The sequence below is a fragment of the Xiphophorus maculatus genome, chromosome 6 (genome assembly GCF_002775205.1).
Source record: "Xiphophorus maculatus strain JP 163 A chromosome 6, X_maculatus-5.0-male, whole genome shotgun sequence".
NCBI lineage: Eukaryota > Metazoa > Chordata > Actinopteri > Cyprinodontiformes > Poeciliidae > Xiphophorus > Xiphophorus maculatus.
In genome coordinates, this window is record NC_036448.1 from 24,212,218 (window position 1) to 24,353,787 (window position 141,570).

The window sequence follows — 141,570 nt, forward strand, 5'->3', positions numbered from 1 at the left end:
ATTAGTCTTGGTTTTCTTTAATTTCCTCCCCTGGTTCACGGTTCTCTGCAGTCTGAGGTGCTACGACTCGCCCCACCACTAGTGGGCAGCGCTGTGCATGTTTCTCTTTTTATATTAAAGCATAAAAATATATATTGGAGAATTTTAAAAATGGAGAAAGGAAAAAAAAAAAAGATGCCAAAAGTGAGTCTGCATTGGGAGTGTCGTGTGAGCGTGTGCAGAGGTCGAGGTGACGTTGCGTTCGTTGTAGAGGTCAGTTATGATGTTGTATACTTTGGCTGGGGGGTGCGATGGGGGTGTTTGTTTATGCTCATGGAGGTTGGATTTAACCCCCCTAAATTACTCTCATTTACTCTGTTACCCTCTCTAAGCTGTGTGGTGCAATACCTCAGTTTTTTATTTCTTTACCAATGCTAGCTAAATGCTCTCTGTGTTCTCCAACCAAGGATGGTGTGTATTTTTCTTTCTTTCTTTCTTTTTTTTTTTTTTTTAAAGACGTTCCTCAAAGATTTGGTTCTGAAACACGGGGCTCCGTGTTTTAGATGAGAAAGTTTTAAAAATGGGTCACAACGGCTGATTCTGCATCCTCTGGATATGGACAATCTGCCTTGACTCTGGTATAAAAACAAATTTAACTTTATTTATTATTATTATTATTAAATTGTAAATATGTAATGCAATTCAAGAAAATGGCTTGGTCCTTGTCTGTTCAATTATACTGTTTCTAAGCTCTGATCTTTTGTATGTCTCAGAAGTTGTTTTTATATGTATTTTTTACAATAAATATGTGTGAGAAAAGTCGTTTGCTTTGTGTTTGTTTGAAACCATCAGATTCATAATCAAAAATACACAAATACTGAGCTGTAAAAGATGTTAAAATATCAGTTTATCTGCAGAGTTGGGTAGTAGTTGCATTTACTAGATTAACATTTTGGAAAAAATGTACTTCTAAAAGTAGTATTACTACACTGTATTACTACACTGTGCGTTTTACATTTACATGAATTTTATTGGTTTTAATCAAAAGTTCTAATAATACTATGATTTCATTCTTGTGTTATTCCAACTTTATTCTTGTGTGACTTTATTTTGATAATTTTATGACTTTATTCTCATAATATTCCGACTTTATCCTCGTAATTTTCTTAGCATGGCCCTAATACTCTGTCGTATTAGTAATTGTTAGCCCTTCTTGTTTGCCAAACAGCTCAAACTCAGGCTGGATGGAGAGCAATTAGGTTTTATCTCTGGACTTTGACTGGACCATTTTAACTTATGAATGTGCTTCTGTTTAAACGAATGGTTCTAAACCCTGGTTCTCGGCCCTTTCTGTGCACCACCATGTTTCGCTGGGGGGTCGGTATATTCATGGTGATGCAGTTTCATATGTGTGGTCTCCTTCCATGTTTGTCAACAACAGCCATGCATTTTGGTTAGCAGCTTCTAGGTACATGATTTGCCTCTGAATGGTTTGTATGTTTGTAGTTTTCAAGCTGCAGATAGAATCTAAATGATAGAAGAAAAAAACTCACAATGCTCTTGGAGAATCTGGTGAGATGCGTTGGTGACATTTATAAAACTCGGCTCTTCGTTTGTTCGTTTCTACAGAAAGATAACATCGGCCGGGTTATGGGAAGCCTGGGCTGCGTTTATCTGCTTTGTGTTTGTTGCTGCTGTGTAGGTTTGCTCTGCAGCAGCTGTTTCAAGTCTACCCAACCACACAATGACCCTCAGCCATTTCCTCTTTGTGCTTTTATGTCAAGACCAAACTCTCAGTTTTACCCTTCAAGCTAACAAGCTGCAGAGCATGAATCTATGGTTTGCTTTGTGCAGACATGACCAGAAGGAAATGTTGTTTCAAGGTTAACTCCTTCCTGTTTCTAGTTGTTTACGATGATCATCAAACCCAGTCAGTGTCACCTTAAGAGTCCAGCTAAAACCAGAACACATCTAATATGCAAACTGACTGATCCTTCAAACAGAAAAGTCCAGATGTCATCGCTTAGCATCAATTATAACTTCTGCAGCAGAAAGAAGAGTTTTCACTGCAAAAATCTTACCAAGTAGTTTTGGTCAAGTTTAGAGCGCAAATATCTTTATACACTTGAAAAAAACTACTTTTCAGCAAGATAGAGGAGCTTTTTTTTTAAGTCAGTAATTTCTTAATACTGATTAAAAAGTTCAGTTCCACAAGCAGATTATTCCACTTATAACATGGCAAATGTTTTGTTATAAGTTAAATAATCTGCCGTATTACCGGGTTAATACATTTTTAGATGCAATAATTTGATGAAATGTAAATACTCCTTTCCCATTATATTATTGTCTTTATACACCTGCCAGTATTGCTTTATTTAACATATATATTTAAATGAATCTGAGTCAACACTTGTGACCTTGAGTGTGTAATAAATTCAAAGTTTAACAGCAGCAACAACTTTCTGAGTTTGCTTCTGCAACAGGAAAAAAGGAAACTGAGGGTAGATCTATAATCTGATATCTGTGCCTGAACCAGAGGAAGCAGAAAAACTGAAAAAACTTTTATAAAGTGGCAAAAGACTCATTTTAAAGTCTGTTGGTTGCTTTTTGTTTTGTTGATCTACTAGATCAAAAACCATCAACAAACGGGAAGTTATAAAAACAACTTGTGTCAACCGACGTTTCTTTCAGCGATTAGTCAGATCCGTCCTAACTTTCAGTTTCTGTTTGAGTTCAGAACCAAAATCTGAGTTGTGACGACACCCAAAATTACAACCAATTAATAATTTATCCTTAAAATGTATTTTTTAAGTGTCTTGCGTGTTTTAAATGTATTCCTGCCAAAGCACAGAGTGTTCCTACAGTTCTCCAGATGTTCTAGATCTTTTTAAACAAAATTTGAAAATGTGAATTAAAAAAAGCTGATTTTTCTACATCTAGCTTTAAAAAAAAGAGGATGGGTAGATTATCGTTGTCACTTGGAGACAACGATAAAGGTAATAAGTTCTGATAATATAAACATTTCCTCTTTATTTCCTTTCTATATGCATTTACAGATAAAAACCTCTGAAGGTCGCGACCTTCAGGAATCTGTAGTCGTGATCGCTGCCAATCTTTTCTGAGTTAACATGAGGCGAGTCATCAGAGCGAAACTGTTTGCATCACTTTAAAGAGACAAGAAGTCTCTTAAAAGTGAGTTTTATCATTTCCTCCTCAAACAGCAGAACTGCTTCAACTTGTGGAGCCGCTCAGAGGAAAAGGTAAGAGGACCGGTTGGTTTATTCTGAAACATTTTAAAATGCTGCGAAGTTTTACAGAGAAATCTCAAAGGGCAACTTAAACCACCAAATTTAAGGATAAAACAAGTCTAAGAACTAAAACATCTCTACTTGAGACGAGGGAAAAGATGTGCAGATATTGAGCCAAATAAATCTATTGAATTGTTTTTTTTTATCTTCAGGTAAAATTCTCTTCTACAAAAATTACATAGATAGACAAGACTACTCTTGTGCCTAAGTGATTTATTTAATAAATTTTTAAAAATAATTATATATTGTCTTATTAAAAATAATACACTTATTATTATAGCCCTTTACAATACACACTAGCAAGTGGCTAATTTTGCTTAACTTAGATAAAAATGTTTTTTAATCCTCTTTTTAACTTGAGTAAAAAAAGATACAACACAAGAGACAGTAGAATAAATTTAAAAAATACTTAATAAATGCCACACTACTGAGTATTAAAAGCCACGTTGAGCATAAATGCCTCTGTTTTCAGCTGAGATTTGTCACAGTGGGACAATTTTAAATAAAACGTCCAAATTTAATGATTGGTGAAGGATTTTTTTCTTTTGATGATAAACAGGTGACTGCTGTCAGTTTAATTTACTGTATATTTTGAGGTGGATCTTTAAAAATAAAAAAAACGAAACTTCTAAAAGCAGTGATTTCTTCCTGAAAGTTAAGAAAGTAACTACTGTCTTTCTAAATACGGTACATTTTGTTCAAATTCAGATTTACGGTTAATCAACAGAACTGAAAAACTGATTTTTGTCATAATTCTTCACAGCTCAAGTTTTACTTCTGCATTTCTTTTCCACATTGATGCAAAAGGAGAGTTCACCCTAATCGACTCACTTCTGCTGGTGAACTACTTCTCCCTCACGTGAGTCTCTGAATCTTTCTGTTTCAGCCAACATGGCCGATGAAAGAGAGCCACTCATACCTAAGCCGTCTTCGCCTCCACCGTATTCCTACCATGACCAGTCGCCTCCAGCTTACTCTGCGGACCCAGTCGGGTACGGTCCGCACCAAAGTGAGGCCGTTGTCACCAGATACGAGTCTTTCCGAGACATAAACCCAGAGATCGCATCGGACACGACTCCCTTTGTGTCGTCGTCGTTTGAGGACGAAACCGTGAGGAGAGGGTTTGCTAGAAAGGTTTGTCTCCACTCAAATGTTCAATTATTACACTACAAAAACACAAAATCTTACCAAGTTTTTTGGGTCTAGTTTCTATATCTTAGTACACTTGAAATAAACAAAACTACTTACAAGTAACTTTTCAGCAAGATATAGGAGTCAGTAATTCCTTAATATTGATTTTAAAAAGTACGAGTTACATTGGCAGATTTTTTCACTTAAAACATGAGTAAAATGTCTTGCTATAAGTAAAATGATCTGCCAATGGAACTAGTTCGTTTTAGGTAACCAATTAATGTAATAGTGACATTTAGCGTCGCTTTTTGGGCCAAAAATAAGTTTCTACCATTTATGTTAAATGCCTTAAAATATTTCTCTATTATTCTGACATGTGTGAGAACAATTCCCTTTCCAACGAAGAAAATAAATCCTTTTAGAAACCACGGGATTAGCCAATCATCTTGAGATTCGGGTCGCTCAATCATACCATCAGACATTTGGACTTTATTTACCAAAGTTATGGGGGGAACTAAATATTTCAGCTATTCCCACTCCATAACATGGCAACTGATTAATTTACCAGCAAGTCTTTAACTGTTTATACAAATCCTGTACATTTGGAAACGTTTGCTCTTTAATTGCTACAGTCACCTTGGTGGAACCAAATATTTCAGCTGCCTGAAATAATCGGTTCCCTCTCCATTTAAAAAAAACTTATTAATTGTATTCATTCTTCTCATCATAAACAACACATTCTATGGATTTGAAAACATTTGCTTTATACTTTTTAATGTTACGACGGAGAAATTTCTCCTATGTTCTTTACAAATCAATGGTTTACGGATGTCGCTTGTGCGACAGATTTACGGGTGTACCAGAAACGCAACACAAAGGTTCCGGCTCAGGTGCGTAAAAAAACCAGTTAATTGCGTTAAAATCTATGTAGTTAATAAATCGAAATTAACGCGGTAAAGTGCGAGCTCTAATACACACGTCTCTTACTTTCTCCTGCAGGTGTTTAGCATCCTGACGCTCCAGCTGCTGTTCACCTTTAGCGTGGTCTGCGTGTTCACCTTCTCCAGCGTGGTGAAAGAGGCCGTGCAGGAAAACTTGTGGGCCTACCTCAGCTCCTTCATCGTCTTCATCGTGGTGGCCTTCACCCTCAGCTGCTGCAGGTCCTTCAGCCGGCGTCACCCCTGGAACCTCGTGGGGCTGGTGGGCATATTTCTCTCAAAGCAAACTAAATAAATAAATAGGTCAAACAGTAAAGCTGCAAAGCATAGACAACGAGCAAAGTGTGTTATAAAGTGAATTTTCTCGCTGCAGGTTATCGTCACCCTAAGTCTGTCTTACATGGTGGGGACCGTCGCCTCCTTCCACAACACCACCGCCGTGGTCATCACCATGGGGGTGACGCTGGTCATGTCTGTCGCCATTATCGTCTTCGCATCACAGGTTGGCGGTGCTTTTTCATTCAAAAATCTCCTAAATAAGGAAAATTATTATTCCGTCTGTCTGTAATATCGATTTGAGGTCCGTTTGAGGCCTCTTTAGAGCGTCTTGCTAGTTTTTCCGTTGGGATTTGCTGGGGTTGCTAGGGAACGGGCTGGGGTTGCTAGGGAACGGCGCATCGCCCGCTAATTTGTATCGTTACATTCCGAAGGTTTTTTAAACGACTCAGACAAAAACCTTGACTTATTGCCAGATTTTTAAGCTGTTTTTAGAAAGCAGTTGAGACACAAATGGAAATACAAAATGATATATTTTTAAATAATACATCCCTGCAAAATGAACCAAAATACTGATGGGTAGAATGCACAAATCAAGCTACATACACAAAGCTTATATAGATATTTAGCAACTTCATTAATTAGGCGTTATTAAGTATTTACTTAATAAAAACATGATTGATTTATTGATTGGTAACTGTGTGTTGTTGGTTATTTTATGTTGGATTTTAAAATAAGAGGATTTGGCTGCAGCTTCCCTAAATGAAAATTGAACAGAACAGATAAACCAACAGCAAAATGGATTCACACAAAAATAAAAAATACAAAAACAATAAAATAAGAGTAAGAAACTGTACATTAAGGGCAGATTTACAATATAAGACTGTAACAATTTAATTATTAAAAACAGATTTTAAAAAAGTGCAACTGAAAAAACATAATTAAAAACATTTTTAAAAAATCATATATGCCTGTAATCAACATCAATTGCCAGTTTGCAGATCCTGGTTTGCATCCAGCGGCACTAATCTTCAGTGACGTATTTCTGGGTGTCCTTCTGTTCTGCTTTCAGACTCGTTATGATTTCACTCTTTATTACGGCGTCCTATTAATCATGGCTGTAGACGTCCTCATGTTTGGGTTCTTCTGCACCTTCTACTACTCCCACGTGGCCAACATCATTTATGGATGTCTTGGAGCGCTGCTGTATTCTCTGGTAAGAGCATCCCTGCTCTTTTTTATTTTACATAAAAGGCGATCAGAACATTTATGTGTTTATTTATTTAATTTAGTCCCTTATAGCACTCCATACATTCAAATACAGGATACTTACACAGAACCTGCAAGTGATGTTAAAAAATTTACAAGTTATTTTTTTGTCATTTATAGAATATTTTTAATAAACAGAAATCAAATTACTTTTCTGGAACTGAAAGGTTACTTTCCAAATCCTTGACGAAGTACGTGTGACATTAACAAAACTTAAAGGTTAGTTTTTAATAAGTTAAGGGGCAGTATTATGGAAAATCTACTTTTTGAATTTTATGTAATGTTATACCTTCATCAAAAACATACTTGATTGTTTCACCCATGTTTGAGAAATCCTTGATTCTCCTGTGGCAACCATTCCCGCAGACTATTACCACAAAATTTCTCGTTGGACAATTCCCTCCTTCGGCCCTTCCAGACTAGCGGCAGCAGCAATTAGCAAACATCTGGTGGAACTGTGGTTCTCCTGAGCTCATCATATGAACTACTTCTCAGTCCAACACTCCTAAGAACGGTTCTAAACGACATAGTGGAGGAGCGTTGTTGTATTGACGTACTGCAGGAGTGTCGGAAAGAGTAGGCACTTCTTAAAGACACAGAGGTCCAATTTCAATGTGTCAAATTGCAAAGTAAAATTTTTTTTCAGTCATGCTTGATACAAATAGCATTTTTATAACAACTGAAGATAAAATAGTTATTTGATTATATCATAAAATAGCACCATGTGGCTGGAAAATACATATTACTCCTCCATAACCCAGAAGAATGCAGCACGTGGTTTCTGGATGGTAAATCAACAACAACGCACTTTATCTTTTCCAACAGCCATTGTACAAAACACACAGACCAAACGTCCATCACCATCTTCAACAACTCTTTGAAAAATTTAATTTAATGAGTTACAACATTTAATTTAATAAAGTATTTTTGAATTTAAATTTGGAACTCTACTTGGGTTGCTAGGTAACGGATTAGAGCTGGGCTGGGGTTGCTAGGTAACGGCGCAGTGCTCTTAGATTGTGACTTAACAGTTGGGATGTTCCCCAAAAAGGTTTAACATACTCTGCCTAAAAAATGGCTGAGTGGTTGTTTTTGTTTTTTATCTCTTGGGCTGCTTTTAGAAACAGTAGAGACCAAAATGGAAGTATAAAAACATCCAAAATGTGAATTTTTCATAACTGGTCCCCTTTCAATAACAGTTATGATTATTAATAGGAGTGAGAAATCTCACAAAACTCACAGCCAGGAAAAAGGGAAATATTATTAATATCTCCAGTGACTCTAGGAATGCTGATTGCATAAATAAGGGAAGTGTTTTAATAATAAAGCTGCGGTTCTCTAATTTCTCACCCTGCTTAACTCTTTCCCTTCCTGGCTCAGTTCCTGCTGGTCGACTGTCAGCTGATGATGGGAAAGATGAGCTATCGGCTGAATCCGGAGGAATACGTCAACGCTGCTCTCACCATCTACCTGGACATAATCCTCATCTTCCTCTACCTGCTGGGGAGGAGGTGATACTGTGTAAAACACTACCTAAACCGAAATTATCAAGCATTATAATGTATATAACTCAGCAGCACAATACAGTTTTCCCAGGTTTGTTTATTTACACCAAGAAATAAACATCACAATTGATTCTTTTGCATTGTTACACTGTATTTTATTGCATCCATATTGTCTAAAGCCGTTCTTTACTGCATTTGATCACAGAGGTTACATATGTTTTAGAGAAAACGAGCAAAAAAACAAAGAAGGAAGGTAATAAACAGCTTTTATTATAAGGAGGATAATCCCATAAAGAAAAAAACATGAATGAAATATAGTGCAAAAGTTTTTTTTCTTCATCTCAGGCAGAATTTGTTATGTGTAATACACCCACAGTTTAGCTCTACTAACCAAGAAGTAACTTTGAATTAACTTAGTCGACTGCAGCAGCACGGAAATATGGCAAAAAGTTTTACAATTTAAACCTTAACATCCAAACAGAGATTTTAATAATCAAATCTATCAGCTTTAAGGCTTCTGATAATTTTTAGAGAAGAAAGGCTCCTGGGCCAAATGCTGCAATCATTTAAAGCCTTTACATGATTTAAAGAGGCACTGATGGCCTTCCTTATATAAAATCTGATGCAAAAACACAACATCTTACCAATTATTTTTGGTCTGTTTTCTAATGTAAATATCTTAGCACACTTAAAATAAGACAAAGCTAACTTATACTTTTTCAACAAGCTACAGGAACTGGTTCAGAGTCAATAATTTCATAATTTTGATAATATTTCCACTTACAGATTATTTCAATTATGACAAAACATTTTTCCAGTGAAATTATACGTAAGACGAACTAGTATTTTTTCATCAATATTGAAGAATTATTGACTCTAAACAAGCTTCTATATCTTGATGGAAAGTTACTTTGTTAGTTTTGTCTTATTTGAGTGTACTAACATGTTTGCACTAAAAAACTAAGCAAAAATACTTGGTAAGATTTAAAGTTTTTGAAGTCTATTTGATTTAAATCTTTATTATACTTCAACTGGAAGTTATTGCTTTCAAAATATCAGCTTGAGCCCCGGACCAATGGTTTGATCAGGAAATAATGTCACTGCACATTTTCTTATAAAAATGTACGACTGGTTGAAATATAATTTTATTCAAATTTTGGGAAACAGTTTTTAAAAAATGCTGCCACATTATTCTCCAAATGGTTGACCAAGTAAACTTTTATGAGTTGACATAAAAACTTCTGAAATCTGCCTAGCAACAGGAGAGTCTTCAAGTCGCCGAACCCACAGTAAAACAGTAAGATTTCCCCAACAGGGCAGTGATCCAGACTGGCCCGGGTCGGACTGGTTTTCACCAGAGAGAGGAGTAGTTAAACTGGATCCGCAGCAGGTACCTCATCCGGGTCTGAGCCGGGTTGTAAACGATGAACTCGTTGTAGAGCAGAGAGTAGCCGTTGGAGTTAGAAACCCCCGTTTTAACGCCGGGACCCATCGGAACCGTCGCTCCGTTGCTGAGGGAGAAAAAAATACAGACAAGGAGTCAGAGGTCATTGGTTTAGACACGTTTATGTTTTCATACTTCATAATTACTTTGTTTTTTCTACTTATTTGTATAGAAATAAACTGAAGTTGTCATCTAGGAACGATCTAGAGTCAGTGTGCAGCTTCAATTACTGCAGCTAGAAACTATAGATCAGATTGGATTCTGACCTGAACATTCAGAGCCACATAAAGATGGTTACAAAGTCGGCCTTTTATCACCTGAAGAACGTTTCCAGGACTAATGTCCCAACAAGATCTAGAGAAACTCATCCATGTGTTCATCTTTAGTCACATTGATTACAGCAGCAGTGTCTTTACAGGTCTGCCTAAGCTGATCCAGAACGCTGCTGCTGGTGTTCTGACTAAAACCAGGTATATAGAGCCCATCACCCAGTTCTACAGTCCTTACACTGGCTCCCAGTAGCTCAGAGAATAGACTTTAACATACTGTTAGTTTATAAATCACTGAACGGCTTAGCACCACAATACATTAAAGATCTGCTGTTGTCATAGCAACCTTCCAGAACCTCTCAGGGCTTCTGGTCCTGGTTCTGCTCTGCATCCCCAGAACCAAGCATGGAGAAGCAGCATTCAGTTTCTATCCTCAACAAATCTGGAACAAACTTCCAGAAAACTGCAAAACACCCGAAACACTGATTTCCTTTTAAATCAAGACTGTTTAGAGTTGCTTTGCTTTGGAAACATAATAAATGAAACAGTGACCAACATTTTTGATGTGAAATGAAAACCAGTAATGTCTCTTACTGGTTTTCTCAATCGTTGACCATATGATGCTTTTTCTGACTGTTTATTTTTCTGTTTTTATGATGTAAAGCGTTTTGAACTGCCTTGTTGCTGAAATGTGCTACACAGATAAACTTGTTGAACTTGACTGATATTTACCTGAAGCGCTTTAACTCAAACATTTACATAAAAAGTAATTGACTGTAAATTTCTTTGCTTGATGGCAGATTTTAAGTTAAATGTGGAGATGTGACAAGACTAACAGCGTGACGGCGTTTTTTGGGTCGGGTCCGGTCACACCCAGGCCCTTGGTGCTGTGTTTTCCTGCAGGCAACTTATGGGCCTCATAGTCGGCGTCCAGCAGCTCGTTACTGTCCCCTAAAGCCACCTGCAGACAAACATGTTGATACATATGACAGAGCTGGGTGTAAAATGTGGGCAAAGCAACCAACATGACATAAGGCTCAACAAATAAACATTAAAACTGTTTTGGAGAACAAATCTTTTTCTGAAAACACGTTTTCTCACCTCACTCAGCAGCAGCAATCCAACATGGTGGCTCTGGTTGGCGAAACAGTAGTTGGCACTTTTTGACGACATGTCTGCGAAGTAAATCCCTTTACCAAACTGACGGAGAAAAACCAGAAGGTCGAGTTATTTTTATGTTTTATAATAAATTTAAACCTGCAAAGCGTCTTTATGTCTTCTAGAGAGGTGGAGAAAACTTACATTTCTTCAAAAAATAATAATTTTATTAGATTTGCTTTTCTTTCCTGATACAGATTTATCTAATTATGTACATTTAAATAAACAGAAAATGTATTTTCCCTTTCTTTTCTATATTTTTCTGACCTCTCTGTGCTTCCATTGTTTTTTATTCAAGCTAAAACCTTGTCTACGTTTGGTTTTCTGCAGGTTTTAAACACAGGATTAAAGGTTGAAATTCCCCTACAAAATGCCTGAACTGCTAAAAAAAGAAAAGAAAAAAGTCTCTAATTTATGGTAAAATAGAATTTTTCAGAGTAAATACGGCAAAATCTGGCAACCAATTCTGTGGTTGCCAGAATTTTACCGTATTTATATGGTGAAACAGCTGCTGGTATTTTACCATACATTAAAGACATTTTTTTTCTTTTTATAGTTTGACACCCGCTGGAAAAATTTTTTCAAACTTTTCAAGTACAAATAAGTTAAAATGAAAGTAAATAATATGGTATATAATTTATGCGTCAGAAAAATCACTGTGAATGTTTTGGACAGAGGAAGAAAGGACATTTGGAAGGAAACACTGGATAAAGTACAAAACATTTGAACAACAAGATATAGAATAAAGTCTTTAAATGCAAATATTTTTGTATACACTTTTTATTTGTATTTTCCTGATAATACTAAATTAAAACTAGATTGTTAAAATTCAGAAAACATGGAGAAATTCTGGCAATAAAAACCAAACTAGTTTATATTTAATGAGGTTTTTGTGCTCAGATTAACAGTTTTTATTTGCAGTTTTTGTTTGATATGAATAATTCTGTAAAATATTGTTTTAAAACGGGGAAAAAAGCTCAAAATTAATGCATTTGTGTGTGAAAGCCTCTCCTTCGTACCATGTAGCCGGTGACGGGGGCCTCAGGCGGCGCCACTCGGAGCCCCTTACTGAGGATCCCGACCCAGTTAGACAGACGGGAGCCGTGCCACAGCAGAGTCCTGGTGCAAACAAAACCACACACATGAACACAGGGATGGCAAAACCCAACATGTGCACTGCAAGAACACAAAACCTAACAACTGCTTTTGGTTTTTAGTGCAAATATCTAAAATATACTGGAAATAAGATTAAACTAACTTCATCAAGATTTAGGAGCTTGTTTTAAGTAAATAATTGAGTGTTCTAGTTCCACTTGTAATTAATTGAAAAAAATAATTGAGACTAGAACTAGAACTGTTTCATCAATATTAAGGAATTATTGATTTCACTAGTAAGTTAGTTTTGTCTTACTTCAACTGTGCTTGAAACTAAATAAATAAACTTGGTAATATTTTGTGTTTTTGCAGCGTGGAGCAGAAGGAGCCATCTCCAGACTGGTTCTGGCTCGACCCACCTGTTGTGTAAATGAGACAGGAAGTTGTCGCTCTCGCCGCCCCGGTCCACTGAGAAGACGTCCAGGACCTTCATGGTGTAGTCGGAGTGAGTGGGAGCGTGAGTGGACTGCAGGTACCGTTCTATCACCTTCACACAAAGACAGGAGGACAGAAATTAAATACATTTGATCAGTAAATCAAAGATTTAAGTTTTGGAAAATTTGTTGTTGTTTTTTCACCATTTTTTGTGCGCTTAAGGCGGCCATCTTGTTTGACAAGCGGGTTTTATGGCTTCTATTTGGACTTTAAATTTAGGTAAACTCTACGATGACGTATTAGGGCCAGGATTAAGCATATCAATACTTTTATTATCACAATAATTATTGAGATGAACAATAATATTGTTTTTTTTTACCATATTCAAATAATGTATTAACAATAGGATAATAACGCTCTCAAATAAAGTTTAATTTTGTATAAAACATGCCACACTGAACTACAACAGAAAGACTGGAAGATATTTTAAATGTCCAAAATAAAATACAACAATGTAATAAATAAAAACAAAATGAAAATCAAACACAACCAAAACAAGAAATAAAATGCATTATGAAGTCTCTGTAAATAAAATTGCCCTTAAAAAAAAAATCAATCATGAGAATGTAAATTATTGAGCTCATTTTAATTTATCATATGATTGACTGATTAATTTCGACAGGCATAGCCAGGATAAAAATCTGTTTTTATAATGTTTATTTAATTAAAAAATGGGAATAATGTCATAATATTACAAGAGTAAAGCTGTACAACAATAGAGTTGAAATAACACAAGAATAAAGTCAAATTATTAGGAGAATGAAGTAGTAATTTTATGAGAAAAATATGAAACATGAAAATTAAAACCTTTTGAGTAATGTTGAGTATCTTTGAGTTTATACTTTGGTATTTATTTTACAGATAAGGAAATACTTAATCATTTAACCCATCAGCATCAAATTACTATCAATAGCAAGACTTTGAAACAACTGAGCAAACAAACGTGTTTGTTTTTAAAACCAAGTTAACTTTTTTTGTCATTTTAAAATGTTTTTCTAGTAAAATTGGGTCTTTATTCTGCTAAAATTATGACTATTATGACATGAAATTTTCTTAAACAGATCCAGAGTGACGCTACAGTGGAATCTGAGATACATTTGTTTTACATTGTTTTCTGTGTCCACATATTTTCTTAAATTATGTTTAAGAAAATAACTTAAAATTATTCACATAAAAAATTCTCATAGCTTGGCCCAAATACGGCGTTATACAAATCAAAGAGATATTTGAAATAAAAGAAACTTTTTGAAAGTATTTTCTGTCATTTGTAATTTATTTTTTTTACAAGAAAAGCGAGATTGGTATAAGACAATCTCAGATTTTATTTTTAAGTCATTTCGCCCAGCCCTAATTTCTGTGTTTGCCAAATAAACATGGAAGAACAAATCTGAAATAAACAAGATCCTCCTTCTCTTTCTGTTATTTATTGTATTCTCTACAATAAATAACAGATGTGAGGAATAAAAGCCTCGTCATAGTCCTAAAACTAATTTCTTTCCCCTTCCTGTCAAAGTCTGGAGTCAAGCAAACCACGTTTTTGCTCCTCATTCTTTGAAGAGTGGAAGAAAGTGCCACAAAAAGCCTGCGGTTGCACCATTTACAGTCAAGTAAACAGGTTATATTTTTGCTTGAGGTTGATTTTGAGTCTCTTCAGTCAATAAAAATTCTCCAAACAATGAGGTCTAACATGCCGCAAACAGATTATTAAGCAGTTCTTTGACACTATTTCTAGAAACTAATTTGCTTTTTGAGAAATCACAGCCTCGTCGCTGCACAATTAATAACCTTTACAGTACATATAAATATTTTATAAGGCAGGGAATTATGCCTGGATTATTCTGGGTGAAAAAAAATAAGAAAAAAAGATTAAGCTATGCATTTGACTGCACTAAAATCGTGTTATAATTTATATTACCAAATTTCTTCAAAGAGTTGTAGATCCTGATGGCTATGAGCATGAAGGATCTCCTGCAGCAGTCTGTGTTACAGAGACTCGGAAGAAGCTTCTGACTGAACACACTCTGTTGTTGTATGACCGTCTCATGAAAAGGATGCTCAGGATTTATTTTTATATTTTGCATGAAATAAATATTCCTTTTCCTCTAAATGATGAGTTAGAACAGAAATATTTGTTGCTAATATCAGACGTTTCTTTTAGTTTGTCTGGTGGGAGCAGACTACTTTCTAAAACTGATTTTTATACTTAATGAAATAGGAAATCTACTGATGGCCTATTTCATGAACTTAAACAATACAAAAAATGGTAATGAATGCATTAAATTTTATTTAGATAATTTAGATTCAGCTATCAATTAATAAGAAAAACATTAAACAATTGAAAGTGGGACTTTATCAAGCAATAAATCATTTTAAATAAAACTATTCATATTTACGGTCAAGATGTTATTGCGTTAATTTAAATTAATTAGTTACATTGATTTTAATGCAATTAATCGCCTTTTTTTTTTTTACATAGGAAAATCCCAAATAGGAACTTTTGTGTTGTGTTTCTGGTACGCCCGCTAATCTGATGCACAGGCGACATCCGTAAACAAGAGCGATGGACGACAGAACCGCTTTTCTTGGCCGACTGGAGGCTAATTTTTGCTTCAAAATAACGATCTGACTGGCTGCTGGTAAATACTCTATTTATGTTCAAATTGTGCTAAAATAAGTCAGCCGATCAGCGAAGCTATCAAAAACTAAAATAGCATCTCAGTGCTAAACATGGTGCGGTTAGCAAAGTCTACGCTAAAGTCAGCGTCCACAGTTCACATTTCTAAAAAATTACTTTTTAAAAAAATTGCACTTTACATCAATCTGATGGTTGAATAACCTAAATAACATTAAAAACATTTGTTACTGTGCTCATGTGACTTTTTATTCAATAATTTAGCAGCAAAAAATGATTGAATATTTGATTAAAATACGATTAATTTATTCCAATCCTAAATTAATTTGACTAAAATTTTAATCAAGTCCCACCACTAATCATATTATATGCATATAATTGACTGTCATAAGCTGTGCAGTAAGTCAATCACCTTTTGCTACAGCAGCGTTAGCTCCCCCTGCTGGCCACAATGAGAATATACATAGCACATTTAGATAATGAGAAGAAAGTTTACTATAAAGTAATAAATTCAAGTTATCTTTAAACTAGTCAACAGGTAAAATAAATATTTGATGGGTTATTTATTTACTGGATTTTGACGCTCTGTGTATTTGATAATTTCAGGGTAATTATTGAACTTAACCAACCTTGAACTCATGGCTGCTCTGGTCCAAAGGCTCCAGTTGGCACTGCAGGGCGTGATACTGTCTGTCCAAAGGATGCTCGTCACTGTCTGCATTGGACTCGGCCATTTTCACTGCTATCTGGATGTCACTCAGCGCCTTAAACAAAATATTAGACAAAATGATTAGGGATGCACCGATCCACTTTCTTCACTTCTGATACCGATATCTGAGGCTTATCGTTGGCCGACACCGATCCGATACAGAAAAACTGCGCTGAACTGACTTAAAATTGTACTTTTTTAAATAACACAGATATAAATGTACTGAATTACACATTTATTTGACAACTCTGGACCAGAACAGCTCATGTAAACACAGCAGTAGCTTCACAAGCTTGGTCAAAAACAACACAAGACAAGGAAAGCACTGCAAAAACACAAAATCTTAAATATTTTTGGTCTAGTTTCTAGTGAAAATATCTTGGTACAATTAAAATACGACAAAACTAACTTACAAGTAACTTTTCATTAAGTAAAAAGTGTTTGCTTTAAGTAAATAATTCCTTAATATATATATTTTTTAAAGTACCAGTTCCACTGGCAGATTATTTCAACATGGGAAAGATATCTTGTTAAGTGAAATAATCTGAAATAATTTGTTCAGTCAGTGTAACTAGAAGAATAAAAGCCAGAGTAAAATAAATATTATAGAAACTGAAACGAACAAAAAAAAACAGGTTGACTATTTTAATCAAACATGTAAAAAATAAACTGCAACAAATCAGAAATATTTTACCTCCAACAGAGCAATTTTTTCCTTCAGTTCTTCTTCTGAGCGAATCACTGGAGGCGTTTTTAACCTGGAAATTTATTTTCTTTTAATTTCCAAACACCAACACAGACAAATGTTTTCTTTTCAGGGTTATTTCATGCTTCTTACCCAAAGTCATGCGGGATACGGGTGTAAAACTGGTTGCAGGCTTCCAGCAGCTCCTTATTGCTTCCCTTCTTCTTCAAGCACGACTCGATTCTCTTCAGGGCTTCGTATCCGGCGCGGATCTGCTCCGAGGTCAGCTTTCCTGCAGGTAGAAACACAAACGGTTTTTATCAATCCATTCCAGTGTACTTTAAGACTGAGTTATTTATTTTTTTCCCTAAGTGTGGCGGACCAAGAGGAGCTTTTCTGGTGTCGAACTTCATCTCCAGCACACACTCCTCCATGGCTCTGAGGTCACAGATGAGTTCGAGGAGCGACTGGAGCTTCGCTTCCAGCTTGGAGGGCTGTTTTCTGGGCGCGACGTCGACTGTGGTGATGTTCTCCTCCTGGCACGAAACAAAAAAAAGGTTTGTTTTATATATTTCAGACTGGCTTTGTTCATACATCATCAGATTTACTGTGGGTAATATGACTGCAGTTACCAGACTTCTTAAAGATTTTGTTCTACTCAAATTTCCAAAATTAACAAGCTTTTGCATTCAATTTACAATAAGAAATTTGGCAGATATTTAAATATTTCAGACTTAAAATATCGAAGCTGGAATAAAATGACAGTAAAGACATAAGAAAGAAACATAAGGATGAAAGGAATGACATAAAGGACATAAGAAATTATAATATATAAGGAAATACACAAGAAAGTAAGTAAAGAAGGAAGGACAAGGGAAAGAAAGAAGAGAAGGAAAGCACAGCAAAAACACAACATCTTAAGTATTTTTGCTTCAGTTTCTAGTGCAACTATCTCAGTAGACTTGAAATAAAACAAAACTAACTTACAAGTAACTGTTCAGCAAGAAATATGAGCTTGTTTTAAGTAAATAATTCCTTCATATTAATAAAAAAAGTACTGGTTCCACTGGCAGATTATTTCACTTATAACATGGTAAAATATCTGCTAGTGAAAGTAATACTTTTATTTATTAATATTAAGGAATTCTGTATTTTAAACAAGTTCCTATTTCTTGCTGAAAAGTTACTTGTTAGTTTTGTTTTATTTCAAGATATTTGCACTAGAAACTGAAGCACAAATACTTTTTTATGAGAAGGAAGAAAGGACAAAAGTGAGGAATGAAGGACATGAGAGAAAGGAAAGAAATTAAATACAAGAGAAAGTTACGGGAGGACACCAGAAAGGAGTGGAAGGACATAAAAGATAACGAAAAGATGGGAAAACACAAATAAGAGAAAGAAAACCAACAGTAAATATAAGGATGGAATGGACAGAGGATGCAAAGAAAGCAGAATGATAGAAATAAAAAGGAGGGAAAGAAAAAGGAAAGAAAAGGACAATGAAAGGAAACACACAAAGATAAAAGGACCTCAGGAATAATGAAACATTTAGAAAGTAGGATAATAAATAAACTTTCAACTCTGCTGTTACACAGTTATTTTGTTTTTCCAAGCCTAGACAGATCTGGAAAATATTCAAAACCGAAACTTTTCCAGACATTTTTTTTAAAACTCTTTCAATAAAACTCTGTGAAAGTGTAGATACTGAACTGCAGCCAGATCACTGTGGACTGTGTGAACCAGTAGAGACGCACCTTCTCGTTAGCGGCGTAGTCCATGAACACCAGGTCATATTTTCCGGCTACTTTCTCAAAACATTCCCTGTGATCCCACTCGTTCTTTGTCTTATCCAAGAACCTGCAGCAACATTTCAAAGATTCACTCAGAGCAGCGTTTCCCGAAGCTTCTAGGAAACTTGTTAATCAGATAATCTCACTTTTTCTTGAAGATGTCTTTGGCTTTCAGCAGATCTGCCCCGCAGGGTGTGAGGCTGTTCTGACCCACTTTACCCACTGTGGAAACACAAGCGATTAAGAAATGTCTCCTGTCAGCTCTGCTGGTCAGCAGGAGAACTGGAAAGAGTGATTATTTTAGTAATCTATCACTTTATCCTGTATTTCCATTTCATTTATTTATTTTTGAAAACAAGAGAAAAGATGAGCAAACATAACTAAGAACAGAATATTTAGCTTACCTCTACCTTTTTGTTTTAAAAGAACACATTAACATTTATTTAATCCCACCCCATATCTCAATTTAATGAAATATATTATTTATTCACTCAATAATTGTTGTTATTTTCTGGTCATTTTGACGATAAATCGCTTTTTTACACAATATTTGAGATGCCTTAAAAGATTAAAATAAGCAATAAAGTAATTACTTTACTAATAAAACAAACATCTTACTGCCTAAAATAACACAGCATTCCTTTAATAACACTTTCTCATTTATAGAAAAGGATCTGCAGTTAAAAAATACTATCTACAAATATTTTAATAATTGTTTTATTAATAAAGGTGATTAATGGGATATTTTTTGCAGATTTTGAATCAGGTGAAGCTAAAAATGCCACTTTTTTAGCAAATATTTCTGGGTAAAACATATTTACAGACAAAGAATGTCTTTAATCTTAAATGTAAAATGTATTTATTCTTTGTACAGTTTTGGCTTAATTGCAGCTCTGACTGTTGTTCTTCCAGCAAACGGACATTTTTAGAGTCTCTTTACTCCTGTTAATGATTAATTAATTGCTAAATTAGCTCATAACTATTTCAATAATTAATCACAGTTAATCTGATTAATCGTTTGAGTCCTGGTGAGCAGCGGACTCACCTCGGCCCCATCTCATCCAGACGCTGTAAGCCTTGGCGCCGCCGTCCTCCAGCAGCTGGATCAGGTAATATTTATTGTTGTTGAACTGCAGGTTGGTCTGCCAGGCAACACAGAAAATAACAAATAAATGCAAGTAAAACCACAAAATTTAATGAATCAAACAAATTTAATGGGAATCAAAAGGTTTCAAGAATTCAAACAGAGGTCTAGAAGTATTTATTTTACCAAAAACAAGCTAAAGCACTAGCTTGTTCATGAAAAATATTACGTGGGATTTTTGGTAAGATACAGACGAAATTTGATTTAGTTTTTTATTTATTATTAGGTCTGATCTGCAGACTCAGATTTCAACTGATTATGATTAACATCAGAAAATTAAGGCGTTACAAGAACTCTTTTATTTATTCATAGGTTTCTTTTTAATACTCCAAAAAAAATGCGTTATCAAGATTTATTTGCTTTGGTGCATTTAATGACCAGAAAAAAATATTTTTTTTAGTATTTGACTTGTAAACAACCAATCAAAAGAAGATCACAGGAAAATTGATGGATTACAATTTCTGGTTGATTGATTGGTGCATCTGTTACGAAAAAAACAACCAAAAAACACAAAACAAAACAAAAGAGGGTATTTTTTAAAAAGCTGCGGGTTGAAGCAGAAGTAAATGAGGTTTATTTTTCAGTATTTTACCTGGTTCAGCATCACATCGTAAACATCATTTCCTTCACTGTAAACATGAGCCTGAAAGGGAAACATGAAGAATGTTTAAAAATACAAAAATATGCAAATTCTTAAATAGTTTTTAGAAACAAAAATTGTTTTGCATGTTTGCAATTTTATTTGAGCTTCTCCTCCTGAAGTGGCAGATGTGGGAGTGTCTCAAACGGGACATTTCTTAAATATTTTTGAATATTTATAGAGAAAAAGGAAAAAAAGGACAATAACAACAACAGGACAAAACTTTTACAGCACTGATACTGAAAACAAAACAGGAAGCAAGTACAGAAATTACAGCAATTACTTGAAAAAAGATTAATTTACATCTAAACTTAAAATTATGCATCATCCCCTTTTAATCCAGAACTGGAATCATGACTAATTTTGATTGTGTAGGATAAACTCGTATTTTCTGATCTATATTTTCTAGATATATTTTCTTACTAAAGGCAAAAAAAATGTTAAAATATTTTGAGTTAAAATCATCTTTATTGACACATTTCTCTGACTTCAGAAGAATCTGTGACACATTTTTGAACCTGCAGGTGCGAAACCACAGTCAGTGGTTTGTACACAGGAAACGCACCTTTCCCAGTTTAGCTTTGCATTCAGAGTCCACTGGAGCTTTGCCCTTCATCACCACCGTCCTCACCACCTCTGGGCAGAAAAAACACATCAGATACATTCCTGATGATCATTTTTCAGCTCTAGTTTCATAGTTAAAGCTCTGACTTTTTATATTTTACCTTCAGTTTTTATATCCTCTTTAGGCATTTCTTTGGTTTTTGCTGCACTCTTCCTCTGTCCTCTTCTCCTCTTAGCTGCCGGCTGCTCCGCTGTCTCCTCCTCTTCCTCTTCCTCTTTGACTTGAACTGAATCTCCATTTTCAGCCGCCACGTCACCGGCTTCATTTAAACTCTCTAAATTCAAGAAGATTAAAAAAAGATATAAATTCGACCTACCTATCTACACCCTACATAATGTAAATTTATGTTTCTTTTTCTACTTTCAGAATTACCTTTAACACAAGGTAGGGATTTAAAAAAATAATTTGGGAGTTGGAAAGCACCTTGTAGTGGCATCCCAATATTTTTATTTTATGCTCTACATGTCTGAACATACAAAAAACTAATTTGCGTCTTTAATTATAAACTTTTAATACAAGTATTAACAATAAAGCTACAAACGCTGATATATGTGATACGCTCTGCAGATATTTGCACTTCTGCCTTTAACACATTATATTTAGACTTAAGAGTTAGAACCAGCGTAGAGAAAATATTTCTAAGTATCTGTTTCCTGCTATGCCTAAAAATACTAACATGACATGTATTCCTGTCTTTCCAATCTTGAAAAAGGATGAGAGAAATAAGAAAGTGATTGGTTAGGACTAGTGAGATTTTCAAATTGCTTTAAAAAAAAACTGTACTTGTTGCTGATTAGGTTTCGCAATTTTTACATTTTAGTGAACTATATACTGAACTTTTCTGTTTGTTTACACTTTAGAATTAGAGAAACTTCTTGAAACTCTATTGAAACAAAGTTATTTTACCTGTTTTCCATGCATTTGAAAAACTAAACTTCTGAGCTTTCAGATTATTGTAGTATGACAGCTAAAAATAAAAAAGCAATAAATGAATATTTTCTTAGGTAGAAGGATAAAGATTCACTGAAGCAGTAAAAAGATGGATACTTACCAGTTTTTACTATCTGAGAGCGAATCTTTCTCTTGTACTTTGTCGTAGGATTAATCTGGACCATTTTCTTCAGATCAACTTCATATTTCTTCCCTGCGCCAAGAGTCAGAGTGACCGATGTCTTTCCTGATGAGGAAGCTGAGTCCAGCATGGAGCCCGCTTCATCTGGGTACGGTTCCCACTGCCCGTCATCTCCTTTCCACTGCCACACTGAGCACAAACAAGAGTCAGGACAGGTGGGTGGAGTTTATCTCAGTTTATTTACTGATTTATAATTAAGGCATTCAGCAAAACTCCAAACACAATTAACTTAAATATAAATTAATATTGCACAATATAGTCTAAAGCTGATTAATCCTACATTTCTGCCTGAAATCATGTTGTCAATGGTGTTTATTTAAGGTAAATCTGACTCGATACGTCCAGTTGTCTTTTTTATATGTTTTAAAATAAAATTAAAAACCTTTCAAGACTTCAAGAAAAAGGTGATGAGCATATAGCAGTTTGCACAAGCTGAAACTCCAAAACATTGCTTAGTACAAAATTATAGGCTTAATATTTTTTGTAAATCTTTATATCTGGACATTTCAGTCATTTTCCCCCAATTAGCAATGTATTAATAATTGTATTAATATGAACGTAAAAATAGGTTTCTGGCAGAGTGATTGTGAAGGTGGATGGTATGAAGAGCACTTTGCAGATAAAGTAGTTTATTTCTGTCCAAATTGAAGGTTCAGGCCCTTGTCTCAATAGTTACTGCGTCCAGCTCTTTGTTATGATCTCACTGTTGCTTGTCCCGTCATGTCTGGACATTCAGAAATAGCCGCTGGCTTCCTTCCTAGCTAAAAACAAACACCAACCTGTCTTTGTCGGGACTTCCTCGTTTTCTACGGTACTCTGGCTTTTATTTCTGGAACCCCTGGTTCTCCTCATTATGTACTGGATAATTTTATAATTTAGGTGATGGTAGTAAAGGTCCAGAGGCGACAACACAGAGCGCGAAACTCCGCTACTGCTTCCTGGATCGTAGTGAAGCTCGTTTAGGGAGAAGATGACTCACTTCGCAGGCAGACGCGACTGTTTATGCAGTTACCATGACAACAACACTATCTGAAACCAGTCCTGCTGCATCGTTTTTTTTATATTGGGAGTAAAAAACTACATTTTTGGTTGCTTTATTAACATAATAAGTTATATGTTTTTTTTAAAGAAAACAAACTACTTTGCAAAGAAACCGTAAAACTGCGTTGTTTCCATTCAATCGCAATATCTTCCGAGAATTTAGGGAAGAGTGAGTCCTCTTCGTATTTGTTTCGTAGTAGGAACAAAACATTCGGTCTAAGGGGTTCCTCTTTAGTAACTGATCGGACTTATTTTGTTGATGCTCAGCTATCGTACGGTGTGCTTTACGAAAGCGTGGATCAAAGTTGTTCATTTAACGGCGTTAAAGTTTATTTCTGATACCGAGAACATGGCGTCACGGAGTTACGGAGCCTGTTTTCTTTGTCATCGAGCGGCGGCGGTGAACATAATGTTCAGGGTGGGTGCAATTAGTGGCTGTCATTGAACGCAGCATCTTTACAGTGGAGGTCAGATGATAGGATTCATTAAACATTTGCCTCTTTCGAACAATATTTACCTTATTTTATTAAATTTATTCAACCTTCTCACTAGTAATATTTGAAAACAGTTTAGAAATCTTTAATGCTAAGTTTGGATATCTAGAAATCTTGCAATTAAGAAAACTTTATATACTAGATTAAATATCTGTTTTAATACATAAGTTGATTTTTTTTTCCTTTCCAGAGTGTGAGTTCAGCAGCTCTTCCTCAGCCTAAGGTCGATTTCCTGAAAGGAGAACTTCACAGGAAGCATCCAGGTGTGACCAACCTGAAGACTGTCCGGCTACCCGAACATCTCCAGCTGGCTGCACAGTCCATCATTCACAGTACGTTCACCAGCTGGAGAATGATTATCCAGAAATGAGACTCACTGCGTTACTCATTAATTAGCTTCATGTTTCCGTCTACAGGAGTTCGGGTGCCTCAGCTTGTAGAACGTTCTCAAAAGCTCACAAACTTCCTGTGGAGCCGGAAGAGAGCGGTGGAGGATTTGATGCTGAGGCAGAAAGCTGTGAGCATGGAGAAGGAACTGTGGGAGAAAGCCGTGCAGAACATCGGAAGAGGTGAAGGATTGAAGGCAGTTCGTGATAATAATCCATGCAGTTCCTTAAATTTTAGGTGCTTATAAATTAGCACAAAAGACCCAATTATTAAGCTAAAAAAGGACAATACATGATTAATTATAAATAAGAAATCCCCCTAAATTTGTTGTGCATCTGTATTTTGCTGGTTTCATAGAGGCAGTAGATTTTTTTTATTATTTTTTTTTAAAATAATAATAAAAAAATAAATATAATAAATAAAATAAATAAATAATAAATGCGCTACAGAAACTTTAGATTTCTTTGTGTGCAAAAGCATTAAAGCATTTTACTTCAACTTCACAATTACTCATAATTTTGTGTTGGATAATCACAAAAAAAAAAATCCCCATAAAACACATTTTCGTTTATGGTTGCACCTAGGCCTGTCGTGATAACAAATTGTCCCAGAAGGTTTCACAACAAACGATAATATTATTGCTTTGAGACCATTTTTAGGTAATTTAATGGTAATAATGGGATAATAATGCAAGAACACATTCTCAATGATCAATAAACTTTAAATTCTAATCAACATTTAATACTGGAACTGGAAGACATTTTAAACATCCAAGATAAATAAAACAAAAATAAAATGTCTTGTGAAGTCTCTGTAAACAAAATTGTCCTTCATTAAAAGGGGCTGATTGAGCCCAAAGCAACAGACTGATGGCTTTTGTCATCCAGTTTTTGATAGAAAGAGAGAAAAGAGAAAAACTATAAATCATACAAATGGAAATGATTGAGAAAATGTCACTGCAATTAATTCATTTATTACTTATTACCTGTTGCACAATGACACGTTCAAAAGGCTGAAGGTGTAGGAATTCTTTTTCAAAGTGCGTCTGAAGGCTTTGACAAAACCAGGAGTAATTAATTAACTGTGATCTTTTTGCAGATGTCGATGAGCAACTCCTGGGGGATCGCATCAGGAAGAAGGTTTTGTCGGAGCTCAGAAGAACGACGTATCGCTGGACGCCCCTAAAGTAACCGTGCATGCTGCTTGATTTAAGCTTAGATTAGTTATTTATTGGAGCAGCCACGTCTCACAGCTTTCAGTTTAAGGCATATAAATATCTCTGGCTGCCTTGTGTTTCAGGTACGATGAAGAGCTGAGCATGGTGTACATGGCGGCTCGGCTGGCTGGAGGCTATGCAGCAGTGAGGAGAGCTTTAAATGAGGTAGGTGTAGAGAAGATCACGTCTCCTCTAGCGGTTTCTATCAACCCTGAATTAATATTTTACTTTTTTTGTTGATTTTATTCAGATAAAGAAGCGAGATCCTTCATTTGCTCCTCAAACACTTCTGGATTTTGGTTCTGGCTTAGGAACTGTCGCCTGGTTGGTGTGCAAACTGAAACTTTTATTTGTTTGGCTGAAACTTAAATGATATATTGAGTGTCTCTCTCCGTCCATCAGGGCGTCTCACTCGTGTTGGGACGACTCTTTCAGGGAGATGGTGTGTGTGGACAGCTCTGCAGCGATGAACGTTTTGGCCGAACAACTTCTCAAAGGCACAGAAATGGATTTTAAAACAAATATGTCTCTTTTTAAAGCGAGATGTGTTAAATTAGTTTGCTTTTTTCTGCGCAGGAGATGATGAAAGAGCTCAACCGCACATCAAACACGTTTATTTCAGACAGTTTCTTCCTGTCTCTCCTAAGGTCAGTTTTAGTCCAAGAAAAATATAAAACCAACCACTAACAGGTTTCTGTGCCAACCATGTTTATTGGCACCTCAAATATGTGCAAAAATCTTTAAAATAAATTTTTTTTTATTGAAGTAACATAATCTCACATTCAACAATTCCTGAAAATTAAATATTAGTTGAATCCAGTGGCGTCCAATCGCTCAAATTTCTGCTTAAATCCTCGTAATTAGTAATAATTACTTTAGAAATCTGTCCATCTTTTCTTGTTTTTTTCACATATTCTGACTAAATGGAGGAAAAGTGTTTTAGTTTTTGACATTTATGAGTTACTTTTGCTAATTGTACCTTAGAGGGACAACAGCTAAAACTGCTCATAATGTACAAAGCAGGTATCTGAGCTCACCATGAATGTCTAATATACAGTCAAAATGAGTAAATTAGAATATTTCTGATAGGTTATGTTTTTCCAGTAACTTAGTTTGTTAAACTAAACAAATTATATAGATTAATTTCTCACAGACGGATGTTTTCAAGCCTTTATTTCTGTTAATTATGGTAATTTTCTGCTTTCAGGGAATAAAAAAACAACATTTAAGATCAGAATAATACATCAGGACAGTTAAAAATAACTAAATTTTTAGAACAGAAATGTGTGCTTAATGAAAAGAATTTGCTTGAAAACTGTTATTTTTTAGGGATGCTTTCAATTTGATGAGCTGCATTTGTAATTTACTGAATTAAGTAGTAAACATTTTAACTGATCCATACAAGACGAATAATTTGAAAGTAAAATAATATTTTTGCTTGTTAAAGTATTATAATCTTCTTTTATCTATTTATTTTTAAGCAAACTACTGCAGTGTCTTCAGTATCTTGACTTAAACTTGCTATGCTGTAAGTTAATAATACTAAATAAATATTTAATATAGTAAATGTATAATATCATTGAATGCACTCTTATATTCCTATGTAGATGCATATTTATCTTCTTTATATATATATGTATATATATATATATTTTTTTTTTTACATTTCCACGGCTGAAGATTTTTCTTAAATATTAATTTTGTATCAACTCAACCTTTATTTAACCAGATGATTGAGAACTAGTTTACAACTCCAACCTGGGACTGAGGCACCAGTAAAAGCAACAAAATAAGTTACAATTATTTCAAATTGGAATAATTAAAACCCGGAAACATTTAAAAATGGCCAGCTTTAAAACACACCTAAAGAAAAAATCAGTAGCTGAAATCTGTTATTAAAGTAAATGTTGCAGGTTTTTTTTTTTTTATGAAACCCTGAAGGTCCAGGTTCTCTCTGCAGGTCCAGTTCGATTTGGTGGTGGCAGCTTTTACCCTGTCAGAGCTTCCCAACGTGAACGACCGGGCGGACGCCGTGATGACGCTCTGGAGGAAGACGAACTCCTACCTGGTCTGTTCAATCTGGGATTTATCTGCTGTTATATTTATATAATACACAAGGAAAAATGTAATAATTTTGTTGCAAATTTGTAAGAGTTTATTATAATAAATGAGTAACTAAATAAACACAAGCATAAAATAACACAGTACTAGATATTATAAAGAAGATTGTAACAATAATAAAGAAAATTTCTAAAATTCTCAAAACGAATCAACTAAGTGAAAAGAAATCAATTTATTTAATGAACATAACTATTAAATTTAAATGGTAGCAATAATAAAGATAATAATAATATATTTTAAAAACAAATGTATACATAAATAAAAATAAATTGAAAAAATATATCATTTAAATAATTACCTAAATAAAATTAACATTTCTTGATTGTATAATAATTTGGTAGTTATTATCTAAAAATAATAAAAATAAAAGAAGTAAATAATTAAATATTTAGTAAATTACTAATGTATAAATAAATCTATGAATTTCAAGAGGAAAATAAATAAGAGTATAAGGTTTAGTATTCGTTTTCATCAGAATAATATTATTAATATCATTTATTTAAATTCCAAATAAGTACTTTAATTAAAGTAATGAATAGTAGATTTGCTGATTAGATTAATGATTAACCAATAATTGAAATGTTTGTTTTAGGTGCTGGTGGAAAATGGTACCAAAGAGGGCCATCAGATGATGCTGGAGGCCAGAGACGTTTTGCTAACGGTACTCAAGTATTTCACAAAACAGTGAATCAGTCATTTTGATTAGTAATGTTAGCCCAGTGCAGTAATCCATATTATTGATCTCCAGAAACAGGAAAAAGTCGTTCATGACCCCAGACCAGCATCAGTGTTTGCACCGGTAGGATTAAAACAAGTTTTAAAATCCAGCAGCTTCAGGGTCTTTTTGTTGATAATCTTTGCTTCTGTTCTCAGTGCCCTCATGAGATGATGTGTCCCAAACTGGCCCAGAAACCCGTCACGCCCTGCAACTTCCACCAGCGCTACCATCCTCTTCCTCTGCCAGGGGTAAAACTCCTCATCTGTAAATCCGCCAAGCAGGAAATCAGGAGTAACTGTTCATTTTTTAGCTTAAAAATACATTTTTATGATGAAAGTAAATACTTTTATGTTGAGAGAGAAGGCCTGTCGCAACAAATCAAGGAATCGCATGGTAAACTGAAATGAGCTCAATAATCTCCATTTGCATTAATTATCGTTTTTCTCTCTTTCTACCAAAAACTGAAAGTCCTCAGTCTGGCTCTTTGGTCTCAACTAGTTCTTTCTTTAAGGATAATTTTGTTTACAGAGACTTCACAACTAATTTTCTTTGCTGTTTCTGTTGTTTTGTTTATTTATTTTGGATATTTAAAATGTCTTCCAGTTCCAGCTCATTACAATGAAAAATTTATGGATTTTTGAGAATGTGTTCTTGCACTATCATGCCGTCATATTACTTGAAAATGGCCTCAAAACAACAATATTATCATTTATCACAATAATATCCTGAGTAATTTATCAACCAGCAAGATTTCTTAAAGTGACAAGCCTGGTTGAGAGTAAATTTGTTGCAACTTTTGTCAAGATTTTAAATAAAAATCTTGCATCCGAAAAAGATTATTACATTTAATTTTCACTAAAATAACACAAGAAGTTGTTTAATTGCTTTGTTGACATATTAAGTGTCTGATCATCCAGACACAAACTTGTCATGATAGAAAAACAACAATTGACAGGTGAGCATTTTGTTCATCAAAGCTTCAATATTTTCTCAATCACTGTTTTTTTTTTTTTTAATTCAGAGGCATGAGTGTCAGACAGAGAAGTTCAGCTACCTGATCCTGAGTCGAACAGAACCGGCAGAGCCGACACCAGAAGGTCTGGACTGGGGCCGGCTGATCGCGCCGGTTCTGTGCAGAACGCGGCACGTCCACTGCCACGTGTGCCGCTCCGACGGACGGCTGCAGCACATGGTGGTGACGGCACGGAAACACAGCCGGTAAGAAAAACCGCTGGGCTGTGATTATGGTGTGAAAATTATTATCAGAGGGTTTGAAAACCAGGGTGGATCTCATTTTATATTGGTGACTATTTAGAATACTCCAGTCAAAAAGGAAAGTGGTATTAAGAAGCAAAAGACACATTAATTGGGGTAAAACTTTAACTATTTTATTCATTTTAATGTTATTTTTGTAATGTTATGTTTGTGTGTCAATAACAAGTTTTACACAAAAAAAATGTTAAATAAAAGGAGTATTAATTGAATTTATTTTAACAGTAAACGTAGGAACTAGATTTTAAAAATAGTCATTTAGTTGAGTTTTTTTTTTACAGTCACAGATTAAAGGAAAGGATGACTTCCATAGTTACAATTAGATAAAATGATGATAAATATTTTAAATAATGATTATTAAATTCAGTTATTACAGAGACAGAGGATCATAATAAGTCTTTTTTTTAAAAATACAATGTAAAATATCAGATAAATTTAAAATCTTAAAAGTAAACAGTTTAAACATTGGATTTGACAATACCAAGATTTTTTTTAAAGTGTCTTTTTCTACATTTGTTTTATAAACTTACTAACAACAATTATCTCTTAAATTGGATTTTTTTCTGTATTTATTCAGATTTTATTTATATATTTCTTGCATAAAAAACTATTAGTACTGAAAACATTTTAATATTAGGTAATATTGAGTCTTCCTCCGAGCTCCAGTAATTATTTTTTGTTTATATTTACTAGCAACTTTTTATGGAGCGGAAAAGTTCCTGGGAATAATCAGATGTAATGTAGTAAAAACTGGCAGAAAATATTCTTAGATTTCATTTTAGGGCAAAAATCTCTGTCTCATTTTTTAAAATTATTATTCTCAAAAAGTTAAAAACACGGTGTCTATGGACAATTTGAGAAATGCTCCACAAATGTCATAATTTATTTCTTTTCTTACTGGAGAAATTAACAATACTATTTCAGATTGATCAGCTTGAAGAATATTTGTTGTGCGGTTTTTATCTGAAATAAATTGTGTTTTGTCAGAGATATGTACCGCTGCGCGCGGAACAGCGAATGGGGAGATCAGCTGCCGATTGTTGAGAATGTCAAAGAAGAGACGAAGGTCCACAGCGACTCGGAGAGCTGATTCAGATGAAAACCTGGACATTTTGGACTTCCTGAGTATTGGAAACAAAAATATCACTTTGAATTAGAATCTACTTTCTTCTCTCTGTGTTTTGTAAATCACAGTAGGTATGCCTCTATTATACACTTACATATTTTATTTGGTGCCATTGTCTCATTGATTATTTTGTTTATGAGTCTGATGCATCCAATTAAAGTTTCTTTTCAAAGATGTCAAAATCAAACTAACTTACAACCTTCAGACGCTGCAGATGAATATATTTGTTTTGCCCGATCCAGCAGTTGAATCTGATCATTCCTGCTATCATGTGATCTTAGTGTTATATTTTCAGATTAGTGCATGTGCTAATAAAAATATTTAACTCTTATTTGCTAACAACAATTAAGGTTGTAACCTTTTCACAGCTATGTTGAGAAGCAGATGGCTATGCCACTTCCGAGAGGTTATTTTTGCTAATTTGCTTGATATGCATCATATTGAATTGAGACAAGAGGGTTAAACATAAAATTTTAAAGTGTCTATAATTGATGGGGACTGAAGGAAGGAACATTTAGGCAACTCAATATTTAGTTTTATCTACATGAACATTTTTTTTTGTTGTCTTAGTGGTCTCAGAAAGCTCCCATGGGATCAAAATAATTTCATTTTTCATCAGTCAAGAGAAGGATGAAAACTTATTTCCACAACGTTGGGTAAACTCTCCCAACATTTTATGTAAAAGGGTAAAAAATTAGCTTTCAGAAGCCGAATCTACGTTGTTGACCCATAACACTAGTAAGACATGGTGATGTTTATTATTAAGAAAATAAATAATTATTTACTATTAATCAGGCATCTCTCATCTAATTGTGGAGTTTTATTAATGAGAGTGAAAACATCTGGTGAGTTATTTTATTTAATGTGAAAAAAGTCCCATTGCCTTAAAACGAAGCAGCTTACTTTTTTATTTTTTACCAATATATAGAAGGCAGTAAATGATTTTCATTCATGTTTTTACAGAAAAGAAGATGAAATAAATTTCCAATATTAGTTATTAACTCCCTACAATCTGTTTCAGAGCTAAGGTCAAGTCTGGGTACTCGAACTGATATCCAGACTCTAGTGTTTTCAGGGGAATGACTTTCTGGCCCTTTGTGAGGATCACAGCCCTCTCTGAGCCCAACATGGCGCTCAAGACGAACTCAGGAACGGGAAAGATCGTGGGCCGCCTCAGGATCCGACCCAGCTCCTTGGTGAACTCGTGGTTGGTGGTGATCGCAGGTGCAACTCCGTTGTACACCTGCGGTGAGGGGGGCGGGGCTTCGGTGTTCCTTAGGGGCTCCAGAGAGCGAGCGATGATTCCTGCCAGATCCGAGACGTGGATCCAGGGGAAAGGCTGCCTTCCAGAGCCCAACGTACCTCCGAGTCCGAGCCAGAAGGGCAGCAGCATCTGCTTCATAGCACCGCCATCTCGACCCAACACTGCCCCTAGTGGACGGAAGGAAGAATGAGTGAAATATCGTCTGTCCCTTTAAGAGCTACAATCAAACTGCAGGTGAACGCGACGCAAAGTTTTAGTTGTGCTTTGTTTTTATTAGCCTCATTCGTTTTGTTATGATTTTCTGACAATCATGTGGGCTCCCATTGTTGAATAAACTTAAAAATCGATCCATAGACGGCGGGATCCGTTATTACTTCCGTAAACAGTGCGCTGCTGTGTGACGTCAGCGTTTTTCTTCTGCGCATGTGCGTCGCAGTTGTAAACCGTTCACAGAAATTTGAATGCGGTCACATCCAACGAAATAAAAATCGGATTTCAGGGATAAATAGATAAATAAATAGGTAACTAATCGGAATTGGAGGTGAATGTAACACATGTGTTTTTTTCTTTTTAAATCTGATTTGAATAATTTTATAATTTTTTTCTATCACTTTTTCCTTAAAATTAAATAGCAAATAATAGAAAATATCTTTAAAAGCTGGCTTTTATTTCAGTCAATCCTCCTGTGAGTTGACCTGAATTCAAAGTTGAAATTAATAGAAAGTGTAAAACATGCTCATCACATAAATGGGTTTGCTAACTAAACAATGGAAACCCAAGGATTATATTGGTGGAAAATAAACCCAGATTTTCCAAAGATTAAGTCTTGAAAAATCAAATAATCAATAAAATCGATTTATCGGCCAGCCTCAGTTACCGGTATCAAGGTGCATAAAGAGTTTTTAGAACGTTACAGGACCATAACCATGAAACATTTTCTAAAGTTTCCTATAAGTAACCAGACAGCTAGAAAAGACATGCTGTCTTTTTTACTTGAAAACTAATACTAAAAAAACAAATACAACTTTTTGCTTAATATTACATATTGAAACAATATATATTATTGAGATAACATTATTTTAAATGTAATATTTTATTTTGCAGGAGTAATTCAATATTTTTAGAAGTTATTTTTCCCCCATTTTTTTAGGTAGTTATATTTTTTACCAAACCATTTAGTAGAGGTTGTGTGAAAGATTTTATTTTATGCCTTTATGCCTAGTTTCTAATTGATGCTTTTTTGTTTAAAATTGTGCCCTATATTCTTGAAATAAATACACAACTTGTTCCACAAAACTTGACTGAAAATAACATACTGAAAACCAAATTGTGGAATCAACAAGGTGATTCACAAAGAGAAATAGCCTGATAAGCATCTTAGACCCTATGTTATCTTTATATTCTGGACAAAAAAATCACCCAAAATAAAACTTTGACAAACCTTTAGAAAAGATGGAGATTGTGGATTAAGACCTCAGTCTACAAAAATGTCTGTCTCTTTGTAAGTAACTAAAGAAACCAGAGGTGATTTAAAACTTTTGCATATCTCTAAATGGGAGTAGGCATGAACAAATCTCCCTCAGCTTCTTTACTGCCCCTCTGAACGTACCGGCCCGAATGACGACTTGTTTGGTGGTTTTCGCTGCGTTCTCAGGAAGAAACGCTGCAGCCTCCCACTCTTTGACGAGTTGTGAGAGGAGGTCAAAGGGCGTCCACTCACTGTCTTCTGTGTACTCAGTTGTGGGACTGGGTTTGTAGCAAGCTGTGAGTCAACGAGGAAAACCAGACAAAATCAATCATAAATCTGAATCCCATTTTGTGCCTTTTGCAGCTGCTAAGCGAGCAGTTAGCAACCAGGTGGACCCGTACCTATACCGGAAACCAGAACCCAGGAGTGAGGAGGGCTGGAAGACGCAGCGATGGCTTGAGACAAAGCTTTAGTTGTGTCAATACGACTGGAGAATAAATCCTTTTTATAGCTTTCATTCCACCTGGAAGGACAAAAAAATTAGGTTATAGATCTGACTTAAAGTACAACATGACTGAAGGATGTTACTAATTCAAGGAGCCAAAAGCAGGATACATTTTGAAATACATAGAAATACCAGAAAAGGCAAGGTAGCGAATTTACACTATTGTTTTTATTACATTATTTTAAACACTGTTTAAAAACTATTCCAACTATTTCTAACCCCTTATATACAAGGTTCAGTAAAGCCTCTTGTGAGCAGATAATATAAACTCTACAGCATATGGTTTTTCACATGATGCAAATAAATAAAACAGTTTTAGGTTAAGGTTTTGAGCAGGTTACTATGAAGCACAAATCCTGAGGTAGAGCAGTTTTAAACGTGATTAAAATCAGGCTTTGTTGCTAAGTAAGCAGTACTTACACACTGTTCATGTCTAAATTCAACGTTCCCAGCCTTGTTTTCCAAAATTCACAACTATTTTCAAATAAACAGAAATATTCTTTATTAATATGGTGGAAATATGGATGGGGTCTATAAAAGCTGTGAAAAAATATATTTCTATCATCACAGTTGTGTAGTAATAAGTTACATTTATTTTTACAACAACTTTTTAGGGGGAAAAATACTTTTAGGAGTACTTTTACTATGTTGTACTTTTTACTTTTGCTTGAGTATTATATTTATGGAGTATTTCTACTCTTACTTGAATAAAATGTCTTGATTATCTACCCGCTGAATGAAAAACAAACATGTTTTCACCGAACATTCGCCAGACACAGACACACACCTGCAGCTTTTGTTAAAGTTTATAAGTTCTGTATTGAAAGAAACTGATTTGGAAACATTTTCTTTTGCCTGTGTTAGAATAATTATATTTTGTTATCATTCTTACATAAGTAGTTACCAGTTTGTTTTTCATTTAAAGGTTTAGTATTCACACCCCAGAGAGGAGGAATTTGTTAAACCGTGTGAAAGACAAAACTTGCTTTTTCCCTAAACCTTGAAGCTGCAGCTGCTTCTTATCTCGGGATCCTCCTTAAACTGCTTGTGTGTAGAATGCAGTTCTTCCTTGTTTCAGAATAGCCATTCTTTGATTTATCACTCTCCCACATTTCACTCTTGACTCCCTTCTTTCTCCTGCTTAATAAAAAGACAGGAAACAATGGAAATGTGGGAAATACTTCAGGCTCTGCTGCAGGGAGTCAGAACGCATGGTAAACACCTTGCAGAAGTGGTTTGCTGTGTTTTGTCCTTCTGCAGAAGCTTGGTTGAAAACTCAAACGTTTTCTATGGTTCTTTCTTTCTATTTAGGTAAACAAAATACCTATCAGCCCGATTTTGTTATTTTTTTTGATAATTTCATCAGTTACTCATTACTTGAGTAGACTTTATACCAAATACGTTTTTACTCATACTTGAATCATTTCTTGGATGGCAACTTTATACTTTTACTTGAGTGAAAACAAGTTGTGCTACTCTAACTTGAGTACAATTTTTGGGTACTGTGCACACCTTTGTCTATCAGATAGCTAAAATTTGGTGGCTATGTTATACTTATTACATACAGAAAAATGCGTTGTAATTGTTTTTCTATCATTGTGATGGAAATAGGCTTCAAAACCAAGTCAGATTGCAATAAAAACTCTTTTTTTGGGCGGGTTCTCACCATCGAAGGGGGTTAAGAACATTCTCTCCTGCCAAGTTGACGGCACCATCACAAGGCGGCAGACCGTGAGACTCCAGTTCTTTCTGCAGGAGCAAAAAGATACAATTCAAGAAATTACAGGCATTTTTGCGTTGATAGAGAAGCAAAGTAACATTGTAGAAAAGGAAATTCCCTGTTCATTATTATCAATCTAGAGAAGGTAATGATTGAGGAGCTGAACCTCCTGGTCATACCCATGTTATCCTTCCTGGACCAGGCTGACGGGATATCAACGTGACCTCGTGACCTTTGTCTCTGAGCAGGCGTGTCAGCTCACGACCCACAAAGCCAGAGCCCCCTCCTGAGAGACAGACACAAATCAAACATACAGACTGTAAGCTTGAAAGAAAATAGTAAATCAGGAGAGATAATTTTACAATATATCAACTTTAAGAAAATACCATCTAAACTTCTCACTACAACGTTAATGTATTGCATAATACACTAATTAATGAATTATTTCATGCTTTAAGTATATAGTTGTGCTGACATCATCTTCAACCCCCCAAAAGGATCGAGCAGCTGTGAATAGTGCGCATGCGCACTTTACATGCTTACAAAACAAAACACATGCGTGGATTTTGCTTAAATAACAAGGAAATTCAAAATACAGCGATCTCGTTTTATCTTTCAACTGACGGCAGGATTTTAAACGCACCTGGATTATCTGTTGCATTAAATATCAATTCAATCTAGGTTTTGTCAGCAGCCCTAACCTTAGCTTAGCAAGCTAGCTTGAACTGTTTTGGCCTTTCTGAGAATTTAAAAATAAACAGATAACTGCAATAGCTTTTCTTACCGATTAAGACTCTCATTGCCAAAGGTTTCCACCCAACGCTGACTTTAAATCCCTCAACGTCGCCTCTATTAACAGTTTTCTCCTCTGTCTGTCACTCTAAGTTCTTACTACGCTTTTTTTTCTCCCTCTTTTGGTCCAGTGGGCTTTCCGTACTACAACATGGTGAACTACATTTTGTAGTTTTTTCCCCCTTTTTTTATTCGTTGGGAAAATCTGCCACCTACTGGTTTTGTTGCGATAATGTACTGTAGTAGAAGGACGGTTACTGAATGTGAAAACTCAATAAATAGATTCATTTATCAGATTTTTTTGTGTTTTGATAACTATGTAACACTTTTCTTCCACTTCAAATTATGTTGTATTTTGAGGTCTTTTATCACATTCAATTTGTGCATTACAATTATGCATGTATTTAGATTATTTGTGTGTTGGGAGTTTACCACGTGTTATTAAAATGGAAAAACGTGTTTATATTTAGGAGAATACCTTTAGATATAACTGTTAATTTGGGATCATTTTGATTTAAAAAGACTTGAATAGGTTTTTATGAATTTTACTTCCTTTTCTTCTATTTCAGATTTGATTTTATGTTGTTTTGATGCATATTTTTGGTTGTTTTCTTGTAAGTAATATTGCCTGTGTATCAGTTTAATAATTCAAATATATTATATCCTATACAGATAAACAACAAAACTAAAATACTTTAAAATACAAGAAAGATGATGGTTGTAGTAGCAAAAAAAAAAAATTAAAAAAAATTAAATGTTCATAATTCAAATTATTGAACTGACCAATCAGAAAGAGTCAATTGATAATGGGGTTGTTGAGACAATAAAGCAGGTTTATTTTTATGGATATTGTTTTTGTATCCAATGAATATTTAAATATGATGTGCAGTGAACAAATTTAATATCAGCCATATTTTGTAATTGTTTCCAATTCAACTTGTAGCTTAATAGTTGTTTCCAAGCTGAAAATATATTGATCACTTAATGAAAAAGTTGAGACACTTTGTAGTATTTGGCTGGATATACAGTATAGGATAAATACAAATAAATAAATAAATATATATAATAAATAAATAAAATATACATGTTTCCCCAGTATTTATTTTTCTATTTCAGCCTGTAAAGATAAAACAAGAACATACAAACTCATATATGAAGTTAATTCATTATAATGTGATTGTAATGTTATTGGTCTAATTTTGAATTATTTGTAGATTTGGGACCTGGGAAGCCTTGATTTCAACAGCAACATGCAAACATAATTAAAGAAATCAAGTGGTGACATGAAATTTTATCTTGCCGTAAGCCGGAAGTTGCCCGTGTGTGACGTCAAACACGTGGTTTGATAACGAGATAAAATGAGGCGCAGCCTCATTAACATTCTCTCTTCCTTGTCACGGAGCGAGAGGAAGGAGTTGCTGCTGCAAGGAAACTAAAACATCAGCCGTTTGAAAGCCTAAAATGCGGTAAGGGTCGTATTTGTTCGTGTCCGGTTTGTTTTCTTGCTTGGTGACGCATTTGATGCCGGAGCAGGTGGATGATCGTTGCGGTTCAGGATCATCTTTAGCTCTTTGTTGCAGCGTTAGCGCCAAACCGACCTCGTGGTTTGATTTCACAGGAGATACTCGACAAGAAAGGCGTTTAAATAAAAGCTCAGAGCCATTTGATGATTTCTGTAAAAGTGCTAAATTCATAATGGTGTCAGACAATTTGTGCTGCACCGGGTTTATTTGACTTTAGCTGAAATCCTCATTTAAGTCAATTTATTTTAAGTTGTATTTCAAAACTGGATTCATTACACTATTATGATTTATTGTTTTTGAAAATCCTAAATTCATTATTTTCTAAAAAAACAATAAACATCAGACCTATTAAAGATTTTCATTATATAAATTTTCCTCAACATTTCTAAACTGACTTGTTGTTCACCTGAGTCGGGTGATGGGTTCAATGAAAAGTTGCCAAATTGGCTTGCTGAGAGTGCTGTATATCTACCATATTGATTAAAGTTTAGTGGAAGGAAAAAGTGTGGCGTATTAAAACAGGTGCATGAGCCACAGCCACGATTTCAAAGATGAAAGTAAATTCTGCATGTGTGTTGGAAATTGAGCTCTCAACCTAGGAGATTTTTACCTTTTCAGAAAAACATTGTTTTATATAATTAAAGCATTTTTTTTAAAAGCTTATTGAGATGCACCTCTAGTTTTCCCTTTTAGTAGCTGTACTGTGAGCTATTTGGTTAAAATCCTGAAAGTTGCCTTTTTATGTCGTTAGCGTGTCGTACTGAACTTTTGGAGTCAAACCTTGCATGATGAGTTGCATGTGAGTCCGTGTTTCACCTGAAACTGATGATTTTACTTTCACTGCACTGATGGGTTTGACTTTACTGATATGCTCTCCAGATTTAGGACACCACAGCTGAGACTAACCTTTAATTTCCCTTTCTCTCCTTTTTAGGAAGGATGCATTAGGAAAACCACTTGAGGTAAGAACATCTGGTTTTAAATGTACCATCAAATGCAAGCATCCACTTTTAGTTTACAGTGCTGTACATTTCTACTTTGATTCTGGTTTGTGATCTAGTAACAGATGGATGCAGAAGTTATATTTTTACACTTGTAACATTAAGTTGAGCGAACTGATCTCTGTTTTCCTTTTCCTCCACAGGTCGGGTGTCAGGAGTCTGCTTGTTGACCTAACGCCTCAATTTTTAGAAATTTCTACTGATTTTAAATGTTATATATCCTGGAAGAGCTACATGTAAAAAAAGACAGTTTAAATTTAAAGCCTAAACGACAATAAAATACTCTGCAAAACAAAAAGTAAAGCCTCCAAGATTTTTTGTATAAATGTTTTATTTTCCAAGGTTTGCAGTTTTTAAAATTTTCTTAAGGGTAGCTGGCATCACTATTGAGTCGCTTTCATCAAAGGGTAACGCAGTAAAGAAAACCTGAAAACTTTGCTAGCAACTTGGTTCCTATTTGATAAATGGTTTTGGTTTGTTGGAAACAATTAGAGAGATACAAAAATAAAATTACAGAAATAGTCATATTACACAAATAAGCTTGTACAAGAATAAAGTCAAAATAATAGGTCACTATCAGAATAAAAATGTAATTTTTTTATTTCAACTTTATTCTCTAACTAGTATGACTTTATTCTTGTAATTTTATTTTCTTAGCGTGACCATAATACTCTTATTTGAGGAATGTTGTATTCCTCCCAGAAAAAGTGATTTCCTTACTAGATTACAGCTTCAGACGTGAGTGTAGATCATTTCAATCTAGAAAAGTTTTAAGTCTCACTTGATCATGATCTCTTTTGTAAATGTCTTCAGCATCTTTTCACTCCATTTGCAGGAGGCTTTGTACAAAAAATTATTTTTATTGACTTGAAAACATGTTTCATTCATATACTTTACAAACCAGGAAACAAACAAAAAACTAAACTTTATAGTGGGAGAGAAATGCATGAAAACTGTACAGTGCAATTTGAGATGCAAATTCAAGAACATAGCAATTCACCTGCCATTTTTTTAAAACTGGATGTTGGATTATACTTTGACATAAAGAAAATCTCACAAAGAGGAGCATATGAACAAACATGAGAATACAATGGATGTTTAGCAAGCAGAAAAGAGAAACATTGCAGTAGTTTTTCATGTTTAAAACAAAAAGCAAGAGCTGGGACAAATTACTAGTGCAGACTAATACTTAGCTCTGTTGCCTCAAAGAAAGGTTGTTTCAGAACTCAGAAAGTAAACTTCCATTTGGAAATAGATTGCTCCAAATACTCCATAACAGCTCACCCTTTGTTGGTTTAGTTGTGTTTCTTACACCCTTAAATATGTGAAGTATGAAGAAGCATTATTATTTATGCAATGTTCAATAATGGTAACATCCAAAAACATTAGACACTGTGATTGATAAAGTTTATATTCATTCATTCGCTATTTTTGCTAGCTAGTTTTAGCCGGAACAATCTGGTTCAAATCTAACTGGACATATTTATTCAGTTAACTGTTCTATTCATTCAACATGTGTCGTGACCAGTAAGTTTATATAGATAGTTCTGTGGGTAAATATATTAACTGTGTGCTAGTTTAAGTGTAGAATGGAAGTTCGTTTCCAGCTTTAGCTTATTTAGCCGCAGCGCTAATGCTAGGTAGCCGAGCGTCTTAGCGCCACTTATGGTTGTCAGGGAAACGGTTTCCAATATGTCAGTAAGTTTTTATGCCTTTACTCCTGGGAGTCCCAAGACATGAGATCAAGTGTTTATTTATTTATTTTTGTGTACTTAGAATTTATGTTTTTTTTTTTATTTTAAGATGCAATTTGTCACTGCAGTATGTTTAAATAAATACACAAACTGTGAAATCTTACATGTGAGGTTGTACAGAGCAAATTTATACCAAACAAGACCATTTAAACAGTTTAAAGGCTAATCACAAACCAGCTTGTAAGTTTTATTTTTTTACATAATGGTCAAACTGTTAATTTTATTTTATTTTTTAAATATTAGTTTGTCAGTGTAAACTTTTTGAAAGTAGAATAATATACATGTCTTGTCCATCTCCTCTCTTGTGAGACTATAACATTCAGTTTTTATCCTTGAGACATAAATGGGAATAATATTAATTTATTCCCACTTCTGTTGAATAATATTGTTACAAACGGCCTTAGTTGTCTCAGTGCTTCCATGTTTAAAGATTGTTGCAGTTAATGTGAGATCCAGTGCAATCTGAGAACCTTTTTTTTTTTACTAGATACTTTTTTTCCACTAACTTTTATTAGATTGTTTTGGGGATAAACATCAATTTGGTTAAACCAGACTTTTTTTTGACAACATATTCTGACTATGGTCGTAATTAATGTGACTAGATTAATTAGAACTGTCCCTGTTTTTTATGTAAAGTGCTTTCAGCTGACAGTTGCGGCTTTACATAAATTAACAGAATATTGTTAAAGAGGGAAGCAGCTTTTGGTGTATGTGCTGCTTAGCTCTGGAGCTAATTCCCTGAATATCTGAGATGTGCAAAAACAATCAGGACTGAAAACATCCTGCAGTTCTAACCTTTCATTTTAAACTACTAATATGTGAATTATCATTAAATAGCATTATTTTGTCATTTTTCCTCACACTATTTTGGTAGTCCCAGCAAGCGTTGTAGAACTTTTATATAGGATGTATTAACTTTATCATTGAAATTAAAGTTTATTGTCAGAGAGTTTATCCTGTAGTCATTCATGATGGTTTAAAAAAAGTAAAAGTTCTGTTGTGAAACTTGTTTTTTCTCACAAGTAGCTTTGCACATTTTACAATTCATGGTCCATTCAATGCTCTAATCTATCCCACTGGTACATTATGTAGTGGTGTTGTTGTTTAATAAGACATTGTTCGTTTCTCCTGCACTGTCTGTGCGATTCTGTTTATTTGCAGTTTGGTCCGATGATGCCGTGCCGTCGAAGAGCTTAGCCATGAAGGCTAAGCCGTTTTTCTTGATGTAGGACTTTCCAGCTAAGGTGTAAAGGATGGGATTGGCACAGCTGCTGAGAAAAGCCAAAGTCGAGGTCACAGCTCGGCAGTTCTCATGAATCAAGTCCAATCTGTGGGCAAAAAAGATGGGGAAAAAAATCTGTTAACTGCAGCAAAGAGCAACTTTTAGGATCCTGTAGAAATAAAACCTCTCACTGTTACATTGATGTAAATGTTTACAAAAATACTTCACTCAAAATAAGAGACAGAATATTGAGGCATTCAAAATTTCTGCTCCTGTTAAATTTGGGTATTTTGCTTTTGACCACAATATCTTTGGTAAACTACCATTACTGCTTATATTGGCCTGTCTACAGATGAGTTAGTTTACATGTTGGATCCTTTTCCTCTTTTCTTGATAGATCCAAAGGAGTGCCTCAGGGTTCTATATTAGGCCCCATTCTCTCTACTTAAATAATCTCTGTAATATTTCATTAAATATTAATTTAATCTATGTGCTAATGACATATTTACCTGGTCCATTAACTAGTCAAATGTTGGAATTTCTCTATTTTTATTTTAATGTTCAGTTCATGTATGCCAAAAATACATTTGATAAATTGTCTAAAATAAGAAACATTCATGATTATGAAAGATAAATGAAAAACCTACAAACCTAAATTTGTTATTTTATCTTTATTTTAAAATATAATTTGGTTCTTTATCCTTTTTAGTCAAAGTTACTCGGCATGTGAGTTGCTTACCAACATTTCTGTGCAAGTGCAAAAACAAATATTCAGGGAAACCTTTCCCTCCCTTTCCAAACTCATCGCAACAAAAGTTGTAACATTGAGCACAGATTTGTAATCCGTCTCCTGGGCTGTAGCGCCAAACACATTTACAACAAAAGTCATTTTGTAAGAGAATTGGGAAAGGAGCACTTAGTCAAAGTGTAGATGAAAATTATCCATAATTATGCAATTGTGTATGTCTATAACGCAACTGATAACATTGAATTGATGTTAGACCAATCTTTAACCTAATTACTCCAGCCTGTAATTGCCCGGTTACACCTTAAAAAGGAAATACCACCGATAACAACCAAAAAAAAAAAAAAAAAGCAACCAGAAAAAGTGATAAAACATTAAAGATTCAAGTAAAAAAACATGATGCCTTAACAGAATACATAGTAAATATGGTTACCATCCAGAAATGTGAACAGAATGAGCAATTTTACCCTTAATATTCAGTAATACATCTTTATAGAGTAGTAAAAGTATGCAAAGCAATTTCATCTTACTCACATTTTTCTAGTTTTTGTCTCCTTGTTATACCACTTAGCTGCAACCTGGGAGTCACAAAAAAATGTAATGAAAACAAGAACCAGGAGCAGGAAAGGAAAATGGTGGATTATAGGTTAGAAAAGTTTAACTCACCTGCACCATGTTGATTACATGGTATGGAAACCAAAATATGCCAAATGTTATGACAATAGCGAGGATGAGTTTTTCGCTACGGATCCTTCGCTGGAACTGGGTCTGCCTCAGGCGTCGCAGGGTGAGGACGTAGCAGGTTATGATGACTGCATACGGGAGGATGAATCCTGAAACTGTCTCTAAAGAATACTGGAACCGGACCTGACCAGAGAAGCAAGGAAAAAAAATTGAAAATATAATAGTAAGAAACTGAAAAACATATCTAACTTGAAGAAAAATTGAGACTGTTGAACCTTTCTGGTTCATGGTTTTGTAATTTTTGTGAAAATAGTTTATGTTCCTTTAGTTGAACAAACCTCTATGGTTTTATTTTAACCGCTTTGCTTATTCAAAAAAAATTGTGGCATTCAAATTCCCAAGATGATGAACAACTTTTAGTTTATGCTAGTTTTGCTATTTTCTGCTAACTACTCACCTCTTACACGTTATTTATACATTTAAACATTCAATATGTCTGAAAAAGCACAATATAAGATCACATTATTAGAGTGACATATTAATCGGTATTGATAATTATTGATCCGTTTTTTTGTTTTGAATATCTGAAATACGGCCAAAGTAGCAGAATGGTGACTGCTCAAGTTACTGAACAGGTTGCTAGGCAACCAAAGAGTGAGTGAGTTGCTAGGTAACCAAAGAGTGAATTGATTCCACCAAGTTTGCTTAGCTGGCCCTGAGAGGTTGAGCAGCCAAAGTCTTTCCTCTGCCTGCTTCTCCCAGAATCCTGTGCGGTTCTGGGAGAAATCATTAAACTTTTTATTACCACAAAAAAATATTTGGTTAAAAGTTCTACTCAAGTACCGAGTAACTGATCAAATTATCAATCATGTAACATTTAAAAATTACATAGTCAGTCGGAGCAAAATATGAAGTTAAGAGGAAATTTAGGTATTTTAAGGACAAAAATGATAATAATTCATAAAAGTAGCAAAATCAGGCAAAATAAATGTTTTCCAAATCAGTTTTCTTCAATAAGAAATGTACAAAACTTTTAACAAAAACTGCAGGTGTGTGTCTGTGTCTGGTGAAATTTTGGTTAAAACATGTTTATTCATTTAGTGGGTGGAAAACCAGAAATTTTACTTGAGTAAAAGTATCGATTCTTCAAAATAAAATTACTGAAGTAAAAGTGAAACGTACAGAAGAGCAAAATAAAACCTCCTAAAAGTATATTTTTTTCAAAAGTTACTGTTAGTTACTGAATAAATAAATTATATTTATTCAGGTAAATATAATTGAATAAAGGTAACTAGTTACTACCCAACTCTGAATAAAGGTAAACATCAGATCCAGGTAACGTCAGCGTATTTTTATTATTTTTTTTAGTAATTTGTGTCTTCTGTTTTCCCAGCATGACGAAATAATCAAATACTTCACTGACTTTGTAGCAGTAGAAAGCACAAGTCAAACAGGGTTTTCACTTTGTGAGAAGAGTGGACTTACATGCGTGGGCCAGGTGTGATTGGGTGAACACACAATCCGTGAAATATTCTCGCTAAAATCCGGCTCAATTTCCAGTTCTCGAAACACCAGCGAGGGGATGGAAATCACCGTGACCAGCACCCACATGCCCATGATCACCCTCGTCACAACTTTTCTGCTTATCAGGTATAGTTTCTGGGGAAACAGCACCGCCACCATCCTGTGTACGCTCATCAGCGTGATCAGGAAGATGGAGGCGTACATGTTGGCGTTGCACAAGTAGAAGAGGGCTTTGCACATAACGGGTCCAAAGATCCACGTCTGCTTGGCCAGGTAGATTAAGAAGAAGATGGTGAGGGCCATGATGAAGCCGTCCGCACAGGCCAGGTTGAGGATGAGGATGGTGGTGATGGAGCGTTTACGGGTGCGTGCCAGGATGCTCCAGACGATGAAGAGGTTACCGGGGACGCCCAGGAGGAAAACCAGGGTGAGGATGAGGGTGCCGATGGCTGTGGCATAATCGTTGCTAACAGCACTGTCTTCCTCCGTTGTGGTAGCTGTCATTCTAAAATGATTTGATCCTAAAAACAAGAGAAATAGGTAGAAATTGTACATTTCCTCACCAGTTTGTTTGTAAAAAACAATCAGAAATCCTTCTGGACCTGAAAGCAGAAGAATCAGACATTCATTCTATACTTATTTAATTTATATTTTTATTTAATTTGTCTCAAAATTGTTGACTAAAAAGTCAACAACAAAACACTTTTCTTTTCCAGCAGCCATTGTACAGTACATACAGCTGTTGCTAAGAAACGGTGCAGTGCTCATCGATTGTGACTCAACAGTCAGGAGGTTTTCAAATGGCTCATTTTCCAGACACCATAAACCTTTAAGTTATTGGGTAAAAAAAACAGATTGACTGATCAAGAATACTTTTGATTGGCTCTGCTGTAAACTTCTAATTAAAGAAGATTGGTTCAGGTGATTGTAAACATAAGAATGTTTCAAGCATATACCATAACAAAAGTATTTTTTTAATCGTCAGACATGACACAAATTAAGTAATTTGGTTGCAGTGAATGTAGAAGATGAGGCATTCAAGCATTAGAACAGTATACCAGCTGTCAAGTAAGGTGGTGGCAGAATTATGCTGGGTGGCTTTTCTTTTCATTTTTGTCACCAGAGGTCTGCACAAAGATGGAGGCCTACCTTCATAATAGTTGAGGCTTGGATGCATTAGGTTATTCAACAGGACAATTATGACAATCATAATGGTTTTAGAGTAGAATAAGCAGGCAAATATGAAACCTCTGTAATGGCCTCCCCAAAGCCATAAATCTCCTAACCCTTTTGAACAATTATTGACTAAAAGCCACATCCATGCCAGGAAACGATATATTTTAAAACAAATTACTTCTGAAGAAAAAAGTGGTCAAATATCCACCCACACAGAAGCTCGCTAATGGTGTAATTTTCTCCATGACTTGCTAAGTGACATTTATTTAAATATTAAGAGATTTAAACCAATAAACCACCCAGATTATAACGACTTCTGTCTGAGAAAGACACAAGCTTTTCATAATCATTCAGTGAGTTATGAATTTCCTTATCCAACAATGTATTTGCCTCATTATTGTGATTTTTGCACCTTCAGACACAAAAACCTTTTTTAAGGTTTGCTTCGTAAACTTGTATGAAATCTATAAACAGACTTAAAAGAGGAAGCAGCTAAAGTAAAAAGGAAACAGGATGCTTTTTGACCACTTTAAATCATAAACGATGGGGAGTACAGAACCACAGGATGTCTGCCAACCTGATGTAATCTCTGAAATATCTCCAGCAGGCTAAAGCATGCAGGAAAACTGGCAGCCGTGCGTCAGAGAAGAGGAGTGTTTCCCCCCAATTTTTTATTGATCTTTGAATGATCTCCAAAAATCTTTTTCTTATTATCATTTTGCTTGTTAACTCTGTAGGTCAGAAATTAGTCGACCCTTGGGCTGACCACAACATACCAATAAAAGTCAAGGATAGAAACATGAAGTTTTAATTTCCTTATTAAGTACTCATTTCTTGTGCCCAGTATCCAAAGAAGACCATGTATGTATTTTCCTCTTATGGCTTCAATAAAATTCCCAGGTGCCCAAACAATGTACTAGGATTTTATCTCCACATGTATCTCGCATGAGGTAATAATAACATGTGTAGTTTTATAATTGTTTAAATTACAGATTGAAATAATCTGGCCCTCAGGAGTACATGAACATGGAACAGGTGGAAAAGCTGGTCATGTGAGTTATTTAATTATCATTCTTTAAATTAATCTGTGTGTAAATTATGCTTTATAATACAGTTAGGCTAAAAAATGTCATAATAAATGGCAGATTTAGTTTTAAAATTGGTTTCAATCAACCAAGAAGTTTGTTTCTGATATAAAAAGAGAAAAGCATTCCTCAAATTATGAAAAAAAAAATCATTTGAAAGTATCAACTTAGAATAAATGTATGCTAATGATTATTTGTAGCCTTTTCGATAGTTAATTGGAAACATATTTATATTTTTTACAACTATAAAACCCTGCTTTCAGTTGCTGCAGGTTTCCACTGGTGTTTTAAAATCTTCATCAAATCACTTTTAATCTATATTCTGTCAGAGAACATAGATTAAAATGTGAAAAAAGAAATTCAATGTTATTTAACTTTAAGAAGGACTCATCAAATGTAGACAACTTTTAGCAGTTTAACTGGCAGTTTTATTGATACTTGAGCACAACTGGCTGGTTTATGATCTTGTTTGTAGATACTTTAAACCTAAATCTGCCAAGAGTATGAATATTTCTGTTGTTGTTTTTCCTGTTAAGCATGCCCGAGAACCCATGTTTGCTTGTAAATATTTACAGTGGATCAGAGTAGTCGAAAAGTATTAACATAATTTCCCACAGATTTGTAGTGTGGACAAATTCAGAGGAGAAACATGGCAGTAGAAACGGGTAAAAGTAAAGGAAAAGTCAGAATTACTAACCTCTAATTGGGGAGTTTTGTTGCGGATCTTTGTTGGACAGAAATATCCGGCTGCTGTCCCGCTTTGAGTCTCCGTTAGCTCATTAAAGAGGAGATTGTGTCCTTCCCCACAGGCTGTAACATGCTGCGGTTTTACAAACAGAGAGGTGTGTCCTTCACTTACACTCAGACTCCCCCTCTTCTCTTCACTTTCATATCCACATGTATGATCATTAATTCAAGTATTCTGATAAAAACAAGCACTTTTTTTTTATTATAAACAAACGTGCACGTTTATGGAAACTTGCCCAAATGTTGGGAGACTAAGTGATTAAGAGACTAAGTGTCCATTCATGTTGTCCTGAAAGATACTTTCACTCGGCTGCTGTGTTGTGAAATGAAATGAGGGGTGATTGCAAAACCTCAGTGCCTCATTGATGCAGAGCATGCAGAGGCAAACACAGCCGCAGAGAAGGCGCACGCAAATAAAACGTAGCTCCACCAGTCGCAACAAGTCTGATTGAAACAGGAACGCTCTTTTCCACGAAAGGGTGGAGAGTAAAAAGTAGCAGAAGTCCAGGCAGAAGAAACGTAGGGAGTCTTATCACGTTAGTTTTGTACTGGAACTGCTTGTTTCTTTATCTTTGACTACAGATTTGACATTCATGTTATACACACCAAGGTCATATGATAGAGTAAAACTTTAACAATTGTCTTATACCAGGATTGGGTATTTATTAGTTACATTTACTCATTGTAATTGGGTAAATGTAATTTACTCAATTACATTTACTTGAGTACGTTTTTTGACAACAAAAAACATACTCAAGTTGTTAAAGTTTTTGTTAAAGTTTCAAAAAAAATCCTTAAGGAGTATTTTCACTAGTCTGTACATTTTTACTATGACTTGACTAATTTTATTAGGAAGTATTTCTACTCTTGAGTAAAATTTCTGGATTTTCTACCCACTGAATGAAAAAATATACTTTAACCAAAAATTCACCAGACTTAAAGTGCTGCCAGTTTTCTTGCATGCTTTAGCCTGCTGGAGATATTTCAGAGATTACATCAGGTTGGCAGACATCCTGTGGTTCTGTACTCCCCATCGTTTATGATTTAAAGTGGTCAAAAAGCATCTTGTTTCCTTTTTACTTTATCTGCTTCCCCCCTCACACACACACACCTGCAGTTTTTGTTAAAGTTTCAAAAGTTTGCTATTGAAAGAAACTGATTTTGAATTTATTTATTTTTTTGTCTGATTTTATTTTTTGGGACTTATATGAATTATTGCCATTTTTGTCCTTAAAATACCAACATTTCCACTTAACTTTATAATTCAACCCATTTGACGACATAATTTTTAAATATTAAATGATTGATCATTTCACCAGTTACTCAGTACTTGAGTAGACTTTTTACCAAAAACGTTTTTACTCACTAGGGAATTTCTTTACTTTTACTTGAGTAAAAATATGTTGAAGTAGTGCTGCTATTACTTGAGTACAATTTTTGGCTGCTCTGTCCACCTCTGCATGTAACACATACCAAGTTTATCTGATTACCACCATGAACACCTGAATGAAGTCAGGAATAATTTACTGCCATAAATCTGTGAGCTAAGCAGGATTTAATATCTCTGCACTCAAAACTTTTGCTCTTTTTCCAAATATTCCCTGTTCTCCCTCAAACTTTCTCTGCGCGGATCAAACATGTCTAAAACAATATTAGTAAAATGAGATTTTAAGGTGAGTTTAGAAGATATTGACAATAGAGGACACAGATTTGATGTCAGTTTTACGTTTACACCACAAACAATTGGAGGTGATATCACCAAAATCTTTTCTTTTTACCCAATTGGAAAACCATTAAATTTACAAAAACAAACGATTACTCAGCCATGACGCCAAGGCTGAATAATCAAGCTGTTTAATCCATCGCCAGAAGAGGACACGATGGCAGCCACTCAAGCGGCACATCCAGGAGATGTTATCAAGCGCACCCAGTGGAACGCTGTCATGCTATTGGCTGGAACGGTTGCTAGGTGACGCACTCCTTGTTCCGCGAGAGATTCCGCGCAGATTTGTTCCGTTTTTTTTTAAGAGCAAACAGATTAAAACCGGCTTTCAAACCGGAAACGTACGCTCTCAATTTAAGGCTGTGAGTGGTGTCTGTTTGATTCAAATGGTTCCATGTTTTGCCTTTGTTTAACATAAAGAAGCTTAAAATAAGTAACTGTTTATGAGAATTTGACACGGCGCATGTTATTGTTAACGTCCGGAAATTTCGCACATGCGCAAAATGCTGGAGGGCAAAAAAAAAAGGGGGTTGGGGGGGAAACCCAATTCAAATTCAAAATTACTTCATTAATCCTAAAGGGAAATTAAATAAATATTAAATATTATTTTACTTTCCATCCGCAGCTGCGCTGCCGCGGTAGAATAATCCCGCTAACAAAATAAAACTAGATGTAGGTATTATTAATTCACTGCAGTGCCCCACAACACATCGAAACACATCGTTATTTTTACAAAGGTAAAAAAAAAACACACAGATAAACCGTTGAGGAACAACTCAAAAGCACTCATATTCTTTTTTTCTTGCTCTCGAAATAAGAAAATAAAAATGTTATTGCCTAAGATGCAGCATTGCATTCCTTTATATTAGAGCTTAACGATCTGACATTATGTTTGTCGGAGGTCTGTTTACTTCCACATGGAGGCAGGCAGAGCCGCTGTCATGTCAAGTACTGCTCTGACTATTTTGTTCTCGTGCAAATGGACATTTTTAGAGTATGTATAGTAATAATCGATTACTAAATTTGTTGACGATTATTTCAATAATTGATTAATCACGATTAATTCGATTAATCGTTTCAGCCCAACTCAAAATATAGATTTTGTCAAAACAATCTAGACAATAAGGTACATTTTAATGTTAGATATATTTGAAAATATGTTCACCAGCAGAGTGATGTGCATACAGGGTTGTCTTACCCTGACTGCTGCCAATGACTGCTGAATTTAGGTACCAGCATCAGTCTAACAAATAAAAATTACCGCATGATTACTAATGTTTCATTATTCCATTTTACTTCTTCCAAGAGACCAAGACTGATTCAATTTTCTTGTTTAAGGTGACCTTCAGGAACAGTTTTCAAGAGAGAGGAGTTTTCCAGCTTTAAATATTTTTTTCGCTATTTTTCATTTAAATAGCAGAAAATGCTTGTAGTTAAGCTTATAGCTTCTGACCTCGATCTTCATAACTCAAGAAAAATAACAGTACTTGGAAAAGAACTCGTTATACACTGAATCTTTTTGCAGTCAGACACAAACAGATTATTTCTTTAGAATCTATAAAGATGAGACAAACAGACATAATTCTGCCTAATTTTCTTAATTTGTTCCCGTTTCCTAATTCTTTGAGCACGAAGTGGATACAAGTTTCGCTAAGATCAAGTGGAAGTGTTTCTGTCTGAATGAAACAGAAGCCAAAGTTAAAATGATGCCAACATTTAAAGAGCTAAAATAAATATTTCTCAAGATGATTTAGAGAATGCAAGAAAATCTGGCTTGGAACATAAATACAAAGTAAATAGATGTGAATATTTTAAAAAGTAGATCATAACTGTGAAGTTAAATGATCTACAAAGTTCATTAATTACTGATATGTTAATTATTTTCACATCATATGCTAAAGTTTTCTTCCAGACTCTGTTTATTTGCAGTGTTGTTACTACAGGTAGCATGTTTTCTCAAATAATTCATACTATATTTCAAGTGTAATCGTCCTGCCTCTAACCTTTCATGTGTATTAGTATAAAGCTGGTCAAAAGCACTCTTTTTGTTGTTGTTTATGGTCTACTTTCTCTTCAGCTATTTCAGTGGACTTTCAGGTGTAGCTCCATTTACTGCCACCTACTGGCCAACTAATGTAACTGCATGATAAAACCTTGACCCACGTGGCTAGCTGTCGTGGAAATGACGAGAATCCGGAGGAAGGACTAGTATAATTGTCAACATTTTGCGTATTGATTTTACGTAGGAAAGAAACGGGAAATAATATTTTTTATGAGCGATACTGGTGCAATACTGTTTTTTTAAAAAAAATACGTCAACAGAAGAGATTTTTTTTGAGTAAATGACTTTTTTTGTTTGTTTGTTTGTTTATCTTTATTTATTTATTTATTTATTATTTATCTTTCTGGTGATTTGTTGTGGTATTTGTAGTTAATGAGTTCATGCTCATTGAAGCACTCTGAGCAATGTCAGAAATGATGATATTTGTTTTTACAGTAAGATTCTATAGAATGTCTTGTAGTATTTTGTGCACATATTTAGTTTGATGTTAAGTTTGTTGAGTATAATCTTTACTGTAAAGTTAAGCTCCCAAAACAGGTACAACAAAAATGCAAATCCTTCCATCAAGTTGAAAAATACACTTCAGCTTCACTATATTGGATTATTTTTGCGCTCTCCCAACTCTTCTGGATGTTGAAAAAGTGATTTTCTGCTGACCTTAAAGAGATGAAATTTAACTTTACTTTCACCACATGAGGGCAGCATATCTCCACTAGCCATATCTGGTCCCATAAACTTTGAGTGTAAGCCACTGAAATAAGGCTTTGGGGAGGGTTAATGTGTGGCATTCTTGGTTTTTTATTGGCCTTTCAACCACAGATGAGGTTTTATAAAAGTCAAATCTCCTTTGTCTTTGCATAGTTTTAAGGAAAATCTTGAACTTTGAGGAAAGTATCTATTCACTGTTGACTGTCTCCAGCAGTCACTGGTCAAGAGGCAAAGTTACTATGGCTGCTGTACTTTGCTATACTATTATCATACTATTCTACACTGTACTAATACTATACTTTGCAAAAGCAGGACTGCACAATACAATCACTTTAATATACTATGTTGCTGCTATACAGTTCTATACTTTAATTTGTCCACTACTATTTTATACTACATGGTCACAAAAGTACTATAACTATACTGTTACCATACTGTCCTACATTACAGTATTACTTTACTATCCTTCACTATGCATTGTTGTTAACCGGTCCCTGCAGCACTATCTATATACTGATTTATGTTACATTATTTTATTGCCCCAAACTAGAGTGTTACTATGATATCTTTCACTATACTTTTACCACACTATCCTGCAGGGGCGCCTGCAGGATATTATGCATAATACTGTCACAGCGGACCTATTTCGCTGTTGTTTTTCTAAATTTCTAAACAACAAACTATACTAAATAATAAAGACATGAAAACAGAGCCTACCTATTTGACCCACGGGAAGAAGAGGATGGAGATTCCCAGGGTCAGGTGGTGTATCAAACATCCAGAGGAGGAGAAGGTGAAGCAACAATGTTTGTTTAATTTCTACTCTTTTGGCAAAGTTTTGACTAGATTTAACTGTTCAACCCTCCTGCAGTCTTAGAGCGATACTCAGGGAGAGCGCGGCAGATGTCACGGTCGGCCAACCGGTCCATCTGTCAGCTCTTCGGTTTGTGAAACCGGAAATCTGCCAGAACCGCATAAAAAGCTGACCCCTCTTAGAACTACAGAAGGGTTCAAACTACTGTCCAATGTTTTATTATTACTAAACTGTCCCACATCATACTATACTATTACTCTGCTGTTTTACTCTATCTATGCTTGATTTTGTTGTTGTTGTTGTTGTTGTTCTGTTACATATTATGGTATTAAAATATCTCTATAGTGTTATGTTATCATCCCACAAATAGAAACTAGAAAAGCAGATGTTTCCAGAAAAGCACAAGCCAACTTCATGGTTAATTTTCTAACCACTAAATACAAGTTCCTCTGATTATGTCTCAGTCTTGTTCTGTCATTTTTAGATTCAGTGATGTTGGGTTTTGTCGGGGGGCTTGGAAATCCTTGTGTCTGCTTGTTTGGTAGCAGTTTTCCCCTTCTCCCTAACCACACTGCAACATCTTGAGACCAATCCAGGACCCCGAGGCCCAGAAGGATGACCCAGAGAGTGAAACGAGCCCCCGGTTACACGCCAGCACAGCATACACCCGACGGTTGTGAGAACCGGAGGGGGGTCAGAGCATGGAGATGTTGGAGAGACCAAGAGTGAGTGTGTTTATTTAAGTTTTTCTTCTCCTGACTCAGACAGAGAGCAGACTACAGAGGATAATGAGAAACAGATCTTTGGTGGAGAGGAAGAGGAGGGAGGGGAGAAGAGACGACAGAGACTTGGTCAAGGGGGAGAAAAAAAATCAAGACAAAGTAAAAAAAAGAAAATGGGAAGGAGAGGGAAGAGTGACAGCCAAAAAAGGGGGGTTGTTGCGTTCATCGCCACAGGAAATAGGCCCTCTTATGTTCACTAACTGACAGTTAACACTGCAGCCCTGGTGGCCATGCAGCTGGTCTACAAATGGAGGTATGAGAGACTTTTAGCAGCTCCCTCCTGGTCATGATTAGAATAACAATCATTCTGCTTTTAACCCAAATATCTGGAAAAACTTCAATTCTGACGCCAAATTTAGCCGCCAAATGGAAAAAGGCAGCTAAGATGATGGGGGGGGGGGGGGGGGGGGGGTGGAACTGTATTACTAGACTGTATGAAGAGAATGTGAAGTAAATGTGACAGAAAGAAAATCCAGAAGGAGGCAGAGGAGGGAGGCTGGAGGTTGGGCAGGGGGGATTCATGACTGACACATACAGAGTCCTATGGGGAATGAGTAACGGAGCAGCCGGGGCTGGGAAACCCACCCAAAGGCAATTAAGGGTAAAGGACGACAAAAATATTTGATGAACTTTTTTCTTCTCTCTCTGCCTCAAACGGGACAGAGGAAGGAGTCGTGGGATCTCGATGGAACTGGAATTAAAGACCAACGCTTACTGGGAGTTTTGTTGATTTTTCTTTAAGGATGATTTAAAGCTAACCGCGAAGCATCCGGTTGGATAAACTTGCAAGTAAAGCGAGAAGAAGCAGCCGAAACTTTTTTTTTTTGGAGGGGGCCCGAAGCAAAACCCCGAAGAAGAAGAGGAGAAAGAAAAAGAAGGGGGATGGATAGTTTTTGCGCAATGACGCGCTGATGGGAGAAAGCTAAAACCTCTCGGAAAACCTCTGGGAAAGTTTTTTTTAATTGGTATATTTTTTTTGTTTTTGTGGCGCCCTTTAAGGAGTCGCAAGAGATCGAGATCGGATCTCTGGGTCCTGATCCGGAGGACGATGGGGGCCGCGCCGGGCTCGGGCTGGGAGGAGGGCGAGTTCGAGTTCAAGCTGGTGTTTGAGGAAGACCCGCCTCAGCGGCAGATCCAGGGGCCGTCCCCGGCGCGCACAGCCGAGCCGGAGAGCTCCGTCGGCGGGGAAGAGGAAGATGATGGCGCCCTGTTGCGGCTGGACTCCAGCAACCTCGGTTAGAGTCACAAATTCAGTTCAGGCTGCAGATAAAGAAACTGGAAGCCTTCTTAATGCATGGGAACGTTTATGCATGTTTGTGTAGTTGCATGATTCACACTAATGACGGCCTCCATCCATATGCATCCGCTAATGTGGTCTGTGTTTGTGTTTCAGGCTGCATGCGTGCCTGTTTCCCTGGGTGAATTCTCACAGCGGCTTTGTTTTTTGGTATGGTATGCATCTGCGTGCATATCTCGCCGTTTCCCTGTTTGTTGTGCGCATTTGCGCGCGTGTGCATGTGTTTGGACATGTGTGCGTGCGGCCCCAGACTCAATGTGTTTCTAATCAGCTGTGCGTGTGAGCAAAGTTAACAGCTGCCATCTGGGAAGGAACCTCAACCTCTGTGTGTACTGAGCGCACCTCCCTTCTTTCGCTCGGCCTCCATCTCCCTCTCATTTTTAACCGCAAAACTCTCACAAACACGCATCGTATCCAGTCGTTTGTTTCACGCCCACACTGGCATTTAGTTGGATTACCAAACCCCAGGCATGAATGCGCAACTGCAGGAGAAGTTCAGGAGAGATGCACCAAGCCAGGAGATCAGATTCAGCCAAGTTTTACTGTTATTATCCTTCAATCTGCCATTTAGCGAAGAATAAACTTTTCTCTTCTTTATATTAAGTGACATTCTGGGTCATAAATGAACAAAAATCAAATTTTTGCACTTTTATTTTCAGTTGGAGGCATACTGTACTTTGATGCATAAATGTTTAAGTATAACACCTTTATGTTAGGTTAGGTTTCACTATTTTTGCATGTTATATACAAACAAAGCAGAAGAAAGGAGACAATGCTCTGAAATGTAAAGCTTTTTCACTTTTAAAGCCAAATATACAAAGTACAGATATTCTTTCAAATTGTTAACCCAAAGGCCTTTAGAAGAGAGGAAGAGAAGGACAATAGAAATATAATTTATTGTCTCACAGTGGGGGAAATTTTGGTGTAACAGCTGCAAAGTAACAGGCAATCGAGGCATATAGGTCCACACAAAAACAAAGGCATAAAAATATAAAACACAATTTAGCTTAATATACTGTACAGTATTTTACAAGATAAAATACTGCAAAGTTATGAAAATGGAATATACTCCAATCTGAGGAATGAGCAACTGAGTAGGAAAATTGTTTTTTTATATACAAAAATATGCATGTATATTTGTGAATGAAAAATACAACAGAGTATTAAAAATATGTGAAAATGAAACAACAGAGATGAGCAAATACCAGCAGAAATATTGTTTAAATTGAGTAAAACTGTAGAAATATCAGCAGGATGTTGGTAGCAGTGACATCTACTGAGAGGAAGGATCTACAATAACGCTCTTTTGTCCACCAAGGATGCAGCAGTTTGTCACTAAAGAAGCTCTCCAGTTCAGCAACACGCTTCTCGCATGGAGTGGGACACATTGACAAAAAAATCTTAAAGAAAATAATAATTATAACTAAACATAACCCCGATTTATTGAGCCCACTGTATTCCTACTTCACTCAAACAACATCTGCTGAAAATGGAGCAACTGAATTATTTTAACCTTAAATATTTTCCCAAACAGACCCAAATCCCAAAGGTTAATGATAAAAAAATGATCCACTGATAAAAGATCAGGAACCTGCCTGTTTTGTTTTAAGGCACACTGTTAAAAATTCCTGTGGAATTTACTCAAAAACCATGTAAAAGCACAACAGAAAAAATGTAAAGGAAAAAACATAAATGTTTTGTTTATTTCACAGAAACCTTTTTAACAAAATGTTTTTGTTGTTTTTATAGCAATTATATTTGACCATAATCTGAAAATTATTCTGGGAGTAGAAAAACTACAGTTTTCATTAAATGTTTTTGAAAATACAAAGCTTGTAAAATTAACATAATTTTTTTGTAGATTTAAACGTTTATTAATGTAAATCAGCAGTGATTTAAATCACTGTAAATTAATCTACATTTTATTTTTTTTGTGGAGTTTATTAGTTAATTCCTGTCATTTTTACACGAAATCCTTTTAACCACAGCTGCCAGTTTTCCTGTAAAAACTACACTTTTTTTACAGTGTACTCTTCTACTCTGATCAGGAAGTTACTGAAAAATCAGTTTTTCACCTTATTTTTTATGAATTTTTTTAAAATATCAAAGCAAACTCTTCAACTATTTTTTGTTTCTAAATGCATTAAGCCAGGGGCGTCCAAACTTTTTGCCATTAGGTTGGCACTTAAAAAAAAACAAAAAACTGAAAAGATTCATTTCTGAAGACATAAAATATACTAAACAGGTGATATTTTTAAGAAAGCAAAGTAGTCTAACTGTTTTACAAATAGCGTCTGGCACAGTTGCTGTATTAAATAATAAGTAAATATCCAAAAGTTTTCTCTCTTTTTTTTTGGCAACAAAGGTTTGGCAGCACTTGCTAGATTTACCAAAATGTAATAAATAAAATCAGAAACATTGTTAATAAAAGAAAAAAAAAGCCTTATCTTGTACCTAAATAAATGTTTAAGAAGATTTTATTTGTCTGTAAAAATCTCGGATTAATTGCTCCACTTTTGAATTGTGGAACGAGGAGCCAAACAATATCATCCAGAGGGCCGCAAATGGCCCCCGAGCCACACTTTGGACATCCCTGCATTATGATGAAGCATGTACTGTATGTTGATGCAGGTTTTTAAGTTTCATAAAAATCTAATAATATTTAGGGACAGATACTCTGTGAATCTGCATGGTTGTGCATTTAGCACTGTCGTCTTGCTAATTTTTAAATTCATTTGTTTTTTCTTGAATTAAAAATGAACACATTTATCAAATAAGTTTCTCTTTTATGTGTTATAGCCTCCAGAAAGTAACTTAATCAGTTAAATCAGAACCTTAAGTTGGTATAAGTCCAGAAAAAAATGATTGGTTTATCAGTTGTAATTAAAGAAAATCTTCATTTAAGTTAAAAAGTTTAATGTTTTAGAGGTTTAAAGTCTCCATTATTCTTCTCTACTCATGCAAAATGTATTTAAACTTCTCATAAAGAACTGATACTTAATTATTTAATGACACCACATTTTTCATACTTCAGTTCAATTTCAAATTAGCCATCAGTGCCATTTCCCAAAATCAGTTTCTTTAGCAACAGTAACCGTAGATGCAGACATCTTGAAGTAAAACGCTGATCTGTTAAGAAAACACACCTGTACTTGTGGGTAGCTGTACAAGAAATCCTTAATGCAAGACCTCAGCATGTTTATTCCGCCTGGCAATAAATTTTAACAAGTGAATTCACACTTCAAAGAAAGATTTGTTTCACATATGGAGCGAAGTCTCTTAGATGTTGGGAATGAAACGGGAATGAAAGGTTTGTGGTCGATACGTTACTTTATCCTCTCTACGCATCTGCTCAACATACAGTATGCAAACTAACTTCAAACCAAAATGAGCTGCTGAACAATTAAACGTGACAATTGATTTAAGTGGATTTTACAGCAAAACCATGGTGCTTTTACTATCTTTATAATAGTGGATTATTATTTTAATATTATATTTTATTAGATCATGCCATTTCCTTTTGGTATGCTCGTAAAAATGTTTGATGTCACTGAGCAGCAGATGCAAATTTAGGCGTAATTTCTGCAAAACTGCAGAAGTCAAAATATCCTACTCCAAAAAGTAAATATGCAAATACAAAATCTAAATTATTTATATCTTCTATTTGGATTGTGATGAATAATCTGGAGGAAATTAGATTATTGTTTTGGGAAATATCAAATTTCTTTTGGATACGAAAGATGGAGATAAAATTTTATTTCAAATGTTTAAATTTGCAGTCGTTCTCCTACAACAATAACCACTGACCAGATAAATTTGTTATCGAAACTTTTCCTGCCCAATAACCATTTCCATTTTTTTAGCTCTTATCTGCTGGTTTTAAGTGTTAATTTATTCCTTTTTTCTTAAGGACTATTACACATAAAACAGAAACATGTTTTTTTAACGGAGGTGGTCGTTGTGAATCGGACAAAATTAGTTAGTTTTGCACTAATTTATGCATCGAATCCTATTCTTTTAACACTGATGTGACTTTCAATAAACATAAAAAACTGTATAAAAGTACTTTTAGGCTCTTAAGCCTAAAATGCATCTTATTATATTTACTCTCTATTTGCTGGAGTTGCACTGATCATCACGAAGCTCCAATTTTTGCTGATTCTGATTGTTTTCTTCTTTGCTGTAGATTAGAACATATAAAATGGTTAAAATGTGATGCAGATCTTTTTGGACAGAGGAAATAGTTTTGAATCTAGCTCTGAATTAAACAGTGACATGTTTATCCCCATGTCTGCATCTGAATCTAACAAAAAAGAAGAGTGCATCAAAGTATCCAATACATGCCTGACGAATTTTAAAGACAAAAAATGACTTCATTTCTTAATCTTGTGCTACTTCTGATATTGGTATTTCAGAATACCAATACCAATACCAATCCGTGTCAGCCAATTTTGTTCCCTTATTTTGGTACATCTCTATCTATTTTATCTTTTACTTCACATTTCTGTTCAGGGATTGGTGCCAGAAATAAATACCAGTGTAGGAATGAGTGAATGAGAATCATCCGGGAGGGACTCAGAGTAGAGCCGCTGCTCCTTCACATCGAGAGGAGCCAGTTGAGGTGGCTCGGGCATCTGGTCAGGATGCCTCCTGGACGCCTCCCTGGTGAGGTGTTCCGGGCACGTCCCACCGGGAGGAGGCCCCGGGGAAGACCCAGGACACGCTGGAGGGACTATGTCTCTCGGCTGGCCTGGGAACGCCTCGGGATTCCCCCGGAGGAGCTAGAAGAAGTGGCTGGGGAGAGGGAAGTCTGGGCCTCCCTTCTGAAGCTGCTACCCCCGCGACCCGACCTCGGATAAGCGGAAGAAGATGGATGGATGGATGGATGGATGGAATGAGTGAGAGAAGTGATGGAGGAAAAATCGGCCTGTTCTGATCTCTAGTTGACTGATTGGTGCATCTCTATGAGTTATTTCTCAAACGTTTATTTGTTTACCTTCTCCTTTTATGACATTTTACATCTAAAAACTTGATTTATGAAAAGCTCTCACTGCATGTTTGTTAATGCCACAGTCTTCATGCATATTAGGGGTTCATTGCACAAATCCTGGCCTGATGTTTTTTAAATATCTCATACTTTTGTGATCTCTCAAGGGGGCTGTAACTCTCCGGTTGGGGGTATACATTGCTTTAAAAAAAATCAGTTATTAAGATCTTTTGTACTTTAGAATAGCTTTTTATTGTGTTCAATAAGTGTTAGGTAAGCTTTCGAGGCTCATAAACTTTACTGGTCTGCACACACACATACGCCCAGATCTAAAACAAAACGTTGCCTCAGTACAGCAGCTTTAATCACTTGGAAATATTTCTTTTGCCAGGAAACATTTGAAGAGATTTCTTTTTCTTTTTTCTTTTTTCAAACCCTAACTCGTAATTTGTTGGCGGTTTCAGTTGTGTGTCCACGTTGCCCAAAATTTGCCTGCATGGCTCACCGCCATCATTGCACAACAATGCTCAGATGGAGCTCCGCTCATTACAGAAAAACCGCCGCGATGCTCCGTGAGGAAGACGGGAATTACATGTGGCCCCAAGCGGCTGTGGCCTTGTTAGGGTGGCTGTTTGAAATGAAACCCAACAAAACTTTTGGTGATTTCATGCATAAGAAAATGTTTTTTAGTGCCGGTTATAAAAAACTAGCAGCTTGGTATGCGGCTGTTAATGAGGAACGGATGAGTTCGTCATCAGTTTGGTCGTGATGCCATTTCTTTGATGCTCAAAAAGACAATTTTTAATAGAAAATACAACTTGGGCCTTTATGTTGTCTAACCCCCCCCAAAAAATCTGTAGTAGCTCTTAAAATTGCCCACATTCCCATTAAAGTGTTTGGTTTTTTTATATATCATCTTTTTTTCATATAATTTAGTATTTACCCTGCACAAGTCTGCTAAAAAAAACAACAAAGCATATTAAAAAAAGGCGTTAAATCTGATGAGTACTACTGAACTAATACTTGTTGAAGCAGCTTTTGGTTAGATTTCAGATTTTTTGGTCTTGACTTCACAATATTTACACATCCTGTCTTGCAAAAGTTCTCCAAATCTATCAGGTTGGTCCAGTCCAAACCTTAACCCTTGTTTTATTCTTTTGTTGAAATAGCTGCATGCTTGGACTCATACAGATGCTAAAAAAATAAAGTCTCTTTACATCTTTCGGAAATACTTTAGAGCCTTTTCTAAAACCAAATTTTAAAAATTTAGACACCACTTAAAATGCTTTAATGCAAACAGTTGAAGCCGTCTAGGCTCCACCGCAGAAGCTAACACAAACATCCTTCCTTATTTACGCTCTTAGGGGTTCAGCCAATCAGCCCCAAGAAAAAATTAACGGTGCTCCTGGATTGGCTGATTTGCAAAGTTGCCCGCCTCATTCCTTTTTTTTCCGAACTAAACGAAATTGGTGTCAAACGTTTGAGCAGAATTCTTTTTTTGCTTGTGCTGCTATCATTTTAAAGATTTTAGGCATCAGAAATACATCATCCTACATTAAAAAAAATCAAACAAAATTGCTATGAATTATTTTTTATGTTGTAAACTCATTTTGACCTGGCAATTGTTTGGTTTATGCCATAATACTGACGTTTATTTCACCAGATGGTGGTTGAATTAGAAAAGTTTAGGTTATCTGTCTTTGAATATCTTATAAGATCATGTTGTTCTAATAAAAACTGCAGTAAAATCAAAAATAACTGGAATGAACCCCACTTGAATGTTATAGGCTAATTTTCTTAATCTATAAAAATAATAAAAGGATTAATTGACCTGTTATCACAGGAAAATCAGCTGTTATCTTAATAAAAAAATAAATCCAGCCCATGATATTGATATAACTGTAATAAAACAGGCTAAATAGTTTGGTGCGCTGCTTTTGTTGGCTTGCTTTAAAAAGCCCCAGTGGGTGCGTTTTCCATACGGCAACAATTACTGAAAATTGAGGAGAACTAATGCGTAATAAATGATAAAGGCATGTTCATGTAGAAAAATTAATCCTAATTACATCAGTAATCTTGTTTACAAGATTTGGATTGAATGTTAAGGCATCCCTTTAAAAAAAAAAAAAAATCTCAAAACAAAACAGCAAAAGTAAACCAACACAAATATAGAGGTTTTTAGAAAAAATACACAAACGATCACAGACTAAATTAATATTCAGTTTTATTCCCAGTGAAAAGTAATAAAAAATGTCTGTAAACATGTGGAGGGCCATAAGTGACAAAATTTAATAATCATTAAATAATTTATTGAATTTACCATGAAATAAATAAATGTCTAATACATTTAATACACAATAAATTCATTAAATATGTCAATAAATCACTAAATGCAAACATATAATTAAAGTCAAGGGGCGGGGCTAACACTGTTCAACTCTGTTAGCCTAGCTTGATTCTTTGAAAATCATGGTGGCTCTTTGGAAAACTTTTACAATTAGCAACAACATAGGAGCAGGAAACTGTCTTCCAGACTATGTAGCGGAAAGAAGTTGAAGAATTGATTGTAAAACTAGTTGGGTTAACGGATCAGAATAAGCCCCGCCCCTCTGAATTAATGGGCGGGAACAAGAACCATGGAATAATTAAATACGTATTTAATTATTTTTCTGCATTAGTTACTAAAAGTTTTCATTTTTAATGATTTAATAACATCTAAAAAATTATAATTGTCTATGAAATATTTAATTAGACATTTATGTATTTAATGGTACATTTAATTACTGATTTAGGGATGCATTTATTTAATTTTGTCACTTTTGGTCCTCCAAACCATATTTTTTCCCATGTAGTCAACCTCACAGTTCATTTTTTTCAGTCATTCATTCAGGAACAGATTACCACGTTCAGAGCCAGGCTGCTTAGGGCCCCAACACCACCAGGGGGCGCCCCAGAGCATCATTTGATTTCATTTTGTAGTGTTTTGTTCATTTTACACTGTTAAACCTGTTTACTGTAAATTCAGTGTTACTTTTAAATAGTTAAATTAATATGCCACATTTAAATATCACTTTCATTTCAAAATACAAATTAATTTGAGTGTCTTTCCCTCAGGGTGAAAATAAATAGCCATAATAACACTGATATGTTGTAAGCTAATTACAAATGACACTAACAATAGTAGATATATGATGAAGTATCTGGTGTTGACATGTTGGTATAAGTGGCCCCCAAATCAAGATCTGCTCAGGGCCCCAAAAAGGCTTTGGCCGGCCCTGATCACATTTATTTAATTTTGTCACTTTTGGCCTTCCAAACCACATTTTCCTTATATTCAACCTCACAGTTCTTTTTTTTTTGTTCATTCGTTCGGTACAGACAACCACTTAGCCATCGCTCATGCAGGACACTCAATCAACATCCCCAGCCCGCCGCCCTCGTCCAATCAGAGGGCAGGGATGCATTCGCCACCTCCCCGACGGGCCGCCGTCAGAGAGTTCAGCGGCACCTATGAGAGCCTGCCGGCCCGCTCCGTTCAGGTGAGACGAAAACAGTTCATGACTCACTGAACTAAACTTTTTAACTGGCTTGCTTTCCTTAGGGCTCCTATTCCACACTCTGTTTGTAGTGTTTAAGATTTTTCTCTAACTTTTATTGAGATTTATAGCTGAGAATAGGAAACTAATTCTAAAATTTACGCAGTCTCTTCAAAAATAGCTAATTCCAGATTGGAAAAACGTTGCCTGGTTTGATGAGTTCATAAATCAGCAGATCTTTGGGTCACAGCTTGAAAGCATGGCTCCACCTCGCCTTGTATTAAAGGGGACCTGTTATGCAAAATTTACTTTTTGCACGTTTTTGTATTTCCGTTTGGGTTTCTACTGCTTCTAAAATCAGTCCAAGCACTTAAAAAATAACAACAACAAAAAACATCAAATTGTTTTTTTGTAATAAGTTGATGACTGTTGGTGTCTGGAAAATGTTTCAAAAACTTCCCGGTTACCTGGCAACCCAAGCGGAACTTCAGCCCCGTTACTTAGCAACCGAAGCAGAGTTCCAGCATGTTTGGTCAGCTGTTTTTTCCACTGTATGTGCTGTATAATGGCTGCTGGAAAAGACGAGTGTTTTGTCATTGACTTGCAATCCAGAAATCACTTGTTGCATTCTTGCTGGTTGTGCTGGAGGTTCTACTTCTGCTTTTCAAACATGTAATTGCACATCTGTTTGCAGCCATTTTCATGTGCGACTGTAAATGTTGAGTTGGGGGTGTGTGGCCAGCAGCAGCTTATTTGGATTTAAAGTGACAAGAGGCTCTAAAACAACTCAAAATAGGCATAACTGATGAGTCGTGAATGTTATCTAGCTTTATTCTTAATTTATGTGACTTTTTAAAGAAATTATATTGAAGGGGTGTTATAGGAGAACACATTTCATCGCCCAGTTTTCTTTTTGCTTTCAATGCAATAAGAGCAGACATGTTATTCTAAAATGAGTACTGTTTCATAGTATCATGCCTCTGCCATCATTGCTTCTCTCTCACACGCGGTTAATAATATTCATTCATTAGCACACGATATTTTCTGCCTTTGTCTTTGTTTATTTTTTGTGTGTTTTTTCCACTAATGTAATGTACTGTACCATGTATCTTGAACTCTGTTGTAAATTAAATTTCTATAGTGTTTTGTTTTTAAATTTCTATTTTAAAAAAACCCAAACATTTATTTTTATATTCCTCCAGGTGTCGGAGTCCTGTGTGGTTGAGTGCCCCAGCATTCAGATCACCACCATTTCCCCGGAGGATGACCCGGCGCCGCCCGTCCCCAGCTACTGGGACATGGGCAGCGGCGGCGGCTGGGACAGGGAGCGCCTCTACCTCCCCCTGCTGGACCCTTTCTCCTACCGCGACCGGTTCCCCGGCTCCCTCAGCCCCAGCCCCGCCTCCAGCCCGTCGTCCCGCGGCTGGCTCAGCCCCGCGTCCAGCTGCGACTCCCTGCTGGTGGAGGAAGAGGAGCTCAATGAGGCCAATGTCGGTTTCGGACTCTCCCCGTCCTCCAGGCCCACTTCCCCAGGAGGAAAGAAGCGCAGGAACTCTCCTCTGGCGTCTCCCTGCATCTCGCGGAGGAGCAGCTACTCGGAGGACCTGCAGGGATGCAACCTGGAGGGCGGAGAGTCCGCCTCGCAGTCGCAGGCGCTGCCCGGCAGCTGTGAGCTCAACATCCCGCAGAAAACCAGGAAGACGTCCCTGGAGCAGGTGGAAGTTCGGGGTTGTTGTTGTTTTTTTTTTTTTTTGAGAAAACATGGAGCCGCATTTCCATTAACCATAGATTGTACAAATTGAAGTGGAAACATGGCAATTAAAATAAAAAACTCACTCTGAGTTTTAAAAGTAAAAAAAAATTGATAGAAAAAATTCAGAAATTATTGTGGCTTGAACTCTGATTGGCTGGTAAATAAAGAGAGCTAATGCCAAGACTGAAACATTAATTTATCTCATGTAACTGTTCACATCCTGCCGTTATTTTTAAAGACGTATTGTGTTAATCATGTTTGATTTTAATGTAATTTCTTATTTAATGGAAACGCAGTAATTGTGTTTTTTTTACATTAGCAGAACATAAACAAAGATTTGCTCATATTTGCAATGTAAATGCAGCCAATGAGAGGTGAATCAGTTAAACAGAGACGTGTTTCGCTGCAGTTGTCTCCCAGAGAAGTGGACCAGGAGTCGGGTCTGGGCCGAAGCTCCCCCTGTCCGCTGCCGGAGACCCAGCAGCCCAGGAGAGAGCCCCCATCTCTGGGAATGGACTACCTCCCTGTTCCCCCTGCCCTGGCCTGGGGCAGAACCAGAGCCAGCGCCCACAGTCCTCTCTTCAGGCAAGAACACATTTTATGATAAAAAAACAGTGTGAGGGGTTCGGATGTCCTCTATTCAAACTGAAAAACAGCCAAAAGACACTTGAGAAGTGCGTCCAACCTGCTTCAGTTTAGAGTTTCTAGAATTATTGAAACCTGATTTCAAATAGACAAAACCGTAAATCCTGCGGCGCCGCCCTGGAAAGGTCGCCAGTTCATCGGAGGGCAACAAAGAGACAGACGGGGCAAACAATCATGTACACGTTCTCACTCTTAAAGCTGCAGTACGTAATCTTTAGCGGTGCACCGATTGCAGAGTTCTGCCCGATCCCTAAAAAACCTCACTTGCCGATTCAGATTTTTGGCCAATAGCATTTTTTTAAAATCTGAAATGACGCTAAATTAGCTGGTGGGCCAGTCTGTCAGTCAAACTTCTCACCTTTTACTTAGTAACTAGTTACATTTACTCACTTGCATTTACTTGAGTAACCTTTTGGTAAAAAAATATTTCTACTCTTGCTTGAGTAAAATTTCTGGATGTTTTACCCACTGAATGAAAAACAAACATGTTTTAACCAAAATATTCACCAGACACAGATAAACACCTGCAGTTTCTGTTAAAGTTTCTTAAGTTTTTTATTGAAAGAAACTGATTTGGAAAACTTTTGTGTTGCCTAATTTTGTTATTTTTCTGTTACTGATATGAATTACTGTCATTTTTGTCCTTAAAATACCAAAATTTCCACTTAACTTTCCATTTTGGTCCATCTGATTATGTCATAATTTGATAAGTTACTCACTACTTGAGTAGACTTTTTCTTTTTTTTTACCAAAACAAAAAATTCCTTGGACGTCTACTTTTTACATTTACTTGAGTAAAAATATGTTGAAGTATATAATAATCCGTCAGAAACAACCAGTGCTAATTTAATTTTTTTTATGTGCTATATATCTCACACTGGGTCAGTGCTATGCCGTTATCTACGTTTTTCTGTAAAACAATAATCTTCTGTCCTTTAGGTCTAATGCTTTGCCTCCACTTGACTGGCCGCTCCCGTCCCAGTTTGACCAGTATGAGCTGCGCATCGAGGTGCAGCCCCGGCCACACCATCGAGCCCACTACGAGACGGAGGGCAGCAGAGGCGCCGTCAAAGCCGCACCAACAGGACATCCTGTTGTCAAGGTGTGACCGACTTTTCTCACTCTGCAGAAAATACATCTAACTGGGATTTTACTACGGTTTCTTTTATTTAAACCAGAAAGGTCCAAACTGTCTGAGGGATGAAATAGTCCAGTTCAAAACACTCAAATCATTTTCTTTTAATTAAATGCAGAAATTCATGTGTCTTTTATTGTTTTATCTGCTCAAATTATGAAGTAATTATTTACTTTACTAAAGTAAATAATTAAATTCACTATACATTTCATATATAATTTATAAAATTAAATTTACATTATTAAATCTTATAAAGTACATTTTATAAATTTACTTTATTAAATGTGATAAAGTATATTTATCTTATTATGTAAATGTATATACTTTAAATAAAAGACACTTGAATATTAAAAAAAGATCTTTGGATGCAAAAAAGCTACTTTTTTAGCATCTAACATTTTGTTTATAATTTTTAGAGTAAAAAAATATATACTTTTATATATTCATATTTCTTGAAATTGCAAAAAATAGGGGTGTGTTTTTGCATTTTTTTAGATACAAAAATCTATTTTTCATCTAAAAAGCGTACTTTTTATTTTTTAGAATCTTTATATATATATATATATATATATATATATATATATATATATATATATATATATATATATATATATATATATATATATATATATATATATATATATATATAAATAAATTCCCTTCTCACCCACCGCGGGTGGTTCTTATCCTCTGAGCTCGGGTCCTCTACCAGAGGCCTGGGAGCTTGAGGGTTCTGCGCAGTATCTTGGCTGTGCCAAGGATTGCACATTTCTGGACTGAGATGTCTGATGTTGTTCCTGGGATCTGTTGTAGCCATTGGTCCAGTTTGGGGGTGACTGCCCCGAGGGCCCCGATGACCACAGGCACCACTGTGGTCTTCACCTTCCAGGCCCTCTCCAGTTCCTCCCTGAGGCCCTGGTATTTCTCTAGTTTCTCGTGCTCCTTTTTCCTGATGTTGCAGTCGCTTGGTATTGCTACATCTATCACAACGGCTTTCCTCTGTTGTTTATCCACTACGACAATGTCTGGTTGGTTCGCCATTATCTATTTGAATTAGAAGGTGTGTCCAAACTTTTGGTCTGTACTGTATATATTTAGATTTTTTCCCCCAAAATACCAACAAAACTAATTTTTGCATCTAAATAAAAATTGGTTTTTAAGATGCAAATCATAAAAATTGTCTGAGTTTGTAATCTTATAATTATACAAAATAACAAAAAAATTCAAACCGTAGACTTAGGATGAATAAGAAACATATGTATTACCTAATATTTTCTTCCTCTTGTAAATTTAGGATTTTATTTGCCACAAAAATTTGTCAAACTAAAAGAAATGAAAATTTGTTATATTTCCTTTAAACTGTGGCAGGGGGCCACACAGAATTACCAAGCGGACCGTAAAAGGCCCCCAGGCTGCACTTTGGCCACCCCTGATTTAAGCAGAAGTCATATTTTTTTCAGTGTTTTTGTGATAATGAAGGAAAGTCCCACTGTTGTCTCCTGCTGCTCTCGTCACAGTGTGGTTTGTTTCTCTGTGTCCAGCTGTGCGGTTATGCAGAGAGGAAGCCGCTGTCGCTGCAGGTTTTCGTCGGAACGGCTGACGACCGCTCAATCAGGCCTCATCCTTTCTACCAGATACACAGGTACAGACCACCGTCAATATAGTTAACTAAAACCAAACAAACAACTAAAACTGAAGCTGGGGAAACATTTTTTATTAGCTGAAATAAACAAAAACAGTGTTTGATGGAGAAAAACTAGAACTATATCATGTACTTATAAAACTAAAACATACTAAAGTTATAGTATGTTTTGTAAATCCATTTATTAAATGTGAAATTGATTTTTTCCCCCACACAAGCAGTTTATAACGCCACTCCATTCTCCTCCTTGCGGCACTTCTGCTGTTGCAAAATGGCGACAGCAGAAGTTGGGAGAAAACGGCAAAACAATTTGTTGTTCAACAATAGTTAAATCTATTTTTTGAAAATGGTATTCATTAACATAATCACAATAACTAATAAAAATTAACCAAGGTACAAAAAACTATAACTAATAAAAACTAAGCTAAACCTAAACAATATTCAACTACTAAAAACTAGCAAACACACTAATTAAAACTGAGTTTGACAAGCAAAAGGTCGCAATGAAATGAAACTAAACTATGATGAAAAACCCAAAACTATTTTAACCCTGATGTAGGCAGAACAAATTTATCTCCATGCTTCTTTTCAATTAATTAAATCTAAAAACTCCTCACAAGATGCATCATCTGACCGCAGCTTTAAATGCAGTGTAACGAATCGTTTTCTGCCTCCAGGAAATATCTCCTCCCATTTCTTCTCAGCTCTAAATACAAAAATCAGACTCAGATAAATAATATCAGGATGAATTCAGGACATCACAGCTACAACTTAAGCTCATTTGAGATTTTTTGAAACATCTAATTAGGACAAGTACTGTTTGTTTTCAATAAATAAACTTATACTTACTTTTTAGCTGGATTACAAATATTTAGAAAGCCATAATAAACATGTGAACAGTAATGAAGTACCTGAGGCTTTGCTGCAGAAATAATTAAAATTATGATCATTTATGGATCACTAATACAGGCATCTGAGTAATGAAGAAGAAATGTACTTTTTAAAGAATATGTCATACTACACGTTTATGTGTCCGATTGTTTTCAAACTTATGTCACATTTTATCTGACTTTTATGTCATAGACGTCAGACATCCGTCATAATTCTGGTGCATATTAGTCTAGAAATGTTAAAGTAAAATATGCATTCAACTGCAATAAAAGATTAACTTACTTTATACATCTTTAAAAAGTATTTTGGTCTAGTTTCTAGTAAAAATAAATTAGTAGATTTGAAAAAAGACAAAACTAACTTACAAGTAACTTTTCAGCAAGATAAAGGAGCTTGTTTTAAGTCAATTAATCCTTAATATTGATAAAAAAAAGTTTTAGTTCTGATAGCAAATAATTTCACTTTTATCAAGATATTTTTACCATGTTATAAGTTAAATAGTCTGCCAGTGGTACTAGCACTAATTGACTTAAAACAAGCTCCTTTATCGTGCTGAAAAGTTACTTGCAAGTTAGTTTTGTCTTATTTCAAATGTACTAACATATTTGCACTAGAAACTAGATCAAAAATTCTTGGTAAAATATGTATTTTAGCAGTGATGTAATTTAGTTTGAAGGCAATTCTAGCAAAGACTAAAGAAAATGTATGAAATTCTGAGTTTACGCCTTTTGATTCCTCATGTTTTGTACTTTGCGAGATGTTTAAGACAAATCTTTGGCGAATTCACTGGCAGATTATATATAACATAAGAAAACTGTCTTGTTATGAGTGAAATAATCTGTCTATGGAAGTAGTACTTTTTAAAATAATCAATATTAAGGAATTATTGACTTCAAACAAGCTCCTTTATTTTGCTGAAAAGTTATTTGTAAGTTAGTTTTGTTTTACTTCAAGAGTAATAACATATTTGTGCTAAAAGAAAGACCAAAAATATTTGTCTTATCTCGTAAGATTTTGTGTTTTTGCAGTGATCACCAATACGTGTCACTGAATCTTGACTGTTTTATGTGGCGATTAGTTTTTTTCCTCCTCTAACATGTAGAAAAAAAGAGAGTATTTTCATTTGTTTTGATGATATTTGTCAAGTGAATGTTCAAAGGGAAACAGAAATATCTCGGGTAAGGTGATGTACCCAACATTTTTCTGACTTTTTGGACTTTTAATTTGAAATGTTTCTCATTGTGTAGGGTGACCGGGAAGATGGTCGGCACCGCCAGCCATGAAAGCGTCCAGGCAGGGACCAAACTGTTGGACATCCCCCTCAACCCCGAGAACAACATGACCGCCCTGTGAGTAGGAATTGAAGCCTTTAAATCTGTTTTGTGTTGCTTTTTCAAATCTTTTAGCCTACTTCATGTTGTCAGGCAGGATATGTTTAAAAGATTTCTTTATTCTTCATGTCTGTCAGCAGTTGTGCACATGATAATTGCGCTAGTTAGTTGCGCTAACCCAAGAGCACTAATCATTAGCATTAGTTATGCTAAAGCTAAGGTGTTATTCCAATATGGTATTTAGCAAAAGCTAATGCTAATACCCAACTCACCATCTGTTACAACAGTATATTGCCCTAAACATGATAAAACTTGTAATTGCATGTCTACCTGCACAGAAAGTGATTCTATGGAACAGATTTTTCACTCTTGGTTTCAGTTTTATAGTTGTTGAGTTTTGCTAACAGTTTCTGATTTTGCCTAACTGAACACAGTTTTATTTACCGAAGGGTCAGAGAGCATGTAGGTAGATCTTAAAGTGTTTACTACATCTTTAATACAGAATAAATGTCTGCACTGCACCACAGGTGGACAACGTGAGGAGAAGGAACTACTGCGCAAACCCACTTCAAAATAGCAGCATGAATATAAACATCTAACTACTTAACCAAAACTTCAACACAGATGTCAAACTTTATTCAAATAAAACCTTACAAAACAGCCAAGTACAGTATCACTTTAGAGTTTATTTATGAAAAAAACAGTTACATAGGAGGAGCTAAGTGTGCTAAGTGTTTTCACAGTTAGCTAAAGCGCTAAATGAACAATTTGGCATTAGCTGAAGCGTGCCCACCACTATCTGTCAGAAATCAAGCCCAGATGAAAAGCTGAAATTAAGCTAAGCTTTTCAAATGAAATCTGGTTAATCAAAGCTAATTTATTATTTAATAAGGGTGCAATTACTTTTCCATGTAGGGCTAAGTTGTTTTGGATAGCCTTTTCTTCTCACTTCACATTTAAAATTGCATTTCACATCTCAGACTTAAAAAAAAATGTATATCTGCCTTGATTTGCTCAAATTTAGCTAAATTTTAGCTATTTTTTTTTAGCTAAAATTGTTTGTGTTGCTGCCCAACATTTAAACTTCTGCTGCTTCTGTGAGTTTAAAAAAAAAACCCTTATAAATATTTTTCTCTAAAGGCTATTACAATCAAAGAATATTTTCTACATTTCTGTTAAGATATTCCAAAACATCAATTGTCCACATTTGAAGAAAGATGATTGTAAAAGTTTAAATCCTATTTTTTCCCTTCTGTCTGAATTTAAAAAGAAGAAGTTAAAATAGACCCTTTTCACATGACGTCACACAGCTTCCGTTTTGGCTCGAAGCTGTGTATCCTTAGTTCCGGTGTACATAGTAAGTAATGATAAAGTTGTCTATTTCATATATATATATATATATCTATATATATATATATATATATATATATATATATATATATATATATATATATATATATATATATATATATATATATATATATATATATATATATATATATATATATATATATATAGAGAGAGAGAGAGAGAGAGAGAGAGAGAGAGAGAGAGAGAGATGTATAAATCTGACAGCATATGTTGATCAGACAGATCACCGGAGCATGGAGTTTACACAGTCTCTAAAACATTTGCCTAAAATAAGATTTGAAGATATATCACGATTTGCAAACCAGTTCTCTCTGACAAAAAAATCTAAATTAGACAAAGGCTACAAATTCTTCACCGAACAATACCTGTTTGACTATGAAGGTAGGTATTTTTGTTTTGCGTAACCGTTAGCTTAGCATTAGTGAATTTTGTTAGCTAGCTAACTACGTGACATAACTGTTCCTTAACCAGAACTTTTTACTGTTTTTGAACTATAACGTTTTAGGCTCTAATCTTGATCAGAGTATTAAATTATAGACTGGAGTTGCCACTCATCCCATAAAATAGGGATTTGTTTGTTATAAGCAGAGATGTCCGGTGCCGCCGCTGCTTTGTAATGCCTTTAATCGGACCACTTTTTCGGTAACGAATAATCTAACGAGTTCGTATTTCAAATCCAGTAATCAGATTAAAGTTATTTATCCAAATCATTGCACATTAATATTTTCTTGTGTATTTATTTTTATTCCTTCTTTGCGTCTTTGGGAGAGACTCTGTGACAGTTAGCAGTGACAGAAACATGAACAGTGCATGGAGATGCGCATTTTGTTGCTGGAAAAACAGAAATATCGTCAAGCCCAACTGTTATTTGTGGCTTTTGTCTTGTTTTTATTTTCCATTAATACAGAAAATGAACCTCTAAACGTTACATCACTGACAGGCGGCGGTGTATATGTTTCCTAACTGTGGCTAAAGCTGCTGCTAGCTGGTTTACTCATGATCGGAAGCTGGTTCCTTTGAATACAGTTGGAGAATGGTAAATTGACAATGACTGATAACGGTTATCTAGCACGTAAACACTGTTTTATAAAACACAGAAAGTGAACCTCTAAACGTTACAGCGCTGACAGAGAGTATATTTTTCCTAAATGTGGCTAAAGCTGCTGCTAGGTGGTTTACTCTCCGATCGGAGGCTGTTTATTTTATACACAGATAGAGAATGGTGAATTTACAATGATTAGTAACAGCTATCTAACACTTAAATGCTGTTATTATTAAACTTACCTTTTATTATATCCTTAAGATTATGAGAATGCGGGAAGTTTTCAGCTTGGTTCCCAAGGCAAAATCACACCGGAAGTAAAGATACCCAGTTTTGAGTTATGGCGGCCATTGTCTGACGTCACTGTGAAAAGGGTCTATTGTGTCTTTTTTAAATTTCTTTGTATTTTCAATATTTATGTTAAGATGCTGTCAAGATATTTTTATCACGGTGAAAATAAACATAAGATCGTTTATGAAGGATCGAAGTTTCTTCTACTTCAGAAAACATAATTTCATTTAATAATTTTGTTTCTCAGCATCGACTGCGCTGGGATTCTGAAACTGAGAAACTCCGACATCGAGCTGCGAAAAGGCGAAACGGACGTCGGGAGGAAAAACACCCGCGTGCGTCTGGTGTTTCGTACTCACCTCCCTGTAGCGCCCCCTGTGGGCCCTCCCGGGCGCGTCCTGGCTCTGCAGGTCGCCTCTTTACCCATTGAATGCTGTAAGACGCTGCATTTTAAGTTCAACTGAATTTAAAACTTTGTTGTAATCCCACGAGAGGCCAACGTTTGTCCGTTTACCGCTTCAGCTCAGCGGTCGGCCCAGGAGCTTCCTGTCATCGAGTCCGTCAGCGTCACGTCCTGCTCGGTGGAGGGAGGCGAGGAGCTGCTGCTGAGCGGCACCAACTTCCTGCCGATCTCCAGAGTCCTCTTCATGGAGAGAGGCACCGGTATGAGTTTGACACCGACCCAAAATGACGTAGAGTTAAAAAAAAAAACAATGAAATACAATTAAATAAATAAGCAAATTCACCCTGGTCTACTTTGTACACAGTCAAATGCTAAGCTAGCCTTAAATAAATTAATCACATATTTTAATTTTTTGTCGTGGCTGGACTATTTAATCTCAAATATTTGATGTAGATTTTTTTTTCTTGCCGGACTGTCAGGCAAAAGTTTCAGTCGCCCCCAGACATCTTCATTACGTTCTGGGACTCAAGCTTATTGAGGCTACCGCTAATTAGCAGCTAATCCTTAGCTAATTAGGATTAGCAGCTAATTAGCTACTAGCTTTTCTATCACTGGTAGGTGTAAATTATCATCAGTTGACTGGACATTTGACTTCTCTCACTTCTGTCGCTAGCTTGTACGAGGCTGCGTGCGATCTGGGCTAAAAAGCTTGGCACTTCAACTATGTAAAATATGCAATTTTTCTTTCTGTTAAAAAATTTTTTTAATTTATTTTTTGTTATGTTTTTGGTAAAACAGGTGGTAAATTCAATTTATAGTGGTCTTAGAAATATCTTTAAAAGTATTCGTGAAACCTGCAGAAACCCTGAGATCATTTATTTAAAGTTTTCAATTATAATTTCTGCAATTATTGCTGAATGTGACACTTGGTGTTTGATCTCATTGGTAGATGTAGCTGGACATCAATATAATGTAGCAATGATGCAATGCTACTTTATGTTTCTGAAAAATCAGTCTTAACCTTGGTCTTTTCAATTTAAATTATAACTAGAGAAAATGTAACTTTAGACAAACAATTAAAAAATACTATTACTTCAGCTATTAAGTTATTTTTTAAATGTATTTTATTATATTTTGGATTTAGGTACTACAGTTGTATTATTGTTTTTTATATTTATATTTGTAAGAACCCCTCAAAAATGAGATGCTACATTTCAAGGGGTTATCCTGGAAACTAATTTTTAAAAAATTCAATAAATAAAAGCAACAACAATAATATTTTACTTTGGCATTAAAGCATCTTTTTTGTAAATTTATGATCCCAAAAATGTAGATTTAATATTTATTTTATTCTAAAGATATACTAAAAATATTACTTGCTATATACTGTATGTTTGTTGATGTTAAGATATACTCAGTGAGATGTTTGTCAGATTAAACATTTTTATATTTCAGGCCTCTAAGTTATTTTTGTTGTTTTTTTCATCAATGTCAAGCTTTTTTAATTAAATGTATTTTGCCAAATATAAAGTTTCTCTTTGCTCTGGCACATCAGATGGGAAACTACAGTGGGAGGAGGAGGCGCATGTGGACCGGGACAACAGCAACGAGGTAATTTTACGACATTCAATGTCTGTTGGTGATCCGCCCAGGGAATACCTTTATATTTATGTCATTATAGACTTAAATATAAGTACCAGAAATGTGGATATATTAAATAAAAGACAATCTGATACCCATAGGTTTGTCATCTTGATTTCTAGCTTGCAACATTTTGCAGAAAAATCGCAGACTGGGTGGTGAACTTTCTTGCTCCATGGCAGCAGAGCTACCACTTTGCACCACTCTGCAGTGCATAAACAGTGATAAATTGACCCAGTAATTATTGCAATAAATGATAACATTGCATCATTTTCAAGTAATATATTGATAATGGCATTATAATGCAAGTCCCAGACCAATAATGTTTAGTTTTGTGACAAAAACACTGGAACTGGAAGACATTTTATATATCCAAACTAAAAGATCGACAACCAAAACAATAAATAAAATTTAAATAAAAACCAAATACACCAAAACCAAATTGAGTATAATGTCTCTATAAACAAAATTAAAAAATAATAATCATTGGTATGAAAATTGTTATGCTATTATTTGTGGTCTGTATGGTATATTATCAGACTTCTGACTTTTGGGTGTTTTGGTGGTTTTTAATTTGAATTACCTTGAGAGAATTTGGACAAAGTTTAAAAGTGCCTCCAAAATATTTTAGTAAAACACCAGCACAATTTGTGTGCATTTTTCCTAGTAAAGTGCAAGAAACTATAATTTGAGAACTAATAAATAAAATATATATTTTTTGGTCGAGTTGAGAAACTAAAATACAAAAATAAATAAAAATTTCAAGAGGGAATGTGACACTAAAGCATTGATCTGATACTGATACTAATCTGGTATCAATATTATTGATAATCTGTAACGATTCGCCCACATTTTGCAGAAAATCCACGCCACATGTTACTTTTAACAGTGAATGTACATGCATGTAAATGCATTCTTTACTGGTTCAGTTCTTCATGTGCCCTTTTAGCAGCAAATTTGTGTCTGACACAATGGTTTAACTATTAAGCAGTAGGCAGAAAAGCATGAAATCAGATCCATAAAACTAAATCACAGCCTCAGTGGTTGAGACTCTGCCAAGATGGAGTCTAATGTGCCCAGATTAGCCTGTTAAAATCGTTCTTTTGTTTGCTAAAAGCGCCACATCTGTAGGAACTAAATGGATAAAAAAGGCAAAACTATTAACAAAATGTTGTTTAAAAATTAGTCACTCGCATTTCAGTCCATTCTTTTCCCTCTGATGGAAACGTACCAAGCAGACAGAAAGGATGTATATGTCCAAAAATGTTTATACTTTTATTATATTTAGTTAGTTTTTAATTATAGACATTCAAGATTGATATATATATATATATATATATATATATATATATATATATATATATATATATATATATATATATATATATATATATATATATATATATACTTAAAAGTTGTCCTACATTTGTATACATACATTTAACTCCAGTTTGTTCAGTGTATGTAAATATCTGATTTCAATTATATACATGCATACCCAGTTGAAACCAGATATTTACATACACCGAATAAACTGAAGTTAAATGTATGTATGCAAATGTAGGTCAACTTTTGAATTTGTGGAAACCTACAAGAAAATATCTCTGAAAAAAATTCTCACTAAATTTTAAAATTAGCAAATAGAAATAATTTTGGTATTTCTGAATAAGATAAAACAAAAAAACGTTTGGTTTAATTTAACTTCAGACGGCAAGAAAAAAATGTGTTTGTGTCTTTTTATCTAGTGAAAGTAAATATCTTCAGGCTTTAATCATACACTTTAAAACTTTGATTCAATATATTTAAGGTTTATTTTCTGTATTAGTTATATATTTGAACAGCGAATGTAAATGCATTCTATCATAATACGTACCTATATATGCGTGTATTTCTTGCTGCAGTGTTTGCTGTGTGTGAGGGTTCCTGCCTACAGCGACCTCTCCGTCAGTCGGCCTGTGTCCGTCAGTCTGTACGTCTCCAACGGGAAGAGGAAGCGGAGCAGCACGCACTGCTTCAAGTACCTTCCTGGTGAGCAACTCGCAGCTTTATTACCTCATCGCAACTTCATTAATGCTCCTGATGTTTGCGGTAGCATGTAGAGATGCACTGATCCAATATTCATATCGGTGACAATGTGTCTGATCCATAAGGGCCAATCTATTCAGTCTAATTCTATGCTTTGTCCTTTGAGCGATGTCATGCGTGAATATTTATTTTTTGTTACATTTAGAACTCCTAATTGCACTTTCTAAACCATTTGAAAGAAGGTTTATTGCAGTTTGTTTTTGTCATTTTCGGTTTCCTAATTACACTGACTGAACAAATCAAAGTTGTCAGCTGGTTTTACCGCTGTACAATGGCTGCTGGAAAAGATAAATGGTTATTTTTGACTTAATATGCAGAAACCACTTATTGCATTCTTTTTGGTTGTGCAGAAGGCCCCACTTCTGCTTTTCAAAGATGTATAGTTCTGTAATTGCGTATCTGTTTACATCCATTTTCACATGCGAGTGTAAATTTTGAGTTGATGAGCATGGCCAGCATCTCATTTGAATTTAAAGTGACAGGAAGCCCTAAACAGCTCAAAATTGGCAGATATGACCAAACTAAAATCTCGTTACCTAAGAATTATTTTGTGGAAAAAATTTTATGAACATGTACAGAGACCTATTTTCAAGTCAGGATAAGTGAGGAAAACTGAAAATTTAGTATGGAAAAAAGTCTGAATGTTCATAATTAGTTTCCTAAGATGAAAAAAATCAAATTTTCGGCTTTTTATATGATGATCTTTATTTTAAGTCACATCAGAACTTTTGTTTTTTTTCTCCATCTGATTGATCTTGTTTGTTCTTGAGTTTCACTCACTCAAACATCACGCCACTTCCTTTCTGTCCTCCAGATTCTGTTACATCAGCTGCACTCAAAGTTCTTGAACTGGGTTCAAGTAGATGTCAAAGCATCAACTGATTAGAAGAATCTGTTTTAAATTTAGGATGAACCGGCCCAGATTTCTCCAATTGTTTAAGATGTTTCCTGATTTAAATTTGTCCAGATGCTAGCAGGAAAAGTCTGGAGTTTTAAAATGGGATATTTGTAGGAACGCTGCCTTCTGCTTAATGTGTGCTGGCAAGATAAAATTAGGTCTTTTTCTATGGTTGATTTACTTTGTTAAAAGTTCCTGGAATAGTAAAATGTATAAAAAAGTTGCTGCAGGAATGGTTAGGAGTGCAAAGCACTGGTAATTTAATAAAAAAATATAATATTTTTTAACAAAAGATGAACTTACATCGACTTTTTATGCACTTTAACTTGAAAATAATTTAATTTGTTGGTTCAGCTTGTCGGTGACATAATCGAACATCTATGTTTGTGTGGTTTTTGTAGAAAATAGTTAAATCAGTAACTTTTATATTCCTGTTTTCTCTCAATTTGTTTTTAACAACATACAAGGTAATTTTCATGCTTTGCTTCTCCTGTTTCTATGCAGTAGAAATTTGAGTTTTACAAGTTTAATGGTTACAATCTTTACCTCATTCTGCATATTTGAGATTTATTTGCAGCCATGTAGATAAATAAACTGATAGTGTGTGTTAAAGTTATGTCTTATATTTTACATTTGCTATAAAACCAGGTTAATAGCAACATATAATTTGACTAAACTTTAAAGGGAAGTTATTATGTAAAATTCACTTTTTGCATGTTTTTCTACGCAACTGCTTCTAAAAATGCTTTAAAAAAGACCTAGCCGTTTGTTGGCAATAAGTTAATGATTTTTGGTGTCTGGAAAATGTGTCTTTTCAGATACCTTTCTAATGTTGAGTCACATTTGACAGGGACTGTGCCGTTACCTAGCAACCCCAGCTAAGCCCAGCTCCGTTACCTAGCAACCAGAGCGTTTGCTCAGATGGCTTTACCGCTTTATGTGCCGTCCAATGGCTGCTGGAAAAGACAAGTGTTTTGTTGTTGACTTACCATCCAGAAACCACTTTCTGCATTCCTGTTGGCTGTGCAGGAGGCTCCACTTCTGCTTCTCAAAGATGCAAGGTTGTATAACTGTGCATCTGTTTGCAGCCATTTACAACTGTAATTTCATCAGCTAGTGCAATTAGGAGTTTAACAGCCAATGTAAAATAATTAATAAAGAAACTGAAATTGACAAAAACAATAGATTGACTACCTTGGTTAAACCTGTAAAAGATAAAATACAACAAACCTTCTTTCAGATGGTTCAGAAAGTGCAGTTAGGACTTCTAAATAAAGTTTTTAAAAAAGTAAAATAAATAATAAAGCTTTAATTCGATCAGAGCAGAAAGTATAGACTTAGACAGAATAAATCTAAATAGATCAGGCGTATTGTCACCGACACCCGATCTATTTTTATCAATATTGGGACCGATACAGATAGGTCTAGCTTAAACCTGCTAATCATTGCTAACCATGAAAAACCCAGGATAAATAGAAATATTATGTAAACTAGATAATTTTAATCTGTTTTCCTCTCAGTTATGTTTAAAGAAGAGGATCCTTTGCTGTCCCGTCCCTCTGTTCCCCCTCTGGACGGGGGAACTGTGGGTCCGCCCAGAATGGACAGAGGCTTCCACGTGTCCGACGACCGCGGCCTCGGCTTCCACCTTCCCCCCTACCCCTCCACCTACTCCCCTCCCTGCCCGGCCATGAGCTACCAAGAGGAGTACTGCCCCAAACCCGACAGCGCCGTGGAGGAGCCAGTCGGGTCCAGGGCGCCACTGTCCGAGCGTAACCCCAGCTTTGAGAACCTGGAGCTGGGCTTCACCGAACTGCTCCCCCCTCTGTATCCCCGCGGTCCTCAGCCTCCGTCCCCGTCTCCTTCCCCATGGCTGGACTCCCCCTACCTGTCCTCTTCACCCTCTCCGTCCCACTCCTCCTCTCTCAGCCCATTCCCCACTGAAAGCCCCCTCGCCAACTCCCCGCTGCCCCCAATCCCCACATCGCCTTTCCCGCAGTACTCCACTTATCCTCAGGAGCTGTGTCCCTCGCCTCCGTCCAACCCTTACCAGGACGCCTGTCCGGCGCCGTACTCCCACTACGAGGGCTGGGAACCTCAGGGAAGGATGCTGGGTACGAGTCACGGGGGAGAGGGGGACGCCAAGAACCAGGAGTGTCCACTGGAGTTTACCAGCTCGGCCTCTATGCACCACATTACCTTCGAAGAAGGTGAGGCAATTATAAGAGACAAGAAGAACATTTATGAAGATCTGACCAGAATCAGGGGTATTGCTGCTGAAAATTAGCAACAATGCTAAATTTAAACCAAATGTAATGACTAGCATCTGTAGCATCACAATTATGTTGACTAACGTGAATGTAGTCCATTCAGCTAAATGTAGCTATTATGTGAAAATGAGCTAAAATACTTATTTATGTGTTTGGTCACTAGATTAGGGAGCCACCTAGTGGACATGGGAAAAAATTATTTTGTGTTACGTGAGCCAATGAGCCAATACGCCCTAATCTGTTTTGTATACAGTCACAAATGTTGATTTAAAATTGCAAATATATACACCCTCTTTGATGCAAAAAGACTTATTGAAAATGAATTTATGTTTATGTTTGTGTGTGTAAAGTTGAGATGGAACTGCACATCTTTATTAACCATTCAGACTAGCAACACAAAAAGACACAATCAAAACAGTCAGATGACCTTATTACCCCGTGAAAATAACTCACGGGGTAATAAACAGAAACTTTCTTACGGAAAGTTTCTGTTTATATTGTAGAAGGGGTGGAAGAGATGGAAAGCCCATGTTTGACCTGCTTTGCTTTTGCATTTTGCACATAGCTTTGTGGTGCATAAAACTTCATATATTTCACAAACAAGATATTAACATATATGGAATAAACCTACTAAAACCTTATATTATAGCAGAAAATATGGTGGACTCCGTAAGAAAGACTTTCAGTATTCAGTTATGCCACATGAACTGATCAGTACATTATTGCAAGGGAACGCAAAAGAAAAAAAAATCCTCCATGTCCTTTAAGCGGCTCCATATAGATTGTACTGTAGACTCAAGTATACGTAGTTTTTTTGTTGTTGTTGGTTTTTTTTTACCCCTCCAGGGGGTCTTTTGTGGGCTCTAGTGTCCCTTTATGACAGTAGGCTGACAGGAAACGGGGAAGGAGAGGGGGGAAGACATGCGGCAAATGTCGTCGGGTCCGGGAGTCGAACCCGCGACGGCAGCGTCGAGGACTCAAGGCCTCCAAATACGGGTCGCGCTAACCACTACGCCACCACGGCACGCCCATACGTAGTTTTTTTATCATTAATATAAACAATCAACCTCAAAAAGGTACTATTATGTTTTCACAACACACATAGAAAACAAACAAAACTAAAATTACTGAGATTAATCTCAAAATCTCCACCAAATGCGTTGACAAAAATGTACTCCTTTTTTTTCTCTACCATCAATGACCCTAATGCACCGTTGTACTGGTCAGATGCAGACAGCTATTTATTGCTATTTTAAGAAATTTGTAATGGGTTTTACCTGTACATGCCTGCTCAACCCGCCCTTTGGAACATCTTGTTTTTGCCCAAAAGGAAGATTAATTTGACATCGCTGTTTTAGGATGTTTTATCAACTGATAGTCGGGTAGACTCGGTTTAATTAGGAACCAAAATTGCAACATTTGTTACACACAATTCAGATTGTAATTTCCCTCTCTTATTCTGTCTCCTCCGTAGTGTCAGAGTTCATCGGGGAGGACATCCAGGCCTACCAGTCAGGCTCGCACATGAACAACTAGTCCAGCTTGTGATGAACCCGATTTGGCGTTCAGCATCTTTTTAAATTCCCTTTGCACTTGGTATTAAGTTGGGATAACTGCAGTAGCACATAACTGACAGGGGAATCTGGTGGCAAATGTATGCAATTTTATTCCAACCACTGTTTTATAAAAGGGAAACTGATGTTTTAAAATATCTGCCAAAATAAATTATATAAGAAACTACGCTGTGTGAGTCTGGTGTCTCTTTTGGATGTTTCTTTGTAGCCTGAAACAAACAGACTTGAAAGAATGAAAGCGGAAATAATTATTGTTAGAAAAAAAGTTTCATGAATTAATTATATTGGGACCACAAAGTTTATTGCAACTATTAACTGCACAAAAATATTTTAATTAACCAAAGATGACTATTCAGCAGACTTTTTCTAGGTTGCACAATTTAAGATCCAATGTCGCCAAATAGCAATCAGAACAAGGTTTTTGTGCAATTAATAGCTGCTGTAAACTATGTAGCATATACTGTATATATATATATATATACACTAAGGTTTGATAATTAAGTTAACCAGTTAACATGAACTGATTCTCTAAATCAGTCTCCTAATGTGACTCAAGATGTTAAAACTGTAGCTTGTTTCTGTTCAGAAAGTTGAAGTGAAGAAGCTAAAATGGTTTTCAAAAAATTAATTACTTTCCAAATTTTACAATTCTGCAGTCGAACTAAAAGTCCTATAATTTGCTGTCTGCTTTTAAAAATAAAAAAAGCAACTGCTGAAGTAAAGATGGATGCAAATGTTTAAAGCCTGTAAAATCTAATTGGGATTGTAAAAATCAATTAGAAAGAAATTTAGTTTTCACAGTTTTGGTTTCAGTGGGGAGTTCATTTCAATAATTTACCTTCTCATCATAACCGTACTGAAATTTCAACGACCCACTGACTGACTTACTTTTCCTACTTTGGCTCATGTTCCTTTGCATCCAAAATGCTGCTGCTTGGGTCCTGACCAACACTATAAAAATGAATTGTAAAATTATGGATTTTAAACTATAGTTATTGGTCTGCAAGGCACTGGAAGATCTTGGAGCAAAAGAGATGGGTTACCGGTTCGAACCTCGCTCTGTCCAGTATGATGTTTCTCTTTAGCATAAGAAGCTAATTCAAAGTAAAATCTAACCTAAAATGTTGTTAGAAATGTGAAAGCACCCTTATATTTGCACATAAACTATGATGCAGTTTTTTGGGTGGGGGGTTTGTAAAAGAACACATCCTGACTACTTGCATCAATTTCTACATGTTGTTTGTCTTGTTAGGCATACTTTCCCAGTCTAAAAATATCCAAGCAAGGCCAGTCTGACATTAAATTAAAGCAAACCAAATTTCAGTCTCTACTCAGCTGTAAAAAAAAGTGCTTAAAATGTTTTCAATAACCAGATTTAATGGAAAAACAAAAATCTGACTTGTTTTTTCTTTCGATATCCATCATTTTCCTCTTGTGCTGAATCTTGCCTCTTTGTCAAATTTAGTGTTTTTGCAGTGTAATTTTGTAAAACTGTCATTTTAGGAGGATTTAGCAGCAGATTGTGTTGAGAGATGATGCGTTTCTGGGATCCAGCATGACTATATAAGGCCTGACGCCTGCTGGAGGGCTCAAAGGTTACCCACACACCCAGTGAGTGTTTCAGTGCGTCGCCTCGAGTGAGATGGAAAACCCAACCTGTACATTTTCTGCACTTTTTTATGTATCTTATGTAGACGTAAAAATGACCAAAGAAAAACATGTCGAGCTGAAACTTGATAGAAATAGCTAAATTAATTAGATTTTTTTTTTTAAATGATAGAACCTTGCAGAAGTATTCTCACGTCTCTGTTTTATTTTTGATTCTCTTTTAAAGGTCCCGATTTTAATTATATTTTTATATATCTTATACTGCAACTGATTATTTCCTCATTGATTTATTTGTTCTATCATGGTATTTTTTTATGTGAAAGACCCAAACATCTGTATAGTTTTTTAATATTTTGTGTCATAATTAGAGTTAGAAAACACCAAAAATAGAGTCACAGCACCACCTATCATCACTTTTGCCCAGAAGCAACCAGACGTTTGTATAATCTTTGTAAATTGTGTTTAATAAACATACAAAAGAAAATACCAACCCGGATTACAAGAATGTCTATCTGCATGAAAACAAATAAGACGTTTTACATTTTTATTTTGGGAAAATTCCTGGCTTTTTCTCTGATTTTCATGAAATAACTTCAATTTCCACTAGGGGCGGTATAGCTTCAAACATCACGCAAAGCTTCATTTATTTGTACTTTGCAAAATATTGAAGACAAATCTTTGGCTATTTCACTCATAACATGGGGAAAAATGTCTGGTTACAAGTGAAATAATCTGCCTGTGGAACAAGAACTTTTAAAAAATGGATATTAAGGAATTATTTAGTTAAAACAAGCTCCTATATCTTGCTGAAATGTTACTTGTACTAAGCTATTTGCACTAGAAACTAGACAAAAATACTTGGAACGAGTTTGCTTTTGCAATGTATATGTAACAGAATTTTATTTTAACAATATTATAAATGTGTCTAAATTTATTCATTTATTCTTTGAATTTAGTTTGTTTAGTCAACAAATCGTTTCTTCAGACATTTATTGGTGTTTTATGTTCTGATCTTGACAGTTGGTGGTTTCCATAGCAACCATTAACTGACAGCTCCGCCCCCTTCTTATGTTGCCATCGCAACTGTTGTAAGTATTACAATCGGCTTTGTGTTTTCTTCACAGGTATTATATTTTAACATATATTTTAGACAAATTTAATAACACGCAACGTTTCATGAGTAATTTTGCAATGTTTTGTTTATGTTTTTAACAGTTATTATTAACCAGATTAATTCCTGGAAATGCCAGGGATTAATCTGGTCACTGGGAGTGAGTGGGAAGGCTGCGCCCAACATGAGTTATTATTATGAGTTCTCCGAGGCTGAAAATATTACAGGCAGATAAGATCAAGCAGAGAAAGGTGAACATTTACTAACTTCATACCCTAAAGCACGACATTTACTTTGACTACACCAGTTTGTTTCGGTTGACAATGTGAAGTTCATTCCTTGTTAATGTGTTGTCAAATCATTCACTGAATTATTGATTTAAGGCACAGAAAGTGTTCAAAGACGGAAAATGATCTCACAATCATGTGGTTAAATGTCCTTCAGCAACTTAGCACCACCAAAGTTAAAGGAAAGGAAAGTAGTCACTCAAGCATCTATCACAATCCCACTGCATGATGCTACCTCCACCATGCATGCACTGCAAAAACACAAAATCTTACCAAGTGTTTTGGTCTGGTTTCCAGTCCAAGATATATAAACACATTGGAGTTGAAATCTTTGACTTTTCAAAACCAGAAATTTCTATATTTATTCTAGAAAATTTCTGAGTTTAATCTCAAAATTTAGGAGTTTTTTTTCTAGTTGATTTTCAAGTTTCCGAAATTAGGAATTTTCCTGTTTTTTCTATTAATTTTCTGAGATTAATTCCAAACTGTGAGTTTTTTCTAGCAAATCTTTGACTTTTCAGACTCAGAAATGTCCATGTTTTTTCCAAGAAAACAATCTTTCAGATTAATCTCTTACTAAATTTTTTGGCTGACATTTACTTCTCCTTTTTTTATCTACAAGAACTGTCGTAAAACCAATAGTGGTCATCATTAGCGAGCGTTTTTGGTTTTTTTGCGGGGATATTTTGCTCTTGGTGTCACGTTGCCAATAATCTTGTTATAAGTCAATAGTAGTTGAATGTTGATATTAGTTCCATCGGCAGATTTTTTTCAATTATAACAAATAATTTTTTCCATGTTATAAGAGAAACTATCTGTCAGTGGAACTTGTACTTTTTATTAATATCAACTATTTGTTCTTAACACATTTCATGGTGGAAAGTGATGTTGTTTGAGAAAATGTTGGCATTGTCTGCACCTTTCCTGACAACAGGGGTACAGTAGACTCAAGTGTTGACTGTCTCAATCTCCAGTAAGTCGCTAAAAATAGAGACACTTATACTGGGACCAGTTCTATTCCTGGGATGGGAAAGTAATGGAAGGAGGTCACTTAGCAAAGTAAACAGAGAGGTATTAATAGTATTTAGGTAATTTACTGACCTCTGTTTGTCTGTCCACACAGTTATATTCCTTATTAATTCATAATTAATTCAACGGGATAGTTTACATTCACATAATAGCCACATGGTGGCGCTGTGTAGAATAAACCTAATCTCACAAACATCAAATCAACAGATGAATAAACAGAAAAATGGAAGATTAAACGCAATGAAACGTGAAATTGCAGAAGCAAGTATAAGTTACTTATTTATTATCCATCCATCCATTAGAGCGAGGCCAAACACATTTTTTCTGTTTTGTGATTTTATTGTCATGATTACATGATTTTTTTATAACACTGATGTGACTTGAGGCTTGTGAAATATAAAAACATAAAACCAATAGGAAAATAAGTGCTACTTTTATAAACTTCATTTAAGTATTTTCTCAGCAGTCCAGAACCAAGGGAGCAAATGAAGAATTAATTTATCGGTAACCGATCAAAACATGTTTCCATACATACAATAAATCTATATGTAACACATACAAGTATTAGGAATATTTAATTGTTGTGATTTTTATATTCCAGCTTGCGATGCAACTTTATGGGAAGCAAAAGCCAGCCCAGAACCTATGTTAACAAGTTGAAAATTAATTTCATTTGACTCTTCATTAACAATCGTTAAACATATTGGTTTTTAAAGGTTGTGAGAAAAAATCAACAACTTTTAGTTTTGGAAAACTGTCAACAAATATAAGCTTCAAAAAGTGTATACATAAAGACTTCAAATTGCTTTTAAGTGTGACTACAGACATTTAAAAATGATCATTTTGTCCATTTGTGGCTTAAATAATAAGATATTTGACATTTGACCAACACACATCATGCAATAAGAAACTAGATTATTTACTTAGTTTTCTTTCAGACTGTTTTAACTTGGACATTTTTCTCATGTTGTTATTAGAGAAATCCATGAATTCAGACAAGGCCCACAGTACACAATATCATAATAAGTAAAGAAAACCCTTTTAATGGAAAAAACCCTTTCTGGATTAGATGAAACATAAAGCATGGTCTTACAAAGCAGAATGAAATCATAAAACACTTTTAAAAATAGGTAAAAATAAAGGAAAAATGTTGACATGTATAAGAAAGCTGTGTTGAGGCAGTGCATTGTATTTTGAGTTGCACAGATTCAAAGGAGGATTTGTCTGATCGTATGATTTTTTTAAATGTTATTTTACTGTTTTTTGTCATTATTTCTCCAAACATTCCCTGTTATATTTAAAACAATCAAGTATCTTTACATTTGTAATTTTTAAAAATGATTCATCCTCAATCATTCTTCTGTTTAGGGTAGTTTTAGGATTTTTATATTTTTGTGGGAAATGGGACTGATCGCAAATAACGTCTCTGTTGCCCGGATGGTGGAACAAACAAAGCACAAATAAAATGGCGGCGTCTGAGGATCGTCAATTGAGCTTCGTTTCAATATTTTTCTATACAGAAGCATATTGTGGAGAAACTTAAACGATGGCTGAAACACAGAGGACTCAAAGTGAGCGGGAAAAAGGCAGCATTGGTTGAAAGGTAGCCTTTTTTCTGACTGCGGAAAGTGTGGTAGCTAACACATGCTAGCACTAAGTTACGTTTAAGTTCCTCTGCAATCGGTGTACGTTATTTGCAGTTGGCAAACAGCTATTGGTGGACTTAAAACTGTACATCTTAATAACCTAAATCAGTCGACCACAAACAAAATCAGCTGTTCTTAGGTACAGACGTTTTCCCTCAACCACAGCTTATGCCTCTGGTTTATCGAAGCTAAAATGGCCGCGCTGTGTTCTGTTCTGAATTTAGTAGTGTGACGCCATTTGCAATCAGTGACATTAACCTTGGGCCAAAGACAAAATAAATCCCCTATTTCTTTGTACATCAAACTATTTTATGTTTTATTTTCAATGTACAGCTAAAACATGACTAATGCATACTGTTAAGCCAATCTTATTTGTATGCTTTTTCAAAAACGAAAACCTGCTATGGTTGCTTAAAATTCAGGTTGGTGGGAGCAAAAAGTAAAGAGAAATACAGAAGAGGATCAGGGATACTAAAAAAACCCAAACAATTAAAATTATTACCTTTTTCTAAGAAATCTGATTTTAATCTCAGAATTCTGACTTTAAACGTTTGAGAACAAAAGGAATAATAAAAGAATAATTTTTTTCCCCAGTTGTCCTAATCATCTTCTGTACAGAAAGCCTTTAGTTTTTTAAGAAATTATATTTGTAGATGTAAACTAGACCACTGACTTTAAAGCTTTCTTGTCTAAAATCCTCATTACTGCAGTATACTTTAACTAAATTAAATTTGGCCGTGGAGTCTGAAAGAGCACACGATTTACATCCTACTTTGAGGTTAATACACTGTTTTAAAAAGCTTTTTTTCCACTGCCTTTTTGAAACAATTCATTCCTGTTTAACAACCAAAAAGTTATTTTGGATCACTTCTCCTTGTTATGATCAGAACTAGTACAGTTACAGGAAACAGACGCTTTCTTGCAGCAGTATGTTCGACAGCAGTTCTACAGCCCTGAATTAGGAGACCAAATTCAATTTCCTTTGGAGTGCACTGCCTGCAATGGCATATTGACGAATTGTAGAATGAAAAGAAGAGTACATTTGCAAAAAGATTTACTCCCCCTGAAATTTTGACATTAATCTCAGAAATTTTCTAGAAAAAACTAAGAAATGTCTGAGCTCCAAAGTAAAAAAATTGCAAGACAAAACTCAGAAATTTTGAGATTGATCTCAGAAATTTTCTAGAAAAAAATAAAACATTTCCAAGTTTTTTCTGGAAATTTTATGAGATTAATCTCAAAGTTTGAGTTGTTTTCTTGCAAATATTTGACTCTTCAAAGGCAGAAATGTCCATGTTTTTTCTGAAGAATTTCTGAGATTAATCTCAAAATTTCAGTTTCGCATATGAAAATCTTTATTTTTCAAACTCAGAATTTATTTAGTATTTTGGCAGAAATGTACTCCTCTGTTATTATTTATCTACATGGCCCTAATACACCATTGTAGCTGTCAGCCCAACTTCCTTCTCATACAATCAGGCGCTGACAAACACCAGGCGGGTGGAGTAGATGAGGTCAGCCAGGTAGAGAATAAAGTTGACCCCGGTGAGCACGGCCACTGCCATGCACTTGTCCCAAGTGCACAAGCCAACCGCGGTGCTGCAATTGTAGGGTCTCTGTTTCTGGCCGCCATTATGGGGGTCAAAGTTGAAGATCGGCCAGATGATGGTCGCTGACAGATAGAGGACGACAGCCAGCAGTGAGTAGGCGGAAAGGAAGCGGGCGAATGGAAAAGGGAGGAACCCGGTGCACTCGCCGATGCAGAGCAGGATGATGACCGCAGTCAGGATGAAGCAGATGCAGTACACCGACATGCAGTACTTCACTGAATGGTGACGGTCGTACAACACGGGTTCGCTGATGAAGACGAAGATGACGCAGGCCACGAAGGTCTCCAGGACTTTGAGCAGTCCCGGAGCGGTGGCCATGTAGCCGACGACCTCGCCCGGCCGAGCCTTGGTGAGGCTGACCTCGCTCATGTAGGTGATGGTGGCCAGGCAGGAGAAAACGGTGCACACGATGCGGAAGTCGCGGATCTCGCTTTGGTCTCCGGAACCCCTCAGGAAGTAGATGGGAAAGATGATGGAGGCCGACAGGCAGAGCAGGGCGGCGTAGCACGCAAAGGTGATGGGGAAGTTCTTCCAGGAAACGGGGGCTCTGGTCTGCAGGCCGAAAAGCTCCACCAGGATGACGAGAAGAGTCCCGGCGAAGCTGAAGGCCCAGCAGAAGATGCAAAAGTCTCCAGTGCGGAGGTAGAGTCTGGCCCCATGCAAACCCACAGAGAAGGCCACACAGGTGAAGGCAAGCGCAGCCAGCCGCGTCCAGAGCAGAGGACTGGACTTCAGGACGATAGGCATGGTGAGATTTATCCAAAGGTTTCCTTCCTGAAGCAGATTTTCACTGCCAGCCTTCAGCAAGATGGTAAGCTGTAAGAAACAAAAGAGAAAACAAGTATTTAGATAAAAACCATGTGAGCTCTGCTCAGTCATCCTACACGCTGTTTTCCCGGGCGCACAATGTTCTTATTGTTTTCATGAATGGCAGACACAACAATTCGGGGCATGAAAACCCAATTCAATACCACAAATAAAGACTCCACTGTGGTTGCAATTGTCACAGTACATTTACAGATGAGGAACATTTCTTCTTTTAAGTGTTTGTGGAACTGAACACTGAATGTTGAACTCTGACGTTCCTCCATGACGAGCCTCCATGCTCACGTCCTCCATGATGGATGGACTTTTTAAACTCCACCAACCCCCTCAGCATGTCTGTCATGTTCTAAACACTGCCTCCCTCATGCGCTCCTTTTGCGGCCATTGTAGATTGAAAAAAATATTACATTTCCTCCAGAAACTCAGAAGTCTTCTAGAATAAACAAAAAAATTTGCAAGCTCCAAAAGTAAATTAGATTTCTAGAAAGAAACTCAGAAATTTTCTAAAAAATAAAAAACAAGTACATTTATAGGCTTCAGAAGTTAAAATTTTGCTTGAAAAAATGTTAGATTAATCAGAAATTTTCTAGCATTTTGTGTTTTTTCAGTGCTGTTTTGTTTCTAACGTGGATCTACAGTATGTTCAGTTGAAAAAAGAAACACTAAAACCCAGAACTTACCGACCAGTTTGCAAAACCTAAACTTATTTAATCTGGGTAACTTAAAGTTAAATTTCCATTTCAATGGAAATTTTTAAAGTTAGGAGGGAGTCTGATTATTCTGCACTGGCCTTTCACTCCTATTCCCCTAGTGACACTCATCGCCCATTTGGCTCCACAAGCAGTGCATTCCTAATTCCCAGTTTACACAGGGAGACAGCTATAAACAAGGATAAAATTACTGTTTATGTTAGGCCTATTAAGCACCAACAAAAGTTTCATGGTTGTACAGTTACAATTGGAGGTGAGAAGACAAAAAAGCTAACAAAGAGGGAAGGAAATGGAGATGTGGATGTGTTAAAACTCCCTTAGGATAGGCGGGGAGGCGGGAGGGAGACGGGGGAAGCCCTGCACTCGGCCACAGAAGGACTCGGCGTGTAAACACAGTGATGGTTGAAATAGCTGCAGAGTGAGTCAGCAGTGGTCCTAGTTCCTTTCTCCACTCTCCCTCACTCTCTGCACCTCCTCCTTGATTTCTGGTCAGATTTTCCAACTTGCTTGATGCGATCCAGATGTTGCTGTCTGAACAACTGGCGACTTTGTCATATCTGCACTCCTTCCCTGCTATTTAGTAGCAGCTCCCCTCATGGTTTCCATAAGGGCTTTGCGTTATTTCCCCTCCCCTCGCCAGCTTTATAGTTGTGGCTACCAGCTCGCGTAAGCCATTCAAAACATACATGAGGGTTCAGCATGGAAAAATCCAGCCCCATTCCTGTCAACACCACTGCCTTCCTGCCTGCTGCACTCAGTTAGGAAAGAAATGACACAGAGGAGAAAAAGGAGAAGTGTGGAAAAAGTGTTGTTTTTTTGCAGTGCAGCACGGAAAACATTACAAGTTCACAATTTAAAAAAAGGACGTGACAGCAAGCAGGAACGAGGCGTTCAGGAAGCAACTTTCTGAGAGGTCAGGCGCGCTGTTTGTTTCGTTGTCATGACACAACATCACTTACTCAATTTGACCTGTAATCCGTTTACAGCAAAATGCATGATGGGTGAAAACACAAGACGGGCCTCTGTTGGGAAACGATACCCAGTGACAGTGAGCCAGAAAGTAAAAAAAATCTAATTATTTAGAGTCAAACTGACCCACTGCACATAAAAAATTAAAAGCGGAGAGGTTGGAGCAAATTCCTTCATCGATAAGAAAATAATTAATTTAGAGCCAGGATATTAGAAGGGAGCTAGTTTCTATCTACTGTGCAGGGTATGGATCTGTTCCAGGCTGTTAGTGAAGTTCAGTCCCTGACATTTAGGGTGGATGTGCTGCCTGCCACGCCCTGCTTCCTGCACCTCAACATGCAGCAACCAAACATTCACATTAAAACTTGCATTTCATTTAATCTGCATTTTACATCTAAGTAGTAAATATTTAGCTGCAGTTTAAAATGAAAATGTGGTGCTGCTATTATATATAGTATATCTGATGTGGAAAGCATAATGTCTGCAACTTTAATAAAGTCTGTACCCAATAGAAGAGGGGAAAAAATAACTTTTAAATAACCTGTATCCAGGTTTTTGTGATTAACCAACTAACAAATGGAATTCAAATTTTAAATGTAGCAGGTTTTTTGTTTTTCTGAAAGTATAAAATTAGTTCCTCCTCTATTTATAGCTCAATAAGGCGAATAAGGCCTGGACCCCCCGGGGTTGACTGAGACAGCTGCATAATTAAGCAAGACAAACTGTAAGGAAATTATATCTACCAATCTAAATTTAGAATAATTTTTCTCTCTTTACAATGAGAAGGTGAAGCGCCTGGCATTATAGAATCACTTATAAAACCCAACTGGAGATTCAAAATAAATCTATTATTTAGTCACAGACTCGTATTTTAAAAGAAATATTTCGTGTCACCAAATTCCTTATTTCATTTTTATTTCATGAATGTCATTATCAACATCAGTCCTCTTTATACATTACAAAAATTCTGGTGTTTTCTAAATTTTAAACCCCTTAAATTGCAGTTGTATGGCTTTTAGCCTTAAAAAGTTTATTTTATTTATTATCCCAAATGGAAATGTTTTGAAACTGTTTTTTTTTTGTGTGTGTCAAAGTCGAAAAAAGTCAACAGAACCTGAAAGATTTCTCCAGGTGAAAAACAATAAAACGCTAAATTTCTGACCCACTGTAGTTCTTCTGGACTCATCAATTATGTTTAACTGAAAGAAGGAATGGAAAAAAATAAATGTAAAAGGAACAGTAATGGTGAAATGCTTCAAAAGCTTTTTGAATGGGACTCCACGGTGCAGAAAATGCACTTTGGAAACAGGCTGTTCCATTTAGTATAAAAGTCATATTAACACCTTGAAAAGAAATAATAATGAGGATTTTTCATGCAACCAGAAATACTTTATGCCATTTGTGACAGTGCAGCAAAAATATATGCAGAATTAAAATAAAAAACAACAAAGACTTTTGAGTTCTTGCATTTCCACCACCCAGACTGATTTTTATTTGTTAAACGTTTTTCATTCCCAGCCTTAAGAAAATGTTATTTTGTTTATAGTTCATCTGACTGCTAGTCGAACTGCACATGTTGAACTAAAAATCGATCACTTTGGTGCCTCTCAGGCTGCCACACCCTTCTGTTCATGAGTCTCTACACAGCACTGGAGCAGGTATTCATGACAAAAATCAGCTGAAATAAAAAAAAATTAAGCAATTAAGTTGCTGGAACTGTGGAGCATTAAACAACGTAAACTTAACTTTCACCTTGTTCTACTCTTTTTGAGCTTAAACATTGTTGCAAACATATTTTATGTTCAATTAAATCTTATAAGCTAGCTTAAAGGTGGTATTCTTATGAATAAAAAAAACTATTTAAATGAGAAATCTTATCTTCCTGGGTTCACAAAAATCCCTGCATTTTGCTTCTCCTGTTAAATTTAGACGTTTCTTACCTTTTTTCCTGATGCTGGTCTCTGTTCTCCAGAGCAAGCAGAGGTATAAAGATGCAGATTGTAACTCGTCAGCCCTCTGGCTGGATTTTCCAACCCACCCCCAGAACAGCGGCTCCACGCCCAGAAAACCAAATTAGGCTGCGAACATATGCACCGTTATTCACATCTGTCTGAACTCCTCCTGCTCCTCCTACGGCGAAACGACCGGGGCCTCTGCTGCTCAACTCCCACAGAGCAAAAGTTCAGCCTCTTGCGTTTCCATGGTTACTTGCATTCGTGCTGACTGGCTGAAAAGTCTCCTGTTTGTAACTACAATACCACTTCACTCATTCAATGAAAGTTTTAAACTTATGAGTGTTTAAGTTTTTATTGTGAAACTTGCATAATTCTCTGTTGCGTAATATTAATACAATTGTATTTTTTAACTTTTTGAACGCCACAAGCCAGATGTTTGTGAAAACAAAAAATCAACCTTATCAACATGCTGCACATCTGCAGTTGCCTGGCAACATTGTTAATTCACCGAAGACCTGCTGCGTTTCCTGACTGCAAAAAAAAAAGGGGGAAATTTTTCAGTGCACTTTCAACTTCATAAGGGCAATAAAGCCTCCACCGAATGATATCACCCACTATTGTATCTGAAATTAGTCAGTAAAGGAAACATTAGAGCAACCATCACAACTTTTGTCATTTGTAATAAAAATGTGCAAAACTCCTTAAAACACATTAATATTTTCAGCTTTATGTCACAGTGAAAACTGTCTAAAAAGTCAACTTTTTATTTATTTCATTTTGGGGGAAATCCATGTTAAGATATATTGTTTTTATCATAAAATCCACATGTTGGAGTTGAACTTTATAGTAAGTATCTTTGAAATATTACTATAAATTACTCTTTAAAATTGATCATACTGTAGATCACATGTGTCAAACTCAAGGCCCGGGAACCAAATCAGGCCCGCCGAAGCTTTTTATGTGGCCCTCCGGACTCTAAATTGCATCAATAAGTCCTTCCAATTTTTCACAAATCTGCAAAATTCACATAAAATGAATTTTATCCCCACATTTTTTTTTTCTGATTTTACTGACATTTTTTTCTCAAAATTGGCCAAAAATATTGAGTTTAAGTGACTGCTGGCTCAGCCTTACTTGATTTCGAGCTATAGTCCGTGATTGATGCAGCGATTAATAAAAAGTCACATTTAAAATCATACATTAGCAAAAAATTTGTAAAAAAAAAAAAAAAGAAATCCTTACAAATATTTCTAAATTAGCACCACAAAATTGTGGATACAAAATCAGTGTGAAAAGATGTTCAATTTTATTTAATTTTAAGAAACACTTACTGAATGCTGAAACAGATTTATTCATATTTTAACAATTTAATGGATTGTATCAATACATTCTGGCCCTTTAAGAACATTAAGATTTTTGATTTGGCCCAAAATCAAACTGAGTTTGACACGTTTGCTGTAGATGCTTTCAGTTGCTCTGCTTTGACTTTGATTTCATAAAGTATATATTTTTTATTTTGTATATATGTGTGTGTACCTGGGTTTTATCATAACATTATTATGGATGTAAAGTTTGTCAAAACTGGTCTATTTATTTTTCAAATTCACTTTAGTCAAAAAGTTATTTTCTCCTGACTGTTGGTGGCTACTATAGCAACCAGTAACTGTCAGCTCGTCCCCGTTTTTGTTACCACCTGTAACCGTGGCTCAGAAACTTTCCTGGAAAAAAAAAGGAGATTAATGTTTGGCTTTTGAAACTGAAAATTTTCCAAAGGTCAATTTTATTTTATTTTTTTACGTTTGAAACTCCAAGTTTTTTCTGGTAAATTAACACATATGCAACAGTAATGTCACTGAGAATACGCAGTCTAAAATAAAACTATTTGTATTAAGTGGCAACGGCAGCAAAATATAGTGTATCTGTCTCTAAACAAAAAAAATATTCTATCTTTAGTAGTCTGGTTCGGGGGAGCCGGTTGTTGGCTATCAAACCTCTAGGTGGCGCTCTAGGTAACCAGTGAGCACTGAACGGCTGCGTCAGAGGTTGTGTTGTGACGTTGCAGTTCTCGGGGCCGTTCGGAAGCATTCGGAAGAGTTCGCTGGTTGCGTGCGGGCTGTTGAACATCATGGCGTCAGGAGCAGGAGATCCGTCAAGCGGACACGATGCAGAACTGGACGAATTACTGGACAGTGAGTGTTGACAGGAGGCTTGTCCTGACGGGCTGTCTTCCCGGGGATGTTAAACCGTCTGTAAAGCACAACTGGGACCCCTGGTTTGTTTTTGTGTCCGTGTCGGGGGTTCAGGTGATCGGGGAGATCCCCGATGAGCTAACATATGACCGCTGACAGTTGGAGCAGCCTTTAGTGGCCTTCAAACTGCTTTTAAAGTGGAAGAAAACTTTCATTTATATACTTAAACTTCGAAACCAGTTAGCAGCTTTGGTTGTTTAACGTAAAAAGGTCGGCCTTTATTTACTCTAAATCTGTATTTTTACTGTTTACCAACCTTTGTCTGGTGTATTTGTCATAACTTAATTGCATTATGTGTCATTTTTTAAAACTCATGTACATTTTAGGAGGCAGCAGGCTTTGAATACTGATTGCTGAAATGTCTGCCGGGACTAATGCAAACAAATTATACGTATTTTAATCTTTAATTTGTTGTTATCCGACTGTTGAATACAATTTTAATATGCAACGAGCTAATTTGCAACCGTGAACTATATATATATATATATATGTTAATGTTGTATCACGGTGGTTTTAATTTAGAAATATACTGTTGCACTATAATTATTAATTATTAATGCCTTCCCTGCAGATCCATACTGGTATTGTTTTATTATTGAAAGAGTAACCCTAACCAAAAATAATTACTCTGGATACAATTGTACAGTCATTAAACTCATATGTTTCCTAGAAAAATAAACAACCAAAAAAAAAAGCTGATTTAACAAAGTAAAATGATCTATTTTTCAATAGCTACAACTGGACTCATAAAATCAAGGCATTTGAGTAGATGTTTTGATTTTTGCATCAGTTTTTATCATCTATTTATTGGTTTTTACCTGGAATAGTAATCATACAGATTTTTTGAATCGTGTACCTGTAAGGTGAAATGAGCCGGATGCCGCAGCAGCTTCAGACATTTGAGCCAAATAATCAATGTCTTCAAGGACCTCATTTAATAATAGTTTAATAGCTAAACAGCCTGTGTTGAACTGAATCAGTTGTTTAGTGCTGGGTGCGTGGTAGTGCAGATGTTAGAGCTGGTGCTTTGCAGCAAACCAGACCTGGGTTCAAATCCCAGAATTTGCATATTCTCCACATGCTTCTGGGTTCTTTTTTCTCCCGCAGAACAACATAATCAGAAAATTACTTATCAGTTGCTTACGTTTTTGTAAACACCCCTAATAACATGACGTTTCAAATAAACCCCAACAATATGATTGTTATTCTAAACAGCAAGTCAGTTACCATATTATAGTATTATATTTTTCTAGCAACATATGGACATTTATTTATGTAATTGTTTAAAGTTTTGTTTATATCCTGAGATTTCTTCTCTGCCATCTCTTCTAATTCCTAAAAATAAATGTGTAGCGATTAGATTTGCAACTAACTTGATCTGACCTGATGTTATCTTGTCTCTTCAGGTGCGTTGGATGATTTTGATAAAGCATCTGCTGCTTCGGCACCTGAACCTGCAGCTGCTTCATCTTCTGCCAGCAGCGGGGCAGGAAAGGTTTGTTTTAACTTCTTCATGCTCACTTTTCTCCAGCAGGTTGATTTCTCCTCCTGATAATTAGAGACTATGCTCAAGTTGGTATGTGAGAAGGTTTTTTTTCCCTTTTGGGTCTCTTTGCAGGGAACTGTTTTACCATTAATAAATAAATAATTTAAAGGCAATTTAAATTCTTAATCTGTTACCTTTTACAGAATCTTTTGGCTTTATTACAGGATTTTAACATTTGACAGTTTATTTGACAAAACATTTTTGCAGTTCTTTAAAGTCTTAAGCACTGATTCTAAGCTGATTTTAAAAGGTTAAAGTTTGTCATGAATTCCCTGCAGTGAAAATGCAGGTTAAAAATAATCTGTATGTTTATTTAAATGTTTTTTTTTTATTCAGCCTCCTCTATTAGAGGACAGCAAACTTTTCGAGAACCTGTTTGAGGGGGACATGGCGGCCCAGGCCAAGGAGGAGTTTGAGAAGGCCATGTCCGAGCTCGCCGAGGAGGAATCAGAACTCCTGCAGCACTTCCACAAACTCTCAGAGGCTGCAGGAAAAGTTGGTAAGTGCTCTCTGAACAGTTTATTTACAGTTCCTTGGAACAGTGTTCATGTCATCTTCTTGTGTGCACCACAACTCTAAAGTAATTCAATAATGATACAGATTTGACCTGCCAGAACAGATGGTTACTGGAGATAGCCTTTATATTTTATTAATTAAGGCAAAATTATTGTAGATTAATTAAAACCTTACTAGAATCTTATTTAGAACCGAAGATACTTTTGTTTTTGCGTTCTCTTCTCTTTATTTATAAATAGAACCACTTATATTCAAAGATTTTTACTTAATTGCAGACTTTGATCTACTGAAATCTTTTTTTAAATATTTTACTATGTCAATGTCAATGTCAATGTCAAATTTATTTATATAGCACCTTACAGCAGACAAGACTGCACCAAAGTGCTGTACAAAAACAACAACACAAAAACAACAACACAAATGACAAAACAGAACACACATCATTTAAATGCCAAAGAGTAAAAATGAGTTTTAAGAAGCGATTTAAAATGGTCCAGGCTGTGGGCAGATCTAATCTGGAAAGGTAAGTTATTCCATAAAACAGGAGCAGCAACAGAAAAAGCTCGATCTCCTTTCCTCTTAAGTCGAGTTCGAGGAACTGTAAGTAATAACTGATTATTTGATCGTAGCGTTCTGGACACAGACTGGAAATTTAAAAGGTCCCGAAGATAAGGGGGGGCTAACCCATTTATGACTAGAAGTCATAAAAGTCTTTCTAGAGACGTAGTCGGACCAGAAGTAGCGGGATTAGTGATGTGATACGCTTCACTGACATAGATTTCTTTCATAATTTTAAAATTCTAATTTTCATCCGTTGTTTACGTCCAGATTTACAGTGTCTGGCTTCTTCTGGTCCAGAATTATGATGCATGTTCCACTGCATAATGACCGTTCTGACTGCAGACACTTTGAAAACAATCAGATATGTATTCGATTTAGTACCACATATGGAAGTGGCACAGATCGGATTGTTTTTGGGTGACAAGATCAGAATTGGTCTGTTCAGACTGGTCTGATCTAAAATAATCAGATTTGGGTCATATTTATCTGCTGCCTGAATATGGTGAAAGTCTAAATCTAAGTCCAGCTGAGAATCTGGATCTCCATCCAGTTTTACTACACTTCAATGATTTTACAAAGAAGAAGAGTCAAAATTTCAGTCACTAGATGTACAAAGCTGTCAGAGACAAACCCCAAAATGTTCTGCAAAGCATTGGGAGGACTTGTCAAATTTTTATAAATAAAAATCCACTTCATGATTATGTGCTACTTTGCATTTGTCTATCATATAAAATCCAAATACAAAAATACCTTGACATCGAGGTTGGAAGGTATCAAAAAGAAAAATAATGGTTTAAGCTGTTTGTTCTCTCCAGGCACTGATACTGCCTCCCAGCAAGAGTTCACCTCCTGCCTTAAAGAAACTCTTCGTGGCCTGGCCAAGAATGCAGACAACCTGCAGGTGAGCGGAGTCAGAGAAAATAAATAATAGCTCTGGAAATAATCTGCAGTTTATAGGCAATGTGTTTTGTTTCAGTCGTCTGGTTTGGCTGGAGATGACCTGGTGAAAGCTCTGGAGGGTTTGGGGCTTGAAGAAGGCGGCGACGCAGGAGGAGAAGATGGAAACATCCTCCCCATCATGCAGTCCATCATGCAGAATCTCCTCTCTAAAGATGTCCTCTATCCATCTCTCAAAGAGATCACCTCCAAGGTCTGCCTCATTTCTAACAACGGATGAGGAAAATCTTCATCATGCTGTTCTATGTTGATGGGAGCTGTTGTTTCCTGAACAGTATCCAGAGTGGCTGGAAACAAACAAGTCAACCCTCAGTGCTGAGGATCACCAGCGGTACCAGCAGCAGGCGAAGATCATGGGCGACATCTGTAAGCTGTTTGAGAACGAGGAAGAGGAGGCAGGGGATAAAGAGCGGACGTTCGAGAGCATCATGGATCTGATGCAAAAGGTGATGCAGCTGCTACTCATGTTACACATGTTAAAGAAATGAGCTGAAATTATAATTTAGCTTATTTATGTATTTAAAATGGTTAGATCTCTTGTTAGGGCTCAGTATATCATAAGCCTGGCGGGCCTCCAGGCTTTACTTGTGCCCCCAAGGCTAAGCATCGTTTGTTTATTATTCAGCAGAACCATTGCCTGTCTTTTCCAGTCTACATGCTACAACTTCAGAAAATAAAGAGACAAGTCATGGATTAAAGATCCTAACATTTTGGACATCTTAATTAGGATGAAACATTATATTCTTTTTTACTGTATTTTTTTATATTTGAATTTAAACACTATCATTGGTATTATTAATAATCTTTCCCAATACCACATAATTACTTAGTTATATTGTCAAATTTCCAATCAACTTAAAATATTTAACTCAAAAACACGGTAGGCTGCTGGATTTAGCATATTTTCCAAAGAAACACATGCAAAGTGTCAACTCTTTGGTTGAAAGAAGGTTGGTGAGATTGTTTTTTTCCTGAATGTAGAAAGTAATAATGAATGCTGATCATATTTATCTGATTTTACAGCTGCAGGATCTTGGCCAGCCACCTAAGGAGTTGGCAGGCGACACGGTAAGATGATTTACAGCATCTGTTTGTTCAGTGTGTAATAAATTTATCTGGTCTTAAGGGTGTCCTGAAATGAAATAATTTTTTTCTTTCTTTCTTCCTTTCATTCTTTCTTTTTTTTGTTTGTTTCTTTTTGCCAAAACAGATAATCTAGGCAATAAAAAACAACACTTTTTGTCAATTTATTTCTTTATTTATTGCCTAAAAAGATAATTTATTGGAAAAAAATTACTTTGTCAAATAATGACTTGGGCCATTATTTTAGGAAGGTGGAAATATACATAAAAATAGTCAAAAATATGAACTTTGAGTCAGATTTTGTGATGAAAGGCGTCTAAGTCAGATGTATTTACTCATGAAGGTTCCTGTTTCTGTTTCCTTTGCAGCCTCCTGGCTTTACCTTTGACATGGACTCCCTCAACCTGCCGGGAGTGGGCGGGGCCGGGGCAGCGGAGCAGTGCTCTGTCATGTGATGAAGTGGTGCAGCGGTCCATCAGAAGATCTGAAGCCAAACTGTTCCTCTGTGTGTGTTTCAACAGCAGGGAGGACTTTAGAGAGTGAAATGCGGGTCAGGAAGGAGTGAGATCAGAACGCAGGTTCTGTTCATGTTCAGTGTGTAAAAACAACTGGAGGGAAACACCCAGAAGGAAACCCAAACGCTCTCTAACACCATCAAAGATATTTGTGATAGTTAGCGGTTGCAGAAACTCCTCCGCAATTAATTTTAACATAATTTTCTGGAGAAGAAATGAGCTCAGCTGTTCTCCATGTTGATTTTACTGGCTGTTTAGCCTCATGGTGAATTCTCTCCTGACAACTCGCAGGTTTGAATGGTGCCTTTTCAAAAGCAGCTAGAGTTCAGGTTTCAGCTCTTCTGCTGCTATTCAGCTGGCTAAATCAGTCATAGTTTTAATAATGAGATAAAGATGTGGTAGTCTTGAGCAACAAAATTTTCTTTTTTTGTTTAAAACTTTAAAAATAATTAACCTGCAAGGAACTAAACAAGACCCATTCCCAGGTTTTGATGCGAAGTGACGGACCTGATTTCTGAATGGCTTTGCTGTGGTTACAGTGATGATTAGAGTGTTGAATTACTGTACGAAGTGCTTCCTGTGTGATTCCCGGTATTTTTTACATGTAGGAATAAAAACAAAACGACCACAGTGGGATTTTAGAGCGATAATCACATGTAAGGTGTCATTCTAGAAAAGGTGAGAGGAGAAGCATCATATTGTGTCACATGAAGAGGGATAAATGTGTAACATGTGTTACACATTTTACCAAACAGCAGATGGACTGTTTGGTAACGCATCAACGCCCTGATGTTAGCCCTTTTCGGTTTGTTTATTCCAGCGAGCCACTTTTCATCAGCGACTCTTTGCCTCGTAGACAACACTTTTCCTCTGTAACAATAGAGAGAGGTCCAGAAATTACACGGCCATGGGCCCATCTGTAACTGCACAATAAAGGGGTACTGTCAAAGGATTTAGTTATGCACTGAACAGACATCAGAGGTCCATCAGAAACAGCTGAATGAGAAGCTTGCTGTGGAGGTTTGGTCACATGGTTTGGGTTTAAAGCTAATCAGCTCTCAGGGCCGACCCTGAAAATAAACAAGATGCAACCCGTTATGACACTACTGTTTTGTAAATGTAATAAAACATTGATATGGGTATAGAAATGTGTTTTTAGTCTGTGTTTTTACTCAGTCGATTGCCTTTTTATAAGAAGTCGCTGAAACAAAATTTGTATGTTACATTTACTACATTCAGACTCAAAGCGGCCTTAAAAAACATGAGAAGAAACATCTCCATATAAAACATAAGACATACATTTGACCATTTCTGAGAATAAATAAAGACATAAAATGTTCAAAACGTTTTCCAAGATACAACCACAATTTATTATTCATATATGCTAGTTTCATTTGTGTCACAATTAAAGGCATATTATGAAATGGGTAATTAATCTCAACCATTTAATTCTAATGTGTTTAATAAAGTACATTTTGCAAAGGAAAGATGCCAAAGTCTTTAATGTGACCAAATTGCATATTTTCTATAGTATCTTATAGGACAATATCAGGTGATTAGTAACTAGTTACAGTAAGTTTTACTGCACTGTGCTTTTTATTTTACTGAAGTTATATTATTAAAGTAACAGTATTTTCATTTAAGTATAATTCCTGATTATACTAACCACTGTAATTTTATTGGCTGAAGAAAAAATGTTTAAAGTTTAAATTTTAAAGTTCTTAAAAAAGTACTTTATATTAAAATAGTGCTTCTCATACTTGAGTTCAAATTCTGGGTATTCAACCCACCTCTGTTCTTCAGGAATCTTTTTTTTTCCTTTTGTAAATTTTTACTTTATTCCATAGAAAAATTGCACATAACTATATTTTTGTCTGTCTGATTACATCTTTTCCACAAAATAAGATGCTTTTATCAACCAGTTCATCAAACATTTAGTGCCAAATAGACCTATTTTTTCACTTTTACTTAGCTATTTTTTTACGATTATTTTTACTTCGACTCAAGTAACATTAAAGTAATACTACTCTCATTTAAGTAACATATTTAGCTATTCTAGCCACCTCCGAATATGCAGTTCTTTCCAAACGTTTTATAATTATGATCGTCGCTGTAAATCCGTAAAGAAACCGGTCTTCTAGAGTTGTCATGACTGAATTTTAACCGCTGTGCTCACAGACGCTTGTCATTGCCGTTCTCTGTGTTGTATTTCTATGCGCCTCCGCTGTGGAGCTTTCTGCGTCAGATTTGCGTCGGAAGTCAGAAGCGACTACGTGTCAGGAAAACAGGAGTCGGCTAAATGGGCGAAGGCGACCAGGCCGTCTGAAACAATCTTTCTGTAACATTTGAGTGGTTCCTTTTGTCAGGATTGAGACGATTTAGGGATAGTTTTTAATAATTTGTCCTGGAGATTTGAGCAGCGACGATGCTAACAAAATTTGAAACCAAGTCTGCGCGTGTGAAAGGTAAGAGTTTGCTAATAGCGGTTAGCATCGATGCTAGCCCCAGCTAGCGGGCGTTACTTTTACCAACTATGTATTCCACAAGGTGTAACGGTTAAGAAATAAAGTATTTGTCGTTTTAGTTTTGTATACGCTGTAAAGTGTTGCCATTTACTTGTCTTTAATATCTGGTTTAATGTTAAAATAACGCGACTTGCACATCTATGTAGCTACCGCTAATGTTACTATCCAGATTGTCGACGGGGTCATGGTTATAGTTGAAAATGTGTTTGTATTTCAGGTCTGAGTTTTCATCCAAAAAGGCCATGGGTTCTTGCAAGTTTGCACAATGGTGTCATCCAGCTGTGGGACTATCGGATGTGCACACTGATCGATAAATTTGATGAACATGATGGTAAATTAGCTCTTTTTAAATGTCTTGTTTTGTTGAAGTTTTGCATCATTTTCCATACTACATTGTTATGTTCCCCACAGGTCCTGTCAGAGGAATTGATTTCCACAAGCAGCAGCCTCTTTTTGTGTCTGGAGGAGATGACTACAAAATCAAGGTGATCACTGCTTCTGTTTTGCATGAGCAGCAACACGCATATGAACCTGGAACACATGATTTAAGCAATGTTTGAATCTTTCATTGTGCTGTCATCTCTGGAAATCTTTAACATTATATCTGCTCAATCAGGTGTGGAACTACAAGCTGAGACGCTGTCTTTTTACCCTTTTGGGACACCTGGACTATATCAGAACTACGTTCTTTCACCATGTGAGTTGTTCCACAAGTTGAACACATTCTTATTCTTAACGTAGAGTAGAAATCAAATTTCTTTGTCCCTCGGTGGGTAAATTAAGTTATGACAGCAGCAAAGTGACAAGACAGTTATAGTATGCATATGTACACACAAATAGAAGTAACAATAACAGACCGTACTTTAGGGGCAAAAGAAAATACTAGTTCTGCTACTAACGATTATGTAAAAATTGGCACATTTTGTAGAATTGTCATTTAATCACCAAGCCTTCAGGGTACAACATTAGAATTTAGAAATACATTAAAAGATGCAAACAATGAAATTCCTCTTTTAAATAAGGAAATAAACACTTTATTGCCTAAAATACAATAAAATTGCATTCCTGTTGACTTTATTTTTGTATTACTACAAATATTTTCTCTTGTGACTTTTTTCCTCATATGATTTCAACTCAATTCTAATGTGATTATTTTCTCACAATATTGTGACATTGTTTCATAATTTATTTATTTTTATTAGCTTGGCCCTGATACTTTGTCATGTAATTATGACACTGAAGCAGAAAAAGTAAAATTTCTAAAATACTCACCAAGTTCAGACCTGATCATCACATGAAAACAACATAGACATTTATAAGATCTAAAGTAATAACAGAAAACATAAAAATGAGACGGAGAGAAAAGAATTCAGTCCTGTCAGCTGCTTTAGTGAGGCTGTTTGACAATAAAACTGTTGGGTTTGTGATTCTGAGGTTCATATAAAGTCTTTTTGAGTGAATTGTGAACGTTACTTGCAGGAATATCCATGGATTCTGAGTGCCTCAGATGATCAGACCATCCGCATCTGGAACTGGCAGTCGAGGACTTGTGTATGGTAAGCAAACTTGTACACAATTCCGTGTTCCTCAATGGTCCTGAAGAGAACTTAGACTTTGTATTAACTTAAGATATTTAGAAAGCTTGCAATTTCATGAGAATTAAACAAATTTAATGATTTTTCTGCTCTATGTCTCCATCAGCGTCCTGACGGGACACAACCACTACGTGATGTGTGCCCAGTTCCACCCATCAGAAGACTTGGTGGTGTCCGCCAGTCTGGACCAGACAGTGCGAGTGTGGGATATCTCCGGTGAGGGTTTGGGAGGAGTGGAGCAGAGTGGGCAGTGGGCCAGGTTTTGGGGATGTGGGGCTCAATGGAGGAGAAAGAAGGCAGGATCAGGATGAATGTCAAGTCCTGAGTGCTTTCTTTCTCGTGGACTTTCAGCAGAAACACTTCTCCTTTTAGCACAGAGAAAAGACAACTATATTTTCATTCCAAATTAAAATAGTTTATTTGTGAATAAAAGATTGTCTTTGACCTTAATTTTGCAGTACTTTTGAAGTAGTGACTTAGTGACGTTAAAATAATTTCAACAAACGTCAGTTTCGAGAAGTGTTTCTGTGGCTTTGCATGCTTCTCAGACTTTGAATGTTTAACTTTGTTCTCGTTTCTTGTGTTTGCACTAACCGTAGAAGCTCTTGACTCTCATCTTTGATTTCTAAACATGTAAAGATGTGGATCCGTGACCCTTACATGTTGGACTCTTATGTACTTTCATGTATGTGTGTACTTGGCATCACTGCATTCATGTGTTTTGTGTTTGAGCTATAAACTGCATGATGTTGCAGCAGAAGTTGAATGTGGAGCCAGATTTAGGTTTAAGGAAGATTCACTTTGCATCCAAACTCATCTCACAGATAGTTTATGTTGCACCAGCTTTAACCGCTATGAGTTAATTTTCAGCTACGACTACTAATTTGATTAAACTATCTAATTTCTTTAAATAATACATAAATATTTCCATTACATGGCAAAGAAACGTGCATGATTTTCTCCTCTCCTTGTCTAAATGTATAATTTTACAATGTTACCATTATTACTAATGCATAACAATAACTTGACTGCGAAAACACAAAATCCTTTTGCCTATTTTGTAGTGTAAATATCATAGTACACTTGAAATAAGGTTAACTTTAATTAGTAAACTGACTTTTCAGCAAGATATAGGGACTTGTTTTAAGTCAATAATTACAATTTTAACAAATTCATGTTATAAGTGGAAAAATCTGCCAGTGAATGTGGCTGAGAAACCTATCATGATATAAGCATTTCTTGTCATTCTATCAATAATTGTTGATATAGATAATTATTGATTAGTTTTAAATATCTGAAATATTGCCAACCTTGTGGTGTGACCTTTCCTGTTTGATCCACTCCACGCCGTTGTTTTTTATTTTTAAGCAGTTATGGTGGAACCTTAAACTGCTTCTGCTCCAGTTACTGGGCAGGTTGTTGCTAGGTAACCAAAGAATGAGTGAGTTGCTAGGTAACCAAAGAGCGAGTGAGTCAGTTGATTCCACCAAACTATCTTAGCTTGCTGTGAGAGGTTGAGCACATAAAGCCTTTCCTCTGCCTACTTCTCCAAGAATGCCTAATATTCATAAATATTGAATATTCTTTCAGATATTTTATTTATTGATATTGATCACATCCCTATCATGATATATATTGTTTATTTATTTACTTTTTTTAAAGTCAGTGTTGATGGATTATTGACTTAAAACATGTTTCTGTATATTGCTGGAAGTTACTTTGTAAGTTAGTTTTGTCTTATTTCAAGTGTTGTAAAATATTTGCATTAGAAACTAAGAAACTAGACAACAAATACTTTGTAAGACTTTGTGTTTTGCTCTCAATATCTAATAACCCTGCATGGGGCTGAAAAATCCAGACTGAAACATGCATTTGCCTTTCTAACAGACCAACTATCATCCTCTCATTCTGGCATTCAGTGCCCAATCAGAGCACATCTTGTCCACCACCCACCCAATTTCAGCCTAGTCCACACACTCTGTCATCCTCGTCCCATGCTCTTCCCAGGAAACATCCACACCTGCACATTGGTTCCTACTGCCATTCCTTCCTCTATCAAGACTGTTGAGCTACCTGTTCACCACATTGTATTAATGGGCTGAAATCAGTAATACAATCTTTGTGATGCTGTCCAATCAAATCACAGATTAATAACCCAATCAGTAGAGTTGTTGGTGGTATGGTTGTGTTGGTGCGTTTCAACCCTGTGTGTGTTCGGTAGTCCAACAATTTGCTTTTTTTATTATCTTGTTGTTGTTTTATCATTTCCATTTAGTGTGTTTGTCTCCCTTCCTCCCATGTACTGTGATTGTGTTGTGGTTAACGTGAAAATGGCGTTTCCTTCTTTGCACGCGATGCTCTGAATGATGGTTCCAGGTTTGAGGAAGAAGAACCTGTCTCCGGGCGCCGTGGAGACGGACGTGCGCGGCATCACCGGGGTTGACCTTTTTGGTGCCTCTGATGCGGTTGTGAAACACGTCCTGGAGGTAGGCAGCGACTTTCACCCATTGGATTAATGTGTAACAAATTAGAAAAATTTAAAATTTAATTATTGTAATGACTTTTATTATACAGAGCTAAATATTTCAGATGTTTTCAATTATATTTCAATTTACAGAGGCTCAGATTGTATTTAAAACTTGTACTGAAGCTATAGCTTGAAAACTCATTTATTGTTCCAATGCTTTTACAAAACAGTTTTTTTATGTTTGTTTTAGTTTAGTTTGTTTTGGTTTAGTTATCACGTGCAGCATTTTTGTAGTTTTGTATTCTTTGTAGTCATGAAAAGTACGTAGTTTTATTTTTTCTTATCTTGTAGTGGTCTTTATGAGGAAGTATCAAGGAATAGAAAAAAGGTTGCAGATTTTGTTCTTTTTTCCACAGACTAAAAGATAAAATTCAGAATTAAATGTAGTTAAATTACATGTTTTATATTTAATTCAAATAAAATTCAGAAATACTTTATTGATCACAAAGGGAAATAAAATATTCCGCATTTCAACTTGGGTATTTGTCTATTTAAAAAAAATAAATAAATTTAGTGCTTTTGTTACTTACATAAAAACCACAAATAATGCCATTCTGTTAAAAAACAAGACATGTCAGTTTTATCTTAACTCTAGATCATTTTTGTATCCATATCTGGGGTCCAAAGTGTTGAAACAAATGTTAAAATTAAGTTCACAAACAAGATAAGAGTATGAGATCACAAACTGTTCATTAAAGGATTAAGTTAGTGAATTATAATCCAGCCTAAGTGATACAGATTTTGAGATGAGGCTGATCTGTTTGTCCAGAGTCCTTGAAAGTAGAGAAATATCTTAAGTATGTGCAGTTTAGTGTCTTTCTGATTCTCCTATTGGAGGAAGATCTGATTTGTGCATCTGTGTGCAGGGACACGACCGTGGGGTCAACTGGGCTGCTTTCCATCCCACCATGCCGCTCATCGTGTCTGGAGCCGACGACAGGCAGGTCAAGATCTGGAGAATGAACGGTGAGCCATTTGACACTAGTTTCTATAATGTCTGCTGCACAACTACTTAAACTTAATTGCACGAGATTTGTGAAAAAATATAAAAAATCAGTGCATGTTAGGACCAGGTGATATGGCTTAAAAACAAAATCTCAGATTTTCTTTCATACCAGATGCGATTTTTTTTTCTCTGTTTCTTTTCCAAGTAACAAATGACAGAAAATATTTTCATAAAGCAGCATCCTTTCTGCGAGTTGTGCGATAAAGTATAAGGGCCGGGCTATGAAAATGTTTTTAAATTATGAGATTAAACTCATAATATTAACAGAATAAAGTCACAATTTTACCAGAAGGAGAGATGTTTGATAGTTATTGTGATCTGACGGGATGTGGCATAGATCTTTCTTCAAAATAGACAATTGTTTACACGATTGTTTCAAATTCCTGTTACTTGTAACAATATGATGCTGATGTTTTAAAAGATAAAGTATTTTCTTATCTGTAAAACTCACAAAATGTTCAACATTCCTTATTTTAAAATGTTTTCGTGTAGGTGTTTTCAAAGCTTCATCCTCCTAATATGATTTTATCCTGGTAACATTATGACTTAATTGTCGTGTTATTTTGATTCTATTGTTGTACAATTTTATTCTTGTAATTAATTAAAAGGAAAAATCAAAGTCTGGCCCTATTTCTTATTATTCCACTGTAAAGTTAACCTGAATTCAAAGTCCAAATAAAAAAATAGCTGTAAAAACATGCTGGTTAAACAAGATGGCCGCCCTGTAAGTGCTGACATCACTCTGAACTATGGAAACCTAACGAGAGCATTGGTGTGAAAAGAAAAAATCCAGTTTTTCCAAAAATTAAATCTCCAAAAACAAAAAATTTGATTAGTGGATGAAATTAATTTATTGCCAGCCTCAATTTCCAGTCATCCCTGGAAGATGTTTTATCAAGGTAATACACTGAATCATCTGCAAACAGATTATTTTTGCAGATGTTTTTCTGATACTCCGCGGTCAAATAAAGTTATTTTATTTTGTTTTTAATTTTTTAACCAACAATCCAGCTTTGTTCACATTGAGTTTACTCCTAGAAATGAAATCCTTGCCTCTTTTTTTTTCTTTCCCGCTCAGAGTCCAAGGCGTGGGAACTCGATACATGCCGCGGCCACTACAACAACGTTTCCTGCGCCGTCTTCCATCCGCGCCAGGAGCTCATCCTGTCCAACTCGGAGGACAAGAGCATCCGGGTGTGGGACATGTCCAAGCGGACCGGAGTTCAGACCTTTCGCCGTGATCACGATCGCTTCTGGGTGCTGGGAGCCCACCCAAACCTTAACCTGTTTGCAGCTGGTAGGCAGTGACCGCAACTTGTGTCCGGGCTCATTAAATTTAAAGTTTTTTTTTAGTTTTTTTTTTACGTGTGACTCGTTTCCTTCAGGTCATGACAGCGGTATGATCGTCTTCAAGCTGGAACGGGAACGTCCTGCTTACGCTGTGCATGGCAACATGCTGTACTACGTCAAAGATCGCTTCCTCCGCCAGCTGGACTTCAACAGCAGCAAGGACACTGCTGTCATGCAGCTCCGCAGGTCGGCCATTTTACTTCAGATTTTCCCAGCGCAGCTTTTTAAGGAAATTTAGGCAGATATTAAATAATAGATTTGTATTTCCTCTACCCAGTGGTTCTAAGTTTCCGGTTTTCAGCATGTCGTATAATCCTGCTGAGAACGCTGTCCTGCTCTGTACAGTACGTATCCCTCTCTGAGGACGCCTTCCTGGTCAGCACAACTGTTTTTTCATATTTTTGCTTCATGATTTGCATTTTCTTTAGAGAGCGACCAACCTGGAGAACAGTACATACGACCTCTACTCAATTCCCAAAGAAAGCGACTCCCAGAACCCTGATGGTGAAGGAAATATTAAATATTACTCCCCTTGTGGCAAAAACTATATAATGTTTCTAAGCAAATAATTTTCATTCATTTTCTTATTCTAATTTTTTCATTAATGTAAACATTTTGTACTTTTATTTACAGCACCAGAGGGAAAACGATCATCTGGCCTGACTGCGGTGTGGGTGGCAAGAAACCGATTTGCAGTCCTTGATCGGATGCACTCTGTAAGTCCTGTTGAGAAATGTAGAAAAAAATAGTCAAAATTAAAAGTTTGTCAAAAATTTCAAGACAACGTTATGGAAAAATTTAGACAAATGTTTGTTTTATTTTTGTCTTTTGTCTAGTTCTATAACTTGCATAAATATGCAGTGAAATCCTGCTGAATAGTGAAATTGACACTTTTATTATTATTTAATAGCTTATCTTTCTCTGTGATTAGTTACCATTTACCAGTTTAGTTGTTTTGCAGTTGTCCATAATTTAAATATCTATTTCCATTAAAAATTAACTGTATTAAATCTGAAACAAATACATGTTTAAAAAATAAACTTCATATTTAGCCTAGTTTTATGGCCCTTGTAGTAATTGTTTTTGTAATGCTCTATGCGAAGTCAAAGTACTCAGTTTCTGAAATCAGATCTCCCATTTTAGTAAAGAAATAATTATGTATTTTTGATTAAAAAAGTGCTTATCTTTGTGTCTTAAGTGCTTGTTTTAATAAGATTATTTGTTTCTTCCCTGCAGCTTCTGATTAAAAACCTGAAAAATGAAATAGTGAAGAAGGTCCAGGTGCCAAGCTGCGAGGAAATCTTCTACGCAGGAACCGGCTCGCTGCTGCTGCGCGACGCCGACGCCGTCACGCTGTTCGACGTGCAGCAGAAACGCTCTCTGGCCACGGTCAAAATCGCCAAGGTCAAGTATGTGGTGTGGAGCTCCGACACTTCCCACGTGGCTCTGCTGGCAAAACATGGTAAACATCTAATCCCTCTGAGTTTTTATTGCTGAGATGGAAGCCATTTTGTTTTATTTTCTGAAAATCTCTTTTAGCTATTATGATCTGCAACCGTAAGTTGGAGAGTCTCTGCAACATTCATGAGAACATCAGAGTGAAGAGTGGAGCCTGGGATGAGAGCGGCGTCTTCATTTATACCACCTCCAACCACATCAAATACGCCCTAACTTCAGGGTGAGGGTTTTATTTATTTATTGTTTTGAGGTTTTCTGAAAGTTGAGCTAATATTTTAACACTAGAAGCACATTTTATTCAGTAAAGTTGAAAGGTTTTCCTTTTTTTGCCTTTCATGGGCAGCTTTGGTCGATAAAATGCTTGTTCGTTACAATTTAATTATATTGCATTGGTTAAGGATATATGCAGAAGCATATTAAATAGTAATTTATGTGTTTAATCTATTTTAAATTTGCAAACAATTTGGAAAATGAACCCAAGGTATAGATTATAGCAGTGCTTCTTAAACTGTTTAGAGATTACATCAGCGTTTCTATGCAGTTTGGAAAAAGAAATTTAATTTAAATGTTTTTTAGTAGACTTTAGGAAATATTTTTATTTCTGGACATTGTGGTCTGTTTTCAGTATCTTCCTCACAGTCAGGTTTCAAATTTAAAAACTGACTTTTGTAGAAATATCTGTCATTAATTGACAGTGAAATCTTGTAGTTATATTTGAAAAGGTAGGCTTTTCCTGGACTATAAGATGCTTCACAGTATAAGTTGCAAGGTCAAAAAAATGTGACATGAAGAAAAAAAGCATATGTTGCAGGACCAACAAACAATGAAAAATATGCAACTTATAGTCCAGAAAATACGGTACAAATTTAAAAATGTAATATATTGATCTGAAAAATGTATCGGGACTCTCTAACATTGCGGTTTAATGTTTTTGTAGTGATCATGGCATCATCCGGACCCTGGACCTGCCTATTTATGTGACCCGGGTCAGAGGCAACAGTGTTTACTGTCTGGACAGGGAGTGCAGGCCTCGCGTTCTCACCATCGACCCGACTGAGTACCGCTTCAAGTTGGCTCTGGTCAATCGGAAATATGATGAGGTTTGTCTTTTTTTATTTTTGCTTTGAGTTTTATTTCTAATTACTTTCCCTGAATTTTTCTATCAAGTTTATTTGCATATCACATTTCAACAGCAAGGCAGTTCAAAGTGCTTTACATCATGAAAACATTACAAACTCATCATACAGTCAACGGTTGTGAAAACCAATAAGACATTACATTTTGTCAAGTGCCATCGTTAAAATTATTAATACACATCAGATATGTGTGTTTCAGTGTTTCACTAATTATGGTTCAAAAGCAACTATGAGTAATCTTGATTTAAAAGGAACTCAGTGTTTCGGCTGCTTTGCAGTTTTCTGGAAGTTTGTTCCAGATTTGTTGAGCACAGAAGCTGAATGCTGCTTCTCCATGTTTGGTTCTGGTTCCGGAGACGCAGAGCAGAAACAGAACCAGAAGACCTGAGAGGTTCTGGAAGGTTGCTATGACAACAGGAGATCTTTAATGTATTGTGGTGCTAAGCCGTTCAGTGATTTATAAATTATATATTTATAAACTAGCAACAGTATTTTAAAGTCTATTCTCTGAGTTACAGGGAGCCAGTGTAGGGACTTTAGAACTGGGTGATGGGCTCTATCTTTCTGGTTTTAGTCAGAACACCAGCAGCAGCGTTCTGGATCAGCTTAGACAAACCTGTGAAGACACTGCTGCTGTAATCAATGTGACTAAAGATGAACACATGGATGAGTTTCTCTAGATCTTGCAGAGACATTAGTCCTCTAATCCTGGAAACGTTCTTCAGGTGATAGAAGGCCGACTTTGTAACCGTCGTTATGTGGCTCTGAATGTTCAGGTCAGATTTCAGACCTGATCACTGGTTTTTAGTTGCAATAACTGAAGCTGTGCGTCGACTCTAGATCGTTCCTCTTTAGGTCCAAAGATGATAACTTCAGTTTTGTTTCTGTTCAGCAGGTGAAAGTTTTGGCACATCCATTTATTGACTTCTGTTTGCCTTTGCTGCTGTTCTTTTAGGTGCTCCACATGGTGCGAAACGCCAAACTGGTGGGTCAGTCGATAATTGCCTACCTTCAGAAAAAGGGCTACCCTGAGGTGGCGCTCCACTTTGTGAAAGACGAGAAGACTCGTTTCAGCCTTGCTCTGGAATGCGGAAACATTGAGGTGAGAAGAGTCTTTGATGGGCAAAAGTTCATGAGTTTCTAGAGAAGATGAAGCATAAATCATTTTCCTCCTGCTGTAATTTCAGGTGGCGCTGGAGGCAGCCAAGGCCTTGGATGAGCGCAGCTGCTGGGAGCGTCTGGGCGAGGCGGCGCTGCTGCAGGGACACCACCAGGTTGTTGAGATGTGCTACCAGAGGACCAAGAACTTCGACAAGCTCACCTTCCTCTACCTCATCACTGGTAATCTGGCCAAGCTGCGCAAGATGATGAAGATTGGTGAGTACTGAGAAGTTTGCTGCTCAGTTGTCTAGTAATTGTGTTAAAATGTGATTAATTTTCTAACATGTCTGCTGATTTATGTGCAGCTGAGATCAGAAAGGACATGAGCGGTCACTACCAGGCGGCTCTGTATCTGGGGGACGTCAGTGAGAGAGTCCGAATCCTGAAGAACTGCGGACAGAGTGAGTTCCTTTCTCTCACTGAGTTTTAAACATAAACTCAGCCCTTTTGTGCAAATATTTGCTCATAGTTTTACATGTTATTCCTCCAGTTTATTTATATTCACATCTAGAAAGTGACTCAAATTTTAAGAACCTCAGATTAACCTAAATATACCGGATTTAAACTAGATTGTCAGGTTTAATTACAATAAATTAGTTTGTCTTCTTGTGTTGTTTTTCTAGATGGAGATACAGACAGGTTCTACCTCACTATTTGACTTTTTATGTTTAATTTAATTTAATTTGGCATGTAGTGTTAACTGCAGCTGTGCTTTGTTCCAGTTTATGCAGCGAAAATATTAAAAACGGGTTAATGTTTGAGTTTGGTTTGTAATTTGTACCTAAAATAAGTATTTGACTAGAGATTAATCAAATCTGTTAAATTTTGGAAAGTTTTTTTCATTATTTAGGTGTTTAATAATAAAATATATTATTATTATAATAATCTGTTATACCAGTGGGTTTCAAACTTTATTTTGCAAATACCACAGCAGTAAATGTATTTTCCAAATGCTACTTTATATTAATGTCTTATCACTATCTTAAAACCTGATGTTTTTCAGCTAGTAAGTAAAATTTTATTCATGTTTTTACTTACTTACTTACTTCCTTTGTCAACTATATCTTCTAAAGATATAGTCTAGTACACAAAGAAAAACCTTAAACATCAGATGGTTAATACAAAGCTATTGTAAAAGTTTGCCATTTCCTTAAAAACAATTTTCTTTTTCATATCCATTGATACAGTTTGATCTGTTGAACACAATTTATGTATAAAACTCTGATATTTGCAGTAAAAGTTGTTTATTTGCGTTTATATTTGGTTACATTTCTTACACATAATACTCTAAAACCTCATTTTATTATGTTGCAGTGTTTACATTCAAAATTCAAAAATGTGCATTTCTTTTACTTTTACTAACTTAATAGTTAGTTTTGATGTAAAGCAAACATAATTACGTTAACATATTTTTACAGGTGCACAATAGTTTAATTTCTGCCTTGCAGATAATTAGGACCATTAAAAATGGCTGACAGTTTTAGAATTAAAAAAAATTATACTCTGTGCTTCTGAAATTTTTTAATTTTAACAAAAAGTTTTTATATGTAATGTCTTTTTGCCTCTTTAATCGCCGTTTGCAGAGTCTCTGGCTTACCTCACTGCAGCCACTCATGGGCTGGATGAAGAGGCCGAGGCACTGAAGGAGACCTTTGACCCAGAAAAGGAGACTGTGAGTCGGCAAAGCATGATCTTTATCTTAAAACTTTCAACTTTACACAATTTGTTCGGAAAACTTTATTTCAAATGAGAAAATTCCTAGATTAGTAAGAAGCTTGATGGTTGATTTTGTGCCATGCAGGTGCCAGAGGTTGACCCTAATGCACAGCTGCTGCAGCCGCCGCCTCCCATCAACCCCCTGGACACCAACTGGCCCCTGCTCACCGTATCCAAGGGCTTCTTTGAGGGAGCCATTGCAGCAAAGGGTGAGTTATTCATAGATTTTATTCTCTAGATACGCTGCGTTGATGAAAAGAATCAATGACCCTGAGACTTTTTCACATTTTGTTGCATTACAACCACAAATAAACAAAAAAAAACAAGAAAAAATTAAATTTGGGTTGCATTTTTCTGCTGTCTGAACATATCCACCGTTCATCGTGGTGGTGGCAGCATCATGCTGTTGCAATACTCTGTAGAAGATCCATTAATATAAAATAATGTAAATATTTAAATAATGTAAAATATATTGAAATGTGAAGCATAGCCCAGTGTGGAAAATGCATTGGGCTAAAAATATTAATCGAGGCACTTTATAAGCAGTTCCTGCCCTACATACATATGTTAATCAGAAGATAAAAATGTTGAAAGATTTTACTCATGCGCTTTTTCTTTTCCTTCTTGAATTAAGAACAAAAAAGTTTTATTTTCATGTTTTTGTCAAAATCTATAAAACCTTTCCGATTTAATAAAACTGCTAGATGAATCTGTACCAAAGTAGAGAGTATAGTAATGTTCTTAATATTGAATGTGTAAATTAATCAAACCTCTCTCAGTTAATTATGCAAATATGAAGCCAGTGATGTTTTTGTTGTAGGTAAAGCAGTTCAGATGGCTGCGGATTTGGACATGGAGGCAGCTGGAGGCGAGGGCTGGGGAGACGATGCTGAGCTCACCATGGATGAAGGTAAATCAGAAACTGTTTCTCCAAAGTTTCTTTTAGTTGATTTAAGTTTTTTGGTTCTCTATATTTACAAAATATATTTTCCCTTTTTCCTCAGACGGCTTCATTGATGCCCAGGATGGATTAGGAGATGAGGGATTGGGGAAAGAGGAAGGAGGAGGCTGGGATATTGACGAAGAAGTGGAACTTCCTCCAGAGCTGGTGAGAGGAGAAACATAATTGAATAATTGGAAGCAAGACAAAAATCATAAAATGTTTTAAATTGTTTTTTTTCTAAACTTTCAAAGCTGAAATTCTACATTTTTTTATCAATACTAAGGTTGCAACTAATGATTAATTTAGTAATAAATTATTCTAGCAATTATTCTGTTGAAAAATATCAGCACATTCTCCAGATTTTTCATTTAGACACATCTTGGAAAAGCACAAAAAACACAAATATATAATTTAGTTCCTTTTTTAAATAAGAAAATAAACAATTTTATTGCCTAAAATGCAACAAAATAGCATTCCTTTAGTGTAGGGTTTAAAAATACTGTCCTCTATTCTTTTTTTGATTTTGATAAAGAAAATGTATATGTTTCACAGAATTTGAACCAGGTGAATCTAAAACTAGCCCATTTCCTGAGTTCTGGGTAGAACATATTTACAGACAAAGAAGGTTTTTGCACCATAGATGAAAAATTAACATATTATTTTTTCTACATTTCTGGCTTAATTGCTGCTCTGAGTGGGAGGTTCTTGCAGCAAATAGCCATTTTTAAATTCTGTATACTTCAGTTAATGTTTAATCGATTACTAAGTTAGTTGACTAGTATTCCAGTAATCAATTAATCACGATTAATTTGATTAATCGTTCCAGGCCTGATCAATAGAAATGTTGTTTTGTTTCTGTTTTGACCCGTTTTAATAAAAAGTAACATTGAATTTCACTTCCAACCATCAGGACGTTCCTCTGGGAGCAGGAGGGTCAACAGAAGATGGATTCTTTGTGCCGCCAACCAAGGGCATGAGTCCAGCCCAAATGTGGTGCAACAACTCACAGCTGCCAGTCGACCACATCCTGGCTGGATCCTTTGAAACCTCTATGAGAGTACGTTTGCATTTTTCTGTCCTCCTGCTAGCTTAATGTGCAGCAAATCCTAACATGTACTCTCCATTTGCAATAATTCTCACTAAACTAGTCATGACATTAAAAACAATTTTTAATATTGGGATGGATACAGATATTAACATCGGATTGGCCTCTCTTTTCTTTTCACAGCTGCTCCACGACCAGGTTGGAGTTGTGAACTTTGCCCCCTACAAGTCGCTGTTCATGCAGACTCTGTCTAGAGGTCGAACCTCTTACCTGGGGCTGCCGTCTCTACCTTGTCTGCGCGGTCACCCTCAGAGGAACTGGAAGGTGCGTCTGCTGGCTATGATGTATTTCAGCTGTCCGCTGTAGATTCAGGTTCCTCCTGCTGACTCAGGTGTGTTTCTGTAGGACTGTGGGGCGAAGCAGGGACTGCCTGCTGTGGGGCTGCGCCTCTCCGACCTGATCTCTCGCCTCCAGCAGTGCTACCAGTTGACCACGGCTGGGAGGTTCGAGGAAGCCGTCGAGCGCTTCAGAGCCATCTTACTTTCTGTTCCTCTGCTGGTGGTCGATAATAAGCAGGAGATCGCAGAGGTGAGCCAGTCGGTTCTTTTACAGGTGCTGGAAATCCTTGAACATGCTTGAATTTCAATGAGGTGTTTTCAAGGTTTGGAAAGGGCTTTACTGTCAAACTGCAGTTTTGTAGTTAAGTGCAGTGACCCTCAGTCACTCGCCGTTTTTCTTCTGGCACGGGGCTCCGCCGTCCCTCACGGATTTTTGTGCAATTCTATGGTACCTGTTAGTGTCTAGAATTTACAGGGTTTGTGTTACACGCAAACTCTGAATCTTACGTCAATGATAATATCAATAAATTTTAAAATATGATTACATCTAGTTACTATTTTAAAATTAATCATATAAATCATACTAATTTCTACGACTAGAGTCCTAAATAAGTTTATCACAAATGATTTTCAGAAGCAGTATTTGTGTTTGTGGGACTATAATTGCTGTGACGCAGCCGCAGCCATAATGCTAACTAATACTTAGTTCTTATTGTCACTTTTATTGTTTTTATAATAGTTCCACAAAATACTGTGATAAAACTTTAAGTCCATTTCGCTCATCATTACGGTATGGTTCTGGCAAAGTTTGAAAACTTACCTTGAAAATGCTTAAAAAGTCCTTGAATTTTACAGTGTATGACCCATTCTAATCTATAAATAAATTCATAGTTATATTTCCACCTATTTATATTTTAAAATGTATAACTTTGTGTTTTAGGCTCAGCAGCTCATCACAATATGCAGAGAGTACATCGTGGGTCTGACCATGGAGGTTGAGAGGAAGAAGTTGCCTAAAGAAACTTTGGATCAACAGAAGAGGCTTTGTGAGGTGAAGATGTTGTGATTATACTTGATTGTTTTTTTCTTCTAAATATTCAGAAATGATTATTATTATTACTCTTTTAACTGTTTCTGTATTTTCTTGCAGATGGCTGCATATTTCACCCACTGCAACCTGCAGCCGGTCCACATGGTTCTGGTGCTGCGCACAGCTCTGAATCTCTTCTTTAAACTCCGCAATTTTAAAACAGCTGCAGGATTTGCGCGGCGCCTCCTGGAGCTCGGCCCGAAGCCAGATGTTGCACAGCAGGTTGTCACCGATTCTTTCTGGGGGTTTTTTTCATCATGTTGTCATAAATGACTCGTACTCATTCAGTGATCACCTCCCTCTCCTGTGATTTAGACCCGTAAAATCCTGGCGGCTTGTGAGAAAACCCTGACCGACACCCATCAGCTGAACTATGACCCCCACAATCCGTTTGATCTGTGCGCTGCCTCCTTTGTTCCTCTCTACCGAGGACGTCCCGTTGAGAAGTGCCCCCTCTCTGGAGCCTGCTACTGCCCTCCGTACAAAGGCCAGATCTGCAGGGTCACTCAGGTAAAGGGAGAGGATTGCAAATTTGTTAGCAAATCACCAAACTAGCTATAGAAAAACAAAGTTGCCATAAAAAAATATCAAAAGTTTAACCATTACAGCTGTTCTGTTTTCTATTTCTAAAAGAGAAAAAAGTGTAAGTCAATAAAAAATTCACATTAAGCTTTTTTTTTTTTTTTTTACAGCCATCCTAATTTTGCAGCAAATATTTTGATGTAATGGATAAGGAAACATAATAGGGAATAGAGAAAAGTGAACAGATAGAAAAATATGAGCCGAACAGAATATGCTGATATCTACACAGCAGGGAGTGAGACTAAACTTTTTTTGCTCTCAAAGTATGTGGCAAAAAGTACTTAAAGGCTTTAAAAAGTGGAGTTTTGCATTATATATCCCCTTTTTAAAATTTAAAATGCATTTCTAATTTTACAAATCATGTTTAAGGCTAGAAATTAGGACTAATGCAGCATTTTAAAGCTAAATGTCTGGGTTAATCAATGTCTCCTAGCTTACGTTAAACCCTGTGGAAGAATGCCAGTCAGCTAGGTTGTGACAATCCCTTTATCAGCAGAAACATCAAGAATGTACAATGCACAAGCTACTTTTAAAATTGGCTATATGAAACAAAATGTGTTCTGCTTGTATTATTTTTCATAGCAAACATTTAAAATTTGAAACAAAGTTGTGTAATCACAATTATGTTAACCAAAAGTAAAATGGCAGCCACAGGTAGTAGAGGTCAAAAAAGCCACAAACTGATTAGTAAAAACTTCACATAAATGGGTTTCAATACTTACTATTTTTCCATCTATTTTTTTTGTTTTCATTGCTTGTAATTGTAAATTTGGTTTTCATTTTGTTAAATGTGCACTTGTAAAATATATAACGCAACTTAAGTGTTGACAAGATTCCATACATTTGCTTAATTTTGCTATTTTTATCTATAGAATCGGAAAAATAATTAATCAATGGAAGGAAATAGGGTTCCTTGCTGTTTTCTTTTATCTTCTAACGTATAATTTTATATTCCAGGTGACGGAGATTGGCAAGGATGTGATCGGTCTGCGTGTGAGCCCACTCCAGTTCCGCTAAGAAGAGAAAATGTTCTGCGAAACAAATCCAACGTACCACCTACTAGCTGAACAAATGCTAACCGCTTCTGTCTTGTATCTTTACTCCATGACTTTGAAATGAATATAAAAACGGCTTTTCCTTGTCTTCTCTTCTCTTTAAGCGTATAGAAATATTACTGTTAATTTTGTTTGAGCACAAAATTAATAATTCAAAGTGTGTGGCATCTGAAACTATAATAAAATACCTGACACTGATGAAAACTGCATTGTTTGACATGTTTCTGTTGTGTTTTGCTTTTTGTAGTGAAGCTGTGGTACATGAAACAGCTCTACCTTACGTTTTTATTTCCTGAACGTGGATCTGGATTCATAAGCGACATTGAGGATGTCAATTGAACTGAGGTTACTCTATTTTTGTGAGGGATTATAAAACCCGAGGTCACCAAGTCTTAAATAAATACATTTGATGCTGTTCAGTTTATTTATACGTTTTCCGAAGTAAAGGGAACAAATCCTGATAAAAGAATCAGTTTCAGTACCTTCTATGGAGTCCGTGTTCCTCACAGACATGAATACGCGCTCCAGTGCCACTTTCAAGATGGCGTAACGACGTCTACGTATTGGTGTTTCTTAAGGGAAGCGGAACCAAAAAACCGGAACCCGGGTGTTTCCCAAATCTTCACTTCCTGTTGTGTTTTTCTGCCTTTCAAACCAGGAAGATGGATTTGTTGTCGAACAAATGGATTGTATATTTGGCATTATGTCTGTTTGTCGCTGGTAAGTTGAATTATTAGACTGTCGAGCCTGTGGCGCTTTATGTCTAGCATTAGCCGAAGTATGTTTCTCTTTTATTAGATTAGCTTGGTAGATTTCCTTGTGCCGTAGCTAGCTGGATGCTAGGCTAGTTAGCCGTAGCAACAGCTGCACTGTTTGTCTTTTAAATATTCGTTTTGTGCAAGTTTAGGAATTGCGGTCTGGAATGGGGGTAATTTTAGTACATTTGCGTTCACATAAGACTGAAAAACGACCGTATTTTGTCTTGTCAAAGGTCAGAGATGACTTTTAAGCCAGTCAGAAACAACGCTGAAGTCAGCTTTTGTTTTGGCACACCGGCAAGAGGCTGTTTGACCGTTCTTAAGAAATCTGAACCACCTTCCAGCTGGCTCTAACTCAAAATCCTAAATTACGTAGGATATTTATACCGGATTTATGTAATTCTGCAGTAAACAGTCACATTCCGGCGAGGACCGTACCGTTTGTGAGCTGGGAAACATTTTAAATCTGTTTATGGAAGCTCAAAGGGCCTTTGATCGAGGTTAGTCCAGAAAACATTTATTTACACACAGTTTGTGATGTTTGAATCTTAAATAAAGTACTTAGATTCGTAAAATCTGGATTGTACTGAATACATGTTATTTAAAACATGTATTCGTGTCATTATTAACATGAAGACATGTAAAAGTAAATTTAAAAAAAAAAAACACGTCCGCTTTTGCGACTACTTTAATTAAATTATTTAAAAATGGAATTTCTTCGCTGAAAAGTTCTGCATTGTAAACACAAAATCTTGCATATTTTTTTTAAACATTAAATGCTGGTTCTTCTTGGCATTGCTAGCAAAACAGACTATTTTGAATTATTTTAAACTATATACAGTTTAAAATAATTCAGTCCAGGTTTGACCATTTTGTGATCTTTTATAAATATATTTTGAACAATAGTATTTCAAAGAGAAAAACCCTTTAGTGAAACGCCGAATCAGAAGCGAACTTCGGCGTCGTAGTGACTTGGCATCAGCGTGACTGCTCGTGATTTTCCGCGGAGATTCACTTCCACGATATCAAACTAAACTTACTGTATTTCCCCCTTTTTATTTTAAAATACAAACATCACTTTTAGAGAGTCAAAGAGTATAGTTTTTTGAACCAGGTATTTATTCCCTTTTTTCAGAATGTACTCCGGTTATATTTTCAATTTAGAAGATGTAAAATAATAATAATAAAATTACTACATTTTGAGCAAAAGTTATTTTACTGCCTCTTTAATTTTAAGTATATAAACTTTGTTTAAACTTTTATCTGAGGTATGGATGTTATTATGCATTTTTACGTCTACTAAATGAATGCACCTTGTTATTAATGGAGAAATAGTATAATATACATTTCTGATCTGACTTTGCAATGTATTATCAAGATTCCTTTAATCTTGAGTTCTTAAGGACAATTTTTATTAGTAAAAATCTACTGTAGATTTTAAAGGGATATTTTATTTTGTTGCTATGATGCAAAATGGATTTATATCTGGACAGATGTCATCTTAAATGTAAATAAATATAGTAAATAATTTTAGGACGGCATGTAGTTTTGAAGCTTTTTCTTTAAAAGGAGTTAACAAAGCTAATGTGGATTTATCTGTTTAATTGTTTTGAGGGATAAAAGGGGGGAAGTAAGGTGTTATTGTACTCTTAATTTAGTTGCAATTCCAAAAAAGCAAAAAATAAGACAAATTCATGATGTAGCTATATTCTGTTAGAGATCCCATTCAGCCTGGAAAGCAGCAATTCAAAGTATTTCCTAGAAATGAATAAGTGTGAATAAATCATAAAAAAGTATTTGTAATTCCAGATGTTATTCCTCACTTATTGTTGAAAATATTCATCCATCTTTGCATCCAGATGTTGATTCTGGCTCCATATTTAAAGCAAAATCTGCCAGAAATTTATATTGAAGTTTTGTATCTTTAATTTTGATCATTTTAGTAAAAGAATGACATTTTAGCAAATGTATAATGGAGCATGGTCTATACATTTTGCACAACTGGTTATTTCACTGATGATGTCTGAAAAGGTGAATTATCTGTGTTAAATATTAAAAAAACTTATGAAAATACTCTTCTATAATACATATAAATGTAAACTTAATTTTAGGGCTTTCTGATGATCACTTTGTGTTATTTCTCTTTGCAGGTATCAATTGTAATTCAGTGGAAAACAAAATTTACGTCAAGCTCAACTACACTGTGCCATGTGTGCGACTTCTTAATTCAACCCATCAAATAGGCTGCCAGTGTGAGTATAGCGGCACATATATGCTGCTTTAGCTGCTTCTGACATTCAAAATATATGCAAATTTATTTTTCCACCACATAAAGTTGTTGCATTTTATTTGAAGTGTTTTGCCAACATCTTTATGATGTGTGCCAGCAATTATGGAGGTAATCACTGCTATTTCAGTTTCTTCCATGTGACTGTTGTTGATAGAAGGAGCGCTGTAAAGATTAAAGGTCATAGTAAAACACGCCTTCCTGTGATATAAATATTCAAGGATCATAATCTGACAAACTGTTCTTTCTGTGACACAAACATCCCCAGAATCAATGCATTTTATTGATCTTTATAGTAAATTATTTGATATAATTGAAGACAGTTTTCAGGACGTTTATTGTTGTGTTTTTGTTTTATTGCTGTTACTAATATTTAGTTCTGCCCGTTTAGCATCTTTGTCAGGCGATGTTGGAGTGCTCCATGTACTTGAGTCAGAAGAAAACCTGGACTTTGTGCTTCGAAATGGCCGCAATCCTCCTTACATGGTCATCATGGAGTCTTCACTCTTTACCAGGTACGGTTCGCCGGTGACCCATCGCCAGAGGTCAGAAGTTTAGTAAAATGTAGACTATTTGTCTGTGTATGAAAATGATTCATTATTTAAACTACATTTATTACAAAATAGTGCAAACTTGGTTTTCCAGTTCAAGATTGGAGCTTTAAAAACATTTATAAAAGAAATTGTCATGACACAGTCATAAACATGAAGGAGTCTTCATGAATGTTTATGACTTTTGTCGTGAAGTGACATGACTGCTTTTAATGCAAAGTTACATTAAAAGTAATGACACAGTAAGCAATAAATCAGTTAATTGTATGATAAATTAAAACAAGCTCAATAATTTCCATTTGAATGATTTATTGCTTTTCTCTCTTTCTACTCTTTTCTACAAAACCTGAATGATAAAAATCTTCAGTCTGGTGTTTTGGTCTCAATTAGTCATTTTTTCCAAAGGATAATGTTGTTTACAAAGACTTCATAATTCATGTTATTTTTTGTTTCTGTTATTTTATTTATTTATTTTGGATATTTAAAATGTTTTCCAGCATTAAATGTTCATTAGAATTTAAAGTTTATTGATTTTTGAGAATATTTCTTTGCATTATTTTGCCATTACGTTGCCTGAAAATTTAATTTCGAGACAGTTTATCAACCTGCAAAATGTGTTATTGTGACAGGTCTAATTAAAAGTTTATTAATCGTGTCAACTTTGCGTTATTGTGTGAATAATGACATTTTAATGCAAAGTTGCATTAAATCTGGCATTAAAAGTAAATTAATAGTGTCATTATTTACCAAATAACATTAATAAACATTCATGAAAACTCCTTCATGTGTATGACGGTGTCATGTCAATCTTATGCACACCCCTTCAAATAAAGTGTTACCAAAATAATCTTACGTATACTAAAAAAAACAATAAAAGTCAAAGGTAAAACACAAAGTCTTTTATCAACCATGTTCGCCACGTTAATTCAGTTTTATAGTAAATACGACCGCAAACATCCAGTAGTTCTACTCCAGAACAAATTTTAGTGAACTTAGTTAGGAAACTTTGCAATAAAAAAACATTTCCAAACATGTTTTTAGGAGTAAAAATGAACGAGACACACCCTGTATATATATAATTTAGTTCCTAAATTGTGTGAATTGTCGCCTGTCAGATCCGTCATGATGAAGCTGAAGAACGGCTCCAGCAGGGTGGCCGGCGTCGCCGTGGTGGAGCCCACCTCCAACCCGCCGGATGGCTTCTCCCCTCACACTCGCTGTCCCAACGAGAACACAGGTGGGTCAGACGTGTTGCCATGGAAACAGAGAGGGCAAAGCGTCAATACCAGTACTTAAGTAAAACCGAATACTTTAGGTTGAGTTCTTGGGATTATTTTGTTTTTTGTTGCAAAAGGTCAGAAAAGATGGAGTTCCAGTGCTTTACTTAATGTAAGTTAAGATTAAGACATTACTCTTTCGCAGAGTTGTGTAGTAACTAGTTACATTTACTTGAGAAACCTTTTTGAAATAATGCACTTTTAGTAGAACTTTTACTACGCTGTGCTTTTTACTTTCGTTTGAGTAATTTTATTATGAAGTGTTTGTACTCTTGCTTGAATAAAATTTCTGGATTTTCTACCCACTGCATGAAAAACAAACATGTTTTAACCAAAAACTCACCAGATGCAGACACAATTAGGATAATCTGGATGATTTTTATTCACTTTTCCCGCTCTCCCCCTCAGGTGTGTACTCAGAGAACTACGGTCCAGGTCTGGCCCACTGCAACACCACAAAGTGGAATCCCCTCGGCAACGGTTTATCCTATGAGGAGTTTGACTTTCCCATCTTTTCTATGAAAGACGACAATGACACACAGCTCATACGGCAGGTAAAGACTCCAACAAATAGCTTGTTTTTTATTCAGTTCATAGCTGTTCTAATGTTGCTGCACAAAATGACTTTGACCTTTAATATTTTTCACTGTTTAGTGACATGAAAGTATAAATCGGTTATTAACAGGTTAGAAACACGTGAAATTGATGTGAAGATGTTTTTTTATTGGCAGGTTTTAGGAATTATGACAAAGTCGATTTTTAGCATAAAGAAAAGACGCAGATGTTGCACAGCAACAAATTGTTTGTGAAAATCAACAAAATCTTAATAGTTTTGATCTAGTTTCTTGTGCAAACATTTTAGTATGCTTGAAATAAGACAAAAATAACTTAGAAATAACTTTTCAGCAAAAATTGGAGCTTGACTTAAGTCAATAATTCTTTAATATTGATGGAAAAATATTAGTTATAAGTGAAATAAACTGCCAGTGGAACAAGACATTTTTCATCAACATTAAGGAAGTATTTACTTAAATGAAGCTTCTATTTTTGCTGAAAAATTACCTGTAGGTTAGTTTTGTCTTCTTTAAACCATACTCAGATATTTGTACTAGGAACTACACCAAAAATACTTTAAAATTGATCCATTGACAACAGCGTAAGGATTACGACACTGCAAAAACACAAAGTCTTACAAAGTTATTCAGCAATGGGAGGCGACAGTATTCCTGCAAGATCATAACAAGACGAAGAAAGATAATAGAAATAAAGCACAACTTTAAGCTGCGGCTTTTTGTGAAGCATTGACTGCAGCTTCTGTAGAGAAGTCTGTTTAAATGCTGAATCAGGAGTGGTGGGATAATGATCTGATGCATTCAGTGATGCAGACCTCTTTCATAATTTTGATTATTTTAATTTCCAGCCATTGTTTATGTCCAGATTTATGGAGTCTGGCTTCTTCTGGTGCAGAATTATGAAGCATGTCTCACATCAGTGACGTAAAATTTGGATAAAATGTGACCGTTTCGACTGCAGATTTAGCACCATGTATGGAAGTGCCTTGATTCTGATTTTTTTCTGGGTAAAAATGTCATTTAGATTGCTGTGAAAAAGTCTGATTTGTATCGTATTTCCCTTCTGCGTGAGAAACTACAAAGAAATTGTGTTTTCTGTCTACTTCTTTGGACACAAACCCAGAGTTTAGTGAACGTGTTTGCTTCTCTCCGTTCTCAGTGCTACATGGATCACAACCGTCCCATGAATGGCAGCGACCCTCAGTACCCTCTCTGCGCCATGCAGCTTTCCTCCCACATGTCCGCCGTCACCAGCACACCCACCTGCATGAGGAGAAACAGCATCAGCTTTAGCATGAGTAATGGTCAGCCTGGTAATCTCACAGCATCGCAAAGTCAAAACAATAACTTAAGTACTCTTCCAGTACCGATATGTGGTTGTTTTGAACTTTATTGGGCACTTTCTGAATTATTTATTCATCCTAAATGCTGTGATATGGTGAAAACATTTAATAAATTAGCTTTTATTGGTGATTATTGCTTTCTAATCTATTATTTTGCTTGCTTCTCCTGATAGACATGGTGTGTGATCCTTTGAGTGACCAGAATATTTGGGCCCCTAGTAAACCTTTGAACACCACACAAAACGGCCACAAGGCAAATGAGAGCGTGATCATCGTATCAGCCAGGGTGAGTGTCTGTCAGCGTCTAAGCAAACACAATAAGAAAGACTTTTACTTTTTCTGAAGCTGCCTGCTGATTCTCATGTGAGGGAAGCCGCTGCTGTCACATGACTATAAGCATAAACTAGTAAATACTCTTGATCCAGCTTCATTTCTGTATATTTTTCTCTTGAAGAAGCCAGAATTTTCTGCAGATGCCAGTTAGGGACTGTAGAACTGCGTGATGTGACCTATCTTCCTAGTTTTAGTCAGAACTCCAGCAGCAGCATTCTGGATCTAATCGATTTTTTTAGGCAGACCTGTGAAGACACTGTTCCAGTAATAAATGCAACTAAAAATAAACACATGGATCTCTAGATCTTGCTGAGACATCAGTCTAATCTTGGAAATGTTCTTCAGGTGATAGAAGGCCGACTTTGTAACTGTCTTCATGTGGCTCTGAAGGTTCAAATAAATATTAAATAGGAGGGATTCGAGGATTGAACTTTGAGGTATCCCATATCGTCGTCTGTCTGCACTGTTGAGAAATTACCATCTTAAAAGAAATATTTATTCTTTTAAGATTCAAGCTAGTCAAAGTCCTACAGTTGTCCTACATTTCCCAGAATGCAACTGATAGCAGCTTGGAGTATTTTTTAAATAAACGTCGCAGAAAATATGTAAAATGAAATTTTTTCAGCATCTAATCATGTTGTGTGTACTTTTTGGTCACTTAATTGTGAACTACACATTTATGTAAAACAGAAACATTTATGTTTTCCTCATATCAAGAAGATTTTCTCCATTTTTGATCATTTCATGTAGGAGTTTATAGCCGCATATTAACTGATAAGTTTGAGAATAAATAAATGAAACACCTGATTTTTTTTTTCTTTCGTGTCTGCAGCTCGACAGCAGGTCCTTTTTCTCTGAGATTGGCCCCGGGGCGGAGAGCGCGGCCTCGGGCCTCATCACCCTGCTGGCGGCGGCTCACGCTCTACGAAACGCCACGCAGGACGCTCAGCTGGACCGAACCATCTTCTACACTTTCTTCCACGGGGTTTGTTCACTCCCCCTTTTTAACAAACACCAAGTTTGATTTACTTTCTGCATGTTTGGTCACTTAAACCATCATTTTACTTTAAACTCAGGAAACGTTTGACTACATCGGCAGTTCGAAAATGGTTTACGATATGGAGAAAAATCAGTTCCCAATAGATCTGGACAACGTTCACTCTGTGTTGGAGATTGGACAGGTGCGTTTTGGAAAACTTGTTTTTTGGTTTTCTTTATAAATTGTGACACAAATTAAACCAGTTCCTAATTCTGCATGTTTTGTTTGAACTCCAAAAGATCAATATTGGTGCTTAGTGCTGGGTGATATGGTTCAATTATTGTGACGATTAATCAATTAATCAGAAAAAAAAATCTAGAGATATTAATTTTACCATTTAAACCTTTTTTATACAATCTTAGAAACACATTAAAAGATGCAAATAAACAATTTAGTTCCTTTTTTAAGTAAGAAAATGAACATTTTATTGCATAAGATACAACAACTGAGCATTTCTTCTGTAAATCTGAACGGAGACTTGAGGAGTTTAGTCTAAAACCTGTTGATAGACAAAGGTGTTTTATCTTGAATGCAAAATGTATTTATTTTTGTACAGTGTTGACTTAATTACTGCTCTGAATAAGTCTTTATTTTTTTTACAGCAGATGGCCTTTTTTGAGTCTATTTCTCTAGTTAAAGATTAACTGATTACTAAATTATTTCAGTAATCAATTAATCGTGATTAATCTGAAATTTGATATCAATATCTATCACAATATTAAACAAGTAACATTATTTTTGTCAGTATTTATTGCTCTCTAGAGGTATTAGGTGATATGTAAAGATATTAGAAGGTTATTGTGATCAAACTTCATACAACTGCTTTGGATAAATAAGATATGCATATAACATTTAAACTAAAATATGAACTCATAATGAAAATGGACATTATTTAAGTTTATTATTTATTATTATTATTATTATTATTATTATTATTAACCTTTATGTCATCAGAAAATCCAATTGAGTTTAAAAATCTCTTTTTTAGGGGAATCCCAGCCAATATTGGCATAAATTCTTTTACTTATGTAAAATAAAAATATGTGCATTCAGATATAAATTTTAAATATTTAATATATTTTTATAGTTTTATCGTGCAGCTCTTTCAGGGTTTTAGATTTTTAAGAATCACAGCATTTGCTTTGTGCAAACTGTATTATTCTGATAGCAAAATGAATCTTTTTTTGTAATAATCAAATAGTTTTTCACCATTTACATTTTCTTCTGTCTGTTCGTGATGTCATCTATTCTGCACACTGTGCTAAATAGCAAAACACTTTTATTTTATATTACTTGAGTGGCTTTATTTCCTTTGTACATAAAATAAGTGAAGTGAATATATTTGCAGTGGTTAATTATATTTAGTCGTCTTTTCCAGGTGGGATTGCATTCCAGCTCCAACCTCTGGCTCCACACGGATCCGGTCTCTATGAGGAACAGCAGCATTCAGGAAGAGGTTTGTTCTACATAAAACCAGAAGTTTGCATACACCAAATAAAAATACACACATTTTCTTTCTTTTTTTAAAGAGAAAAAAGCTTTGGTTGAGTTATATTACAGCTTTATTTGGTTATTATTATGACTTTATCCTCATATTTTCTTTAGTTCTTCTTACCCCTGCCCCTAATAATCCATTATGGGAACCAGAGATTCTTTCTGACAGCAGAAGAGAAACTCAGAGACAGCGACAGAAAAGAGTCACACTTAATATTTATAGTTATTGACGAGGGTAGATTCATCCGGTGAGTCATCCTGCAGCAGCTCTGTTGTTTCACAGAGGTTACTTTCATGCTGCATTTTCACATTTTCAAACTAGATGCCTTTCTTAAAAAGCAAAATTCTTTTTTACGTTTTGGATCTAAAATGCATAACATCTCTTTTCCAAAAACAAAATACAAATAAACAAAAAATGTGACTACTTTACTTGCTTGGTTTTAGTTTTTTTTTTTGGCTTGCGAATACTTTTGAATCGACGATTTTGGCCCAGGTGACAAAGAGTTTAGACACCTCTGCTTAAAGTAAGGTAACACTTTATTTGAAGGGGTGTGCATAAGACTGACATGACATAAACATGACATAACTCCTGTTATTAACATGAAGGAGTCTTTATAAATGTTTATAATGGTTGTAATGAAGTGTGATTTGGTAAATAATGACACTTTTAATGCAAAGTTTACACTTTTAATGGAGTTTTTATGCAAATGTTAATGGAATTTTGCATTAAAAGTGTAATTATTTACAGAGTAATACAAAGTTGACACATTTAATGGCCTTTTAATGCAACTTTTAGTACAACTTCACGATAAGAGTAATTATTTACTGAATGACACTTAATGACAACAGTTATAAACATCTATGAAGGCTCCTTCATTTCATAACAGGTGTCATGTCAGTCTTATGCACAACTCTTCAAATAAAGTGTTACTGTTAGTAAATATGTAGATATAGAGATTAAAGTTGGATTCCTCTTTGTTGATCCTCTTCAGGTGAAGAACCTGATCGCCAACCTGAAGTCAGCCGCTGCAGGTTTAAACGTCTCTGTGACGGAACCCGGCGTCACCCAGCCGCTGCCTCCTTCGTCCTTCCAGAGGTTCCTGCGAGCCCGGCCGTTCCCCGGCGTCGTTATTGAGGACTACAACTCCAGTTTCTCCAACAAGTATGACTATTTTCATTTGGAGAACTCTCTTTTTGGAGCATTGGGATGTTGCTGCTGCTGGATTTAGTGGCGTTGGATGCTGATTTGTGTCTGTGCGCAGGTACTTCCAAAGCATGTTTGACAACGCAGACAGTTTGAACGTCTTGTACCCCCCGAACCTGACGCCAGAGGAGCAGCTGAACCACGTCACGAACACCGCAAAGGTCAGAACATTTACGATTGGTTCACTGTAGTTCAACAAAACATCCAACTTGGACATTAAATCAATAACAATATCTCATGATAAACCTGTGATCAATAATATTCAATATTTATAATATTCACTGAACTCCGATCCAGAACCGAAAGGTTGTAGCTGCTCAGCCTCTTAATGTTCCTGGAATCAGCTCACTCACTCACTCTTTGGTTACCTAGCAGCAACCTGCTGAGTAACTGGTGGTAACCTAGCAACAACCTGCTGAGTAACTGGTGGTTACCTAGCAACAACTTGTTGAGTAACTTGTGGAACAACAGTTTAAGGTTTCTCCTTAAACTGCTGTTCATTATTTAAAGGTTGTTCATTCTTTCATATGTTCTTTTCAATCAATCATTCATTCATTTATCCATCCACTGACTGTTTATCCATTCATCCATTCATATCAGTTGTGGTTGAGCTGCATCTATAATCTTAGTTTCTGTTTCTTCTCAGTCTCTGGCTGAAGTGGCGACCACGGTGGCTCGAGCTTTGTTTATTCAGGCTGGGGGAGAGAAAACGCAGATCAGCAGTATTAAAGCAGACGAACTCATGGTAAGACTGTGAACTGCATTAATGTCTTAAAATACTCAATACTGCAGTACAAGGTAAATTCATTCACTCATACACCATATTTACTGTTTACTTTATCCACATGAAAATTTTCGTAGTTTAACATCATTACAGGAAATAAGAGCAAGATTAATCTAAAACAAAAACTAGGTTGCCATTGAAAGTTGATTTATTAATTGTGGATTAAATGCATTTCACATGTTTACGTGAAGGTGAACATAACTTTTTTATATGTTTTAGTCTAATTTTGTGGTTATTTCTACATATTGAAGGCCAGAAATGCTATGCTTTGCATTTTAGCTCTACAAATTATAAATAACAGTCCTGATGAAAATAAGGCCCACCATGTTTTAAATTCTAGGTTTATTTTATATTTAGTTTTTTTTTTTTTTTCACAAACATTTTTATTCTGAAAGATTTTTTTTTTTTTGCCAAACTAACTCTGGTATCTGACAAGTAGAAGCACAAGTGAATACAAAAAGTTTTGTTGATATAAAATGATATTAGATATTCCCATGAAGGTTTTTCTCATTTATCAGAAATGTTGTTATTTTGTCTCAGGTGAGCCGAATGCTGTACAGTTTCCTCATATCGTCGAATAACTCCTGGACCCAAGAGATCGTAGGCCTAAAGGACGTTGTTCATCTCAGTAAGTTAGCTTTGTTTTTGTTTTTTTAAAACAAAAAATAAATGTTTTTTCTCTTCTTGAACAAAGTGCATCACAAAGTAATCACGTCCCTGGATCGTTTTCACGTTTTGTCTCATTATAACCACCAACTTTTTCATAAGTATTTTGCTGTGACCAGCACAAGGTAGTGCAAACTTTATGGCATAACGTTGCTGCTATAAACCCGGAGGATATGCAGTTTTATTAAGCAATCACAGCTGCACATTTGTTGATACAGTCATTTAAATTTATTTGTGAACACATGAACTCAAATAAGAGTAAAAAGTGTTTTGTAAAAAGTGTTGAGTAACTGATCAAATTATCAATCATTTAATATTTAAAAATTACATCATCACACAGACCAAAATATTTGGTAAGTGGAAATTTTGGTATTTTAAGAATGAAAATGACAATAATTTATATAAGTAACAAAAGATAACAAAGTCAGGCAAAAGAAAATGTTTCCAAATAAGTTTCTTTCAATAAAAAAAAAACTTGGGAAACTTTAAGAAAAACTGCAAGTCTGTGTCTGGTGAAATTTTGTTTTTCATTCAGTGGGTAGAAAATCCAGAAATTTTACTCATGTAAGAGCAGAAATAAATTCTTAATAAAATGACTCAAGTGAAAGTAAAAGTACATTTTTTTTCAAAAAAATTAACTTGCTACTGCCCAACTGTGCAATCAGAGGAAGATGAGGAATAATAAGAAATTAAGGAAAATTAAAGAAAAAATTAACAAAGTTTTTGTTTCCTTACCTCCTTCTTCTTCTCCTTCTTTTCTTTGAATCAGCGTCACATTAATAATAATAATAATAATAATAATATACATTATTTAAAACCAGACAGTGTACAACTCAAACATAAACAACACAATTTGATCCACTGTACCAGATGATAGCAGAAGCTAATTTGGCAGATTACAAAATAAATATACAATAGAGATGTACAAAATGCTGCGTTCATGGACCCGTGAGTAAATGGCAATCAGAAAGGTATGTGCCGTTTTCAATGTTCCATAGGCTCCTCAGGGTTTTTGGCAGGAATGTGATTCCATAAAAATTGTGAGGTAGAATGAAAATGGTTGAGACCTTTTTTTATATATATTATTTTTAATTTATTTCTTCTTATTTATTTATTTACTTGGTCTTAACATCCCAGTTCTGTGTCTCTCCGAGATTTTAATTTTTTTTTTTTTTTTATTTGTGCACAATGACATTTAAAGGAATTCTGATTCTGAATGAAATCCAGTGCAGCCCTTTTCCTTTAAAAGCCACCAAATTAGTAAATAATTAACTTTTTGGGTTGCAATGTGAGGAAATGTGCAAATTCAGAGGTTAATGAGTCATTTGCCAAGCCACTCTGTTAAGGTACTTTGGATATTTCTAGTGACTGAAACACACTTTTCTCTCAGACAACAACACAGTGAACTTCTACATCAGTGTGGAGCAGCAGGCCAGCTTACCGACTATTCTCGTCAAGTACCTGTTGGCTAACCTGACTGGGACCGCCGTCAACGTGACGCAGGAAAACTGCAAGAATCAGAAAGAGAGCGAAGACGACAAGGAGAGCAAGCATGTGAGATTAACAGCTGGTTTCATTCCCAAACGTCGACTTAATTCTGATAATTTAGCAAAAATCAAGTAAATTTAAAGGTTGGAGTAAAATTAGAATGACAAGAAAGAAAAAATTGTAGTTCTTAGGAGTAACAATGTAATTTCTTAGTTTTTTTTCTCTTAAAAGAGCATAACAGCACATTTATTTACCTCCTCCAAACTACTTCTTCTTCTTCCCCCCTTAGTTGTACAACTACTTCTGGGTTCCGGGAGCAGCGCCCCCTAACAGTACAGAGCGAGACGGATTCTGCGTCCGCTCCACGGTGCATTGGTCCAGAGCCATATCCCCGGCCTTCCTGATGGAGAACTACACCACCAGCGAGTATTCGACATGGACAGAGTCCAGGTGGAAGGAAATCAAAGGACGCATATTCCTGGTGGCCAGCCACGACCTGGAGGTAAATCAGTTATTGATTTTTAAAAATTTACTTATTTATTGTGATGTAAACAAATCAGGTGAAAAGACACAAAAACAAAACAAAATGTGCAGAAAGAAATCCATAAACAGTCCATTGCAGTCATTTAGTCATAGTATGGACTGTTTGGAAAAAGAGGGGAAAAAATTAAATAATGCATAAAAGTCATTGATTGCGTTACTGATGAAAAATGTACAAAAGTGTGCAATTTACTAAAAAAATTTGGAAGAAAACTGCTGTCTTTAAGCTTGCAGAATCTATTTTAAATACCTGAAATTTAAATTAAACAAAATTGAAATGATAATTGGAGTGCAAAGATTTCAATCAACTGTGTTTTTGTTGATATGGTTTATAAAAGAGAAAGGAAGGAAAAAAGAAAAAAAACACATAATATTGAGAAAAGTAAATAAATGCATAAAAGTCCTTGATTACTGACAAGAAAAATAGCAATAGTACTACTTCAAATAAAAACAGTAATGATAATAATAAAGTAATATTAGTAATGAAAATAATCATTGAAGACAACACATTATTATTTATTGATCTGTTTATTAAAGGAGATTTCTCAGATGCAGTCGCAAAAATTATGCTGTCATCTTGGATTTTTTATTTTATTTGGATGGATTGTTGTGGAATTTGATTTTCTCATTTTTCAAGCCTTAAAAAGTGTGGAAAATAAGAAAATTGAGTATTAAAAGTATTTGAATTTCCACATTTCAGCATCTAAATAATAAAATCAAAGGGTTTCTGTTTACAGTGAATTGGATAATGTCTTTTTCTTTGATTTGCCACGTTTTTTTTCCACAAACTGTTTTGAGTTTGAAGTTGCTGACAAAACCCACAGGTGCTTGAAATCCTTGAAAATGCTTGAATTTTATTTGGGTGTTTTCAAGTGCTCGATTTCTGTATAAAGTCCTTGAAAGTGCTTGATATTTTGTAACAAAGCATAATCTAACGTTTGATTAAAAGCCTAAATTTGGAAAACATTATTTACAGTTGAAACCAGATATATATTATATTATATTATATTATATTCATACACATAATAAAAAGACAGACATTGTTTTAATCACTGTTTGAAGTTAAGTCAAATCAAACTTTTTTCTTGTTTTAGGTCAGTTAGAATTATCAAAATTATTTCTGTTTTCTAAATGTGGGAAAACGTAATGAGAACATTTTATTTTTGAAAATTGATTAATCCTAATAGCTCTGTCAATTACTGAAATAAATATTGGCTTATACTTTATGCAAAGTATTTTGTTTTTTTGTGGTTAAATTAATGTTTAATTTTCGAGTTAATAGGCTGTGTGAGACACAACCTATGTTTTGAAATTTTATGTTTCAAAACATAAAATTTAGTTTTATTTTAGTTTATTTTGCCCCTGCTGTAGAATGTAAAATATTACCACAAACATATAAATAACAGTAATAAATTATGTAATACAATAGTGATTTGAACCTCTCTTTTTTTAGCTAATTTATATTGTTTTTATCTCCAAAACATGGTGGTGGAAAAGTTTGAAAACTTACCTTGAAAATGCTTGAAATGTGCTTGGACTTTGCCGTGCACAGATAAATCGATACTTACCCAAGAAATCCAGAAAAGAGATGTTTCTTTTTTTTATTTTTTATATTAGCCTAATTTTTATGTCCAACGCCGCTGACAAAGAGGCTAGCTTTCTGGAGCATATCGATGAAACTCATCTAATGTTTTCTATTCGGAAAGTTCTAGAAAAATCTAGACATATACATCTGAAATTATACAGTAGAGGTTTTTGTAGGAATCCTGGATGTATGAGTCTGTTTCATATCACCTTTTCATTCAGAAATCTGTCAGAATCACCTGAAACCTTTCTATCTGAGTCTTGACGTTTTGCAGCAGAACATACCTGAACTACCAGCAATAATGCAGCTCCATGCAATAAACATAAATCTGTCCAGATGTGACAGAGACGGATCGTATTTCTTGGAGGCATTTCAAGTCTCTGCACGCTCACCGCAGCATCGGGCCGAACTAAATCAGGGCCCCTCATCTGCTATCACCTCCTCACTTCAGGTGGAATTTTAAATAGGGACTCCTTGCACAACGTGTCGGTTAAATTTAATGAATCCAAACTTTTGCCCCGCAGTCAGAGATCAGAAAATGGTTACCCTGCTCATGGTTAGCTTTAGTCTTTAGCTTCGACTGAAAACAATTAGAGATGAGTCGATTTAGACTTAGACTGATTTTATTGTCATTTTGCATGCACAGGGTGTATACAGAACGAAATTTCGTTGCATACGGCTCAGAACAATGTTTTGAGGTTCCAATGTTATGAGGTTACTCCAGAATAAAATAAAATACAATATAAAATATAAAGTGCAGGAATGACAGTAAAATAGAAGTCATTTAGCTCTGTATATGTGCAAGGCATGAAGTGGAGACCAGTTAAGAGTTTAGCAGTCTGATGGCAAGTGGGAAAAAGCTGTTTCGGAACCAGGTGGACCTGCACCGGATGCTGCGGAACCTCTTTCCAGAGGGCACCATGGGGGTGTGAGGACCCCTCACACCCCCATGGTGGGGGTGTGAGGGGTCACTTACGATGTTTCGGTCTCGGGACACGCAGTGCTGGGATGAAATGTCCTGAATGGAGGAAAGGGAGGCCCCGATGATCCTCTCTGCTGTCTGCACCACTCTCCTCACGTTCTTCCAGTCGGAGGCGCTGCAGCCTCCACACCACACAGAATTAAGTCATACAGAAGACGGTGACACATTTATGTAAAATGACAGTAATAGGATGATTACACAGTGCAGTCCAGTCCAAACTGGCAACATTAGCTTAGCTAATGTTGCTAGTTTCTGGCCCTTTAACTTGAGCTCTTTCTCCTGCAGATGCTGACGCTCGGCGTGGGGATCGGCGTGCTGCTCTCCTCCCTCCTGCTGACCTACATCATGAGCTCCAAGGCTGACATCCTCTTCAGTTCGGGGAGGGAGCCCACCAGCGCCACCTACTGATCCGCAGGGAGTCGTCTCCGGCCCGCCACCACTACACTCCTCCTCCTGCTACTACAATAACCGCTAGTACTACTTCTGTCCCACGCAGACTTTAAAACTCGGCAAGCGAAGGTACACAGACGGCTTCGCCTCGGCTGAACGCGGGGCGCCGGTTCTGACTCCATGTTCATGGACTCGCTCAGGTGAGGCTTGACGTCAGGACCGGATGGATCTGGACTCTTCAGGAACAGGAAACACTGGTCAGGCACCAGCGGCGCCCTGTCAGTGGACAAGATGTTTATATTTCTCTGGATCTTTTTGTTTTTTTTGGTTTTCACCCTTTTAATGTCAAGGAATGTTTTTGTTTACTGTGTCACGGGACCGGCACAAAACAGTGAGCGTGTGAGAAGCTGCCTGATTGATTTAGAATAATTTTGAGTGCAGGTGTGTGTGTGTGTGTGTGAACTTTGGGGATTGCAATGGTATGTGCAATACTGTAGCCGTCTTCTGTGTAAATGTAGTTAAATTATCAGTTGTAATGACTCAAAAACCACTTTTCGAGCCAATGATCTGTTGGCAAAAATCAAATTTATGCTTTAAACTGACCTAGAAAGGATGATGTTAGGACATTTATACTGTTTATGCCACTACATGTACATGTAGTGTTTTATTTCTTTTAACATTCGAAGGGGAGAAGATCTTGATTCAGCTGGAAAAAATCTGGAAATTTTGAGTTTTAATACTGAAAATGTTCCTGGTACTTTTGCTCTGCACTCCCTTGAATTCCTTTTTTTTTTTTCCAACAATCTTAGAATAACTTTTTGGAGATTTTGACCATTTTGTAGATGAAATGCCTGGAATAAAACACGCATTGTGAGATCTTGAAGACAAAAAAATAAATAAACAAACATTTGCTTCTTTTTTTTTTTAATTCCAAGGCTTTGCGTGTGTCTTGCATGTTGCAGCTATTTGAAACAAATCCTTTACGCTGATAGTAGCGCTTTGTAAACTGCAGTAATAATACTGTGGCTTCTGTTTTACCACATAACCCATAAAAACTGTCGTTTTATTAGAACTTACAAGTTTTCCAGCTCCCTTTATAACTTTGTGGACACAGGATTCCCGTGGCCACATCCAAAGCGGCCCGTTAGTTAGCAGCTTTCGCTGACGCCTGCTTGTTTTAATAGGATTAATATTTTTGCGAGAACAAGGCGGCAGTGTTGATGATCTGCGGGGAAACGGTCGCCAGGACGACACAACGCTGCCCGGGTTGGCTAACGATTCAACAACAGACTCACTTTTGATACGCGGATCATCGTGTGTCCAACTTCCTTGCACAACATGAATGTTCTTTTCAAACCCTTTCCTCTCCAGAACGTCTTAATGTTTTGTTTACAAACTGTCAGGTCTGATCTGGATCAACGGTTTTTCAGTCTTTCTGAAGTTTTTTTCTGTTGATTTTCACTCATTTTTGAGGAGGAGAATTTCTCTTGATGGGGTCCCTACTTTACATTTCTACTTCTAGTAAGATTACTTAAAATTTCTGACATTAAACTACCAAGTATGTCTAAAATACAGCATGTTAATGGGAAACTTTGTGTCAAAATCAAAATTCAAGTTTGACCCGCCTACATAAATAAATGTTGCAGTTCATTGATGATTGCAATACATTGTTCTTAAATAAAGAGCAATACATTACATAGATAAAAAAATATTAAAATTCATATTAAACAATAATAAGATTCTTTTGGGCAGTGAAGACAGCACAGCATGTTTACTTAGAGTTGGGTCTATCTCATACTGTATAATAAATGCAACTGCTCTTTTATTTAGAAACTACCAAGCATATATAATTGACTATTGTGAATATATAAATAAATGAAAAATACATATTTTCTGGCTGATATACATAGCTTCATTACAGTTGGATCACAATGTGCTGTTGTATTTATGTTTTATTTTAAAGTTGGAAAAAATATTTTCAATAATTTCTGAAGATTGTAATTAAATAATTTAAAAAATAAAATACAATTTAGAAAGAAGTTAAAAATAAATGTTGCATTCCTTTTAAGCTAAAGCTTTGAAGATCTCTATTAAAATTCACTTAAGAAAAATATTTTATGTCTAATACATTTGTGAAAGTATAACAATCTTCAATATTTTCTAAATATTTTTATTTAAAAAATTAATTTTGAAAAACGTTGAGAAAAATACATAAATGATGCTACAGCTTCGAAGTTCTTTTCTAAAATTCACTTTAAAACAAAGTAGTTTAGTTAAAAGAATTTAATTCACTATTTTCCGAAAGTATTCTTTCTTAAACAGTACAAATATTGGGAAAATAAAGAGTTTTATGGATATAAAATAATATCTAGCCAATATAACTTCATATGTTGCGTTAAAGAAAGTGGGTCATTGGGGCCCCCACTCCCTAAACTCTATGCAGATATTAATTGTATTTTATGACGTCAAGCTACGCATTCCTTTCAAATGAGGAATTTAACGCGTTGCGGTGGAGCAGCATCGTTTCCTCGACCCCGTTTGTCCCCTGGGGGGAACCAGAGGTGGGGCCAATCCGGAGAGGAGGCGGGGCCCCACGGAGCTTCGGTTGAGTGGGAGAGAGAAAGTGGAAAGTGAGGGGGGAAAAATACCTGAATGGACGATCTGGAATAAGTAAGTAGTATTTGTATTTTTTTATTTTTTATTTTTTGCTGTGGAAAATGTGTGAGGAGGTTCCGTGGATTGTGTTCCGTGTTTCCGCGGAGGGAGGGAATCGGGGAGGATTGTGTGGCGCTGGAGATCTCCGGTTTCACCCCCACAAACAATAGTCTGCAGGACGCGATGGTCGCCTTCCCCCCCCTTTCTTCCTCCCAAACCGCAGGGACG

At 35.8% G+C, this 141,570-nt stretch overlaps 11 protein-coding genes and 1 long non-coding RNA gene across 15 annotated transcripts in view; 8 read left to right on the forward strand and 4 right to left on the reverse strand.

Annotated features, from left to right (window-relative positions):
* Window positions 1–2,529: 2,529 nt before the first annotated feature.
* LOC102230354 (protein lifeguard 1-like) lies at window positions 2,530–12,815 on the forward strand. Of its 2 annotated transcripts, none has more exons than XM_023335560.1 (7): window positions 2,530–3,239; window positions 4,051–4,421; window positions 5,418–5,618; window positions 5,730–5,858; window positions 6,705–6,848; window positions 8,282–8,412; window positions 12,745–12,815. In XM_023335560.1, exons 2-7 carry the CDS (start codon window positions 4,179–4,181, stop codon window positions 12,800–12,802), a joined length of 906 nt encoding a protein of 301 aa, XP_023191328.1. In that variant the 5' UTR covers window positions 2,530–3,239; window positions 4,051–4,178; the 3' UTR covers window positions 12,803–12,815. The 2 variants fall into 2 exon arrangements, with proteins under 2 accessions (XP_023191328.1, XP_023191327.1); XM_023335559.1 differs by having other exon boundaries at window positions 4,174–4,421.
* parp2 (poly(ADP-ribose) polymerase 2) lies at window positions 8,486–23,167 on the reverse strand. The gene is made up of 17 exons (XM_005796550.3): window positions 23,004–23,167; window positions 22,144–22,353; window positions 21,193–21,366; window positions 21,033–21,103; window positions 20,420–20,470; window positions 19,729–19,825; window positions 18,830–18,905; window positions 18,648–18,750; window positions 17,276–17,429; window positions 17,047–17,185; window positions 16,903–16,966; window positions 16,129–16,263; window positions 12,792–12,919; window positions 12,297–12,396; window positions 11,221–11,319; window positions 10,956–11,080; window positions 8,486–9,917 (listed from the first exon to the last, which is right to left on the reverse strand). Exons 1-17 carry the CDS (start codon window positions 23,074–23,076, stop codon window positions 9,758–9,760), a joined length of 1,959 nt encoding a protein of 652 aa, XP_005796607.1. The 5' UTR covers window positions 23,077–23,167; the 3' UTR covers window positions 8,486–9,757.
* Window positions 23,168–23,533: 366 nt separating this feature from the next.
* On the forward strand, window positions 23,534–30,773 carry mettl17 (methyltransferase like 17). Its single transcript, XM_005796597.3, has 14 exons — window positions 23,534–23,683; window positions 23,950–24,091; window positions 24,176–24,328; window positions 25,245–25,332; window positions 25,446–25,527; window positions 25,613–25,686; window positions 25,765–25,859; window positions 25,939–26,009; window positions 27,323–27,430; window positions 28,076–28,144; window positions 28,232–28,282; window positions 28,357–28,449; window positions 29,223–29,419; window positions 30,461–30,773. The coding sequence occupies exons 1-14, from the start codon at window positions 23,615–23,617 to the stop codon at window positions 30,561–30,563; spliced, it is 1,395 nt and encodes a 464-aa protein (XP_005796654.1). The 5' UTR covers window positions 23,534–23,614; the 3' UTR covers window positions 30,564–30,773.
* Window positions 30,774–31,486: 713 nt separating this feature from the next.
* sdr39u1 (short chain dehydrogenase/reductase family 39U member 1) lies at window positions 31,487–36,466 on the reverse strand. The gene is made up of 6 exons (XM_005796551.3): window positions 36,341–36,466; window positions 35,736–35,842; window positions 35,503–35,585; window positions 33,733–33,854; window positions 33,473–33,625; window positions 31,487–32,030 (listed from the first exon to the last, which is right to left on the reverse strand). The coding sequence occupies exons 1-6, from the start codon at window positions 36,354–36,356 to the stop codon at window positions 31,597–31,599; spliced, it is 915 nt and encodes a 304-aa protein (XP_005796608.1). The 5' UTR covers window positions 36,357–36,466; the 3' UTR covers window positions 31,487–31,596.
* Window positions 36,467–37,684: 1,218 nt separating this feature from the next.
* On the forward strand, window positions 37,685–39,170 carry LOC111608946. The gene is made up of 3 exons (XR_002752920.1): window positions 37,685–37,814; window positions 38,806–38,833; window positions 39,016–39,170. It is a non-coding gene; the product is annotated as an uncharacterized LOC111608946 (long non-coding RNA).
* A 320-nt stretch (window positions 39,171–39,490) lies between these two features.
* On the reverse strand, window positions 39,491–48,050 carry LOC102220142 (leukotriene B4 receptor 1-like). The gene is made up of 5 exons (XM_005796598.2): window positions 47,760–48,050; window positions 44,763–45,322; window positions 43,260–43,460; window positions 43,128–43,171; window positions 39,491–41,954 (listed from the first exon to the last, which is right to left on the reverse strand). The coding sequence occupies exons 2-5, from the start codon at window positions 45,303–45,305 to the stop codon at window positions 41,711–41,713; spliced, it is 1,032 nt and encodes a 343-aa protein (XP_005796655.1). The 5' UTR covers window positions 45,306–45,322; window positions 47,760–48,050; the 3' UTR covers window positions 39,491–41,710.
* Window positions 48,051–54,477: 6,427 nt separating this feature from the next.
* nfatc4 (nuclear factor of activated T cells 4) lies at window positions 54,478–82,856 on the forward strand. Its single transcript, XM_023335541.1, has 13 exons — window positions 54,478–55,133; window positions 63,561–63,721; window positions 64,921–65,433; window positions 65,881–66,056; window positions 67,056–67,218; window positions 68,793–68,893; window positions 71,032–71,133; window positions 74,067–74,254; window positions 74,342–74,482; window positions 75,778–75,833; window positions 77,765–77,891; window positions 80,367–81,056; window positions 82,591–82,856. Exons 1-13 carry the CDS (start codon window positions 54,947–54,949, stop codon window positions 82,650–82,652), a joined length of 2,667 nt encoding a protein of 888 aa, XP_023191309.1. The 5' UTR covers window positions 54,478–54,946; the 3' UTR covers window positions 82,653–82,856.
* A 6,844-nt stretch (window positions 82,857–89,700) lies between these two features.
* On the reverse strand, window positions 89,701–94,541 carry LOC102220669 (myeloid-associated differentiation marker homolog). The gene is made up of 2 exons (XM_005796600.2): window positions 94,426–94,541; window positions 89,701–90,797 (listed from the first exon to the last, which is right to left on the reverse strand). The coding sequence occupies exon 2, from the start codon at window positions 90,726–90,728 to the stop codon at window positions 89,847–89,849; it is 882 nt and encodes a 293-aa protein (XP_005796657.1). The 5' UTR covers window positions 90,729–90,797; window positions 94,426–94,541; the 3' UTR covers window positions 89,701–89,846.
* A 1,976-nt stretch (window positions 94,542–96,517) lies between these two features.
* Window positions 96,518–103,015, forward strand: pex19 (peroxisomal biogenesis factor 19). The gene is made up of 8 exons (XM_005796552.2): window positions 96,518–96,629; window positions 98,096–98,184; window positions 98,572–98,734; window positions 100,128–100,213; window positions 100,289–100,462; window positions 100,545–100,715; window positions 101,293–101,337; window positions 101,721–103,015. Exons 1-8 carry the CDS (start codon window positions 96,566–96,568, stop codon window positions 101,805–101,807), a joined length of 879 nt encoding a protein of 292 aa, XP_005796609.1. The 5' UTR covers window positions 96,518–96,565; the 3' UTR covers window positions 101,808–103,015.
* A 1,277-nt stretch (window positions 103,016–104,292) lies between these two features.
* On the forward strand, window positions 104,293–121,603 carry copa (coatomer protein complex subunit alpha). The gene is made up of 30 exons (XM_005796554.2): window positions 104,293–104,332; window positions 104,610–104,723; window positions 104,804–104,877; window positions 105,009–105,089; window positions 105,872–105,948; window positions 106,094–106,203; window positions 108,364–108,473; window positions 109,381–109,480; window positions 110,599–110,817; window positions 110,906–111,056; window positions 111,148–111,214; window positions 111,299–111,374; window positions 111,504–111,586; window positions 112,107–112,332; window positions 112,410–112,548; window positions 113,266–113,428; window positions 114,420–114,566; window positions 114,652–114,841; window positions 114,931–115,026; window positions 116,209–116,297; window positions 116,427–116,550; window positions 117,162–117,251; window positions 117,346–117,449; window positions 118,195–118,341; window positions 118,513–118,653; window positions 118,735–118,917; window positions 119,608–119,718; window positions 119,818–119,979; window positions 120,073–120,267; window positions 121,297–121,603. The coding sequence occupies exons 1-30, from the start codon at window positions 104,293–104,295 to the stop codon at window positions 121,354–121,356; spliced, it is 3,669 nt and encodes a 1,222-aa protein (XP_005796611.1). The 3' UTR covers window positions 121,357–121,603.
* A 405-nt stretch (window positions 121,604–122,008) lies between these two features.
* On the forward strand, window positions 122,009–140,576 carry ncstn (nicastrin). 3 transcript variants are annotated; one of them, XM_023335542.1, is made up of 17 exons: window positions 122,009–122,114; window positions 124,303–124,404; window positions 124,831–124,954; window positions 126,106–126,227; window positions 126,676–126,821; window positions 127,999–128,152; window positions 128,356–128,468; window positions 129,348–129,500; window positions 129,592–129,696; window positions 130,933–131,010; window positions 132,041–132,210; window positions 132,311–132,413; window positions 132,899–132,997; window positions 133,577–133,664; window positions 135,093–135,256; window positions 135,480–135,692; window positions 138,583–140,576. In XM_023335542.1, exons 1-17 carry the CDS (start codon window positions 122,057–122,059, stop codon window positions 138,703–138,705), a joined length of 2,115 nt encoding a protein of 704 aa, XP_023191310.1. In that variant the 5' UTR covers window positions 122,009–122,056; the 3' UTR covers window positions 138,706–140,576. The 3 variants fall into 3 exon arrangements, with proteins under 3 accessions (XP_023191310.1, XP_023191312.1, XP_023191311.1); XM_023335544.1 differs by having other exon boundaries at window positions 127,999–128,137; window positions 138,583–140,575; XM_023335543.1 differs by having other exon boundaries at window positions 127,999–128,143; window positions 138,583–140,569.
* Window positions 140,577–141,275: 699 nt separating this feature from the next.
* Window positions 141,276–141,570, forward strand: part of vangl2 (VANGL planar cell polarity protein 2) — a 25,036-nt gene continuing 24,741 nt past the window's right edge. The window contains exon 1 of the mRNA XM_023335546.1: window positions 141,276–141,357. The gene's annotated coding sequence lies outside the window, so the exon portion shown is untranslated. The remainder of the gene's footprint in view (window positions 141,358–141,570) is intronic.

Coding starts and splice junctions, on each gene's coding strand:
- LOC102230354 (XM_023335560.1), top strand. CDS start 4,179: ATGGCCGATGAAAGAGAGCCACTCATACCTAAGCCGTCTTCGCCTCCA. Junction 5,619..5,729: donor CCTGGAACCTCGTGGGGCTG/GTGGGCATATTT, acceptor TTCTCGCTGCAG/GTTATCGTCACCCTAAGTCT. Junction 5,859..6,704: donor TTATCGTCTTCGCATCACAG/GTTGGCGGTGCT, acceptor TTCTGCTTTCAG/ACTCGTTATGATTTCACTCT.
- parp2 (XM_005796550.3), bottom strand. CDS start 23,076: ATGAGGAGAACCAGGGGTTCCAGAAATAAAAGCCAGAGTACCGTAGAA. Junction 18,906..19,728: donor CTGGATGAGATGGGGCCGAG/GTGAGTCCGCTG, acceptor GTGTTTCCACAG/TGGGTAAAGTGGGTCAGAAC. Junction 17,186..17,275: donor CACCAGAAAAGCTCCTCTTG/GTCCGCCACACT, acceptor TTCTACCTGCAG/GAAAGCTGACCTCGGAGCAG.
- mettl17 (XM_005796597.3), top strand. CDS start 23,615: ATGGCGTCACGGAGTTACGGAGCCTGTTTTCTTTGTCATCGAGCGGCG. Junction 25,860..25,938: donor GGCCGAACAACTTCTCAAAG/GCACAGAAATGG, acceptor TTTTCTGCGCAG/GAGATGATGAAAGAGCTCAA. Junction 28,283..28,356: donor CAGCATCAGTGTTTGCACCG/GTAGGATTAAAA, acceptor TTCTGTTCTCAG/TGCCCTCATGAGATGATGTG.
- sdr39u1 (XM_005796551.3), bottom strand. Junction 33,626..33,732: donor GGTTCTGGTTTCCGGTATAG/GTACGGGTCCAC, acceptor GTTGACTCACAG/CTTGCTACAAACCCAGTCCC. Junction 32,031..33,472: donor ACAAGTCGTCATTCGGGCCG/GTACGTTCAGAG, acceptor TCCGTCCACTAG/GGGCAGTGTTGGGTCGAGAT.
- LOC102220142 (XM_005796598.2), bottom strand. CDS start 45,305: ATGACAGCTACCACAACGGAGGAAGACAGTGCTGTTAGCAACGATTAT. Junction 43,461..44,762: donor ATCACACCTGGCCCACGCAT/GTAAGTCCACTC, acceptor TTCTCTGGTCAG/GTCCGGTTCCAGTATTCTTT. Junction 41,955..43,127: donor GAGACAAAAACTAGAAAAAT/GTGAGTAAGATG, acceptor TTTTGCCCACAG/ATTGGACTTGATTCATGAGA.
- nfatc4 (XM_023335541.1), top strand. CDS start 54,947: ATGGGGGCCGCGCCGGGCTCGGGCTGGGAGGAGGGCGAGTTCGAGTTC. Junction 63,722..64,920: donor TGCCGGCCCGCTCCGTTCAG/GTGAGACGAAAA, acceptor ATATTCCTCCAG/GTGTCGGAGTCCTGTGTGGT. Junction 66,057..67,055: donor GCCCACAGTCCTCTCTTCAG/GCAAGAACACAT, acceptor TCTGTCCTTTAG/GTCTAATGCTTTGCCTCCAC.
- LOC102220669 (XM_005796600.2), bottom strand. CDS start 90,728: ATGCCTATCGTCCTGAAGTCCAGTCCTCTGCTCTGGACGCGGCTGGCT.
- pex19 (XM_005796552.2), top strand. CDS start 96,566: ATGGCGTCAGGAGCAGGAGATCCGTCAAGCGGACACGATGCAGAACTG. Junction 100,463..100,544: donor TCAAAGAGATCACCTCCAAG/GTCTGCCTCATT, acceptor TTTCCTGAACAG/TATCCAGAGTGGCTGGAAAC. Junction 101,338..101,720: donor AGGAGTTGGCAGGCGACACG/GTAAGATGATTT, acceptor TTTCCTTTGCAG/CCTCCTGGCTTTACCTTTGA.
- copa (XM_005796554.2), top strand. CDS start 104,293: ATGCTAACAAAATTTGAAACCAAGTCTGCGCGTGTGAAAG. Junction 112,333..112,409: donor GGCTCTGCTGGCAAAACATG/GTAAACATCTAA, acceptor AATCTCTTTTAG/CTATTATGATCTGCAACCGT. Junction 118,342..118,512: donor CCTTTGAAACCTCTATGAGA/GTACGTTTGCAT, acceptor TTCTTTTCACAG/CTGCTCCACGACCAGGTTGG.
- ncstn (XM_023335542.1), top strand. CDS start 122,057: ATGGATTTGTTGTCGAACAAATGGATTGTATATTTGGCATTATGTCTG. Junction 129,697..130,932: donor CTGTGTTGGAGATTGGACAG/GTGCGTTTTGGA, acceptor CGTCTTTTCCAG/GTGGGATTGCATTCCAGCTC. Junction 131,011..132,040: donor ACAGCAGCATTCAGGAAGAG/GTTTGTTCTACA, acceptor GATCCTCTTCAG/GTGAAGAACCTGATCGCCAA.